The sequence below is a fragment of the Staurois parvus genome, unplaced genomic scaffold (assembly GCF_062004578.1).
Source record: "Staurois parvus isolate SC_StPar_1 unplaced genomic scaffold, SC_StPar_1.0 ptg000750l, whole genome shotgun sequence".
NCBI classification, from domain to species: Eukaryota; Metazoa; Chordata; class Amphibia; order Anura; family Ranidae; genus Staurois; species Staurois parvus.
In genome coordinates this window covers 2,135,935-2,280,113 of record NW_028318546.1, presented here as the reverse complement: position 1 = coordinate 2,280,113, position 144,179 = coordinate 2,135,935, and the positions used below count along the sequence as shown (strand labels likewise).

Below are 144,179 nucleotides of genomic sequence, written 5' to 3'. Positions count from 1 at the left end.
CAATATATAAAGTGCAAAAATATGTATGTGCAAAAAGTCACCTCCCAATAACTGTTTTAAATTAAATATCCAAGAAAAACATCATCTCATAGGTCATATGAGCCTGAGTCAGTAGAGGGTTTGTCAGGTTTAAAAAACTGGATGATATGGGCCACTGACAGAGAAGGAGGAAGGGTCCCCACATCCAACAAGGTAGTAAACACCCTCAGTAAATGTGGGAGAATGAACTACTTCTATAGGTAACCCATCTACCCCAGGAGCATAATAAGTAGGAAAGGAGCTGGTCACTTTCTGCAATTCCTCTAGCATAATAGGGGAATCTAAAAGGCCTTTCTGAGAAGGCTTGAGGGTAGGCAGATCTACGGAGCTCAGGTACTGCTGTAGACTCGTCTCAGAGGGGTATACCTTAGACTGATACAGATTAGTATAAAACTAGACCAGGGCTGCCATAATAAGTTCCAGGGAGTTAACCAGAGTCCCAGATTTCCATTGCCAGGGCCTCAATTGTCTGGGGTATAGTTTGTGTGCAGGCAACTTTTGCCAACAGATGGCCGGTCTGTTCCCCCTCCTTGTAGAATGCCTGCTTTTTAAAAAATCATCTGCGCTCTGCCATTGAGGTGATGACACAGTGGTACACATCATGAGATGATAGCCACTAACCCCTCTTAGACACTGATGGATCTGAGACGTAGGTCCCTTCTAGCCATTAGACCTGAAGACCCAACCGAGATTACTGCTCCCTGGTGGACGTCTTGACCGCTGTTATAAAAATAAAATAATAAAAGATTATAAATACCCAGTAAAAAGCATTTAAACATCTTCCATACAGTCAAAACATCCTGGCACTGAACATGTCTGGCAAAATAGTCCTCAATATGGGCTGAGATGGTCTCATGAGACATAAATAAATTAAGCCAGTAGGCATTCAATTTCCAGAGAGCCTTGGACAGCATAGTGCGAGATCTAGCAGTCAACCAGGCCACCAGGGGGGAATGGTCTGAAACCCTTCTGGGAGCATAGCAAAGTTTGGTAATTGCAAGATTGCCCTGTGAATTAGTCAAACACATTGACAGTGACATACATGATTTAGAAAAACATGAGAATTGACACTCCTGCAGGTGTCTATGCCTCCACACATCCAGCCACCCAACCTCCAAAAGAAATTTAGATAGAGCTGGCCCACAGTTGGAGGCAGATGTCTGTCCAGCTGGGGACACAGACAGCCATTGAAGTCTCCCATAAGAATGAGAGGGACCATCGGCTTGTCCAGCAAAACAGAAAGAAGACGTCTCAAAACAATTGTAGAGAAGAGCAGGGGTATAAAAATCATGGCCAGTACACAGGTAAACATAAAAATATGACAATAAAGAAAAACATATATGCCCTCTAAATCTACATCTGAGACATATTCATGAAACTCTATAGATCTGTGAATCAGGACACTCACCTCCCTGGATTAGGAGGTGTAAGTGGAGGGCTACACAGAGCTCAACCATGAATATCGTGAACAATTCAGTATATCTTTAGTAAAGTGGGTTTCCTGCTGTCCACAAATAACAGGTTGATATCTATGTAAGGTGGACATAATCATAATTCTCTTCAGGGGACTGTGTATACCCCTAACATTCCAAGAAATTATGAGGATGTCCGCCATGTTGTCAGTGGATTAAAAAAATGAAGAGGTCAACATAACACCAATAGAGCTGACAAATCCCCACTTGATTGTTCTCCAAAGCATGTGGTGCATCTGGAAGGCCATGGTTAGTGGCGAGCTGACGGATAACAGGTAGTTGTATTGTAAAAGAGAAAGGCACAATGATGCAACAGAAAAAGGTTCCCAAATGGAGAGTAAAAAAAAGGGCCCTGTGGCCAACCGACAACAGAGTCCCAGTCAAGGGACCAGTTGAATCCCTTATAGGTGGGCCTCTCACGAGAAGGCCACATTGAGATGGGAAAATGTGGCATAGTTGCTTAGAGGCTATTGGTATGGCATTGGAGCTGATACAGCAACAGGGAGATTATGCTAGGTATTCCAGCAGTATAACAGTCCTTTGGTGGTGCAGCCAGAGAAGATGAAGTCAGAACAGGGCACTAAGCAAGAAGCTTCAGTTCTCAGGTGCCTGGCGAGGTCTTACTCGGAGATTGGCTTCGTTAGCATCAAGCCAATCAGTGGCATTGTGAGGTGTTTCGGTGAAATGTGCCCGACCTCCAGCCATGATTTGTATATGAGCAGGGTAAAGCACAGCATAGGATAACTGAAGTCGTTGTAGCCACTTCATGACTTCCTAGAATTGCGCTCTTTTGAGCTGCACCTCTGCAGAATAATCAAGGGAAAATGATACTCTCACCCCATTGTACTGTGTGTTAGACTGGTTTCTAGCTGGGCAGAGTATGATCTCCCTGTCCTGATAATTTCAAAAGACATTGCAAGGAGAGGCCTGGGTGGATTGTCTGGGGGCAACGGTCCTATAGGGACCCAGTGAGCTCTTTCTACGGCACAGAGTGGCGTAAAGGAGTCCTTACCAAAGAGCTCCAGAGCCAGCGTTCCACAAAATCCATGGGGTCTTGGCCTTTGGATTGCTTGGGGACTCCCATAATTCTGATGTTATTGCGGTATAATCAATTTTCAACATCCTCATTATGAAAATGGTTGACTTTTGCCATCTGGATAGCAGAATGCGTGCCTTGGGTCAAAGGGAAAAGCCGGTCCTCCACATCGCTGATTTGGCTCTCCACAGCTGTCATCCTCTCCCGGATTTTTTGGAGATCTTGACTGATAAGAGAGATTTCCTCCTTCAATCCCCCAAATTGGTCATGCAGAGCATGTACCAAAGCTGTGCAGTTCTGCACAGTGCAGAGTATTGCACCCAGAGTGGGTCATTTAGAATCTCCTGACTGTATATGGTCCCCCTCATACATAGCATCAGCAGAGTCTAGGGCTTCGGCCTGGTCTAAGAGGGGGGGGATAGGGGGATAAAGCAACACTGAGGCATGTGCATTAGGGAGAGAGTCCGCAGCATCAGGTAATGTCTGTTCAGAGGAGCACAGCAGCTTCTAGGTATAGTAAAGCATGCCACATGGCATCTCTTTCCAGCCTGGCAGAAGGATTTAGTCACTTTGCTCATGGTGTCTTTGGCCTTGTCCACTGCCCTCAAGGCCCACTGTGAAAGGGGCTGTTGAGCGCCATTTTGGAGCTCGGTAGCCGCCGGCTCGTTCCTTTTTGTTCTGGTCATAGTGGCATCGGGTGACGGTAAAACGGTTATAGAGAGCATCCAGGAGGAAAAAGAACAGGAATGGGTGAGAACGGTAAGCGGTACCACTGGTCAAAGGATCAATTGCAGGGTGAGAGGGGAGCTCCATGAATTGTGTCTGTTCACATGCCTGTTCTGGCCACATCCCCAGTTTGGTGATATTTAATCATCGCTGGGTTTATTATTCTTTTGCTATATAAATAAAAAAAGTACTAAAAATTATGAACCCCCCCCCCCCCTACATTTTTCTTAGTGTCTGCTATAAAATTTTGCAAATAAAGAAGACATTATTATTATTATTATAATACAGGATCTATAGAGCACCAACAGTTTGCACAGCACTTTACAATATAAAGGAAGACAATACAGCAACAATACAATTTTATACAATAGGGTTAGGAGATCCCTGCTTCTGAGAGCTTACAATCTCATAGGGAGAGGCTGGTGGAATAAAAGGTAATAACTGTGAGGGATGAACTGATGGGAGAGATAGAAGTATTATTATTACTTCTTTCATCTCACAGCTGCTTCGGGTAACACTATGGTCTGATATGTGGAGTCTCTGAGAGCACTATGGTTCTGCTTTTCCATTTTTGGTATCCATAATGATTGATGTGTGAGAACGCCAGAGGGGAGATTTGATCTGTACAGTCTAGAGGAGAATTGGAGGAAGATTTTTCCTGGGTGTTAACAGGTGTTTACATTATGGTGTGATGAGCATACTTTGACCCGTTCATGAGGTCTAAGAGTGAAGTGAACATGTTTTTTACCTGGATGGTGGAGGCACGTTTGGCACAGGATGAAGATTAAAAATGATAATGTCATATATTGCACGGTGGTGTTTTAGAACACAGCTGTAAAAAACTTTATTGACACTTTTATCTAATATTAATATTGCATTTTTTAGGCAATGCTGTTGTGCTACACTATATTTATTTGTTTATTTTTATGAAGCGTTGTGAGATCACTGTATAAGCAATCATTTAACTATGTTTGGCATCCATTCATGATGCCATTGTTTATTATTGTGATAGCTGTCATTGAATACAGCTATGACATAGTACAGGGCCACTGTGATTGGACCGATACCATGTGACCAATCACAAGAATCACAGTAGTAAGCAATGAATGAAAGCCATTGTTTACTACTGGGCATGTGATCATTGTGATTGGTCACAGCGATCACATGGTATCAGGGCCAATCACAGTGGAACAGTACCCTAATCAGTGACCAATGGTCCATTGGACATGGCAGTCACAGACTGTGCACTGCGTACCCCCAGGGGCATTCTGGGAGAACATAGCAGTCTGTCCTTCCAGAACGACGCTACTCCCTGTAGTTCAATGGCCAGTCAGGAAGTGGCTGATGTTCTTTGCACACCTTCAACATTTTCTACAGATTAGAGTGATAAACTTCTAAATGTTGGAGAAAATACAGCCCTGTTTTGGGTGGCCTCCCCTGAATAGAATTTCATAGGGGTTCATCCCATGTAGTTGCTTAGGAGTAGTTTGTACAGAATATAGGGCTACTGGTAAAGCTTCTACCCATCCTTTCCCTGTTTCTGCTTTAATTTTTGCACATCTGTTCTTCAAAAGCCCATTAATTCTTTGAACTTTGCCACTACTTTGTTGATGACAAGGAGTATGAAAAGCTAATGTACAAACGGAAAAGAAAAAAAACGTCCTGGGAGAGGACCACACATGAAGAGTCTAGATAGGTTAGTGTGGGAATAATAGTTTATATTTTATAGTGACAAATGATGGATACAGTGGGAGAAATACAAATAGGGGAATAAGCGTACAATAGTAATGAGTTCAAGGTGGGCTAGTGATGAAGCGACAAATGGAGACGGGGAAGTCCATAGTCAAAGGGTCCTAGGTGGTGGATGGATGGTGAAGGCAGCTCCCCATAGAGCAAAGCAGAACTCTGTAGAAAATAAATCAGACACAAGGGTGCACCAATCTCAGTGTAGAGGGTTAAAGATTTATTGGTAACAAGAGGTTTAAAAACTACTCACAAATGTAAAAAGTATAATAGCATGGTAAAGGAATGCCTTTGGTAAGCCCTCAGTCTGCCAATGATGTGAAGATGGATCCTGGTTGTGCAGGATGAGCAGAGATGACCTGGTCATTCTACTGGCAAGAGTCTGCCACTGGAATCCAGATAATGCAGATAACCAGCCATGTAAAGGAGGACTTAATATACTGTAGAAGCAGTGTAATTGTGGAAAATAGGCCTAACCTGTACATGCCTAACTGTTACTTTATCTATGAGGATATGAGTGTGCGGGAAATGAGGATTGTGTAATATAAGGTGTGCATTGTTCTTGCACCGAATGGTTTTGTTTTAAATGATGCACACACAAAAAAGGAAATCTAAAAAAACTATCTATCAGTTGTGCACACAGGCAGGGCTCATAAGAAGATGGACCCTGGCAGCGCAGTTCCAAGAACTGAAAAATTGTCTACCTAAAGTAGATGTAAAGCTAACCACTAAAATGTCCTATAAGCATTATTTTTTATATTGCTGCACATGTCTAGGAATATTACACTGTTCACACCATTAAAACAAAAGGATGAAAAAGGTAAAATCCCTTCCCTAACTCCACCCCCAATTTTTCTACATGACACTTGGTAAGGGCTTACATTTACTGTAACAGACTTGCCAGTGATTACAAGAAGCTTACTTCATAGGTCAGATAGTGCAAAATCGTTACAATGAAATAATTCTGGTGATTTTTTGCATGAATTCATTGGGTGAACACATTGGGTTTGCTTCGAATGCATAATTCTAGTAGTTAAGATAGCATTGTCAGATTAATGGTGGTTATTATTCTTATGACCATAGGGTCAGAGCATTAATTTTAAAAATAAGGGTTTAAATTAGGGGACATTATAGGATGTAAAATATTATACACTTACCTATGTTGCCTAACACATTGTTAATGGTTCATTTTCATGGCTAAGTTTAGGGTTAAATGTATAGGTTAAGGGGTATGTTCAATACTAGGAGTATTATTAAGGGTTAGGCTAACTGCTAAAGTTATGGGGAGAAACAAAGTTAAATCAAACTTTATCTTTGAAGGACAACAAAACAAGTTATCTTTGATGGTTGAGCCACCCACAGTACACATCTTCATTTCTCCTTTTGATTTGGAGCTTACACAGGGCTTCTTCTCCTCTATCCCTGTAGCCAGATGGGGTGGAAAGGTTTAGTGCAGTGAGCAGAAGGTATGTGCATTTGTGGAGATTTAGTGCAAGGTTAAGTGTTATTAATATGTTATATAGCTTCGGGGTATGAATGCATATTTGGAATTTGTGTTTTTGAACCTAACCTAGTTGTTCTTGTAACTATAATATCATTTTTTCCCTCTATTTTTACATGCAGGATCATGCAGTGGATATGGTGACCCTCATTACCTTACATTTGATGACTATTTCCATACATTCATGGGGAATTGTACTTACACACTTACAAAGCTCTGTGAAGCCAACAGCAGCTTGCCATATTTCAATGTGGAAGTTGGTCATGAATACAGAGGAGGAAACATACGTGTGTCGTATGTGAAAGAAGTCACAATATATGTCCACAATTACAAAATAAGCCTGCAAAAACAAAAACTTGTGATGGTAGGCTTTTAACAACTTTCTTTATATAAATATTGTTAACCAAATATGAGACATAAAACATGTTTTTAAAAAACAGCTGAAATGTGAGTAGAAATGCAATGAACAATTCTGTTCTTTGGCTTTAAATTACAGAAATGGAACCAGTGTAAAGTAGTTTGTGACAAACCATGCAGAAATGTAAACTGTACAGTACATGTTTTAACAGTGCCCACAAATCTGAATGTATAATTATTGCAGGTGCTTTGAGTGCTTTTAATATAGTCCATTAGTGGCACTCTTTTATTGCCATCACCACAAGGCAATATATACAGTATCCAGGGGCGAACTGACCATTTGGAAACTCGGGCACTGCCCGAGGGCCCGGGGTCAGTAGGGGGCCCCATGAGATGCCCCTGGTACCTTTTTCATAGGCTTTTTTGAGTTTGGGCAAGGACACAGGGGCCCCATGATCCCCTGTTGCCTGGGGGCCCCATAAGTTGTCAGTCCGCCCCTGACAGTATCACTGGGAAGAGAAGTCAAATCTGCACCATTCTCAACATTATGCAAGGTCCAGTGCTGGCCAAGCATGTTACAGGGCATGTGTCCAGTGTGGGATCTGGCTACCATTCCTCTGAGCATAGAAAAAGCCATAGGACGTGGCACTGGATAAAGCCAATCTCCTAATTCCAGCTGAAAACTTTGAGAAGCCAGCTATTTTGTGCAGAGGGCTGCTCAGATATGACCATTACCATGACACATAAGGCAAAAAAAAAAAGCTGGAAACTGGCCTAATGCGAAAGGATAATATCTGGGAGGGGACTTCCTGGCTTTGTGTTTTTTTGCCAGTGTCCAGTCACCTGAAGGTGGCTACATAATCCTATTATGAATTTAAAATGCTCCATGTCCCAGGATGTACAGTGGGGCAAAAAAGTATTTAGTCACCAATTATGCAAGTTCTCCCACTTAAAAAGATGAGAGAGGCCTGTAATTGGCATCATAGGTAGACCTCAACTATGAGAGACAAAATGAGAAAAAAATCCAGACAATCACATTGGCTGATTTGGAAAGAATTTATTTGCAAATTATGGTGGAAAATAAGTATTTGGTCAATATCAAAAGTTCATCTCAATATTTTGTTATATATCCTTTGTTGGCAATGACAGAGGTCAAACGTTTCCTGTAAGTCTTCACAAGGTTGGCACACACTGTTGCTGGTATGTTGGCCCATTCCTCCATGCAGATATCCTCTAGAGCAGTGATGTTTTGGGGCTGTCGCTGGGCAACACGGACTTTCAACTACCTCCAAAGATTTTCTATGGGATTGAGATCTGGAGACTGGCTAGGCCACTCCAGGACCTTGAAATGCTTCTTACAAAGCCACTCCTTCATTGCCCGGGTGGTATGTTTGGGATCATTGCCATGTTGGAAGACCCAGCCACGTTTCATCCTCAATGCCCTTGCTGATGGAAGGAGGTTTGCACTCAAAATTTCACGATACATGGCCCCATTCATTCTGTCCTGTACATGGGTCAGTCGTCCTGGTCCCTTTGCGGAGAAACAGCCCCAAAGCATGATGTTGCCACCCCCATGCTTCACAGTAGGTATGGTGTTCTTTGGATGCAACTCAGCATTCTCTCTCCTCCAAACACAACGAGTTGTGTTTCTACCAAACAGTTCTATTTTGGTTTCATCTGACCATAAGACATTCTCCCAATCTTGTTCTGGATCATCCAAATGCTCTCTAGCAAACTTCAGATGGGCCCGGACATGTACTGGCTTAAGCAGGGGGACATGTCTGGCACTGCAGGATCTGAGTCCCTGGCAGTGTAGTGTGTTACTGATGGTAGCCTTTGTTAGGTTGGTCCCAGCTCTCTGCAGGTCATTCACTAGGTCCCCCCCCCCGTGTGGTCCTGGGATTTTTGCTCACCGTTCTTGTGATCATTTTGACCCCATGGGGTGAGATCTTGCGTGGAGCCCCAGATCGAGGAAAATTATCAGTGGTCTTGTATGTCTTCCATTTTCTAATTATTGCTCCCACAGTTGATTTGTTCACACCAAGCTGCTTGCCTATTGCAGATTCAGTCTTCCCAGCCTGGTGCAGGTCTACAATTTTGTTTCTGGTGTCCTTCGACAACTCTTTGGTCTTCACCATAGTGGAGTTTGGAGTGTGACTGTTTGAGGTTGTGGACAGGTGTCTTTTATACTGATAACAAGTGCAAACAGGTGCCATTGATACAGGTAATGAGTGCAGGACAGAGGAGCCTCTTAAAGAAGAAGGTACAGGTCTGAGAGAGCCAGAAATCTTGCTTGTTTGTAGGTGACCAAATACTTATTTTCCACCATAATTTGCAAATAAATTCTTTCCAAATCAGCCAATGTGATTGTCTGGGTTTTTTTTCTCATTTTGTCTCTCATAGTTGAGGTCTACCTATGATGCCAATTGCAGGCCTCTCTCATCTTTTTAAGTGGGAGAACTTGCACAATTAGTGGCTGACTAAATACTTTTTTGCCCCACTGTATGAGAAATAAATATTGTTACTACTTTCTTTGTTTCAATGTGATAACTATGATTGACTACTCAAGGTGGTCATAGGTTTAAAAAAACCACACATAATGGTTCCCAATCTTCTTTTTAGGTTCTGAGCACAATTATCTGGCTGGTACCCTAGGAAGACTAAAATCTGAAATAAAAACAAATAATGAGCATATAAGGCTTTCAACTGTTCAATGTCCATTTCATTCAGAAGAAATAAGATTCCCCACCCAAATAAAATAATATTGTTTGTGATATTTATGTATATGTGAACCCTCACCTTGTAAAATAACTTGTTTAGTTTAAAATAGAAATGAAAGGCAAAATGTTTGTATATTTCTAAAAACGCAATAAATACCCTTTTATATAAGTGCTCACATTCCCACTGTTCTTAACTGCACAAGGAGCTTGGAGAGGCTAAGGAAAAGAAACAGCAGTACACTGGTCTTATTAGTGAATGGCTGTGCAGGCATCAGGGGGTATGTGAGCACAAATCTGTTCATTGGAGGAGAGCACTCTGTTTTACCTGCTCAAAATTAAGTCTACAGCTCACTCACTATCATACTAGATAGTAATAACAAAACGAGTAAGCGAGCGCTAAAATAATTCCAAATATATATGCAGCTGTACACCAAAAAAGGTACCCATAAACCTTCCAAAACACATATACAAAGAGGGGGTGCAGTGCTATTAAACTCAACAATGACACAAATGCATATATGGAGTGACAAGGTGCAAACACAGAGACCACTAGATGGTGGTCAAAGGTGCTAAAGGGTGTTGACTCCGTTAAAAAGTCCAGAGAGAAGAAGTGCTGATGAGATTTCAGATGATCTTGGGGTGTCCAGAGATATGGACTGTAGATCTTGGTGATAAATAATGAGATTGCGCACTCACCAGATACGCAATTCAAATGCGCATAAATAGTAGTAGCCTCTGGTCATCTAGATGTCATCCAGATAGGTCTGGTCAGATCAGGTCCGATTGGTCCTTATTCCCTGACGGTGTTATCACTCATGGGGGATCCCCACTCAAATTAAAAAGAAAGTTGGGTTTCAGCGAACCTCTCAGGTGATTGGTGAAGATCCTCCAGCAGCAGACAGCGCCTCCCCCCAGTCCTCGGATTCGGAGCAGCACCTGCTCCGAATCCGAGGACCGGGGGGAGGCGCTGTCTGCTGCTGGAGGATCTCCACCAATAATAACCTGTTATACCGGTAACAGAAACCAAGCGTTCAATTATAATCTATACACTCATTCTATACAAGCTTGTCACACTCGTATCACACACTCTGGGTTCCCAGCACAGCTCTCCTGCCTAGTGTGGTCAGTTTTTAATAGGAAAGCAGAGCGACTGACAGGAACACCAGGGATTTCACACAAAGGAAGCAATACAAAGAGAACAGGATAGGTTTTCATACAAGTACATGGTACAGCAGGCATATATCAGGAATATGAAATGTTGGATTTACATATTCTTTACTGTTTTAAAAGAAAATTGTAGAGAGATAAAATAACACCATTTAGTTAAAGTGGTTCTAAAGGTCGGAGTTTTTCACCTTAATACCTTCTATGCATTAAGGTAAAAAACCTTCGGCAAACAGCCCCCAGTTCCCAGCCCCCCTATAGTTACCTTGGTTGATCTTTATCCATCAGTGGCTCTCTCGGATCCTCTTCATTAGACAGAGAGGCAGCAGCAGGGTCCATTGGCTCCTGCTGCAGTCAATCACAGCCAGTGAGGAGGGTGTGGGGCTGTGCTGGCTCAATGGACACACAGATTCGGCTCGAAAGTGACCATGCACGAATGCCCCCAGTGCCTTGCTATGGGAGCACACGGCAGGTGGGAGGAGTCAGTTACCTGTGAAGATGAGGATCAGGGCTGATTTTTGCAAAACCACTGCACAGAATAGTGACATGTGACATGTTTGTTATGTTTTTTTTTTTTACTTTACCTTTAGAATCACTTTAAAGAATAACTCCACTTTTGTTGAGAAAAAAAGCTTTCCATTCTAGTTTATCTATGTACATTGCAAGGATTTTAACAAACTTTGTTGCAGATTCTTACTTTTTGTTATTCTGAAGAAATAGGTGTTTGTTTGTCTGTGTCCATGTGTACAGTGAATCTGTATGGGAGTGACTTCATAATTATCTATCAGCTGCTGAACCTGCAGGTCTCTAATGAGGGCAACTGCAGGATCTGCATTCCTTTAGGCTAGGTTCACACCTATGCAGTTTGTGTTTGACCCGTTTCTGCATTTGCGTTTTGCATTGAGTTTTGCTTTTCTGCACCTGCGATTTTGAAAAGTTTTTGCAGTGTTTTTAATGAGTTTTGCGTTTTTTTCACTTGTTGCTAGGCAGATTTAAAATGCAGCAAAAACGCACTACATGCTTTTCTGCAGTGTTTCCATTGAAGTCTATAGAACCAAAATGATACTTTACAAAAAATTCCCTGACCCTTTTAAAAAAATGCACTGGGTGAAAACGCAGAGATATGAACATGTCCTATAGGAAATCATGTTAAATGGACTGTAGTTTGTTTTTGCAAAACGCAAAATGCTGCGGAAAATGCTTAGGTGTGAACCCAGGGTTAGACATGATTTCCCTTTGGAAGTATCCCATCCAAAAATACAATTTTTGTTGCAGGGGATGCTCAAAAAATATCTTAGTGCAGACTTCTGGGAAAATCAGTCATCTAATAACACAAGCAGGAAATGTCATATTTCTGGGGGGCATTCTGTACAGGACACCTCCAGGTAGCCATATTGCATTGCATTTTATAGAAAATTACAGCACTGCAGATTGTAAAGGAAAAGTAATTTTTAATAAAATTCAGTTACAATAGGACTTATTTTGCAATTGTATATGCTTTATTATAATTTTTTTATTTGCAATTTTCTTTCCCACAAAAGTGGAATTATCTTTTAAAATAACTCCCAAGTGTTTTTGAATCCAGCCTACTCTGTCATGTAACATGGTCTTTCCACATTATGCTGCAACAGGAAATTATAGCACCTAACATAATATTATACCGTATCATGCCATTAACGCAAAAAATCAAAAGTCATTTGAACATATCATACTGGAAAACCAAATCACTTGAACCAGCCAAACAGAAAATTATATCACAGGCTTCGACAACACAGTATGTAACACAACAACTCATTTGCAGACTCCTAATGTTCAGCCCCTCTCATAATTATTCACCACCAGTCTCCATTAAAGAGATACTAAACCTAAAAACTTTTTTTACCTTAATGCTTAACCCGTGGCCCTCCAGGTGTTGCAGAACTACAAATCCCATGAGACATTGCAAGGCTGACAGTTACAGATATAACTCCCAGGCATGATGGGACTTGTAGATCCAGAATGGGTGGAGGCAGGGGAGGACTGACAACTCTTGGGGCCCCCGGGCAATAGAGGATTATGGGGCCCCTGTGTCCTTGCCTAAACTCCAAAAAGCCTATGAAAAAGGTACCAGGGGCATCTCATGGGGCCCCCTACTGACCCCAGACCCTCGGGCAGTGCCCGAGTTTCCAAATGGTCAGTCCGCCCCAGGTTGAGCACCCATGCCTTAATGCATTGCTTACATAAAGGTAAAAAACATTTTCTACTTGTCTGTGCTCTGCCTTCCCTCTGTGAAGGGGAAGAGAGGGGAGAAGAGGTCCAGCACTGTACACAGCTGCATATCTTCTTCCCTTTCTTTTCACACAGGGACTTGAACAGCAGCAGCCATTGACTCTTGCTGCTGCCAATCAAATGTAATGAAGAGGAAGTGGGGGGGGCAGGTTAAGTCCCGCTGTGTATGTCTACGGAGTGCGACTCTGTAGACACACAGGTCGGAAGCATGCACACAGCATGTGTCCCCATAGTAAACAGCTTGCTATGGGGGGGCACACAATGAAGAGGAGTAGCCGAGATCGCCAGCGGAGGACCCTAGAAGAGGAGGATTGGGGCTGGTCTGTGCAATACCACATGTTTGTTGTTTTAATTTAAAAACAAATTCAAACTTCAGTAACACTTTAAGTCCAAAGGATATTAGTGGTCATATTAAATGACCTTATTGCATTGGTGGCCATTGAAATGATCTCATTGCATTGGTGGTCACTATAAATGCATCTACATAACCAATTATGACAACTCCCATAATTTTTTTTCTTGTAAGTTCTTTTTTTTAAATTGCATTTAAAATATATTTGGAATATTGTTATGCCTTAGGTGAATGAAATTGTCCAGAAGCTTCCACTGAGCTTATCTCCAGATGTGTCTATTGGACTGAGCGGTCAGTATGTTCAAGTGATAGCTGCCTTTGGCCTGCGAGTGAAATATGATGGACATAACAGAGTTGAAGTGATTCTTTCCAAAATATTTGAAGACGAAGTGTGTGGAATATGTGGCAACTACAATGGACAGTGGAATGATGATAACATCAATCCAGATGAAGAGAAAGAGACTGATTCATCAAGTTATGGCAACAGCTGGCAAGTCACCACTGGTACTAGGTATGGCCATGATACAGACAAATTGACCTTTCTTTAGAAGGGATTTTTTAATTACAAATATAAAATGCACATAGATAGATATAATAACATGACAGAGTCCCCCTAGAGAGCATGCAGTACATTACCTAATTATTGTATAACATTCCATACCCTATTTTAAACAGTGTGCATGATAATATGTTAAAATATTAAGTATTAATAATGTTACTATTATTAGTATCATTCACTAGCCTGCATTTATAAAGTTCAAACATATTAGGCAGCACCGTAAACAATAAAAGGATGTGGAAAAAACTCAAGGACAAGAACCAAGTAAGTACAAGAACTTGACATTGAATTCAAATCTGTACACATAGATCTAAAGTGTTACTAAACCCAGGACTATACATTCACTCTATCTGGTATCCCACAGTACACACAACATGGTAATGCAATTATTTTAGTAAATATAAACTGATAAATACCTTTTCACATCAGCAGTATATAGCAGTCTTGTGACTTCCATCAGTGTCCAGCTGAGCACTGGTTAAAGCTTGTAGGAGGAGTTTTCATTCTGCTCTGATTGTCCTATGAGGCTGCCTAACCCCTGTCCCTCTGTCTGGACAGTGCTAATTGGCCCTGTGCAGGTCACATGCACCTTCCCAAAGAAAAAAAAACTCTCTTGCCATACACACTAAACTGAGCATTTGCAGAGTGACTCCTAAAGCTCTCTACTACCAGCAGATGAACTGGGGAAAGTGGAAGATGGGGGAGTATCAGAGAAGACAGGATCAAGCAGACTTTTTACACAATGTGGAGGATTAACCCTTTAGTTTCTACAGTGAGTATAACAAGCATGCTTTACTGCATATACAGACTGATTTTACTGTTGTGGGTTTGGTAACACTTTTTTTTTTTAAAGAAATTTTATTTGGTTTTATTGTTTACATAACATCAACCAACGTTCACTGTTGAAGTGATAGCTTGGCAACATAGCATAAATGACAATTTATAGACAGTTTAATCAAGGCAGTAAAGGAAAGCAAACCAATATGAACTCTTAGGTGACCCCTGAGTTGAGGAGGATAGGCACTTATAGCTTTCAATATAAGAAAAAACCTATAGAGGAGCTAGAGGAATTAAGAAAGATGTTGTGTTTTGGGGGCCACTAGTGGGTGAAAGAGAAGATGTAAAAATGATGTGGAGACATAGATAAGAGTCATTGGGAGAGAGTTGGATAACGATATGTTGTCCAATAACCATTAATGAGACTGGTGATAAAAGTGAAGGTAAATATCATGTATGTAGACTAGAAAGGGAAAAGAAAGGAAGGAACAGAAAAATGGAACAGGAAAGCTGGAATTAGAAAAATGGGGAAAGATTGAGAAAAACAAAAAGGGGGGGAGGAGGGTGGGTATAGTAACACTTCCCCAGGAAGCCAGAGACGTCAGCACCAAAAAGTCAGAGAAGATAATAAGGTCATGTGTCGTGCAATGCTATGTAAAATAATGCATTGTAATGTGCTGTAAGTCTTCACAAGTTATTGGTGGAAAAGAGGATGAAGAAATAGAATAAAGGAGAAATAAGAGGATAAGGGAGGGAAATGTAAGAGAAGAGGAATTCAATGCCTAGTACTAGTTGGAGAGCAGCATCAGGTAGACTCATCAAACACCATAAATCTCAAAATTTTTTACATTGAGCGAAAACAATACAGTATACCAAAAAATTAACATTATGGAACCTGTTTCTATACTATAGAGCCTTGGAAAAAGAACTGTTGCTCCTGGGCAGGAAATGATCTTGCAATATAAAGTCTCCACTTCCGAGTAAAGTAATCCGCTCCATAATTGTAAGATGCTGTTATTACGTTGAGCCGGTCTAGGCGGAGGAGGTAGTTAAGATCTTGTTTAACATCCGCGATGGTTGGTGGATATTTGGAGACCCATTTTTTAATATAGGCAGGTGGAAAGCCACGGTTTATTGGCCCGAAATGCAGCAGACTGCTTATAGGAAATTGTCGAGGCAGAGAAGTTCAAATTGCCGAAGAAGAGAAGTAGAGGATCTTTGGGCAATTGAAGACTGGTTATAAAAGTTATAAAAGTTGAGTAATTGGTTCCAGAAGCCAGATACAGATGAACAGAGCCAAAATCTCTGTTGTAGTGAGGGTTTGTAAGCTCCACAAAGCGGACAGGTAGATCCAGAAGGATCGGCTCTTGAGTACAGGCAAGGCATATAAGCATAATGCATAATTTTGCACTGCTGCTCACGCCAAAACTCATTAGTGTTAAATGCACATGTAGTGTTGAATCCGGTGAGGATTTGGTCCACAGTAAAGGCATTGTCAAAGTTCCTCATCCAGGATTTAATAGCAGTGGAAGTTTCAAGTGGTTTTGTATAATACAGGTTTAGGGAGCCATAGATATTGGATATTTTGTATTTTCAACTTCTGGCTAGAACGTCTATCATTGATGTGCGAAATCGGATAGATTTGTTCGAGACCACCAAGTTCACAAAATTTCGGACTTGTAGAATGTGCAGAAAGTGATGGGGGGGTAAGTTGAAGGAGCTCAGAATTTGTTGAAGAGGTAGGGGGAACCAGAAGAGGTGTCAAACAGTTGGCTTATAAATTTGAGATCCTGGGAATACCACATTTCATATGCTGCATATTGTTGAGGGACAGAAAAAGAAGGGTTATGATGAATAGGAAGAAAGCGAGATAGCCAGGGAGAAACACCTAGTTTACGTCTAACCTCTTTCCATGTAATGAGTGTGTCACGTATAAGTGGGTTATGTCTTAGATAGGATGGGAGTGAATTAGAGTTCGAATGTAGAATGGCCGTGAGTTCAAATGGATGGGACATGGTTGACTCAAGTTGGTAGTTAGAGTATGTGGATGATTAGGTCAACCAATCAATGCAGACGCGTAAGATACAAGAGAGATTATAAGTTTGAATATTAGGGAGACCGAGACCCCCTAGAAAAAAAATTTTTTTCTATTTTTTTAGCGCATAGGCATTGTGATTGACAATAGCTTTACAAAGAGGGACATTTTTTGGGGATTATTTTTCTTAATAAAGAATTTTTCAAATATTTGGGTAACTATCTCTAGGTGGAATTTATTTGTTTTTAAATGGGGAAGGCAGCACCTGGGGGACCCATTATTATTAATGGAGGATTCACATTCCTATAAGCCAACTTCCTACCGGCCAGAATTGTGGGGAAGAGGTCCTTGTCCTCATCAATAGAGATGAGCGAATCGAACTAGGCGAACCGGAATTCGAGTCGAATTTCAGGAAATATTCGATTCGTGTCGAAACCGAAATTTTGCCTACTTCGGGTGCGCGAATCGAACATTTCCCGATCAGCCGGCAAAAGTGTCCCTGCAGTGAGCTCCGCTATTTCTGACAGTTCTCTGACAGAAGGAACACATGTTTAGCGGTTGAAACATTGTATCTATTAGTTTACATTTAGGATACAGATGTTTCAACCACTGTACATGTGAAGAAGTTGTGAGAGAACTGTCAGAAATAGAGGAACTCTGCACATACACTTTTTGCCGGCTTGGAATTATTCTTCTTTTCATCCTACTTCTTCTTCTTCTTCATCCTCAGAAGAAGAGGATGAGGATGAGGATGAGGATGAAGAAGAAGAAGAAGAAGAAGAAGAAGAAGTAGGATGAAAAGAAGAATAATTCCAAGCCGGCAAAAAGTGTATGTGCAGAGTTCCTCTATTTCTGACAGTTCTCTCACAGCTTCTTCACATGTACAGCGGTTGAAACATCTGTATCCTAAATGGAAACTAATAGATACAATTTGTATCTATTAGTTTCCATTTAGGATACAGATATTTCAACCGCTGTACATGTGAAGAAGCTGTGAGAGAACTGTCAGAAATAGAGGAACTCTGCACATACACTTTTTGCCGGCTTGGAATTATTCTTCTTTTCATTCTTCTTCTTCTTCCTCATCCTCATCCTCATCCTCATCCTCTTCTTCTGAGGATGAGGATGAAGAAGAAGAAGAAGAAGAAGTAGGATGAAAAGAAGAATAATTCCAAGCCGGCAAAAAGTGTATGTGCAGAGTTCCTCTATTCTGCAGATACACTTAGAGGAGCTCTGCAGATACACTTAGAGGAGCTCTGCACATACACTTTTTGCCGGCTTGGAATTAATCTTATTTTCATCCTACTTCTTCTTCTTCTTCTTCTTCTTCTTCATCCTCATCCTCAGAAGAAGAAGAGGATGAGGATGAGGATGAAGAAGAAGAAGAAGAAGTAGGATGAAAATAAGAATAATTCCAAACCGGAAAAAAGTGTATGTGCAGAGCTCCTCTAAGTGTATCTGCAGAGCTCCTCTAAGTGTATCTGCAGAATAGAGGAACTCTGCACATACACTTTTTGCCGGAAACCGCTGTATGGAGTGAATGTCCCAGAACTGTCAGAAATAGACTATTTATGACAGTTCTGGGACATTCACTGCATACAGCTGTTTTAACCGCTGTATGGAGGGAATGTCATGGAACTGTCAGAAATAGACTATTAATGACAGTTCTGGGACTGTCCTTCAATGCAGCGGTTGAAACATTGTATGTATTTGTTTCCATAAATGGATCCATTTATGGAAACAAATACATACAATGTTTCAACCGCTGTATGGAAGGACAGTCCCACAACTGTCATTAATAGTCTATTTCTGACAGTTCCATGACATTCCCTCCATACAGCGGTTAAAACAGCTGTATGGAGTGAATGTCCCAGATCTATCAGAAATAGACTATTTATGACAGTTCTGGGACATTCACTGCATACAGCTGTTTTAACCGCTGTATGGAGGGAATGTCATGGAACTGTCAGAAATAGACTATTAATGACAGTTCTGGGACTGTCCTTCAATGCAGCGGTTGAAACATTGTATGTATTTGTTTCCATAAATGGATCCATTTATGGAAACAAATACATACAATGTTTCAACCGCTGCATGGAAGGACAGTCCCAGAACTGTCATTAATAGTAGGATGAAAATAAGAATAATTCCAAACCGGAAAAAAGTGTATGTGCAGAGCTCCTCTAAGTGTATCTGCAGAGCTCCTCTAAGTGTATCTGCAGAATAGAGGAACTCTGCACATACACTTTTTGCCGGAAACCGCTGTATGGAGTGAATGTCCCAGAACTGTCAGAAATAGACTATTTATGACAGTTCTGGGACATTCACTGCATACAGCTGTTTTAACCGCTGTATGGAGGGAATGTCATGGAACTGTCAGAAATAGACTATTAATGACAGTTCTGGGACTGTCCTTCAATGCAGCGGTTGAAACATTGTATGTATTTGTTTCCATAAATGGATCCATTTATGGAAACAAATACATACAATGTTTCAACCGCTGTATGGAAGGACAGTCCCACAACTGTCATTAATAGTCTATTTCTGACAGTTCCATGACATTCCCTCCATACAGCGGTTAAAACAGCTGTATGGAGTGAATGTCCCAGATCTATCAGAAATAGACTATTTATGACAGTTCTGGGACATTCACTGCATACAGCTGTTTTAACCGCTGTATGGAGGGAATGTCATGGAACTGTCAGAAATAGACTATTAATGACAGTTCTGGGACTGTCCTTCAATGCAGCGGTTGAAACATTGTATGTATTTGTTTCCATAAATGGATCCATTTATGGAAACAAATACATACAATGTTTCAACCGCTGCATGGAAGGACAGTCCCAGAACTGTCATTAATAGTCTATTTCTGACAGTTCCATGACATTCCCTCCATACAGCGGTTAAAACAGCTGTATGGAGTGAATGTCCCAGATCTATCAGAAATAGACTATTTATGACAGTTCTGGGACATTCACTGCATACAGCTGTTTTAACCGCTGTATGGAGGGAATGTCATGGAACTGTCAGAAATAGACTATTAATGACAGTTCTGGGACTGTCCTTCCATGCAGCGGTTGAAACATTGTATGTATTTGTTTCCATAAATGGATTTATGGAAACAAATACATACAATGTTTCAACCGCTGTATGGAAGGACAGTCCCACAACTGTCATTAATAGTCTATTTCTGACAGTTCCATGACATTCCCTCCATACAGCGGTTAAAACAGCTGTATGGAGTGAATGTCCCAGATCTATCAGAAATAGACTATTTATCATTAATAGTCTATTTCTGACAGTTCTCATCATTCTCCTTCTTCTCATCCTTCTCCTTCTTCTCATCCTTCTCATCCTTCTTCTCATCCTTCTTCTTCTCATCCTTCTCCTTCTTCTCATCCTTCTCCTTCTCCTTCTTCTCATCCTTCTCCTTCTTCTCATCCTTCTCCTTCTTCTCATCCTTCTCCTTCTCATCCTTCTCCTTCTCCTTCTTCTCTTCCTTCTCCTTCTTCTCATCCTTCTCCTTCTTCTCATCCTTCTTCTTCTCATCCTTCTCCTCCTTCTTCTCATCCTTCTTCTCATCCTTCTTCTTCTCATCCTTCTCCTTCTTCTCATCCTTCTCCTTCTCCTTCTTCTCATCCTTCTCCTTCTTCTCATCCTTCTCCTTCTTCTCATCCTTCTCCTTCTTCTCATCCTTCTCCTTCTTCTCATCCTTCTCCTTCTCCTTCTTCTCTTCCTTCTCCTTCTTATCATCCTTCTCCTTCTTCTCATCATTCTCCTTCTTCTCATCCTTCTCCTTCTTCTCATCCTTCTTCTTCTCATCCTTTTCCTTCTTCTCATCCTTCTTCTTCTCATCCTTCTTCTTCTCATCCTTCTCCTTCTCATCCTTCTCTTTCTTCTCATCCTTCTCCTTCTCCTTCTTCTCATCCTTCTCCTTCTTCTCATCCTTCTCCTTCTCCTTCTTCTCATCCTTCTCCTTATTCTCAGCCTTCTTCTTCTCATCCTTCTCCTTCTCATCCTTCTCCTTCTCATCCTTCTCCTTCTTCTCATCCTTCTCCTTCTTCTCATCCTTCTCCTTCTCCTTCTTCTCATCCTTCTCCTTCTCCTTCTTCTCATCCTTCTCCTTCTCCTTCTTCTCATCCTTCTCCTTCTTCTCATCCTTCTCCTTCTTCTCATCCTTCTCCTTCTCCTTCTTCTCATCCTTCTCCTTCTCCTCATCCTTTTTCTTCTCATCCTTCTCCTTCTCCTTCTTCTCATCCTTCTCCTTCTTCTCATCCTTCTCCTTCTTCTCATCCTTCTCCTTCTTCTCATCCTTCTCCTTCTTCTCATCCTTCTCCTTCTCCTTCTTCTCTTCCTTCTCCTTCTTATCATCCTTCTCCTTCTTCTCATCATTCTCCTTCTTCTCATCCTTCTCCTTCTTCTCATCCTTCTTCTTCTCATCCTTTTCCTTCTTCTCATCCTTCTTCTTCTCATCCTTCTTCTTCTCATCCTTCTCCTTCTCATCCTTCTCTTTCTTCTCATCCTTCTCCTTCTCCTTCTTCTCATCCTTCTCCTTCTTCTCATCCTTCTCCTTCTTCTCATCCTTCTCCTTATTCTCAGCCTTCTTCTTCTCATCCTTCTCCTTCTCATCCTTCTCCTTCTCATCCTTCTCCTTCTTCTCATCCTTCTCCTTCTTCTCATCCTTCTCCTTCTCCTTCTTCTCATCCTTCTCCTTCTCCTTCTTCTCATCCTTCTCCTTCTCCTTCTTCTCATCCTTCTCCTTCTTCTCATCCTTCTCCTTCTTCTCATCCTTCTCCTTCTCCTTCTTCTCATCCTTCTCCTTCTCCTCATCCTTTTTCTTCTCATCCTTCTCCTTCTCCTTCTTCTCATCCTTCTCCTTCTTCTCATCCTTCTCCTTCTTCTCATCCTTCTCCTTCTTCTCATCCTTCTCCTTCTTCTCCTTCTTCTCATCATTCTCCTTCTTCTCATCCTTCTCCTTCTTCTCATCCTTCTCATCCTTCTTCTCATCCTTCTCCTTCTTCTCATCCTTCTCCTTCTCCTTCTTCTCATCCTTCTCCTTCTTCTCATCCTTCTCCTTCTCATCCTTCTCCTTCTCCTTCTTCTCTTCCTTCTCCTTCTTCTCATCCTTCTCCTTCTTCTCATCCTTCTTCTTCTCATCCTTCTCCTCCTTCTTCTCATCCTTCTTCTCATCCTTCTTCTTCTCATCCTTCTCCTTCTTCTCATCCTTCTCCTTCTCCTTCTTCTCATCCTTCTCCTTCTTCTCATCCTTCTCCTTCTTCTCATCCTTCTCCTTCTTCTCATCCTTCTCCTTCTCCTTCTTCTCTTCCTTGTCCTTCTTATCATCCTTCTCCTTCTTCTCATCATTCTCCTTCTTCTCATCCTTCTCCTTCTTCTCATCCTTCTTCTTCTCATCCTTTTCCTTCTTCTCATCCTTCTTCTTCTCATCCTTCTTCTTCTCATCCTTCTCCTTCTCATCCTTCTCTTTCTTCTCATCCTTCTCCTTCTTCTCATCCTTCTCCTTCTTCTCATCCTTCTCCTTCTCCTTCTTCTCATCCTTCTCCTTATTCTCAGCCTTCTTCTTCTCATCCTTCTCCTTCTCATCCTTCTCCTTCTCATCCTTCTCCTTCTTCTCATCCTTCTCCTTCTTCTCATCCTTCTCCTTCTCCTTCTTCTCATCCTTCTCCTTCTCCTTCTTCTCATCCTTCTCCTTCTCCTTCTTCTCATCCTTCTCCTTCTTCTCATCCTTCTCCTTCTTCTCACCCTTCTCCTTCTCCTTCTTCTCATCCTTCTCCTTCTCCTTCTTCTCATCCTTCTCCTTCTCCTTCTCCTTCCTCATCTCCAAGGGCATTTAAATTAAAGGTACAGTGTTCTGCACTAATTTAAAGGCTCTCTGAAGCCTAGAAACCCTTTAAATAAGTCATCTTCGTAGCGGAGAAATTCGCATCGAATCGAATTTCACACTGGAATTCGCCGAATCAGCCGAATCGAATTTTTCATTTCTTCGCTCATCTCTACTCATCAACATGGGTACAAAGCATTCCACCCATGTTAGGGCCTTGTATGGTCCTGGAGGTGGATTTGTATGGTTCAGGAGTTTATTCTCCTTGAAAGCCCAAAGGTGGTCCTTCAATTTTGGGCTCCTCTTTGTGTCTAGGTTGTGAAAAATTCTCACGTGGTATTCCCATATTTGAGAAGAGTAGAAGAATCTGTTTTGTGGTGTAATTGTAAGTATGCCTGTGCTGGCTGCGTATGAGAAAATATTTGTTAAATTAGCAACTTTGTAAAAAGAAATACATTTTATTAAAATTCCCAAGAACTGTGACAAAAAAATGACAACTTAAAAAAACTTATCATGTTTCTTACTAAATAGCTTAGACTGTCTACTTGCAAAACGAGAATCATTTCAAGAGTATTTGTACTGTCCTGGGCCTTACGAAATGAGATCAGCAGTAAATACATCAGGATATATTTTCAAGTATATATGTAATTTGCCATCATTTGCAGACTGTAACTTTCACACAGATTAAATAGTATGCACTGACGTGTTTTTCTTTAATAAAAAAGTAGCAGAATACATTCTGGCCCAAATTTATGGAGAAAGATCATTTATTTGCAAAATATTATAACAGAAACTTAAAAAAAAAAGTAAAAGGTTTTTTAAAAAAATCACCACCAAAAAAGAAGCGCTGTCTCAAAACAAATTTATATATATATGTATATGTATATATGTATATATATATATATATACTGTACATTTAGGTACAGTGTTGCATGACTATGTAATTGTCCTTCCAATTGCTTTGATAAAAGTCAGCATAATAAACAACAGATTAACAACAGGGACATGTACAGGTAAACTCAAACCCACAAGCAAAAAAAACAATAAATGCTTATATTTTATAAATGTAGCAGGTAGGGATGTTTTTTTTGGGCTACAGGATTAGAAATTTATAATACCACTGTATTTCTAAATGCTTCAAATATCAGGCTTTTTTCTCATTCCAGCTGTTTGCCAGCCATTAAAGTTGAACCTGTCTGCACAGAAGAAGAAACAAAAGTAATTCAAAGTGCAGACTCTTGTGGCAAGGTGCTTCCCTTTGATGGTGTGTTCCAACATTGTGTCTCCACCGTGAATCCTGTAGACTACTATTTTAACTGTTTCAATGACATGTGTGAGCTCCATCTAGACTCTGACATCCTGTGCAGTCATCTTCAGGCCTACACAGATGTCTGTCAAGCTGCAGGAGCTGAGGTGCTACCCTGGAGAAACTCGACCTTCTGTTGTAAGTATGCAATGACTAAAGTCTCAAAGGAAGCTAAAATTTATTAAAGATATAAGCTTGTATAGACCCTCTGGGGGAGATTTACTAAAACCGGTTCACATAGAATCTGGTGTAGCTGTGCATAGTAACCAATTAGCTTCTAACGTCAGCCTGTTCAATTTGGCTTGGCCAATAAAACCTAGCAAGCTGATTGGTTACTATGCACAGCTGCACCAGATTCTTTGTGCACCAGTTTTAGTATATATTCCCCTCTGTGTCACCAGTGAATAGCACAGGTATTTGTGGAACATTTGGTGTTCAACATAACTGCATGTAGGAATCTGATTTACTTTACAACCCTCCCAAGTGATGGCCCTCAGACCTGCCCACTCTTGACACCTGACAAGCAGACAGTAACCAATTGAAGTTAATTATCCAAATTGTAGCCTAAGCACAGATATAGTAAACACCAGGGGCAGACTAACAACTCATGGGGCCCCTGGGAAATAGGGGATCATGGGGCCCCTGTGTCCTTGCCCATACTCAAACCACTCCCAAAAAAGCCTATGAAAGGTACCAGGGGCATCTCATGGTGCCCCTTGCTGACCCTGGGCCCTCGGGTAGTGCCCTAGTTCCCAAATGGTCAGTCCGCCCCTGGTAAACACCCTTTGCATTTAGACAAAGTCATAGCATTAACACAGGTCACGTTTGGTGGCAAACAGGATTGTTAGCAAACAGACAAACTGCAATTGAAACCATAATAAAAGCATGAGATACAGAAAATGAAAATAATGAAAAGGAGTTGATTTACTAAAACTGGAGAGTGCAAAATCTGATGCAGCTCTGCATAGAAACCAATCAGCTTCCAGTTTTGTGAAAGCTTAATTGAACAACCTGAATTGGCTACAATGCACAGCTGCACCAGATTTTGCAATCTCCAGTTTTAGTAAATCAACTCCAAAGAATCTGAGAACCATTCTGATCAAACATGGTCTCAGTAAACTTAACAGAATTTATATTTGCTGCTCAGTGATTTCAAAATCATACATAAGCAGTCCTAAGTTGGATGGCAACAGGTGGCATAGGCATGTACCCAAGAACAATGTACCTAGCCTGAGGAGAAATATGTTTTCAATGTAGCTGGCCGAAGGGAAAAGGGTTTGAAAGCCATGGGCTCTTTCACTTATCCTCATTTGGTGCCATACATCCTCTGTTCCATATTATGGGAAAAACATTTCAGGATCAACCTTGAGACTTTCAGATTTCTTTCTTAAAAGTTAATGCTTTTCCTTAAACCCGTAGCCCTATCAAATACAGAATCTTCCTTGGTTGAATTTATAATCCTTTATTTGGTAAATTAGTAATCTAACTGACCATGGTAGGATCAGAGGGTTTATGTGAATGCTAGTTGAGTATATAAATGTCTTCACAGAGAACTACACTGTATATTTATTATGAATGCATAGTTGTTGTAAGACAAATCTGTCAAATAAAGTAGCTTTCCTGAATTATTTTGATGGGTTTAGTCATACCAAAACCTAACTGACTTCCTCAGATTACTCCCTAGATGGAGGTTGATAAGAAATGAAGTATAATTTACCATCCCACAACACAGTCACAGAGCTCTACTGAATCAAGAAATTAACTGTACCCTCTATATAAAATAATGCGACATGACAGACTGTGTAAGTGAAAGTTGTGGAGAAACTTTTCAGTGGAAAAGACTGTGCCATCTTATAAAAAGATCCATAGCCACTTTGATAACTGTATATTAATTGCATGTCAGGTGACCTGTACAACATTAAAGGGCAAATTGACACTAGAGATGTTCAGACTTGTGGGGGAATTACACTTCTGAGTAGAAGGGAAATGAGACCTCAAGGGTCTTCCACATTCTGAAGTTTACCTGCTTCTCTGAACAGTTGTAGTCAATGTGTCTCTTGTCCTTGGATTACTTACTGGCCTCAAGGATGATTGCATTCCATCTTCAGAAAACATGATGTAATTACATTGAACTAACTTTTCAAGAAGCTGTATTAGCATTTTTGCTAAATTCTAGGCCACGCAAGACTTGTTTATCTTCTTTTATACACAGAAACATCTTATTATTAACAACTGAGGAGAGACCTGTCATACCTAGCTCATTCTCTATTTTTTCTGTCTTCCCTGACCAGAGGACATCTACTATAACTATGTCAAATACATTTTTTGAGTGCCAGGCATCACAGGTAGGCACAGGAATAATAGTGCCATTAATTTCTCTAGCTTAAAGCAAATTTCTCTGGGTCTGGTCTGCACAAATCAAAAGAAAACCCCTAAAAACAAAATTACACATCCTACTTTTCAATCACCTAATCCAATTGGCAAAACTGTTGAATATCTGCCATCCAACAACTCCAGATGTCTTTTAGCTGCAGCCATATGGTTTCTGTGAAAGCATGGAATCTGTGAACCTCATCATTTAGCCGTGCTTATGTAACCCACTACTGTAGATGTGATTGAGTTCTTGTATCCTGGAGCTGCTATTAGGTACTAGTCAATTTGCCTTAAAACATTACATAATATAGCAGGTGAGTTGTAAAATACCATGGGGGCTTTTATCAATTCTTTCTAAATGCAAGGCAATGCTAAGCCGAAGCAGTGAGACAGATTGTTTGACAGATTTGCTACAAGGTTACGTGCCAGTTCACATATATGCGGATTGGATGCCATTTGAACCACATCCAATCTGCATGACATGTGAAATAACTTTGCTTCCTATGGTGCCTGTTCACATATGTCTGCTACACTGGTGGTACAGATTCAGTGCGGTTTGAAAAAAAATCATGTATGATTTCTGAGCAGTGCGGTCCGGTTCAGGTGTGGATTACAGGGTACTGACTTCTATGGCAACTGTTTCTAAACAGCATATGTGTTAGCAGGATAAAATCCTGAGCTATAATTCTGTCCTGAACCTGATATAAACCTGTCATGAACCTCTGAACAAATAGTGTGCTAATTAGCTGTGAAACCTGAGCTTCAATCCACACAGCACATGTATGAATCAGCTCTACAGGTTGATTAATACATTCTTCCACCTGCTGCTCTAAAGTTGCACTGTCACAGCGTGAAATCCAACCCTATCCACTTCTTACCTCAGCATCTTCAAATTCTCTAGCTTCTTCAGCGATAAATCTGTCTTATAACTTTGCAAGTGTGTTGCAGTGGGCTTCCCAGGATTACAGATAAAGTGATCACAGATACACAGAAAAACTGTTGCATAGATTTCGCTAACCAAGAGGTAGACTGAATTGCATTTAAATATGTAGCTGATCAATGTCCTCCATGTGGTTCGAGTAAGGGTTACATGCAATTAAAGGCATTCGCAGATGATTGGTGCAAATTCAATATGATATGGTTGGATTGCAATTGTTACTGAACCCAATAACAAAATGTTCCTGTATTGCTGTCATTATTTTAACAAACTTTCACATGAGGCTTGTAGCTTTGATATCTGTCTCTGTAGTGCTGATCACATACGTATTTTTACTTTGGTATAGATTTTACAAATCGTTTATGTTTTGCAGATCTTAATTGCCCTCCAAACAGTCATTATGAGCAATGTGGAGTAGCTTGTCCAGCTACTTGTGTCAATCCACTATCTCCATCAAACTGCAATCTTCCCTGCACAGAAGGGTGTGTATGTGACCCAGGATATTTTCTCTATGATAAAAACTGTGTACCAAGTAGTCAGTGTGGATGTTGGGAAGATGGTATTCATTACCCAGTAGGCTCGGAGTTCTGGACTGATGATACATGTTCCACTAAATGCAAATGTCCCTCTGCCGGTGGTAGTTTATTGTGCCAATCTGCTTCATGTGCACCTGGCAAATACTGTGGTGTAACAAATGGAGTTCTTGACTGCTATCTACCATTTGGTTATTGTGTAACTTGGGGGGATCCTCATTACCACACCTTTGATAAAGAAGTTCATCACTTCATGGGATTATGCACATATACTCTATCCAAGCTTTGTACCAATGCCAAATCTCTGCTATATTTTAACATTGAGGCAAAGAACGAGCGTTGTTATGTGAATCCAACTGTATCATATATTCAGAAAGTTATGGTGGATGTCTATGATCACAAAATAACCATTGTTAAAAATGAGCCTAGTCGAGTTTTGGTAAGTTTCTTTGAACATTTATGAAATATCTTTCATGGTGTTAACGTTTTTATTTTTATGGTTAAATCTAACATTCACATGAATCATTGGTTATCAGGTGGATGGTATCTGGACAAATCTTCCAGTTATTTTGGTCAATGAGTCTCTGACAGTGAAGCAAAGTGGTCGATATGTTATTCTTGAGACTGAATTCCATCTCACAGTCTCTTATGATACTGACCATACAGTGGATGTGAAGATCCCAAATACATATTTTAATCAAACCTGCGGAATGTGTGGAAACTTTAATGGCATCCAACATGATGACTATTTGATGCCCGATGGACAATTGGCTCAGAACTCTAACCAGCTGGGAGACAGCTGGAAGGTGGAATATGATGATGATCCATTATGTAACACACTTGTTCCTACACCTCCATCACCATGTCCACCAGAGACAGAGGAACTCTATTCAGAAAACCAGTTCTGTGGATTGTTAACCAGTGAAGAAGGTCCTTTCAAGACTTGTCACTCAGTAATCAGCCCACCCCACTTCTTTGACAGCTGTGTATTCGAGCTGTGCACTCTTGGTGACGGGAGTTTATGTAAAGCACTAGAAGTTTATGCTGATACCTGTCAAAGTGCAGGAGTCACCCTTGCTTGGAGAAACTCCACATTCTGTTGTAAGTAATGCTATTGCTGTAAGTTAGGGTGTCCAACATTTTGACTCATCTGGGCCACATTGGAAGAATAGGAATTGTCTTGGGCCGCACATAAAAAACACTAGCAATAAGGTCCCATTCACATGTTGCAATTTTGAATTGTGATTCTGCCTGTGATTCCAAATCACACTTGTGGCAAAATACACCATGAGTGTTTGGGTGTGATCCATTTCTAATGGCACATCAAATGCGGTGCAATTTTGCCGTGATTGTCATGCACCAATCATGGCAAAATGTATCGCATGAAGTTGTTGCTCAAAAGAATCTCCTGCTCTTTTTTGGCCTACAAACTTTGTGCAATGCATTTTGCCACATTTGCCACGTAATTCTGCCTGGGGTCAATCATGGCACAAGTGTACCGCTTTTGAGGTGCCATTAGGAGTGTTTGTCCATCAAATTTTTTTCTTAATTTTGGATAGAGTAGGGAAGGGTTAGAACATCTGTGAGATTTTTACTGCTATTATTAGAAAGTTTTAAAATCACGTGTCCTGCTGCCAATGGTTTACAAGACAGACAGTGGGGGAATGCTTCAAAATCAACACCGAAATTAAATTGCTTTTATTTAGTAGAATGGGGGGAAGGTTGGAATCATTGTCAGATTTTTATTTCTATCAGTGTTCCTGTTGCTGATTTTCACACTTCCTGTCTGGTGGATCTGCTGTCAACAGGACATAAAATGAGGGTAAATCTTTGTAACAGAGACATAGTTAACAATAAAAACCCAACAGATGTTCTAAGCCTTCCCCACTTTTATCTTTAAGAAGGAGAAAACTGTTTTTTGGTTAGATATACACTTTAAAGTGATTGTAAAGGCTGAAGGTTTTTTACCTTCATGCAATCTATGCATGAAAGTAAAAAACATATGTGTCAATTATAGCCAGTGAGTCAATGAATAGAGAGTGGGGGGGCGATCCAGTGCTCTAGGTGTCTTATGGACACAAAGAGCAGGGCTCAGACGTGAGCATGCCCCAGTGCCCCCATAGCAAGCGGCTTGCTATTGAGGGCACTGGTCAAGGGGCAGGAAGCAGGAGCACCAGCAGGAAAATCGAGAAGAAGAAGATGGGGGCTGCTCTGTGCAAAACCATTGCACAGAGCAGGTAAGTTTGTATGTTTGTATTAAAAAGAAAAAAAAACCTTTTAATATCACTTGTATATTTTTAATATTGACAACAGACTAATACTAATAGGAAAAGCAAAATAAAATAATGTTTGGAAGCAAAACTAATTTAAAGTTATATGTAATTTATAGGTATATGTTTTTTTTCAAATGCTTATAGTAAAACCTACAAAATATTTAAATGTTTTCAGGATAGACATGGAGTTTTATGAAGTACTGGAATCTAATATATATATATATATATATATATATATATATATATATATATATACACACACACACACTCTCGCTAGCCACTTTATTAGGTACACCTGATCAATTGCTTGGTAACATAAATTGCTAATCAGCCAATCACATGGCAGGAACTCAATGCATTTAGGCATGTAGACGTGGTGCTGAAGTTCAAACCAAGCATCCGAATGGGGAATAAAGGGGATTGAAATGACTTTGAATGTGGCATAGTTGTTGGTGCCAGACGGATTGGTCTGAGTATTTAAAAAAACTGCTGATTTACTGGGATTTTCACTCATAATCATCTCTAGGGTTTACAGAGAATGGTCCGAAAAAAAAAATATCTAGTGAGTGGCAGATGTGTGGACGAAAATGCCTTGTTGATGTCAGAGGTGAATGGGCATTCGATTTCAGCTGCGACATTCAGATGGTAGGGTCAGAATTTGGCATAGACAACAAAAAAGCATGGATCCATCCTGCCTTGTATCAACGGTTCAGGCTGGTGGTGGTGGAGTAATGGTGTGGTGGATATTTTCTTGGCACTAACAGGGTGTACCTAATAAAGTGGCCGGAGAGTGTGTGTATGTATATGTATGTATGTATGTATATATATATATATATATATATATATATATATATATATATATATATTATATATACAGTTGCAAGAAAAAGTATGTGAACCCCTTGGGATTACGTGGAGTTTTGCATGAATTGGGCATAAAATGTGCTCTGAACGTCATCTAAGTCACAACAATAGAAGAACACAGTCTGCTGAACATAATACTACACAAACATTAGATGTTGCCATGGTTTAATTGCACATAACATGTAAACATTCACAGTGCAGGGAGGAAAAAGTATGTGAGGCCCTAGCTTAATGACTTCTTCCAGAGCTAATTGGAGCCAGGAGTGAGCCAACCTTGACTCCAATCAGTGTGATGATATTGGATGTGTTGCTGACAGCTGTCCTGCCCTTGAAAAACACACACCTGTTTTGGGTTTACTGGTTTCAAGAAGCACTGTCTGATGTGAACCATGCCTCGCAGAAAAGAGCTCTCAGAAGACCTACGATCAAGAATTGTTGACTTACATGAAGCTGGAAAGGGTTACAAAAGTATCTCCAAAAGCCTTGATGTTCATGTGTCCACGGTAAGACAGACTGTCTACAAATGGAGAAAGTTTAGCACTGTTGCTACTCTCCCTAGGCATGGTCGTCCTGTAAAAATGACTGCAAGAGCACAGCGCAGAATGCTGCATGAGGTAAAGAAGAATCCCAGAGTGTCAGCTAAAGACCTACAGAAATCTCTGGCACATGCTAACATTTTTGTTGACACATCTACAATAAGGAAAACATTAAACAAGAATGGAGTACATGGGAGGACACCACGGAGGAAGCCATTGCTGTCCAAAAAGAATATTGCAGCACGTTTGAAGTTTGCAAAAGAGCACCTGGATGTTCCACAGCACTACTGGCAAAATATACTGTGGACAGATGAAACCAAGATTGAGTTGTTTGGGAAGAACACACAACACTATGTGTGGAGAAAAAAAGGCACAGCACACCAACGTCAAAACCTCATCCCCAATGTAAAACATGGCGGAGGGAGCATCATGGTTTGGGGCTACTTTGCTGCCTCAGGGCCTGGACGGATTGTTGTCATTGATGGGAAAATGAATTCCAGAGTTTATCAAGACATTTTGCAGGAAAACGTACGACCATCTGTCCGCCAACTGAAGCTCCGCAGAGGATGGGTGATGCAACAGGACAATGACCCAAAGCATACAAGTAATTCAACAAAACAATGGCTGCAACAGCACAGAATACGCCTTCTAGAGTTGCCCAGTCAGAGTCCTGACCTCAACCCGATTGAAATGCTGTGGCATGACCTTAAGAGAGCGATTCACACCAGACATCCCAAGAATATTGCTACACTGAAACAGTTTTGTGAAGAGGAGTGGTCCAAAATTACTCCAGATCATTGTGCAGGTCTGATCTGCAACTACAGGAAACGTTTGGTTGAGGTTATTGCTGCCAGGGGAGGGTCAACCAGTTATTAAGTCCAAAGGTTCACATACTTTTTCCTCCCTGCACTGTGAATGTTTACATGTTATGTGCAATTAAACCATGGCAACATCTAATGTTTGTGTAGTATTATGTTCAGCAGACTGTGTTCTTCTATTGTTGTGACTTAGATGACGTTCAGAGCACATTTTATGCCCAATTCATGCAAAACTTCACATAATCCCAAGGGGTTCACATACTTTTTCTTGCAACTGTATATATATATATTAATACACACGCACACAGGTATTGCATGTGGTGAAAAAAAATTGCTGTGTTTATTCTTTTTCAAGTACCTTTGAATCCGGCAGGTCCGGTCCATTACACTGAACCTCACTGTGTGTATATGTAGCCCTCTTTTCCTCTGTTGTGTGTGTGTGTGGGGGGGAAGAGGGTATGAGAAATGGCCCTCCCCAAACAGAATATTGCTCTAAACCTGTAGGTGAATAAGAAAACCAAAAATCTGGATGGCCATTGGGGATATTGATACAGCAAAGCGCAATTCATCTCTGTATATTGAGATTTCTCAGTCTGGTAAGGAGTGTGCGAGCACTGGTGTCATTCACTTGGAGATTACTAATCATTCCGATTGATGTTTTTTGGCTTTCACTACAACAGCTGGAGCAGGAGATGTCGGCTTTTAGCTGCTGAAGTGAGAACAACAAAATATTGGTTTCAGTTATTTTCTCCACCCGCTGCACTGGTCACCCACTCTATCTACACACACGATGCAGGGGCTGTGCCTAGGGGAAAAGATGCTCCATGGAAATTATGCATCGTTTGTGACTTTGTTTTTTTTTTTTTTAGTTTTAATTAAAATTTTAAGTGCAGCAATCCTTTATATATACCATATACAGTGATACCTTGGTTCACGAAAGCTTCTGTTCACGAACAACTCGTTTTGCAAGCAGAAGAGGTCACAAAAATTTGCTTCGGTTTGCGAACTTCACTTCGGTTGACGAACACGAGCCGCAGCTATCTTCCCTGCTTGACACGTAAATGGACACAGCAAACTAGTAGATTCCGCTATAGTGTTCATAAAGTGTATAAGTCTCCGTTCACACCAATGCATTTTTTTTGCTTTTTGCAGAAATGCACTACAATCCATTAAACACAGTTTCCTATGGAACTTGTTCACATCCATGATTTTTGGAGCTGCTGCATTTTCGGAAAGGGTCAGAGACTTCTTTAGCAGCATAAAACAACGTTTTTGCTACATTCGAGTTTAATGGAGAAGCAGCTGAAATGCACGGTAGTGTGTTTTTGCTGCATTTTGCATTTTTATTCTGCCCAGCAACAAAAAAAATTGCACTTAAAAAAAAAAAAAAGAGCTGAACAAAATATGGGAAAAAGGCTTCACAAATGCATCAAAAACATGTCAAAGATGTGTGTAGAAAAAGGAAAAACTGCGAAAAGCACTGCAAAATGGAGCCTAACCTTATGCTACAATTTCTCTATTATCAGATGAATCTATTGAGATCAAATTAGGTTTGTCAAGATGGTATTTCAGACAAATAGATAACCACTCTGAAGATGATACTTTATGAGCAAAATTAAATGTCTGGTATGCGCTGTGAAAATGTTTAAATTGAATTTCACACAAATGTTTTACTTAATATTGCTTTAGTAGTACAATTCCAACCTTGCTGAATATAAGACCAAGTTTCCTCTGATTATACACTCAAAAACACTGCTCATTTAGCTATAGATTCTGAATTGAGTGGGGGAACAGAACCCATATCTACCCTGAAAAAAAATGATAGAATCATGATAGTCCCTGTTTTCAGATGGCCTATCCAGTAGATGTAAGAGATTGAGGTGAAGCTCTAACAAACATGAATTCCCCATAATAGAAATAATGAAACTCCTGAGCTGTACAAATTGCACAAAATCTGACTCTGATACGCCATACTTTTGAAAGAGTATAGGAAATGGTAACAGAGATCCATCAGTATGTAAAATGTCCTGTAGATTCACTATACTTCCCTCTTTCCAAACATGGAAAACTTGAGTTTTCTTCTCCAAAGAAAAGAACGGTGAGGAGGTCAATGGCATACTGGAAGTGGTGTCAACAGGCCTGGAATCTTCAATAGTTTTCCCACCTCTCTCCATGCTATCAAAGTATCATGCAAAAGAAAATTGTTTTTGATATGAGTAGGAAGATTCAAAAAAGAAGTATTCAAAAGGAATAGACCATAGCTGTACCATCTGAGACTCAATAGTTATAATAACATAGTACAATGTATTATTGGCCCAGTTTCTGATTTAGTGTGAAACATGCCAACTTATAAAGACAAAGGTTTGGTAGATTAGTACCTAATGAGCGTTTAGGCATTTATAGTCTCTTCAAAGACATTCTTGGCTTTTTACCTTGTCGTTTAAAAAAAGGAAAATCTGAATTTAGCCTGTTAATATCTCTATATCTTAACAAGAGAGGAATCGTCTGAAGGGGATATAACAGCCTAGCAAAACTAACCATTTTAATCAAGTGACATATATCTAACATCTATCTAACATAGAAATAGGAAGATCTTTCCATTGCTGTAGTTCAGCAAGCATTTGTTCATTTATCTGAAGATAATTAACCACTTGCCCTTCAGAGGATTCTTTGTGTTACCACGCTGCATTATTTTAACTGACAATTGCACAGTCATGCAATGCTGCACCCAAATGAAATATATGTCCTTTTTCCCCACGAATTGAGCTTTCTTTTGGTGGTATTTGATCACCTATGTGTTTTTTATTTTTTGCGCTATAAAAAAAAAATTCCAACAATTTTGAGAAAAAAACTATATTTTTGACATTTTGCTATTAAACAGGTCCAGTAAAAAAATTTAAAAAATAAAATTTCGTAATAAATTTAGGCCAAAATGTATTCAGCTATGTGTCTTTGCTAAAAAAATCCCAACACGTGCATATTAATTGGTTTACATGAAAGTTATAGCGTTTACAAATGGTGTTATACAGTATATACTGGGATTTTTTTTTCATATTTTTACTAGTAATGGCAGCGATCAGCGACTTATAGTGGGACTGCGGGACTTCAGCAGACATTCTGACACTGGGGGAACTGACTTGGTGTCAGCTATATCCCCAGTGACACCATTACAGTGATCAGTGTTTAAAAAAAGCACTGACACAGTACTAATGGCACTGGGCAGAAAGGGGTTAACATGAGGGGTGATCAAAGGGTTAACTGTGTGCAGGGAGTGTTTTATTAGGGGGCTGTGTGTGTGCTTCACTATAAGCACACTGCTTTGGATGGCTGTGCTGTGCAAAGCAGTTTGCCCGAGCTGATAGGGAAGAGAACTGTTAGTAAACAAAACAGTTCTCCTCCCTGTCGGAGATCCTCGGTAATCACCGGGCGCCAGTGAGTAATCACTGGGTGGGACCCAGTGAATGACAGCCGCAGCGTAATGGCGGCGCGGATACGGCGCACACATGGCTTGCATGGGCCCCCTACCTGAAAATGCAAAATCATGTATATTTACATGATTTTGCACACCTGTAGCAGTATTTCTGCTATAGGGTGGTCAGGAAATGATTAAGAGCATATAGATCACATATATTTTTAGGTATCAAAACCCCCAAGTACTTTATGTAATAATTCTGTACTTTTATGCCACTCTTACTTGCCCAATGTAAACTTTTTTTGGGGAGGTGCTTTAGCTAAAAATAGCAATTCACTTTTATCCAAGTTTATTAAAAAACACAAAAAGGCTCCAAATTATTCTTTGTCTCATAATTTTAGGAACTTGAGACTTAGGGTCAGATAATACTATTATTACTTCACCAGCAGAAAAAAAAAATATGCTAGTCTCTAATTGTAAACACTGAAACATAGGAGACTCCAACAAATGGACTAGAGTCTCTAAAGCTAAAATTAAATACCAGGAGGGACAGAGGGAAACCCTAACATGTTCCTTCATAAACTTTAGATGAAGTCAACAAGGATTCTGATAAATAGATTTGGGCTGAAGGATTAGTGTACACAGTGCAAAAAAATCATAAGATTGTCTATGGAATCCTATACGATAAAACTTGCGTCATAAATTCCTGTTTACTTCTGACAATTCTGAGAGCTCAATTTTAACTTAAAAAGCATAGTCTTCTTTTAAATGCCGCATCCCCAGTACTCCCCATTAACCTGCATACATGTTAGCAGAAATAAAATCTCATTTTTTTCATGTTTTTCTATGTGTTGATGTCACTTCAAACTCCAATACCTCTGTTCAGTTCAGCTGATAGGAGGGAACTCTTTCCCCTGCTAACAACACCTAGAGTAGTGCACAATGGTGGATGATGCCACTTCTCTCGGCAATTCAGCTTTGTTGTTGGACCTGCATTTCACACAGAGGGAACGGAGCATGTGAAAGTGGTATTTACAATTTGATTCTAGATAGTAATTACAGAAGCATCCCCACCTTCTAATACTGAGAAATTGTACCAGTGAGGAATGAGATTCATCTGAATGGGTATGCACTTAATTACATGAGCATTTATTTCAATTCAGAAGTAGGCTTGAGATTTACCCATTGAGAATAACACAATAACACATTTTATTTTTCGGTTTAGGTTCTACTACAACTCCTTCCAGAGTTTCAACTTCCTTTGAAACATTTACCACAACCTCTACTATCACTGCAACAGTTACTCCAACCTTTGCTAGCACCTTAACAGATACTCCAATATCTAATATGACCACCACATCCACTCCAACCTCTTCTTTTGCTAGTCTTCTTTCTTCTTCCTCTACCACAACCTCTACCATAGCTATTGTCTACCACCTCTACCCAGTTCTCTTCATCTCCTGTGACCACAACCACACTTTATCCTACTTCAAGCACCACTGCAATTAATTGTTTTTATATATGCAGAATATTTATCATTTAATTATCCTTAGATATATTTTGACCTACTGAGTATAACACAACATTTTGATTTTATGTTTAGATTCTGCTACAACTCCTTCAAGAGTTTCGACCTTTGAAACATTCACCACAACCTTTACTACTACCACAACAACTAAACCAACCTTTACTAACTCAATGGATACTCCAACATCTGTTACCACTACAGCTGCTAATCCAACCTCTACTATGACCACAGAATACACTCCAACGTCTTTTATCACTAGTCTACCTTCTTCTTCCTTCACCACAGCCACTATACCATATCTATCAACAACCATTACCTCATTCTCTTCATCTCCAATCACCGCACTTTATACTACCTCAAGCACCACTGCATCCACAATAACACCATTTCTATCTGCTACAAACCCAACAGGATTTTCCACGGCATCAAGTCCTCCTACACCTTCACCAGGTAAATATCTTACAATATCTTTGATTTATATAATGTAAATTTCTCCAACTAGGGAAACTGTGTACCTATAGAACATACAGTATTTATTTGTACATTACAAAATTGGATGCTGTAAAATTACATGCATATTACTCTGCTTTAAGTTACTCTTTGTTTCATTAGGGAATCACCCATCTAGAGAAGGAATCAATCTTGAATAGTTTCTGTTAATATGACTTGTTCCAACCCCATCTGACCTTTGTTTACATAGCATTACTATTGTTTTGAAGATTTCTGCTGTTCATTAACTGTTTTTTTAATAGATCAAACTACTCCTGCAACTACTAAAAAGCCACTTCTTTCAACCATACCAGGTGAATTTAGTCTTTCAGCTTCAGTCAATTTAGATTTATATACATGAAATAATATTTTGATATGAAAACACAAGAGGTGAGGGTGGAACCAAACTTAATCTGCAATAATATAGTGGGACGGCACTGCCCTCTCTTTGTTGACATGTGGGACTATGTGAGCAGAGGACTGTCTGAGCAACGTCACATTTCTGTTCCCTTGGAGGGGGGGGGACAACGTGAGTCAGAAGACTCTAATAAATAATGATGATGATGTTAAAAATACTAAAAGTATTGTTGATGATACTTGTACCGGTGGTAGACAGAACACAGACCAAGGGGACCTCTTAGGGGGGTAAATATTCTATGCAAGACATGGTTGGGGAGGATGTAGAGGATACTTCCCCACTGCAGGTTTTGCTTGAGGAGGATGAAAGGGAAGGTTCTTCTTACCTAGAATTTTAAAGTTTCTGAGGTTGAAAGTAGGTTTCTACACTCTGGGGACAATAGTGATTTGCTATACCATGTCACTGAAGTCCATGGTGCAGTGGTTGACCAGTTATCAGCCCCCAGCATTTTGGACTCCTGATACTCAACTTGGCTCACAATGATGCATTAGGAGGTTACCTGGGGGCCAAGAAAAAAGAGGCACAGATAACAGATTGGTTCTACTGGACAGGAGTTTCCACTGAAGTAAGATGTTGTGCTTTCTGTCCCACTTCTCAGCAAACTGCTCCAGTGTGTCCTTTCGGGAAACCTTTGATGAGTCTGCTTTATGTTGAGGTACCATTTGAGCAGATTGAAATGGATCTGGTGGGGCCCTTGGTGAAATCAGTCCAGGATCACCAGTATAGACTTGTAGAGCTAGATTATGTAACAAGGTATCCAGAGGTGATCCCTCTGAGGAAGACCTCAAAAGCGAATTCTTGAGAGTTATACATTATGTTTTTAAGAACTGGATCATTACAGAAATCCTGCTAGACTAAGGCACTCCATTCATATTGAAGGTGACAGACAAGCTGTTCCAGATTAAGCAATTGCATGCTTCTGTCTATCACCCACAGATAAATGGACTAGTCAAGAGATTTAACAAAACCCTAACATTTTTAGGACTGCCAGGTCTGACAAGTGTGATCAAGCATGACATTGTCACAGGGCCTGAAGTAAAATTCTGCGTAGAACCCATTCCAGATGCAGCGAGGAAAGCTGTATCAGAGGAACTTCAGAAATTTTGAGAGCTTGATATCTTTGAAGAATTGTAGAGTGAATAGTCAAACCTGATTTTGTTGATAATGAAGCACAAAAGGACGCCGTGGTTTTGCAATGATTTCAGAAAATTGTATGAAATATCAAAGTTTGATACATATCTGATTCCCTAAGTAGACAATCTGATAGAGAGGTTGGGTCCAGTCTCATATTTTATGACCTTAGCTCTCACCAAAGGGTACTAGGAGATACCTTTAACTGAGAATTTGAGAGAAAACATGACATTTCCACATTTTCGAGAGGGTCTCTTCCAATATAAAAGAATGCCATTTGGGTAGCACTCTGTTCGGCTACTTTCAGAGAGTGATGGATAAAACACTATGTCCTCATTAGGAGTACACCTCAGTCTATCTCAGTGACATCATTATCTACAGTACATACTGGGAGTTTCATCTTCCCTGAGTGTTGGCTGTGTTGGACTCTTTAAAGAAAAGGATTTACTGTCAATCCTGAGAAATGTGCCATAGGGCTGGAAGAGACCAAAGACTTTTGTGGGTAGACCAAAGACCTTTGTGGGTAGGGTTTTAGTGAAGCATCAGCAAAGTAGAGGCTTTTCAGGCTTGGCCTTCCCCCTCATAAAGAAGCAGGTTTGAATGTTTCTGGGCATAATTAGGTACTGCCAATGGTTTGTCCCCCAACTTTGCCACTGTTGCTGCATCACTAACTGACTTGACGAAGAATAAGAAGTCATTCATGGTTAAGTGGAATGACAATGTTGGGGAGGCTTTTGTGGAGCTTAAAGCATCCGTATGCTAGTATCCAGTGCTGCTTTCTCCAGCATTTGTTTTTTAAGAATTCATTGCCCAAATGAATGTCTCCAGTGAAGGTGTAGGATCTGCTCTGTCACAATGGAAATGGAAAAGAACACCCCTGATGGCCGCCAAAAAAAAGTACACCATAGTGGACCAACAAAGCTTGGTCATAAAGTGGGCTTTGGATTCCCTGTGCTATTTTTTCTTAGTCTGGAAGTTATGTTTGGTGTTGGACCATGCTCCACTGACCTGGATGAGACAGAACAAAGACACGAATGCTAGTAAGGGAAAAACTTTCCTGTGCTGCCTCCCTTCACAAATCTAAATATAAAATAGTTAAATGAAGAAATAAATAGTGCTGCACTGCTTACTCTTAATAAATAAAATAAATAAGTAGAAACTTTACAGCCCTCCTAACACATATGAGTGCAACCACATATAGAATTGTGCGCAAACTACTATAAAAAGACTAAGATTAATCTTAAGTAAACACCATACAGAGGTGCTAGCACATGTGTTAATAAATTCAAATAACCACTATAAACAAATGTAAAAAAATAATATTGTGCAAAATAGTGACCTGAAATAAATAGTGCTACCCTGCTCACATGCAATAAAAAAAAAAATAGGCAGTAACCTTACAGCTGTCCTAGCACATAAATCAGATCCAAATGAGTGCAACCACATATGAGAACGTGCATAAACCACTAAATACAGACTAAGATGCATTAAATCTTGAATAAACACCATACAGAAGTGCTAACACGTGTGATAAAATCAAATAAATAATATAAGAAAATGTAGAAAAAAGTACATATGCAAACAAAAAAAAATCAATGTAATGACAGTTTTATGTAGAGTAAACACGCCACTGTCCCACTAGTACATCTTGCTGTAAATAAGTAAAAAAATATATACAAGCAAGTCAGCAAAATCAGCAAACCAACAGTTCGTCAAAAAAATAAATCCAAATGGAAGTAATAGTAAAATTCAATAAGGCTTCCAGTAGACACCCGTGATTCTTCAATAAATATATAACTATGCTCCACCACCAGCCAGTATGCACGCTCACCTTATAGACTGACCTATATAACATACAGGTTATAAAGTGCTCAGTTGTATCGGCATCCACAGTGGTCTTCCCAGCTCCAGCTCTCCCAGGTGTGAGAAGGGTGTCCACTTATACTCTCACTTCAAATGATAACATACAAGAAATAAGAGAGGGACTTTCCATAGTGCAGTACAATTTTTAGATAGCCTAAAATACAATTAAAATACCACTCGCAGTGTATACAAGAGTCACAGACTCCATTCACATAAAAAAGGTGTACCAATATGACCCGACTTCTGGTGTAGACCAGAAGTGACGTTACCCGGCTTCAGCTCCTATATGTTATGTCACATTTCATGTGATCCCTGATGAGAAATCTCCTGCAGTGCTGCAGAAACTGACATATATATTCAGAGAGCAACACCCTGCTGCTGTCAAAATAAACAGATCAGTGCTGCAGCTGATTGGCATTCCTGCAAAGCAAACAACAACAGTTAACAATAACACACAGTAACAAAATACAATTAAACAACAACGTTTTTGGTTTTTTATTGATATCTGTGCCAAAATAAAGGAAAAAATACATGCCGAAGCAAAGGAACAATCCCCCCACTGACGACCCCAGGCCCCTTATGCGTGCAAATTTTTAACTGTGGATAAGAAATCTCCTGCAGCACTGTAAGCACTGACATATATTTTCTGAGAATAACACCTTGTTACTGTCAGAATAAACCGATCACTGCCACAGCTGATTGGTGTTCCTGCAAAACAACCAATAGTTAACAACAAAACATAGTAACAATATAACATTTCTTTTTTTACTTTTTTTGTAACTTATCAGAACCATAATTGTAAATTTTCCAGCCTTTGATTTTAGGCTCTCTCAAAATGCGATAGACATTTTCCTGACTATCTAACATCTTTTAGGACCCTTGTGTGTGAATTGTTTGCCCTAGACTGTGCCATGTTATACCCTTTACTAATACTCCACTAGTGTGTGGTAACAATGGAAGCAGTCTTTGAGGCAAAGACCAGGTTGGCCAAGACAGGTGGGACAGAAAAAATGGTTGTCTCATCTTATTCCGTGTCTGTTACAGACATAACATCTTCTTGGGGTTACCTTTGGGTTGGGAAACTTAAGATGACATCAGGACGATGCCTTCCGTGCAGCCAGCTCACTGCTTCTGTATTTGGGCCTTGGGCCCTTCTGGATACAAGAGGGCTGTGATGATCGCTTCCTGATATTTTAGGCAGGATCCTCTTTGACCAGTTGTTTTGTAAATTACAAAAGCATTATATAATGCTCAAAAAAAATTAAAGGAACACTTTGTAAACAGAGCATAGCATCAAGTCAATTAAACTCCTGGGATATTGATCTGGTCAGTTAGGTAGCAGAGGGGGTTGTTAATCAGTTTCAGCTGCTTTGGTGTTAATGAAATTAACAACAGATACACTATATGGGCAACAATAAGATGACCCCAAAACAGGAATGGTTTTACAGGTGGGGGCATTTTTACTCATCTTTTCTGACTGTTTTTCACTAGTTTTGCATTTGTCTAGGGTCATTGTCACTACTGGTAGCATGAGGCGATATCTGGACTCTAAGAGGTTGCACAGGCAGTCCAACTCCTCCAGGAAGGCACATCAATATGTGCCATTGCCCGAATGTTTACTGTGTCTCCCAGCACAGTCTCAAGAGCATGGAGGAGATTCCAGGAGACAGACAGTTACTCTAGGAGAGCTGGACAGAGCCGTAGAAGGTCCTTAACCCATCAGCAGGACCGGTATCTGCTCCTTAATGCAAGGAGGAACAGGATGAGAACTGCCAGAGCCCTTCAAAATTACCTTCAGCAATCCGCTGGTGTAAATGTCTCTGACCAAACAATCAGAAACAGATTTTATGAGGGTGGCCTGAGGGCCCAACATCCTCTAGTGTGCCCTGTGTTCGGTGCCTGCCACTATAGAGCTCAATTGGCATTTGCCATTGAACACCAGAATTGTCAGGTCCACCACAGGCACCCTGTGCTTTTCACAGATGATGGTAGCTTCACCCTGAGAACATGTGACAGGCGTGAAAAGGTCTCAAGAAGCCGTGGAGAACATTATGCTGCCTGTAACATCATTCAACATGACCATTTTGGTGTGGATCAGTGATGGTCTGGGGAGACATATCCATGGAGGGACGCACAGAACTCTACAGGCTAGACAATGGCACCCTGACTGCCATTAGGTATTTGGATGAAATCCTTGGATCCATTGTCAGACCATACGCTGGTGCAGTTTTTCCAGGTGCATGACAATGCCTCACATGGCGAGAGTATGCAGGCAGTTCCTGGAGGATGAAGGAATTGATACCATCGAATGGCTCTCACACTCACCTGACTCAAATCCAGTAGAACACCTCTGGGATATCATGTTTTGGTCCATCTGACCCTGCCAGGTTGCACCTCAGACTGTCCAGGAGCTCAGTGATGCCATAGTCCAGATCTGGGAGGAAATACCCAAGGACAACTATCATCTCATTAGGAGCATGCCCCAGCAATGTTAGGCATGTATACAAGCATGTAGAGGCCATGCAAGCTACTGAGTACTGTTTTGAGTTGCTGCAATGAAATCCAGCAAAAATGGACTAGCCTGCTGGTATCATTTTTTTCACTTTGATCTTTGAGAGGGCTTTGAATTCAGTCTTCTCTAGGATGATAATTTTCATTTCCATCAAACAATGGGGCATCCTTATGTTCCTAACACATTACCCAGTCCATATCAGTATAGATATCCAGCATGATATTTTTCCCCATTGAGATCTGATGTGTTTTCAAAGTATTGCTTTGATTTTTTGAGCAGTGTATATAGCCAATTTAAATAAATAAATGCCATAAATATAACTAAATAAATACCTTTTTGTACCAGTATCTGACTGCGGGAAACTAAATACAGCTTTATCATTTGGTCGTTGAAATCCAATCGTCCCATGTTAAGGTTATAGTCATGGAAATGGAGAGGCTTCTCAATAATGCCAGATGCCATGCTAATTTGTACCATCTTCTCTGCGTGAATGGAAGACAAGATGAAAACATCCCATTTGTCCGTCCACTTCACTGTGAGCAATTCATTATTTTTTAAAGCAGGCTTTCTCCCCCTTTCTAAATCGGGTGTTTTCAAGCTACTGGGGAAAGCCCTATCGATTAGTACACACGGTGCCTCAGCAGCCAATTCCAAGATTGTATAAGTGTCTAAAAAGTGGCACATTTGTAAAGATGTTGTCCACGTACAAGTGGTACCGCTTGCGGAACAAAGCTGAAACCAAGTATCGTACTATTCTGCCACTGCTCCCTGTCTAGGCAGTCTGGGGGCTCTACTTCACTGTCTCTTCCCTCCATAAACTCTAAAATTGTATATGTTGCCCTTTCATAGAGTTTATACATTTTGACCCCAGATCTGGCGCGCTTGAAATGCATTATTGCCTCATATCTATACCAGGCCATTGCAGCAGAGAACACAGGCATATGATGAATCAGGTATGTGGACCAATATGACTGCAATTCACTTTTTTTTGTAATGCAAATGTTAAGGGTTAGGCAAAAAAAGTTTTGAATTTGGAAACCATGATAGGTTTCCATGAAAATTGTCTGGCAAGAGCTGAATTTGGGTATGCGTTGATGTGTTGGTGTGTATATAAATTCTTGGTGGTTGTGGGCCACTACTAGTGCTATCCACCTCACCAACTTGGACTGCACTTCTGGGACTTGCCACATCACCATGAGATACTGTAATGTTGGTGTGTAAAAAGCCAGGATGTACAAAGCTGCTGGTGCATGCCAGATCATCAAAAGGTAGTGCAGCACTAGCTGCATATGATACAAATCATGCATTCCTAGCACTTCAGCTACCTGTGGTCAGATATGTCTGATCTTAACATGGACCTTTGGACCCAGACTGGCTATCTCAGCCAAGAAGCTGCTTCCCAAGCTCTGGAACATGAATCAATTGACTATATCTGTAGTTACTCCAAATAACTAGACGACACTAGTTTTTGGAGTAAACCTGAAAAACTAATTTATTAAAGAAACACACTGAATTAATACAGAAAAGCATCAGGTAAGAACTAATCACATTATCACAGACAATGCCCATCTCAGAAAGTGTGGCACCCACATAGGAATACATTATATATAGGAAGCCATATGTTACAATGATTGTTCTCCTGCATACCAAGTCCATAACAGATTTCTTTTCCATCATCTGAGCTCCTTATATGGGTGCCATTGTTCTCTACAGGTTCGTATTCTGCGGAAGATTCTGTCAGAGAGGCTTCCTCTTCATTCTCATCTGACATGCTCAGAATTTTGTAGGCCACTTCACTAGTGTCCCTTTTTTGGGACATTTTGGACACTAAATTTACAGGTACTTAGTGTGACTCATGGGAAAAAGAGTTCCTGACTGTCAGGGACTGCTTGAACCGTTAGAAGTAAAATTCACCTGTGAGTGCTAGCAGAGATCAGGCCTGATCTTTTAACACTGCATTTTTGTGTACAATGTCAGGGACTGCTTGAACTGCTAGAAGTAATATTCACCTGCTAGTGCTAGCAGAGATCAGGCCTGATCTTACTAACACTGCAGTTGTGTGTACAATGTATCAGGTGACAGTGATCTACTGACACTGCACTTGTTGAGGGGTGCAGAGGAGGAGCTAAATGCAATTGCTGGCAGAGAACAGGGCTGATCCTGCTAACACTGTGTTTTTGGGGACACTATACTAAGGAGGCATTAGTACAGTTCTGTTTGTGATCAATATATTGATCAGTACAGAGACTATACTAGCAATGGTGGTGATCAGCGACCTATAGCGTGAGTGCGATAGTGTGTGGACAATGTAATGCTAGCTGACTCTGGCTGGGAGGTACGCTAACTGACCCTGATATTATCTGATGCTATCTGATGTCACTAAAGGCAGTAATACAGTGATCAGTGAAAAATAATGTACATTGACACTGTATTTATAAATACAGGCATAGGGCTGCTTCTTCATTTGCTGCAGGAGATCAGCAGGGTCCCAGGCAAAAATCAGTGTGTAGGGCCCGCAGACAAACTGCTCCTGCAGCAAATGGCAGGGGGACAAGTTTGGGACAGGTGCACGCACATGCACGCGAAAACCTGGAAGTAGGTCACGATGTACATGCTTAGAGCAGCTTTTCGTCCACAGTACATTGTGGGTGAGCAGGGCAGAGGTGGTTATTTTACATAACGCTGTTATTACGTTTTTTTTCTTGCACATGTACTTTTGTCCAAATTTGCTTATAATATTTATTTGAATTGATCACAACATGTGTTTGCACTTCTGTATGGTTTTTACTCAAGATTTAATGTTATGCACAACCTCATATGTGGTTGCACTGTTTTGGATCTGATTTATGTGCTCGGGGGGGTTGTAAAATTTCTACTTATTTATTTTTTATTGAATAGGAGCAGCATAACACTATTTATTTCATTCCACAATTTTGCCCAATAATATTTTTTTCATTTGTTTATATTTTTTATTTGAATTTATTACCACATGTGTTAGTGTTAAGAAATCAAACTTATGATTCGGCACTTATATTGATGGCAAGCTTGCAAAATATTTGGTTTTTATGATTAATCATAATTAATATTAATATGTGTGAATTGTCGCCTTAAACTGATGATATTATTTAATTCTTCAGTAAAATAACTGAGACCAAAAGATATACAAGTTAAGCTGAGACAGTAAAATATGGGTAAGTTAGCTGAGACAGCTAACTAGCTGAAGACTATATTTAGGCATAGCTGGTTAAAAGTATCTGGTAGTAATGTCAAGGGTATTAGGAGGACTCATTATAGATTTACTATTACATTATGTATTTTAATAGTATCTCTGTGTATTTAGTATACATTTCTAACATTGATACATATATAGTTTAGTGATTATACATTGATATGTTCTTAAGCTATATTATTCTTTAAATATATAGCTGAGGGTTACATCATTAGCTTATAATATTATGTACATCAGCATACATATGTTCCTGTCCATCAAAAACATTATGAGTGTCGTCCCCTCCCTTCTATGCCATACAAGGTATTAAGAATCTCTCGTTATGACACACTCATTCTGCATAAAAAGGTCCATTAGGAACATGGAACACACTCACACGCTAACACTGACACTCTTGCATACACATACATACATGTCTGAGAAACTGCAACAGGTGCATGCTACAATATCGTCACTTCCGTCTATTTCCGGTTTCTTCACAAAGTCTCGAAGGACAAGTAGAGCATGAAGGACAGAACAGCACATGGCCGGACTTCTATGACAAATAATGGTGACTTATCTTTAAACTTTTGCTTGTTATTTCTACAGTAGTTTTATCTACATGGAACTGTTTATAATACGCTTTACATTGTTATTTTACACCATTGTGTGATAGAATAAAATCACACTTCACATTTTATTTCAATGGCTCTTTCATTCATAATCGCCTCAGCACACTAAAAGAAGTATTGTATGTGTCTAAAATCCAACAGTTAGCACCTCTGTATGGGGTTTACTCGAGATTGAATTAATCTTAGTCTTTATATAGTAGTTTATGCACAATATTTATTTTCTATTGAGAGTAAGCAGTGCAGCACTATTTATGTCTTCATTTTACATGAATGTTGGGGTAAACAGGTGGCTCTTGTCCTAACAAATATTTAAATTCATGGTGGAACATAGACCTGGGGAACACCATCAAAATGCTAATGTCCTCTCTAGAGTACACTGCAGTGTGTCCCATGTTCCCTCTGACACCTCCTTATTGAGGCAGAGGTAGGGATATGTACAGAATGCTAGGTATGGGTCCTGGAGATATGCCTCTCCAGTGTTTCGGTTATGGTCCCTATAATGGGGATGACAGGTGATGAAATTAACCAGGATTAAATAATCAAACATTTTGCAATGCATATATTGTAGATTCACATAGTTTTCAAACTGATTCACTCAGTCCTACATGTATGCAATTTATGCATCAATTTAACAAAAATATTATTATAATATACACTATATTACTAGAAGTATTTGGACACCCCTCCAAATTATTGGATTTAGGTGTTACAATCACCTCCATGGCCACAGGTGTATAAATTCAAGCACCTAGGCATGCATACTGCTTCTACAAACATTTGTGAGAGAAAGGGTCGTTCTCAGGTGCTTAGTGATTTCAAGTGAGGTACCGTGATAAGTTGCCACCTGTGCAATGCATCCATCCGTGAAATTTCCTTGCTACTAAATATTCCATGGTCAACTGTTAGTGGTATTATAACAAAGTGGAAGCAACAGGGAACAATGGCAACTCAGCCACGAAGTGGTAGGCCACGTAAAATAACAGCAGGGTCAGCGCATGCTGAAGAGCACAGTGTGCAGAAGTCACCGTATGCAGTGTCAGTAACTGAAGACCTCCAAACTTTGTGTGGCCTTCAGATTAGCACAACAACAGTGCATAGAGAGCTTTATGGAATTGGTTTCCATGGCTGAGCAACTGCATTAAAACCTTACATCACCAAGTGAAATGCAAAGCGTTGGATGCAGAGGTTTAAAGCAAGCCACTACTGAACTCTAGAACAGTGGAGACGTATTCTCTGGAGTGACGAATTATGCTTCTCTGTCTGGCAATCCGATGGTCGTGTCTGGGTTTGGCGGTTACCAGGAGAACGATACTTGCCTGACTGCATTGTGCCAAGTGTAAAGTTTGGTGGAGGGGGGATTACAGTGTGGGGATTTTCTTAAAAGGGCTGTGCTTGGCCCCTTAGTTCCAGAGAAGGGAACTTTTAAGGCATCAGCATGCCAAGACAATTTCATGCTCCCAACTTTGGGATGGCCCCTTCCTATTCCAACATGACTGCGCACCAGTGCACAAAGCAAGGCCCATAAACACATGCATGAGTGAGTTTGGGGTGGAAGGACTTGAAGTCCTGACCTTAACCTGATAGAACACCTTTGGAATGAATTAGAGCAGAGACTTCGAGTCAGGCCTTCTCATCCAACATGAGTGCCTGATCTCACAAATGTGCTTCTGGAAGAATGGTCAAACATTCCCATAGACACACTCCTAAACCTTGTGGAAAGCCTTCCCAGAAAAGTTAAATCTGTTATAGCTGCAAAGGGTGGGCCAACTCAATATTGAACAATACAGACTAAAACTGGGATGCCATTAAAGTTCATGTGCGTGTAAAGGCAGGCATCCCAATACTTTTGGCAATATAGTGTATGTTATAACCATAGCCACCATAAATTTTATATTTACCTTTTATCACCTTTTATGGATGTATGCCTTTTTGATTGTTCCTCTTATGCAGATGCTCTTTACTCTTACCGATATACTTTGACCTACCAAGTATAACACAACATTTTAATTTTCTGTTTAGGTTCTACTACAACTCCTTCCAGAGTTTCGTCTTTTCTTTCAAGTGCTTCCTTTGAAACACTCACCACAACCGCTACTACCACCACAACATCTACTCCAACCTTTATTAGCACAACGTATACTCCAACATCTGTTACCACCACACCAGCTAATCCAACCTTTACTATGACCACTGCATCCACTCCAACCACTTCTGTTACTAGCCTACCCTCTTATTCCTTTACCACAACCACTCTACCATACCTATCATCAACCACCATTACCTCACCCTCTTCAACTCCAGCCACCACAACCACATCTTATCCTACCTCAAGTGCCACTGAATTCACAGTAACCACTACAATCCCAACAGCATTTTCCACAGCATCAATTCCTCTAATACCTTCACCAGGTAAATTTCTTAAAATACATTTCATTTATCTGATGTAGATGTAGCACTACCCCCTTAGGAGTCACTAGAAGATTTGGGTCACCCTAAAGTCCTGCACAGCCAGGCATCACACATCTTCACAAAAGCTTGCATTCAGAGTCAGAAATCAGTTCTTGAGCTTTGGTTTTGTTGTTTTATTTAGGGGATTTTATTTAGGGAATAGGGTTGGGGGTGTACAGGATGCCCAAGTGTACTGGTAAACTTCCTGGAACTATTTACAAGCCTTCTCTACAGCACAGTCTCTGTTGGAGAGCTAGCAAGCATCTCCTTAATGTATCACTCCAGACCCTAGATGAACTCCTCTTCTTCACCTAGAAATCTGGAGGTATCCCTGAACAGAAGATCTAGTTCCTGTCACTTTAAGAGGTAAACACTCACTGGTAGGTGGCTAATATGGTTTTCCACCAGAGTGCTCCTTCCCCTATCCACCCAGGGGGTGTAGGGGTACTCACTCACATCCTCTCATGTTCCGCTTGTGGGTTGGTGGCTGCTACCAGGCCTATCAGATGGGCTACTCCTTTCCTGCCATACAGGTTGTTCTCTCTCAGGGGGCCGGTGATCTCTGAGGTTTCCTGCTTTCCAGCTCCAAGCCTGCAGGTCTCCTCACAGCCTCCTACCTTCTGCCTTACATATTCCACTCTATCTTCGACCCAAGCTCTCCCTCCAACTCTCCTTCCACTTAGCAGGCTCCAACACTTTTAAGGGTGTCCAGCCCCTTGCCAAGTTGTTAGGGATTGGCTAGGATACCTCAAAAGTGCAACCAGACACTCCTCAGATCCACCCACTGTCTCCAGAGCCTTCCTCCAAAAGCCCTAGATCAGGGGGAAATTCCAGAGGGGCTGACCTGCAGCGCCTCTCAGCTCCCGACCACAGTTTGACCTTCTGACTATTAAACCCAGGTTGCTACTCAGCCTTCTTTACTAACAATCAGGACTCTAGCGCCTCCTAGCTAAACTAGAGTTCTTCAACTGAAGTATTTAGGTATTTACTACACCCCTCATAACATATATTTTTTATTGTGCTTTACAAAACCCATAGCTATAAAACACTATTAAGTGCATGTTACTCTTTGTTTTATGTTACATTTTGCTTTATTAGGGAGGCCCTCATATATTTCTAGATTAACAAAGTTTTCAAACTGATTCACTGCCTACATGTGAGAAATTTCTGCATCAATGAAAATATATTTGTATAATATACTGTATTTCATAACAGTAGTCATAAGTGTTTGTATCTTTTTATCTCCTCAGAGATTCCATCAAAGCTTGTCTTTCTTTTTTTTATTTTAGTGGCTAAAGATTTGAACTTCCCTCTAATATAGCACATGTGACGTTTACCATGATGCATTTTGTCTTTTAGGTACATCCACCACTACAACCACTACAGCATCAAAACCAACAGGTAAATAGGTGTCAAATTGGTGTAATTTTCATAGTCAGCATTTCACAGTGCCACTGTCTGAGATTGTTCAAAATAAAAAGTAATATAACAACATGTACATTATTTGATTTTATATAGTAAAGACACAAGCCACTCCACCCTCTAATTAGAGATGAGCGAATCGAAGTAGGCGAAGTGGAATTCGTTTCGAATATTAGGAAAATTTCGATTCGCTAAATAAGCAGACTTCGGATGCGCGAATCGAAATTTTTCCTAAAATGGCGGCGACATGTGCGGCGACGGAGCGGGGATGTCTGGGAAGGCGCGCAGACAAGGCGCGCTGACCCATAATGCATTCATTCATGACATGTGATCGCATTAGCCAATCAGCAGCCAGCCAGCACAGTGTAATGGTCGAGCTATAAATGGCGGCCATTTTAGAATTCTCCATTTGCCTCCAGTCATTCAACAGAGGCAGACCTGGCTGTATGCAGGGAGAGAGTTAGGGACAGAGAAACGTTACTTAGGGACACAGAAACGTTAGTTAGGGCCACAGAATCGTTACTTAGGGCCATAGAAACGTTACATAGGGCCACAGAAACGTTTATTTAGGGCCACAGAATCGTTAGTTAGGGACACAGAAACGTTACTTAGGGACACAGAATTGTTACTCAGGGACAGACAGAATTGTTACTGAGGGATACAGAATTGTTACTGAGGGCCACAGAATCGTTACTTAGGGCCACAGAAACGTTACTTAGGGCCACAGAATTGTTACTTAGGGACAGACACAGAATTGTTACTGAGGGACACAGATTTGTTACTGAGGGCCACAGAATCGTTACTTAGGGCCACAGAATTGTTACTTAGGGACAGACACAGAATTGTTACTGAGGGACACAGATTTGTTACTGAGGGCCATAGAATCGTTACTTAGGGCCACAGAAACGTTACTTAGGGCCACAGAATTGTTACTTAGGGACAGACACAGAATTGTTACTGAGGGCTACAGAATCGTTACTTAGGGCCACAGAATTGTTACTTAGGGACAGACACAGAATTGTTAGTGAGGGACACAGATTTGTTACTGAGGGCCACAGAATCGTTACTTAGGACCACAGAATTGTTACTTAGGGACAGACACAGAATTGTTATTGAGGGACACAGAATTGTTACTAAGGGCCACAGAAACGTTACTTAGGGCCACAGAAACGTTACTTAGGGCCACAGAAACGTTACTTAGGGACACAGAATTGTTACTCAGGGACAGACAGAAATGTTACTGAGGGATACAGAATTGTTACTGAGGGCCACAGAATCGTTACTTAGGGCCACAGAAACGTTACTTAGGGCCACAGAATTGTTACTTAGGGACAGACACAGAATTGTTACTGAGGGACACAGATTTGTTACTGAGGGCCACAGAATCGTTTCTTAGGGCCACAGAAACGTTACTTAGGGCCACAGAATTATTACTTAGGGACAGCCACAGAATTGTTACTTAGGGACAGACAGAATTGTTACTGAGGGACACAGATTTGTTACTGAGGGCCACAGAATCGTTACTTAGGGCCACAGAATTGTTACTTAGGGACAGACACAGAATTGTTACTTAGGGACACAGATTTGTTACTGAGGGCCACAGAATCGTTACTGAGGGCCACAGAATCGTTACTTAGGACCACAGAAACGTTACTTAGGGCCACAGAATTGTTACTTAGGGACAGACACAGAATTGTTATTGAGGGACACAGAATTGTTACTGAGGGCCACAGAACCGTTACTTAGGGCCACAGAAATGTTACTTAGGGCCACAGAATTGTTACTTAGGGACAAACACAGAATTGTTACTGAGGGACACAGATTTGTTACTGAGGGCCACAGAATCGTTACTTAGGGACACAGAATTGTTACTTAGGGACAGACACAGAATTGTTATTGAGGGACACAGAATTGTTACTGAGGGCCACAGAACCGTTACTTAGGGCCACAGAAACGTTACTTAGGGCCACAGAATTGTTACTTAGGGACAGACACAGAATTGTTACTGAGGGACACAGATTTGTTACTGAGGGCCACAGAAACGTTACTTAGGGCCACAGAAACGTTACTTAGGGCCACAGAATCGTTAGTTAGGGCCACAGAAACGTTACTTAGGGACACAGAATTGTTACTCAGGGACAGACACAGAATTGTTACTGAGGGATACAGAATTGTTACTGAGGGCCACAGAATCATTAGTTAGGGCCACAGAATTGTTACTTAGGGACAGACACAGAATTGTTATTGAGGGACACAGAATTGTTACTAAGGGCCACAGAAACGTTACTTAGGGCCACAGAAACGTTACTTAGGGCCACAGAATCGTTACTTAGGGCCACAGAAACGTTACTTAGGGCCACAGAAACGTTACTTAGGGACACAGAATTGTTACTCAGGGACAGACAGAATTGTTACTGAGGGATACAGAATTGTTACTGAGGGCCACAGAATCGTTACTTAGGGCCACAGAAACGTTACTTAGGGCCACAGAATTGTTACTTAGGGACAGACACAGAATTGTTACTGAGGGTCACAGATTTGTTACTGAGGGCCACAGAATCTTTACTTAGGGCCACAAAAACGTTACTTAGGGCCACAGAATTGTTACTTAGGGACAGCCACAGAATTGTTACTTAGGGACAGACACAGAATTGTTATTGAGGGACACAGAATTGTTACTGAGGACCACAGAAACGTTACTTAGGGCCACAGAAACGTTACTTAGGGCCACAGAATCGTTACTTAGGGACAGCCACAGAATTGTTACTTAGGGACAGACACAGAATTGTTATTGAGGGACACAGAATTGTTACTGAGGGCCACAGAAACGTTACTTAGGGCCACAGAAACATTACTTAGGGCCACAGAATCGTTACTTAGGGACAGCCACAGAATTGTTACTTAGGGACAGACACAGAATTGTTATTGAGGGACACAGAATTGTTACTGAGGGCCACAGAAACGTTACTTAGGGCCACAGAAACGTTACTTAGGGCCACAGAATCGTTACTTAGGGCCACAGAATCGTTACTTAGGGCCACAGAAACGTTACTTAGGGCCACAGAATTGTTACTCAGGGACAGACAGAATTGTTACTGAGGGATACAGAATTGTTACTGAGGGCCACAGAATCGTTACTTAGGGCCACAGAAACGTTACTTAGGGCCACAGAATTGTTACTTAGGGACAGACAGAATTGTTACTGAGGGACACAGATTTGTTACTGAGGGCCACAGAATCGTTACTTAGGGCCACAGAATTGTTACTTAGGGACAGACACAGAATTGTTACTGAGGGACACAGATTTGTTACTGAGGGCCACAGAATCGTTACTTAGGGCCACAGAAACGTTACTTAGGGCCACAGAATTGTTACTTAGGGACAGACACAGAATTGTTATTGAGGGACACAGAATTGTTACTGAGGGCCACAGAACCGTTACTTAGGGCCACAGAAACGTTACTTAGGGCCACAGAATTGTTACTTAGGGACAGACACAGAATTGTTACTGAGGGTCACAGATTTGTTACTGAGGGCAACAGAATCGTTACTTAGGGCCACAGAATTGTTACTTAGGGACAGCCACAGAATTGTTACTTAGGGACAGACACAGAATTGTTATTGAGGGACACAGAATTGTTACTGAGGGCCACAGAAACGTTACTTAGGGCCACAGAAACGTTACTTAGGGCCACAGAATCGTTACTTAGGGACAGCCACAGAATTGTTACTTAGGGACAGCCACAGAATTGTTACTTAGGGACAGACTCAGAATTGTTATTGAGGGACACAGAATTGTTACTGAGGGCCACAGAAACGTTACTTAGGGCCACAGAAACATTACTTAGGGACAGCCACAGAATTGTTACTTAGGGACAGACACAGAATTGTTATTGAGGGACACAGAATTGTTACTGAGGGCCACAGAAACGTTACTTAGGGCCACAGAAACATTACTTAGGGCCACAGAATCGTTACTTAGGGCCACAGAATCGTTACTTAGGGCCACAGAAACGTTACTTAGGGACACAGAATTGTTACTCAGGGACAGACAGAATTGTTACTGAGGGATACAGAATTGTTACTGAGGGCCACAGAATCGTTACTTAGAGCCACAGAAACGTTACTTAGGGCCACAGAATTGTTACTTAGGGACAGACACAGAATTGTTACTGTGGGTCACAGATTTGTTACTGAGGGCCACAGAATCGTTACTTAGGGCCACAGAAACGTTACTTAGGGCCACAGAATTGTTACTTAGGGACAGCCACAGAATTGTTACTTATTGACAGACACAGAATTGTTATTGAGGGACACAGAATTGTTACTGAGGGCCACAGAAACGTTACTTAGGGCCACAGAAACGTTACTTAGGGCCACAGAATCGTTACTTAGGGCCACAGAAACGTTACTTAGGGACACAGAATTGTTACTCAGGGACAGACAGAATTGTTACTGAGGGATACAGAATTGTTACTGAGGGCCACAGAATCGTTACTTAGGGCCACAGAAATGTTACTTAGGGCCACAGAATTGTTACTTAGGGACAGACAGAATTGTTACTGAGGGACACAGATTTGTTACTGAGGGCCACAGAATCGTTACTTAGGGCCACAGAATTGTTACTTAGGGACAGACACAGAATTGTTACTGAGGGACACAGATTTGTTACTGAGGGCCACAGAATCGTTACTTAGGGCCACAGAAACGTTACTTAGGGCCACAGAATTGTTACTTAGGGACAGACACAGAATTGTTATTGAGGGACACAGAATTGTTACTGAGGGCCACAGAACCGTTACTTAGGGCCACAGAAACGTTACTTAGGGCCACAGAATTGTTACTTAGGGACAGACACAGAATTGTTACTGAGGGACACAGATTTGTTACTGAGGGCCACAGAATCGTTACTTAGGGCCACAGAATTGTTACTTAGGGACAGACACAGAATTGTTATTGAGGGACACAAAATTGTTACTGAGGGCCACAGAACCGTTACTTAGGGCCACAGAAACGTTACTTAGGGCCACAGAATTGTTACTTAGGGACAGACACAGAATTGTTACTGAGGGACACAGATTTGTTACTGAGGGCCACAGAAACGTTACTTAGGGCCACAGAAACATTACTTAGGGCCACAGAATCGTTAGTTAGGGCCACAGAAACGTTACTTAGGGACACAGAATTGTTACTCAGGGACAGACACAGAATTGTTACTGAGGGATACAGAATTGTTACTGAGGGCAACAGAAACGATACTTAGGGCCACAGAATTGTTACTTAGGGACAGACACAGAATTGTTATTGAGGGACACAGAATTGTTAATGAGGGCCACAGAACCGTTACTTAGGGCCACAGAAACGTTACTTAGGGCCACAGAATTGTTACTTAGGGACAGACACAGAATTGTTACTGAGGGACACAGATTTGTTACTGAGGGCCACAGAAACGTTACTTAGGGCCACAGAAACGTTACTTAGGGCCACAGAATCGTTACTTAGGGCCACAGAAACGTTACTTAGGGCCACAGAAACGTTACTTAGGGCCACAGAATTGTTACTTAGGGACAGACACAGAATTGTTACTGAGGGACACAGATTTGTTACTGAGGGCCACAGAAACGTTACTTAGGGCCACAGAAACGTTACTTAGGGCCACAGAAACGTTACTTAGGGCCACAGAATTGGTACTCAGGGAAAGACACAGAATTGTTACTGAGGGATACAGAATTGTTATTGAGGGACACAGAACCATTACTTAGGGCCACAGAAACGTTACTTAGGGCCACAGAATTGTTACTTAGGGACAGACACAGAATTGTTACTGAGGGACACAGATTTGTTACTGAGGGCCACAGAAACGTTACTTAGGGCCACAGAAACGTTACTTAGGGCCACAGAATTGTTACTTAGGGACAGACACAGAATTGTTACTGAGGGACACAGATTTGTTACTGAGGGCCACAGAAACGTTACTTAGGGCCACAGAAACGTTACTTAGGGCCACAGAATCGTTACTTAGGGCCACAGAAACGTTACTTAGGGCCACAGAAACGTTACTTAGGGCCACAGAATTGTTACTTAGGGACAGACACAGAATTGTTACTGAGGGACACAGATTTGTTACTGAGGGCCACAGAAACGTTACTTAGGGCCACAGAAACGTTACTTAGGGCCACAGAAACGTTACTTAGGGCCACAGAATTGGTACTCAGGGAAAGACACAGAATTGTTACTGAGGGATACAGAATTGTTACTGAGGGACACAGAACCATTACTTAGGGCCACAGAAACGTTACTTAGGGCCACAGAATTGTTACTTAGGGACAGACACAGAATTGTTACTGAGGGACACAGATTTGTTACTGAGGGCCACAGAAACGTTACTTAGGGCCACAGAAAGTTACTTAGGGCCACAGAATCGTTACTTAGGGCCACAGAAACGTTACTTAGGGCCACAGAAACTTTACTTAGTGCCACAGAATTGTTACTTAGGGACACAGAATTGTTACTCAGGGACAGACACAGAATTGTTACTGAGGGATACAGAATTGTTACTGAGGGCCACAGAAACGTTACTTAGGGCCACAGAAACGTTACTTAGGGCCACAGAATTGTTACTTAGGGACAGACACAGAATTGTTACTGAGGGACACAGAATTGTTACTGAGGGCCACAGAACTGTTACTTAGGGCCACAGAAACGTTACTTAGGGCTACAGAAACGTTACTTAGGGCCACAGAATCGTTACTTAGGGCCACAGAAACGTTACTTAGGGACACAGAAATGTTACTTAGGGACACAGAATTGTTACTCAGGGACAGACACAGAATTGTTACTGAGGGACACAGATTTGTTACTGAGGGCCACAGAACCGTTACTTAGGGCCACAGAAACGTTACTTAGGGACACAGAATTGTTACTCAGGGACAGACACAGAATTGTTACTGAGGGACACAGAATTGTTACTGAGGGACACAGAATTGTTACTCAGGGACACAGAATTGTTACTCAGGGACAGACACAGAATTGTTACTCAGGGACAGACACAGAATTGTTACTGAGGGACACAGAATTGTTACTGAGGGACACAGATTTGTTACTGAGGGACACAGAACCGTTACTTAGGGCCACAGAAACGTTACTTAGGGACACAGAATTGTTACTCAGGGACAGACACAGAATTGTTACTCAGGGACACAGAATTGTTACTGAGGGACACAGAATTGTTACTGAGGGACACAGAATTGTTACTTAGGGACACAGAATTGTTACTTAGGGACACAGAATTGTTACTCAGGGACACAGAATTGTTATTGAGGGACACATAATTGTTACTCAGGGACACAGAATTGTTACTCAGGGACAGACACAGAATTGTTACTGAGGGACACAGAATTGTTACTGAGGGACACAGAATTGTTACTGAGGGCCACAGAACTGTTACTCAGGGACACAGGATTGTTACTCAGGGACAGACACAGAATTGTTACTCAGGGACACAGAATCGTTTAATTAAAGAGTATATCAGACAACATGCAGAGGAGTGGCAGAGGAGGCAATGTTTTAGGAGCGAGCAGACGTGGCAGCAGAGGAAGGGGTCGAGGCAGCACTATTCGCAGCCAGAGGCCAGTGCTCCCGGTGTCATCCAGCGGTCGTGTCTCCACCGACAACCCTGCCGTCATCGATTGGTTGGCTCGGTCGTCTTCCTCTTCCCAGGTCACCTCTGACACCTACAGCCAACGGTCGGTGGGTACGTCAGACACAACCGTTAGTTGGCATGGCCCGGGACCAAGCCCACTGAAATCACGTGTCCTCTACCTGCCCCTGTCCTTTGGTGTTCCCTCACCAAGCGAAGTATCGCATGCTGTGGGCTCAGCCCCACTGTACAGTGAGGAAGAGCAAACAGAGGGCGGTCAGGAACGGGGGGAGACATCCGCCTCTTCAGCAGCCAGGCAAAGAAGTAGTGGCGAGGAGAGTGGCTCGGTAGCCGGTCTAGAGACAGGTCTGTCTCCTGACCCACACGCAGCCGAGGGGGCTAGTAGTGAGGCGGAGACCCTAACTGATGATGAGGAGGCTGATCGCACTTGGCAGCCTCGTCGTCATCAGGCTATTGCTTCCGCATCATCAGGAGAAGAGGGTGGCAGCTTGGCAGCGAGCAAAACAGTCGGTGGGTTGCCCAGGAGGCAGCAGGGTCGCAGCAGTGTCAGTGGAGGCAAACGGCCACGGAGTAGAGCACCAGCTCCACTGCAGCCTACCACCACGGCCAGTAGTGGTGCCGGTGTGCACGGAGTTAGCAGCAGTCAGCCAGTGAGGAGTATCGGGGGCAAAGTTTCCTACTCGGCGGTGTGGCAATTTTTTGTCAAGCCGCCCGAGGAAGTAAACGTAGCCGTATGTCGACTATGTGGCCAGAAAGTCAAGCGTGGCCAGGGGGCCCATGTTGGGACTACAGCGTTGCGGCAGCATATGCAGCGTCGCCATTTGGTGGCCTGGGAAAACCGTGATAAAGATACGGCGGTTCTGCCCGCCCCAGCCCCCGCTCCATCACCCGCTCCGTTACTTGCTCCGTCACCCGACGTCAATCGCCCTCTATCAGCCAGTCAAGGCTCCAACACCTCTGCTGAGGGGAGTTGTCGCTCGTTGGCATCTTCCGCTCGTTCAGATGCTCCTTCTCCTGCTACTCCTGTTCACGGATTCCGTCAGCAGTCTTTCTTGGAATCCGTTTCCAAGAGACAACAGTTTGCGAGCACGCACCCGACGGTGCAAAAGCTGAACGTCCTCCTGTCCAAGTTGCTGGTGCTGCAGTCCCTCCCTTTCCAAGTGGTGGACTCAGCACCTTTCCGAGAAATGATGGCTTGTGCCGTGCCGCGGTGGAGAGTGCCAAGCCGTCATTTCTTCGCCAAAAAGGCAGTGCCAGCCCTGCATTCACATGTAGAAGAGATGGTGGGCCAGTCTTTAAGCATGTCGGTCTCTGCCAAAGTGTTCTGTAATGAACAGAGAAATCGACAGATGGCTGTCTCCGCGCAAACTCAAAATCGGAACCATGTTGACCGACAACGGAAAGAACATGGTGTCTGCTCTGCGTCAAGGAAGGTTGTGCCATGCGCCATGCATGGCTCACGTGTTCAATCTGGTTGTCAAGCGGTTCCTAAAATCCACCATCCCACTGCAAGACATCCTTAAAATGTCACGTAAACTTTGCATGCATTTCAGCCATTCCTACACCGCAAAGCACACCCTCCTTGAGCTGCAGCGGCAGAACGGAATTCCACAGCATCGCCTGATCTGCGATGTTGCAACAAGGTGGAATTCAACCCTACACATGTTAGACCGCCTTTACGAACAGCGAAAGGCCATCACCGATTTCCTGATGTTACAAGCGGATAAAGGTACTCCCCTGTGTAACTTCGATGTCAGCCATTGGCAGCTCATGCGTGACACCTGCCGCTTCCTCAGGCCCTTTGAGGAGGCCACGCTATTCGTGAGTCGGCAGGACTATGGGATGAACGACGTCATTCCTCTGTTGCACGTCCTGGAACAAATGCTGTTAACAATGGCTGGTCAGGGTGCGGTAGACGTGGCGCACAGATCTCAACGCCACATGACCCCTGTGGGGGCAGGACAGGAAGAAGAGGAGGAGGTAGAGGAGGACATTTGTGCTCAGGAATTATTGAGTGAAATGGGTGGTTTTTCCACTCAGCGGACAGGAGTGGAGGAGCAGGAGCATCTGGTAGAGGAGGAGGAGACAGAGGACCCAGACGCACCGTGGCAGTATGCTGTGGAGATGGAGGCAGGGAGTCCCTCGCATTCCTTGGCACAAATGGCCCATAGCATGCTCGGTTGCTTGCGTAGCGACAGCCGAATAATAACCATCAGACAGAGGGATGACTTTTGGCTGTCCACCTTGTTGGACCATCGCTACCGTTCAAAAATGGTGGCCTTTTTCACACCTGCTGAGAGGGAGGCCAAAATAACGTACTATAAAAACCACCTATGTAGTCAGTTGGTCTCTGCCTTTGTGCGCCAACGTCCATCCTCAGACACTGTGGGCCCTGTGCGCTCGCGTTCCGCTGCCATGGCAGCAGGGGAGGGGTGGGGTGGTAGGAGCAGTGGTAGCTCCACCAGCAGCGGCTGCCTCGGTCTGCAGTCGATGATGAGTAGCTTTCTTCACCAGCGCAGTGAGGAAACTACTAACCAGCCGCAGCAGCAGCAGCATCAGGTGGACCTGGAGCAGGACCTCAAACAACAGGCTTGGGCCTACTTGGACAGCACCCTGCCAACCGAGGTAGACAATCCCCTTGACTACTGGGCAACGAAACTTGACCTTTGGCCCCAACTAGCTGAATTTGCCCTTGAAAGGCTGTCATGCCCGGCCAGTAGCGTGGCATCGGAGCGCGTGTTTAGTGCGGCAGGAGGTATTGTAACTCCGCGGAGGACACGACTGTCCACCCAAAGTGTGGAGAGACTCCCGTTTGTGAAAATGAATCAGGCGTGGATTAGTCTGGATTTCAAACCACCAGTTCCTGACACAACTGATTAAATCCGCCATGAATCATGCCCCTGCCATGTGCCACTTTCAGGTCTACTCACACTGCTGGTGTGTTCCATTTTTTGTCATAGGGTGCTGGCAGATTACGGGCCTCCCATAGCTGCTGCCAGGCCCCTAATCTGCCATGGGCCCCTATACCGCCTCCTCATGCTGCTGCCAGGTCCAGAGTCTCTCATGGGTCCCTGTACGGCCTCCCATTGCTGCTGTCTCCATCGCCACACTCTGCCATGTGCCACTTTCAGGTCTCCTCACACACTGCTGGTGTGTTGAATTTTTTGACATAGGGTGCTGGCAGATTACGGGCCTCCCATAGCTGCTGCCAGGCCCCTAATCTGCCATGGGCCCCTATACCGCCTCCTCATGCTGCTGCCAGGTCCAGAGTCTCTCATGGGTCCCTGTACGGCCTCCCATTGCTGCTGTCTCCATCGCCACACTCTGCCATGTGCCACTTTCAGGTCTCCTCACACTGCTGGTGTGTTCCATTTTTTGTCATAGGGTGCTGGCAGATTACGGGCCTCCTATAGCTGCTGCCAGGCCCCTAATCTGCCATGGGCCCCTGTACCGCCTCCTCATGCTGCTGCCAGGTCCACAGTGTCTCATGCCATGTGCCACTTTCAGGTCTCCTCACACTGCTGGTGTGTTGAATTTTTTGACATAGGGTGCTGGCAGATTACGGGCCTCCCATAGCTGCTGCCAGGCCCCTAATCTGCCATGGGCCCCTATACCGCCTCCTCATGCTGCTGCTAGGTCCAGAGTCTCTCATGGGTCCCTGTACGGCCTCCCATTGCTGCTGTCTCCATCGCCACACTCTGCCATGTGCCACTTTCAGGTCTCCTCACACACTGCTGGTGTGTTCAATTTTTTGACATAGGGTGCTGGCAGATTACGGGCCTCCCATTGCTGCTGCCAGGCCCGGCCCCCGTACCGACTCCTCATGCTGTGACGTTGCAACAAGGTGGAATTCAACCCTACATATGTTAGACCGCCTTTACGAACAGCAAAAGGCCATCACAGATTTCCTGATGTTAAAAGCGGATAAAGGTACTCCCTGTGTAACTTAGATGTCAGCCATTGGCAGCTCATGCGTGACATCTGCGCTTGCTCAGGCCCTTTGAGGAGGCCACGCTATTCGTGAGTCGGCAGGACTATGGGATGAACGACGTCATTCCTCTGTTGCACGTCCTGGAACAAATGCTGTTAACAATGGCTGGTCAGGGTGCGGTAGACGTGGCGCACAGATCTCAACGCCACATGACCCCTGTGGGGGCAGGACAGGAAGAAGAGGAGGAGGTAGAAGAGGACATTGGTGCTCAGGAATTATTGAGTGAAATGGGTGGTTTTTCCACTCAGCGGACAGGAGTGGAGGAGCAGGAGCATCTGGTAGAGGAGGAGGAAGAGGAGACAGAGGACCCAGACGCACCGTGGCAGTATGCTGTGGAGATGGAGGCAGGGAGTCCCTCGCATTCCTTGGCACAAATGGCCCATAGCATGCTCGCTTGCTTGCGTACCGACAGCCGAATAATAACCATCAGACAGAGGGATGACTTTTGGCTGTCCACCTTGTTGGACCCTCGCTACCGTTCAAAAATGGTGGCCTTTTTCACACCTGCTGAGAGGGAGGCCAAAATAACGTACTATAAAAACCACCTATGTAGTCAGCTGGTCTCTGCCTGTCTGCGCCAACGTCCATCCTCAGACACTGTGGGCCCTGTGCGCTCGCGTTCCGCTGCCATGGCAGCAGGGGAGGGGTGGGGTGGTAGGAGCAGTGGTAGCTCCACCAGCAGCAGCTGCCTCAGTCTGCAGTCGATGATGAGTAGCTTTCTTCACCAGCGCAGTGAGGAAACTAATAACCAGCCGCAGCAGCAGCAGCATCAGGTGGACCTGGAGCAGGACCTCAAACAACAGGCTTAGGCCTACTTGGACAGCACCCTGCCAACCGAGGTAGACAATCCCCTTGACTACTGGGCAACGAAACTTGACCTTTGGCCCCAACTAGCTGAATTTGCCCTTGAAAGGCTGTCATGCCCGGCCAGTAGCGTGGCATCGGAGCGCGTGTTTAGTGCAGCAGGAGGTATTGCAACTCCGCGGAGGACACGACTGTCCACCCAAAGTGTGGAGAGACTCACGTTTGTGAAAATGAATCAGGCGTGGATTAGTCTGGATTTCAAACCACCAGTTCCTGACACAACTGACTAAATCCGCCATGAATCATGCCCCAAACATGTGCCACTTTCAGGTCTCCTCACACTGCTGGTGTGTTCCATTTTTTGTCATAGGGTGCTGGCAGATTACGGGCCTCCCATAGCTGCTGCCAGGCCCCTAATCTGCCATGGGCCCCTATACCGCCTCCTCATGCTGCTGCCAAGTCCAGTGTCTCTCATGGGTCCCTGTACGGCCTCCCATTGCTGCTGTCTCCATCGCCACACTCTGCCATGTGCCACTTTCAGGTCTCCTCACACTGCTGGTGGGTTCCATTTTTTGTCATAGGGTGCTGGCAGATTACGGGCCTCCCATAGCTGCTGCCAGGCCCCTAATCTGCCATGGGCCCCTATACCGCCTCCTCATGCTGCTGCCAGGTCCAGAGTCTCTCATGGGTCCCTGTACGGCCTCCCATTGCTGCTGTCTCCATCGCCACACTCTGCCATGTGCCACTTTCAGGTCTCCTCACACTGCTGGTGTTCCATTTTTTGTCATAGGGTGCTTGCAGATTACGGGCCTCCCATAGCTGCTGCCAGGCCCCTAATCTGCCATGGGCCCCCGTACCGACTCCTCATGCTGCTGCCAGGCCCGTAATCTGTCATGGGCCCCTGTTGTCGCTTGTTGGCATATTCCGCTCGTTCAGATGCTCCTTCTCCTGCTACTCCTCTTCACGGATTCCGTCAGCAGTCTTTCTTGGAATCCGTTTCCAAGAGACAACAGTTTGCGAGCACGCACCCGACGGTGCAGAAGCTGAACGTCCTCCTGTCCAAGTTGCTGCTGCCAGGCTCGTAATCTGTCATGCGCCCCTGTACCGCCTCCTCTTGCTGCTGCCAGGTCCAGAGTGTGTCATGTGCCCCCGTACCGACTCCTCATGCTGCTGCCAGGCCCGTAATCTGTCATGGGCCCCTGTACCACCTCCCCATGCTGCTGCCAGGTCCAGAGTGTGTCATGGGTCCCTGTACGGCCTCCCATTGCTGCTGCCAGGCCCGTAATCTGCCATGGGCCCCCGTACCAACTCCTCATGCTGCTGCCAGGCCCGTAATCTGTCATGGGCCCCTGTACCGCCTCCTCATGCTGCTTCCAGGTCCAGAATGTGTCATGGGTCCCTGTACGGCCTCCCATTGCTGCTGTCTCCATCGCCACACTCTGCCATGTGCCACTTTCAGGTCTCCTCACACTGCTGGTGGTTTCCATTTTTGTCATAGGGTGCTGTATGGCCTCCCATAGCTGCTGCCTCCACCGCCACACTGTGGCTCCACACTCTGGTTTTGGCCCCGTGACTGCCCAAATGAGTGAAGTGTGCGGTGATTCTAAGATCGACGGCACTCATCTGCATGTCATACTGACTGTCAGTATTATTTCTCTTCCCTAGCAGACTCCAAGGGCATTTCAATTAAAGTTACAGTATTCTGCACTAATATAAAGTCTCTCTGAAGCCTAGAAACACCCTTTTATAAGTTAAATTCGCAGCGAATATATTCGACTCGAATCGAAATTTTTCCACGAATTCGCCGAATCAGTCAAATCGAATTTTTGAATACTTCGCTCATCTCTACCTCTAATACTGAGAAATTGTATCAGCAATGAGTGAGATACAACAGAATGTGTGCATATTAAATCAGACAAGAAATTTTAATTTCAGTTCAGATGTAGGGATTTTTTGAGATCATATCATATCAGGATTTTTATAATTTGTGAACAATAAGATTTACAGAAAAAATAAGTCTTTTATCTCTTTGTATCCATACTCATACCAATTGGTTTCAACACTTTTTAGGTGTCTGACCCAGAAAAAATATAGAGATAAGAAAACCTGACACAATTTAGTGTTCATTTCTAGCATTAATATTTTGGAAATATGACTCAAAAGTAATATAGCCAAACACATCACTGAGTGTTTAAATAAAGGCTGACAATAGCTGTCCCTCTCTTGTCTCATGCCAAAGTTATTTTAACTACTTCAGAAATTTTGACATACTATGTACGTTCAAAGACTGAGGGGTCAAGCAGAAGCTGATGGCTTAAAGAACCATCCATTCCTTGATCTCCTTTGAACTGGATGAAACCAGAAGTGATGATGATTTTGTCAGTTCTGGTTTCACAGCTGTTATTGCCTGGCTGTATCAGCTACATGATCAGATCTGTGCTTGGTTTGTTGCTTTGGAGGGCAGGGGAAACAATGGGGTCTAATAGACCCCCAATGTTTCCATAAATAGTACCTGTCACCCACCCAGTGATATCAAATGGGGTTTGTTAACCCCTTGAAATAGCAAAAAGTTAAATACAATTTTTTTTAAAAGTTAGAATAAAATGTATTAAAACCAGAAAAAGCTAAACATCACCTCCCATTATGCACACATCCACAAATGCAGACATTGCACAGTGTACGCACATGCAAGTAAACCATGATTGTACCACACATGTGAAGTACCACTGTGAATGTTAGAGTGAGCAATAATTTTAGTGCCATAGCTTATAGTTAAAGTAATTCTAAAGACTTACATTTTGTTTTTAAATAACAAACATGTCTATACTTACCTGCTCTGTGTAATGGTTTTGCACAGAGCACCCTGGATCCTCCTCTTCTCAGGTCCCCCAACGGTGCTCCTGGCCTCTCCCTCCTGTTGGATGCCCTCAAAGCAAGCACCCTGCTATGGGGGCACCCGCTGCTCCGTGTGTCCATTCACACAGGGAACTGCAGCTCAGTCCCACTCCCTGTCCCGGGATAGCAGAGACTCCAGTGCACAATGCTGGATTCAGAGGGAGCTTAGGTGAGTATTAGGGGTGGCTGAGGAGGGGGCTGCTGCACAAAGGTTTTTTTATAATGAATGAAGGTAAAATAGATTGAACCTTTACAAACACTAACTCTAAACTAATGAGTAATAAAGGCTTTTAACCCTATGATCGCAACTATTGGTTTTTTTTTTCAGGAAAAATGGGCTTTCATTTGGTGGTAAATGGTAATGATATCTCCCAAATTTTTTTATTATCAAAAGAAAACTGGCCCAAAATAGTAAACAGTTAGCTGTATATTTTTTGCTATTACCATAACTTACCACCAAAGAACAACCCAAAATCAATTCTTCTGCTTTTGGGGATCACAGCAATACCATGTATGTGTATGGTATTTGCTGTTTGTGCTCGCAGTATGGCCCAGAAACAATGCTGCACAATTTTCTATTTTTATTTTTTTTAACTATTGATTTTTTTATTGATCATTTGAGTGTTTACAACAATAAACAGTGTTGTTGCAATAGTATAGTACAGATTTGTAAAATATACAGGTAATAGAGTATAAGTATAGTCAACATCTTACAAACAAGTGAAAATTGTTAATTTTGTTTCTTGTTTTTCAGTAGTCGTTACTATCGTCAATATAGTTGTTTAATGAGTATGCATTGTTTGTTTGAAGTGTGCAGTAGATCAGTAATTTAGAGAGGAAAGGAAGGTTGCAGTAAGTAAAGAGGTTTGAAGATTAGAAAAAGTAGAGTATAGAGTGAGATTTGAGTCACATATTTCCTTTACAATAATGAGATTATAATAGAGAAATGCAATAGCTGTGTCACTGGTGGTGCTTAACCTCCCTAGCGATCTGATTATGTCAATGATGTCAATTAGGTCAATGATCAATATTTCTGTGCTCAAAGCGGTACTTTTTTTGCATGGAAATATGTTGGTTTTTTATTGTAGGCCTGTAATTCTTAGGAATAACTTACTGAAATCTGTCTGAACAAGAGTCTGGTAAACATCTTGGGTATGATAAAATTTGAAACACGAAATCATAAATTATAATATAATAAAATCATAAAAAATAATATAATAATAACAAAATTAATTCAATAATATAATAAAACCAAAAACACTGAAATTTGAAATAGAGCGCCAAGTTCGCACATCACTGAGCTTAGTCGCAAAATTGTTTTCGGTGTCTGATTACGAATTTCCCCACGAATCATTATCACTCAATTCTCCAAGTGGTTCTAATTTACTATTGCTGTTCTTTAGTTGGTCTAAAACCGCTTTTGACCTAAAGGGACGCTTTTTGCACGCCATGGACGTTTCTCAGTTTCCAGGCAGAAAGAACAATTAAAAATGCAGGCAGGGCACAGGACAAAGCACTAGGGACAAACTGTATGTGAAATGGTTTTATACAATGATTAATGAATGTCACATTTTAACATTTTTTAATTTCCTGCCGGTTCGGTCTCCCGTACATCCTGTACATCTTGATGCTCGCATGAAACGAAACCCGGAAGACGGATGCCGGCATCGGCCGGAGGAGATGGGCCGGGGACGCTGCAGAAGGGACGGCGCGGGACCGCAGGACAAGGTAAGTGCATGAAGAAATCCCTGAGCAACGCTGCAGGGTAATCAAAAGTGTAGCTCAGGGTTACCGCTTTTGGTACTGAAAGTTAACCCCGAGCTACACACGGGAATACCGCCAGGGGGGTTAATTGGTACATCTTGAGGTGTTTTACACAACAGTACATCAATGATCCTTTGAGCCATAAGTTCCAATTTTACCGGAATTTAGCAAGTGAATTATGTAATTTAGCAAAGAGTTTTTCAAAGGACATGTTCGTCTTCAAGATTGCAGTCACTGTATGAATGGACGGTGTCATATACTGTTTCCAGAGCCTGGCAATACTTAATCGTGTGGCAATCAGAATATGTATTAGCACATTTTGGATTGCGGTGGCCAGGAGTCTATTCCAAGAGTGCCAAGGCTGGGTCAGGAGTTTGAGATGACTCTGTAATTGTTGATATAAATGTGAAGATATCCGTCCAGAATGGGGTGATTTGTGGACATTCCCACCATATATGGTGCAGAGATCCTAGTTGATTGCAATTCCTCCAACATAGTGACAAGTAGTGGTTGGATGATCTTGTTGCTAAATGTTATGGTATTATGTATCATCTGTGCAGTAGCCTTTGGGTTGATTCCCAGTGGTTAATGCTTTCCTGGTCCACTTCCCTGCTGTTAGCCATTGTTGAATCGGGAATTGTTTCCCTATGTCTTGTTCCCATTTTTGCAACACTGGTAGTTTTCCTAGGTGATACTGTTGAAGGATGGTAGTATATATGAATGAGATACTGTCAAGGTCCTACCTTTTCCCAGAGGTTATGCTGCTCCATGTGCTGGCATCCATCTTGGGTTTCTGCAGAGCATGGTGGGAGTCTTTTATGCCTTCAGGCCTCTGCGGTCCATCCCCCAGAGGGGTGTGGTTGATCACATATAAGCCTGTTGTCCGCACGTGCTCTTTGCATTCGTGTCTTGTATGTTCGTGTTGCAACAAGCTCTGTTTCTACTCTCGTGGCTCTCCTGGAAACTGACTCGGCTTTTGACTAAGACTATTCTCTGCGTTATCCATTTATCTGACCTCCTGTCGCTGAACCCGGCTTGTGACCTGTTATTCTTGTCTACCGTTCTGTACTGTCTGTCCCGTTGTTATCGACCCGGCCTGCCTGACTACGCTATTGTCTTATCTGGTTCCTACCAGCTACACACCATTGGCAGTGGCCATTACCGCAGCTACGGTGTCTCGGGGGCCGCGACCTGGTCCCTGGCTGTGTCAAGTCCATCCCCACCATCAGGGGCCCTGGTGAAGGGCAGCCTGGGACTTAGACTCCGCGCCCTGAGGGACTCCGGTCTGTGGGTGGTGGTTGTCGGTTAATACCCCATGCTTTTCCGACTGAGAGGTCAAAGGTGGGTTTCCTCATCTCGCTGCTCTCAGACAAGGCCTTGGCCTGGGCAAATTCCTTATGGGAGAGGAATGATCCGGTGATTCACGAGTTTTCCGGTTTTGTCGACGCCTTCCGTAGGGTATTCGACATGCCGGCTCGCTCCGCCTCGGCTGCCAAGCTGCTCACGTTCATGCATCAGGGTTCACGGACTGTTGCCGAGTACGCCATAGAGTTTTGTACCCTGGCAGCAGAGGTGGGCTGGAACAATGAGGCTCTGGTGGCTACTTTTTCTCATGGTCTTTCAGATGCGTTGAAGGGTGAGATTGCAGCCAAGGAACTGCCTGTGGAGCTGGAAGCACTCATTTCCTTCCTAATCCTGATTGACACCAGGCTCAGGGAGAGGCCTTCACTCAAGGAACGCCTGTGGAGGCCTCCCAACCGACTGGCGCCTGCATTTTCTGTCCCACCCGTTCCTCCCTCTCCTCCCACGCCTCCTGGGGATGGCTTGTCTGGTGGTGAGCCCATACAGCTGGGGTTTGCTCGCCTTTCCGAGGGAGAGCGGGCCACTCGGCATCAGGAGGGTCGCTGCCTGTACTGTGGCCTTGGTGGGCACTTTCGGCAGTCCTGTCCGGTCCGTCCGGGAAACGCTCACACCTGAGTTCCTGTCGGGGACAGATCTTGGGTGGAGTCTCCTCGTCCCCGGCGTTCCGCAAAGATAAACCACTGATCACCGTTGTCCTCTCTTGGGCGGAGGGCTCGGTGACGGCCCAAGCGTTGGTAGACTCTGGGGCCGGCGGGTTGTTTGTGGACAGCTCGTTTGCTGCCCAGCACTCCATTCCCCTGCAGGCTCGAGTTACCCCATTGGTTCTCAAGGCGATAGATGGCAGGTCCCTGCAACCGCCGCAGGTTACCCACGAGACTCTGCCGGTTGAAGTAGCCATTGGGGCTGTTCACAGGTAGTTGGCCTGTTTTCAGGTAATTTCTTCCCCGCACTATTCTTTGGTTTTGGGGTATCCCTGGCTCCAGAAGCACAATCCAACCTTTAATTGGCAAACGGCCGAGATTCTCTCATGGTCTCCACAGTGGTCTCCACAGTGTGGGTCCAGGTGCATCCGTGGGCCAGTTAAGGTGTTGTGTGCCTCCTTGGACTCTGCGTTGCCCACCGACTATGGGGAGTACCTGGACGTGTTTGACAAGGTGCGCGCTGGTGCCTTACCTCCCCATCGTTCTTACGACTGCGCCATACCCTTGCAACCCGGTGCCACTCTTCCACGTGGCAGGGTGTATCCTCTTTCGGTTGCGGAGAATCAGGCCATGGAGGAGTACGTTGCGGATGCACTTTCCCGGGGCACATTCGTAAGTCTACCTCCCCAGCAGGAGCGGGCTTTTTCTTCGTAAAGAAGAAGGGTGGTGAATTGAGGCCTTGCATCGATTATAGGGGTCCCAATCCTTGCATCAATTATAGGGGTCCGTATCACCATCAAGAATGCCAACCCTATCCCGTTGATTACCGAGTTGTTCGACCGCCTCAAGGGAGCCACGGTCTTTACCAAACTCGACCTTAGGGTGGCGTACAACCTTGTACGGATCAAGCAGGGGGACGAGTGGAAGACCACGTTTAACACCAGAACCGGTCACTATGAATCCCTGGTGATGCACTTTGGGTTGTGTAACACGCTTTCGGTCTTTCAGGAGTTCATAAATGATGTCTTTCGTGACTTGTTGCAGCAGTGCGTGGTGGTTTACTTGGATGACATCCTGGTTTACTCTGCCTCCATGGAGTCCCATATCCAGGATGTCAAGCGGGTGCTGCAATGGTTACGTGAGAACAAACTTTTTTGTAAGCTCGAGAGGTGTGAATTCCACCTGTCCCAGGTTGCCTTTTTGGGCTACATCATTTCTGTGGTGGGATTCTCCATGGACCCTCAGAAGGTTGCGGCGGTTCTGCAATGGCCTTGTCCCAATGGTCTTCGGCCCATTCAGCGCTTTTTGGGTTTCACCAACTATTATCGGAAGTTTATCAGGAATTTCTCCACGCTGGCAAAGCCTCTCTCAGACCTAACCAAGAAGGGCAGTAATCCTCACGAGTGGCCATCCAAGGCCATCGTAGCTTTCGAGGCTCTGAAATCCGCCTTCGCTTCGGCTCCGAAACTGTCTCATCCCAATCCTGGTTTGCCCTTTGCCCTTGAGGTTGATGCATCCGAGACAGGAGTAGGCGCTCTCCTGTCTCAGCGTCGGTCGCCCGATGGACCCCTACTTCTCTGTGGGTTCTACTCCAGGAAGCTTTCCTCTGCAGAATGCAACTACCAGATTGGAGATAGGGAGTTGTTGGCCATCATTCTGGCTCTCAAGGAATGGAGGCACCTGCTCGAGGGCTCCGCGGTTCCGGATCTCATTCTTACCAATCACAAGAACCTGACGTATCTTTCGGAGGCCAAGAGATTGATGCCCCGTCAGGCCAGATGGGCCTTGTTCTTGTCGCGTTTCAACTATGTGGTTTCCTATTTGCCTGGTTCCAAGAATGTCAGAGCTGATGCATTGTCGCGGCAATACTCTGAGTTGTCCAGGGAGGACTCTGAGCCGACCTCGGTCATACCTCCGGATCAGATCCTGGCTGCCATTCGCACCAGTCTGACTTCTCCCCTTGGGGATCAGATTTTGGCGGCTCAAACTGACGCTCCCCCCGAGAGACCGGATGGTAGATGTTTCATACCTGAGGGATTGCTCACCCACCTGCTGTGTACCTACCATAACTCCAAGACTGCCGGTCATCCGGGGAGGAACCAGTTGTCCTGGGTCATCTCTCATTTATTCTGGTGGCCAATTCTCCGTGCCGATATCGCCTCTTATGTAGCGGCATGTTCGGTCTGTGCCCAGAATAAATCTCCACGGCACCTTCCATTGGGCCTTCTGCAACCCATTCCCAATGGGGAGTGTCCTTGGTCACATCTGGGCATGGATTTTATTGTAGAGCTCCCTGCGTCTCAGGGTCATAGGGTCATTCTTATGGTCGTTGATCGTTTTTCCAAAATGTGCCATTGTGTTCTGCTCAAGAGATTACCAACGGCGCAAGAACTGGCCACGGTTTTTGCCAGGGAGATTTTTCGCCTGCATGGGTTGCCCAGGGTGATTGTCTCGGACCGCGGGAGTCAGTTCGTGTCCAAGTTCTGGCGCGCCTTCTGCTCCCAGTTGGGTATCAGGCTCTCCTTCTCTTCAGCCTACCACCCGCAGTCCAATGGGGTTGTGGAGCGTTCCAACCAGGCCCTGGAACAATTCCTTCACTGCTATATCTCGGACCATCAGGATGATTGGGCCGATCTCCTGCCATGGGCGGAGTTTGCCAGGAACTCGGCTGTCAACTCCTCCTCCGGGATGTCTCCCTTCATGGCCAAATATGGGTTCCAACATGCGGTATTACCTGAGAGGTTCTCACCACAGGACATTCCGGCTGTGGAGAACCATCTTGCTGCCCTGCGTTCTTCATGGGGGCAGATCCAGAAGTCCTTGAAGGACTCAGCACAGCGCCAGAAGTTCCAGGCTGATAGCAGACGGCTGCCCGCTCCTTCATACCAGGTCGGAGATTGGGTGTGGTTGTCTACTCGTAACCTCAATCTTTGGGTGCCAGCACCCAAACTGGCCCCCCCGTTTTGTTGGCCATTTTCGCATCCTCTGCAAGGTGAATCCGGTTGCCTATGCCCATGCCCTTACTCCTGGGATGCGGCTCTCCAATGTCTTCCATGTATCCCTGTAGAAGCCTCTGGTCTGCAATCGCTTCACTACCCCTTTGCCTCGAGGAGCGTTCCTGGGTTCCTTCCGTGGATGTTCATGCTCCTGCCCTCCTCCGCGCTTTTCATGCCCGCTTTCCTCAGAAGCCTTTTGTTGAGCCGCGGAGGGGGAGGGGTCCTTGAGGAGGAGGTACTGTCAAGGTCCTACCTTTTCCCAGAGGTTATGCTGCTCCATGTGCTGGCATCCATCTTGGGTTTCTGCAGAGCATGGTGGGAGTCTTTTATGCCTTCAGGCCTCTGCAGTCCATCCCCCAGAGGGGTGTGGTTGATCACATATAAGCCTGTTGTCCGCACGTGCTCTTTGCATTCGTGTCTTGTATGTTCGTGTTGCAACAAGCTCTGTTTCTACTCTCGTGGCTCTCCTGGAAACTGACTCGGTTTTTGACTAGACTATTCTCTGCGTTATCCATTTATCTGACCTCCCGTTGCTGAACCCGGCTTGTGACCTGTTATTCTTGTCTACCGTTCTGTACTGTCTGTCCCGTTGTTATCGACCCGGCCTGCCCGACTACGCTATTGTCTTATCTGGTTCCTACCAGCTACACTCCATTGGTGGCGGCCATTACCACAGCTAGGGTGTCTCGGGGCCCGCAACCTGGTCCCTGGCTGCATCAAGTCTATCCCCACCATCAGGGGCCTTGGTGAAGGGCAGCCTGGGACTTAGACTCCGCGCCCTGAGGGACTCCGGTCTGTGGGTGGTGGTTGTCGTCAGTCGGTGCGTCACCCTGCAATTAGGCCTGCCTGTCCATTCCACAGCTCCTGCCCTGACAGATACCTCGTTTATGAGAGTCTGTTCTTTCATAAAAATTAATCAGAGATTGAAGAAGTGGATCTTCCTGGTAGTTCAGGTTTTGTAATGTATGTCGTATTCTTAGGTATTTGAAAAAATCCTTAGGTGTAATATTTTATGTTTCTGAAAGCTGATGAAATGTTTGTAAGGTACCATTTGTATATACTTGAGCAAGGTTTTGGATCCATGTTTTTGTCCAGGATTTAAGCTCAAGATCAGGTGTAATCATTGATATGGAAAGTAAAGGTATGCAGCCATTAACTGTTGGGCAAGTTTTCAGTGAGGTTCGCAGGATAGATACCCAGGTGCAAAGAGTTGTATTAATTGTGTCTAAGCAGTATCTTGGAACTCTATGGGTGAGGGTAAGAGCTCCTAATGTGGCTTGAGTGTCACCAGGGAGAAGAGATTGTTCTATTTGTACCCATTTCTTATCTGTCTGAGGTGACCACCAGTGCTACGCCTGATCCAACACTATTGCTTTATAGTATAATTTTAGGTTTGGGGCTCCCCTACCTAGACCAGATCGAGAAGAGTATAATGCTAGTTTGTTGATACGTGCTTTTTTGTGTTCCCAAATGTAATTATTCAGCAATGATTGTAGTTTTTGTATGGATGAGGCTAGCAGTGGTATTGGGATAGCCTGGAAGAAGTATAAAATGTGTGGTAAGATAAACATCTTTACAATAGCAAAGGAGATAGTGGTGTAGGAATACTCTTTACATAGTTCTGTTATTTTAATGAGTAGATTTGAAAAGATGATCTTAAATGTGTTCGAATAAGGAGACGTTAATTTTATTCCTAGGTATGTAATTTGTGAGGATGTTGCCTATGGGAAGGGAGAAATTGATGATATTTGCTTATGCGGGTTAGGTGAGATTGCTATAGGTAACATAGAGGATTTGGCTTCATTTACTTTGTATAGAGATAGTGAGCTAAATTGTGAAATAACTTTTTGTAGTGCTTTTATCAAGATGAGGGGGTCAATCATAGCGATTATGATGTTGCCGGCGTATAATCCTATTTTGAGTGTTACGTTTCCTATTTTTATAACAATTTTCTATTTCTTATCCTACCTAAAACACATTGACATGGACACTAATTGACACTGATACTAATTTAAAACTTTTGACCCTAACTTTTGACCATGACCCTAACACTAACCTTGACACTGATCTAGATCAAACCTTAATATTACTATTTATTTATTTATATATTTATTTATTTTTAGCACAGTTTGTTCACATGCATATTTCTCTCCATTCAGAGGAGTAAAAAAAAAGGGGCGGGCTGCACAGTGAATGATCACTGTAATAGCCAATCAGAAGCTATCACAGTGACCGGGTGTTTGGGAGCTGGGTGTCTCAGTTCTCAATCATTAGTAAGAAATCTAGGATTCTAGGTGAGAGCCAGATCTCTGACCACATATATTAAGCACCCAGGTTTAAGACCCACCTCCTGGACACTGCATACATGTGTTACCATGTTGTAAGGAGTTAAAGCATTGCCTATGGTGATATGGGTACCATTGTTTTTCATGATACCACTGGCACATGCATTTTTAAGACTTGGCATTTTTGGTATTTATTTACTTGAAACGGCCCCATATGTTGTATTTCAGCAAAAAAAAGGTATATTGTCTTTGTTTCTTTACTACAACCAATCCACCATATCTATCATTTACCAAACTATCCCACCCTCTTCATCTATGGTCACCACAACAACACTTTATCCTACTTTAAGCATGACTGCATTCACAATAATACCATTCTCATCTACTACAGACCTAATAACATTTTCCATAGCATCTCTTCACCAGGTAAATGTCTTAAAATATATTTGATTTTTCTGATGTCGTTTTCCTCAGCTGAAGTCTTTAGATACCTATTATTCCCTGTCATAGAACATATATTTTACTGTGTTTTACAAAAAAGTAAGCTGTAATAAACATAAAGCACATGTTACTTTTTGATTTTTGTTATTCTTTCCTTTATTAACACTTGCCCTCCAGAGGATTTACCCCCCTTCCTGACCAGGCCTCTTTTTGCTACTCAGCACTGCACTAATTCAACTTATAATAGCGTGGCCATGCAATGCTGTGCCCAAATGAAATTTATGTCCTTTTTTCACACAAATAGAGCTTTATTTTGGTGGTATTTTGATCACCTGTGCACTTTTTATTTTTTTGCGCTATAAACAAAAAAAGACCAACAATTTTGAAGAAAAACATTATTTTTTTTCTTTCGACTATAAAAAATATATAGTGAACTCAAAGTTAGATATAATTTTAGACCAAAATGTATTCTGCTACATGTTTTTGGTAAAAAATCCAAATAAGTGTATATTGATTGCTTTGTCTGAAAGTTATAGCGTCTACAAACTATGGTATATTTTTAACATAAATAGAGCTTTATTTTGGTGGTATTTGATCATCTGTGTGCTTTTTATTTTTGGCGTTATAAACAAAAAAAGTTTTGAACATTTTTTTTTTAAACGATATTTTCTCATTTCTGTTATAAAAAATTTCCAAAAAACTCAAATTTTGTCATAAATTTAGGCCATAATTAGAGATGAGCGAATTATTCAAAAATTCGATTCGGCTGATTCGCCGAATTTGCGGAAGAAATTCGATTAGATGCGAATTTATTCGCTGCGAATTTAACTTATTAAAAGGGTTTCTAGGCTTCAGAGAGCCTTTATATTAGTGCAGAACACTGTACCTTTAATTTAAATGCCCTTGGAGTCTGCTGGGGAAGAGAAATAATACTGTCAGTCAGTATGACATGCAGATGAGTGCCGTCGATCTTAGAATCACCGCACACTTCACTCATTTGGGCAGTCACGGGGCACGACGAAGAAGATGAAGAAGAAGATGAAGAAGAAGAAGAAGAATGAAAAGAAGAAGAAGAAGAATGAAAAGAAGAGAAGAAGAATGAAAAGAAGAATGAAAAGAAGAATGAAAAGAAGAAGAATAAGAATGAAAAGAAGAATGAAAAGAAGAAGAATAAGAATGAAAAGAAGAAGAAGAATGAAAAGAAGAAGAAGAATGAAAAGAAGAATGAAAAGAAGAAGAATAAGAATGAAAAGAAGAAGAAGAAGAATGAAAAGAAGAATGAAAAGAAGAAGAATGAAAAGAAGAAGAAGAAGAATGAAAAGAAGAATGAAAAGAAGAAGAAGAATGAAAAGAAGAAGAAGAAGAATGAAAAGAAGAAGAAGAAGAATGAAAAGAAGAAGAATGAAAAGAAGAAGAAGAATGAAAAGAAGAATGAAAAGAAGAAGAAGAATGAAAAGAAGAATGAAAAGAAGAAGAAGAAGAAGAATGAAAAGAAGAAGAAGAAGAAGAATGAAAAGAAGAAGAAGAATGAAAAGAAGAATGAAAAGAAGAAGAAGAAGAATGAAAAGAAGAAGAAGAAGAATGAAAAGAAGAATGAAAAGAAGAAGAAGAAGAATGAAAAGAAGAAGAAGAAGAAGAATGAAAAGAAGAAGAAGAAGAATGAAAAGAAGAAGAAGAAGAAGAAGTAGGATGAGGATGAAGAAGAAGTAGAAGAAGAAGAAGTAGGATGAGGATGAAGATGAAGTAGGATGAGGATGAAGAAGAAGTAGGATGAGGATGAAGAAGAAGAAGAAGAAGAAGAAGTAGGATGAGGATGAAGAAGAAGAAGAAGAAGAAGAAGAATGAGGAAGAAGAAGAAGAAGAAGAATGAGGATGAAGAAGAAGAAGTAGGATGAGGATGAAGAAGAAGAAGAAGAAGAAGTAGGATGAGGATGAAGAAGAAGAAGAAGTAGGATGAGGATGAAGAAGAAGAAGGATGAGGATGAAGAAGAAGAAGAAGTAGGATGAGGATGAAGAAGAATTCCATTCCAGCAAAAAGTGTATCTGCAGAGAGCTCCGCTATTTCTGACAGTTCTCTGACAGTTCCTTCGCATTTACAGCGGTTGAAACATTGTATCTATTTGTTTCCGAATAAAAACATCTGTATCCTAAATGGAAACAAATAGATACAATGTTTAAACCGCTGTAAATGTGAAGGAACTGTCAGAGAACTGTCAGAAATAGCGGAGCTCTCTGCAGGGACACTTTTTGCCGGCTGTAGAAGGGATGAAAATCGGCCGATCGGGAAAAATTCGATTCGCGCATCCGAAGTTTGCTAATATTCGGATTCGGTGCGAATCGAATTTTTCCTAAAATTCGAAACGAATTCCACTTCGCCAAGTTCGATTCGCTCATCTCTAGCCATAATGTATTTTGCTACATGTTTTTGGTTAACGAAACACCAATAAGTGTATATTGATTGCTTTGTGTGAAAGTTATAGCATCTGCAAACCATGGTATAGATAATGGAATTTACACAGCTTTTACTTTCTGACTGCCCACCACATTTCTTGAGGTGCTAAAATACCAGGATAGTACAACCACCCCCAAATGACCTCTTTTCGGAAAGTAGACACCCTAAGCTATCTGCTTAGAGGCATACTGAGTCCATGGAAGATTTATTTTTTCCACAGGTTTCTGGAAAATGACAAAAACATTTATTTTTACACAAAGTTGTCATTTAAATGATATATTTCTCACACAAGCTATGGGTATATGTGGAATTACACCCCCAAAATACATTCTGGTACTTCTACCGAGTGTTGGGATACCACATGTGTGAGATTTTTTGGGAGCCTAGCCAAATACCGGAGCCTGAAATCCAATGACCACTTTAACAGTCTGAAGGTGCGTAACTTCCTCATTTCACTTCCTCACAACCAATCACAGTTTCGGAGGCCCTGAAATGTCAGGATAGCACCAACTCCCCCCCCCAAATGAGCCCCTCTTTTTGGAAAGTAGACATCCCAAGGAATTTTAAGGAGGCATGGTGAGTATTTTGTAGATCTCATTTTTTCTCACAAGGTTTTGAAATATAAAAAAAGAATAGAAAAAATATTTTTTGTTTTCTTTTTTCATTTTCCAAAAACTTGTGGCAACAAACGAGATCTGAAAAATACTTCCCATGCCTCTTATCAAATTCCTTGGGGTGTCTACTTTCCAAAAAGGGGTCATTTGGGGGGGGTTTGGTGCTATCCTGGCATTTTAGGGTCTCCGAAACTTTGATAGGTAGTCAGAAAGTGTAATGAGGAAATAAAGCCCTTTAAAAGACTGAAGGTGCTTGTTGGATTTTGGGGTCCTGTACTTGGCTAGACTGCCAAAAAGTCTCTCACATGTGGTACCCCCATACTCGTGAGAGGTAGCAGAATGTATTTTGGGGAGTAATTCTACATATATGCATGGCATGTGTGTGTTGTTTTTGGAAAATGAAAAAAGAAAACAAAAAATATTCTCTCTTTTCTTTTTTTATATTTCAAAACCTTGTGAGAAAAAAATTAGATCTGCAAAATACTCACCATGCCTCTTTTTAAAATCCTTGGGGTGTCTACTTTCCAAAAAGGGCTCATTTGAGGTGGGGGGGGGTTGGTACTATCCTGGCATTTCAGGGCCTCCGAAACTGTGATTGGTAGTGAGGAAGTGAAACGAGGAAGTTACGCACCTTCAGACTGTCAAAGTGGTCATTGGATTTCAGGCTCCGGTATGTGGCTAGGCTCCCAAAAAATCTCACACATGTGGTATCCCAACACTCGGTAGAAGTAGCAGAATGTATTTTGGGGTGTAATTCCACATATACCCATGGCTTGTGTGATAATCATTTAAATGACAACTTTGTGTAAAAAAAAAATGTTTTTGTAATTTTCCAGAAACTTGTGGAAAAAAATTAATCTTCCATGGACTCAATATGCCTCTCAGCAGATAGCGTAGGGTGTCTACTTTCCGAAAAGAGGTCATTTGGGGGTGTTTGTACTATCCTGGTATTTTAGCACCTCAAGAAATGTGGTGGGCAGTCAGAAAGTAAAAGCTGTGTAAATGCCATTATCTATACCATGGTTTGCAGATGCTATAACGTTCACACAAAGCAATCAATATACACTTATTGGGGTTTTGTTAACCAAAATCATGTAGCAGAATACATTTTGGCCTAAATTTATGACAAAATTTGAGTTTTTTGGATATTTTTTATAACAGAAATATATTGTTTTTTTTTTAAAAAAGAAAATTTTTCAAAATTGTTTTGTTTATAGCGCCAAAAATAAAAAGTGCACAGGTGATCAAGTACCACCAAAAGAAATCTCAATTTGTGTGAAAAAAAAGGACATAAATTTCATTGCATGACCGCGCAATTTTCAGTTAACCTAGTTCAGCGCTGTATAGCAAAAAAAATGGCGTAAATTGCAGTATCAATACCATAGTTTGTATACAATATAACGTTCACACAAAGCAATCAATATATACTTATTTAGATTTTTTTTACAAAAAAAACCTGTAGCAGAAAACATTTTGGCCTAAATTTATAACTAACTGAGTTTACTATATATTTTTTAGGCCAAAAGTAAAAAATATTGTTTTTCTTAAACATTTTTGGTCTTTATTTGTTTATAGCATAAAAAATAAAAAGCACACAGGTGATCAAATACCACCAAAATAAATCTATATTTGTGTGAAAAAATGGACGTAAATTTCGTTTGAGTACAGCATTGCATGACCGTGCAATTTTCAGTTGAATTATTGCAGTGCCGAGTAGCAAAAAAAGGCCTGGTCATTAAGTGGGGTAAATCCTCTGGAGGGCAAGTGGTTAATCGCCACCTTTTTGCTATATACATTGCTATATACATTGCTCTGCATAAATGAGTACACTCCAACATATTTGCCAGAAAACCTTTAATTTCCTTTCAGAATCAACATTTTCTATGGGACACTATACTACAAAATACTCCCACAAATGCAGGCCATTGATTGCAAAAAAGATTTGTTAATTTGCACACACAAAAAAGTATTTCTCCTAACAAATTAATTGAAGACCATGTTGCAAAAATTAATACACCCCAATGAATGTCTTAGGAGCAAAGCTAAATTTTAGACGACAAAATCCTAATTAACAAGAATTCAATTACAGGTGAGTCTAATTATTCACTAAACAGGTGTTCAGCTGATAGTTGATTTTAAGAAGGCATTACTAACACCCCAGTCACATCAAAGTGAAGTTGCACAATTTCAAAATCGGGTGACCTTCCAATTTCCTTGCAATTTGCAAGACATCAGAACCGCACCGATATGACCACTCTAATAGCTAACAAGATGGTGCAACTTGGCATACGATTTTCAACTCGCCTGGTTTGCAAATCGCATGCCAAATCTCACCCGATGTGACCGGGGGCTTAACAAAGACATGCTGTCAGCAATAGCACAACATGTAAGAGAAATGTCTTGAAAGAGAAAAGTCCCGAGAAAGAAAATTATTTTTTTACACAAAATGTGAAGGTTACAAGAAGATCAGCAAACTTCACTTATCAGTCAGAATACTGTAGCAAAAGTGATACAAAAATTTAACAAAGATGAAACTGCAATTGTCTCACAGAAATGTCCAGGATGTCCACACCTCGACCGGAACGTTTCTGATGAAAAGTGTTGAAGAAAATCTCCATGTAAGTTCACTGCAGTTAGCTTAAGAAGTAGAAAACCAAACTGGGGTGTTTGTTTCCAGTGACTCAATACACTGTAGAGGAATGGCATGCATGGGTATTGCCCATGAAAGAGGCCTCTCCTAAAGGCCATGAACAAAAAAGCCCACCTAGAGCTTGCCAAGACCCATGCTGAAAAAGAAGAAGACTATCGGGACTTTATACTCTGGAGTGATGAGACCAAGATAAATGTTTTTGGAACTGATGGCTTTAAAACTGTATGGCATTGCAAAAGGTGAGGAGTACAAAGAAAAATGAATGGCGCCTACAGTGAAACATGGTGCTGGCAGTGTCCTTCTGTGGGGCTGTATGAGTGCTGCTGTTGTCAGAGAGTTGCATTTTATTGATGGTATCATGAATTCACAGATGCACTGCTTTGTATTAAAAGAGAACATGCAACCATCACTCCGTGCCCTTGGTCATCGTGCACTTTTCCAACATGACAATGATCCAAAACACACATCTAAGGCCACTGTTACATTTCTGGAGCATGAAAGTGATTCAGTGGCAAAGTAAACAGAAAGCTGTTTGATTTAGTATTTTAAAAAATCATGATATATAATTTCTGTAATGCTAGGCAGATTTGACAACTCTTTATCCATATATTTAGATGAATCAAAATATTTGCAATGCACATATTTTTTTAGATTTATATCAGGCCACTCAGCCCTTTGTGTGTGTAATTTCTGCATCAATTGAAAAAAGAAATATTATTATAGTATACTGTATGTTATAACAGTAGTCATAAAATGTTATCTAATGTTATATAATGTTAAAAAATTATCTTTTATTACCTTATAAAGGTTTATGCCTTTTATGCAGAACGTTTGTCATGTGATGCACTTTACTTTTGCTGATATACTTTGACCAAAAAAGTATAACACAACATTTTAATTTTCTGTTTAGGTTCTACTACAACTTCTTCCAGAGTTTCGACTTCTCTTTCAAGTACTTCCTTTGAAACATTCACCACATCCACTACTACAACCTTTATTAGCTTAACAGATAATCCAACATCCCTTACCACCACAGCAGTGAATCCAACCTCTACTATGACCACTGCATCCACTCCAACCTCTTCTGTTACTATTCTACCCTCTTCTTTCTTTACCACAACCACTCTGCCATATCTATTGTCTACCACCATTACCTCATCCTCTTCACCTCTGGTCACCACCCTTTATACAACTTCAAGCACCACTGCATCCACAACAGCACCATTCCTATCTGCAACAAACCCAACAGAAGTTTCCACAGCATTAAGTTCTCCTATACCTTCACCAGGTATGTGTCTTACAATGTTTTATTTTTCTGATGTAGTTTTCTCCAGCTGAAGTCTTTAAATATCTGTTATGTTTCATCATGAAACATATTTTTTTTGCATTTTAAAAAATTGGTAGCTCTAAAATAGCATGAAGTTCATGTTACCCTTTGCTTTACAAAGCAAACAAAACAAAAATATTATTATAATATATATCGTAACAGGAGTCATAAATGTTTATATTTATCTTTTATTACCTTATAAAGGTTTATGCCTTTTAGATTGCTCCCTTTATGCAGAACTTATGTTGTGTGATGCACTTTACTTTTATTGATATACTTTGACCAAAAAAGTATAACACAACATTTTACATTTATGTTTAGGTTCTACTACAACTTCTTCCAGAGTTTCGACTTCACTATCAAGTACTTCGTTTGAAATATTCACCACAACCGCTACTACCACCACAACATCTACTCCAACCTTTATTACTCCAACAGATAATCCAACATCCCTTACCACCACAGCAGTGAATCCAACCTCTACTATGACCACTGCATCCACTCCAGCTACTATTCTGCCCTCTTTTTCTTCTACCCCATCCACACTGCCATATCTATCGTCTACCACCATTTCGTCACCCTCTTTATCACCTGTCACCACATCTTACACAACCTCAAGCACCACTGCATCCACAGTAACATCATTCCTAACTGCTACAAACCCAACAGCAGTTTCCACAGTATCAAGTTCTCCTATACCTTCACCAGGTATGTGTCTTACAATAGGTTTGATTTTTCTGATGTAGTTTTCTCCAGCTGAAGTCTTTAAATATATGTTATGCTCCATCATGAAACCTATTTTTATTGCATTTTAAAAAAACTGGTAGCTCTAAAATATCATGAAGTTCATGTTACCCTTTTCTTTACAAAGCAAACAAAACAAAAATATTATTATAATACATATCATAACAGGAGTCATAAATGTTTATATTTATCTTTCATTACCTTATAAAGGTTTATGCCTTTTAGATTGTTCCCCTTATGCAGAACATATGTCGTGTGATGCACTTTACTTTTATTGATATACTTTGACCAAAAAAGTATAACACAACATTTTACATTTATGTTTAGGTTCTACTACAACTTCTTCTAGAGTTTCGACTTCCCTATCAAGTACTTCGTTTGAAATATTCACCACAACCGCTTATACCACCACAACATCTACTCCAACCTTTATTACTCCAACAGATAATCCAACATCCCTTACCACCACAGCAGTGAATACAACCTCTACTATGACCACTGCATCCATTCCAACCGCTTCTGCTACTATTCTGCCTTCTTTTTCCTCTACCCCATCCACACTGCCATATCTATCGTCTACCACCATTTCGTCACCCTCTTTATCACCTGTCACCACACCTTACACAACCTCAAGCATCACTGCATCCACAGTAACATCATTCCTAACTGCTACAAACCCAACAGCAGTTTCCACAGTATCAAGTTCTCCTATACCTTCACCAGGTATGTGTCTTACAATATGTTTGATTTTTCTGATGTAGTTTTCTCCAGCTGAAGTCTTTAAATATATGTTATGCTCCATCATGAAACCTATTTTTATTGCATTTTAAATAAAATGGTAGCTCTAAAATACCATGAAGTTTATGTTACCCTTTGCTTTACAAAGCAAACAAAACAAAAATATTATTATAATATACTGTTTATCATAACAGGAGTCATAAGTAGAGATGAGCGAAGTATTCAAAAATTCGATTCGACTGATTCAGCGAATTCGTGGAAAAATTTTGATTCGAGTCGAATATATTCGCTGTGAATTTAACTTAAAAAAGGGTGTTTCTAGGCTTCAGAGAGACTTAATATTAGTGCTGAACACTCTACCTTTAATTTAAATGCCCTTGGAGTCTGCTGGGGAAGAGAAATAATACTGTCAGGCAGTATGACATGCAGATGAGTGCCGTCGATCTTAGAATCACCGCACACTTCACTCATTTGGCCAGTCACGGGGCCAAAACCAGAGTGTGGAGCCACAGTGTGGCGGTGGAGGCAGCAGCAATGGGAGGCCATACAGCACCCTATGACAAAAATGGAAACCACCAGCAGTGTGAGGAGACCTGAAAGTGGCAGCATGAGGAGTCGGTACGGGGGCCCATGGCAGATTACAGGCCTGGCAGCAGCAATGGGAGGCCGTACAGGGACCCATGACACAATCTGGACCTGGCAGCAGCATGGGGAGGCGGTACAGGGGCCCATGACAGATTACGGGCCTGGCAGCAGCATTTGGAGTCGGTACGGGGGCCCATGACACACTCTGGACCTGGCAGCAGCATGAGGAGGCGGTACAGGGGCGCATGACAGATTACGAGCCTGGCAGCGGCAACTTGGACAGGAGGACGTTCAGTTTCTGCACCGTCTGGTGCGTGCTCGCAAACTGTTGTCTCTTGGAAACGGATTCCAAGAAAGACTGCTGACGGAATCCGTGAAGAGGAGTAGCAGGAGAAGGAGCATCTGAACGAGCGGAATATGCCAACAAGCGACAACAGGGGCCCATGACAGATTACGGGCCTGGCAGCAGCATGAGGAGTCGGTACGGGGGCCCATGGCAGATTAGGGGCCTGGCAGCAGCTATGGGAGGCCCGTAATCTGCCAGCACCCTATGACAAAAAATGGAACCCACCAGCAGTGTGAGGAGACCTGAAAGTGGCACATGGCAGAGTGTGGCGATGGAGACAGCAGCAATGGGAGGCCGTACAGGGACCCATGACACACTCTGGACCTGGCAGCAGCATGAGGAGGCGGTATAGGGGCCCATGGCAGATTAGGGGCCTGGCAGCAGCTATGGGAGGCCCGTAATCTGCCAGCACCCTATGACAAAAAATGGAATACACCAGCAGTGTGAGGAGACCTGAAAGTGGCACATGGCAGAGTGTGGCGATGGAGACAGCAGCAATGGGAGGCCGTACAGGGACCCATGAGAGACTCTGGACTTGGCAGCAGCATGAGGAGGCGGTATAGGGGCCCATGGCAGATTAGGGGCCTGGCAGCAGCTATGGGAGGCCCGTAATCTGCCAGCACCCTATGACAAAAAATGGAACACACCAGCAGTGTGAGGAGACCTGAAAGTGGCACATGTTTGGGGAATGATTCATGGCGGATTTAGTCAGTTGTGTCAGGAACTGGTGGTTTGAAATCCAGACTAATCCACGCCTGATTCATTTTCACAAACGTCAGTCTCTCCACACTTTGGGTGGACAGTCGTGTCCTCCGCGGAGTTGCAATACCTCCTGCCGCACTAAACACGCGCTCCGATGCCACGCTACTGGCCGGGCATGACAGCCTTTCAAGGGCAAATTCAGCTAGTTGGGGCCAAAGGTCAAGTTTCGTTGCCCAGTAGTCAAGGGGATTGTCTACCTCGGTTGGCAGGGTGCTGTCCAAGTAGGCCTAAGCCTGTTGTTTGAGGTCCTGCTCCAGGTCCACCTGATGCTGCTGCTGCTGCTGCTGCTGCGGCTGGTTAGTAGTTTCCTCACTGCGCTGGTGAAGAAAGCTACTCATCATCGACTGCAGACTGAGGCAGCCGCTGCTGGTGGAGCTGCCACTGCTCCTACCACCCCACCCCTCCCCTGCTGCCATGGCAGCGGAACGCGAGCGCACAGGGCCCACAGTGTCTGAGGATGGACGTTGGCGCAGACAGGCAGAGACCAGCTGACTACATAGGTGGTTTTTATAGTACGTTATTTTGGCCTCCCTCTCAGCAGGTGTGAAAAAGGCCACCATTTTGGAACGGTAGCGAGGGTCCAACAAGGTGGACAGCCAAAAGTCATCCCTCTGTCTGATGGTTATTATTCGGCTGTCGCTACGCAAGCAACCGAGCATGCTATGGGCCATTTGTGCCAAGGAATGCGAGGGACTCCCTGCCTCCATCTCCACAGCATACTGCCACGGTGCGTCTGGGTCCTCTGTCTCCTCCTCCTCCTCCTCTACCAGATGCTCCTGCTCCTCCACTCCTGTCCGCTGAGTGGAAAAACCACCCATTTCACTCAATAATTCCTGAGCACCAATGTCCTCCTCTACCTCCTCCTCTTCTTCCTGTCCTGCCCCCACAGGGGTCATGTGGCGTTGAGATCTGTGCGCCACGTCTACCGCACCCTGACCAGCCATTGTTAACAGCATTTGTTCCAGGACGTGCAACAGAGGAATGACGTCGTTCATCCCATAGTCCTGCCGACTCACGAATAGCGTGGCCTCCTCAAAGGGCCTGAGCAAGCGCAGGTGTCACGCATGAGCTGCCAATGGCTGACATCTAAGTTACACAGGGAGTACCTTTATCCGCTTTTAACATCAGGAAATCTGTGATGGCCTTTCGCTGTTCGTAAAGGCGGTCTAACATATGTAGGGTTGAATTCCACCTTGTTGCAACGTCACAGCATGAGGAGTCGGTACGGGGGCCCATGGCAGATTACGTGCCTGGCAGCAGCAATGGGAGGCCCGTAATCTGCCAGCACCCTATGTCAAAAAATTCAACACACCAGCAGTGTGAGGAGACCTGAAAGTGGCACATGGCAGAGTGTGGCTATGGAGACAGCAGCAATGGGAGGCCGTACAGGGACCCATGACACACTCTGGACTTGGCAGCAGCATGAGGAGGCGGTATAGGGGCCCATGGCAGATTAGGGGCCTGGCAGCAGCAATGGGAGGCCCGTAATCTGCCAGCACCCTATGTCAAAAAATTCTACACACCAGCAGTGTGAGGAGACCTGAAAGTGGCACATGGCAGAGTGTGGCGATGGAGACAGCAGCAATGGGAGGCCATACAGGGACCCATGAGAAACTCTGGACCTGGCAGCAGCATGAGGAGGCGGTATATAGGGGCCTATGGCAGATTAGGGGCCTGGCAGCAGCTATAGGAGGCCCGTAATCTGCCAGCACCCTATGTCAAAAAATTCTACACACCAGCAGTGTGAGGAGACCTGAAAGTGGCACATGGCAGAGTATGGCGATGGAGACAGCAGCAATGGGAGGCCGTACAGGGACCCATGAGAGACTCTGGACCTGGCAGCAGCATGAGGAGGCGGTATATAGGGGCCTATGGCAGATTAGGGGCCTGGCAGCAGCTATAGGAGGCCCATAATCTGCCAGCACCCTATGTCAAAAAATTCAACACACCAGCAGTGTGAGGAGACCTGAAAGTGGCACATGGCATGAGACACTGTGGACCTGGCAGCAGCATGAGGAGGCGGTATATAGGGGCCCATGGCAGATTAGGGGCCTGGCAGCAGCTATGGGAGGCCCGTAATCTGCCAGCACCCTATGTCAAAAAATTCAACACACCAGCAGTGTGTGAGGAGACCTGAAAGTGGCACATGGCAGAGTGTGGCGATGGAGACAGCAGCAATGGGAGGCCGTACAGGGACCCATGACAGACTCTGGACTTGGCAGCAGCATGAGGAGGCGGTATATAGGGGCCTATGGCAGATTAGGGGCCTGGCAGCAGCTATAGGAGGCCCGTAATCTGCCAGCACCCTATGTCAAAAAATTCAACACACCAGCAGTGTGAGGAGACCTGAAAGTGGCACATGGCAGAGTGTGGCGATGGAGACAGCAGCAATGGGAGGCCGTACAGGGACCCATGACAGACTCTGGACCTGGCAGCAGCATGAGGAGGCGGTATATAGGGGCCTATGGCAGATTAGGGGCCTGGCAGCAGCTATAGGAGGCCCGTAATCTGCCAGCACCCTATGTCAAAAAATTCTACACACCAGCAGTGTGTGAGGAGACCTGAAAGTGGCACATGGCAGAGTGTGGCGATGGAGACAGCAGCAATGGGAGGCCGTACAGGGACCCATGAGAGACTCTGGACCTGGCAGCAGCATGAGGAGGCGGTATATAGGGGCCTATGGCAGATTAGGGGCCTGGCAGCAGCTATGGGAGGCCCGTAATCTGCCAGCACCCTATGTCAAAAAATTCTACACACCAGCAGTGTGTGAGGAGACCTGAAAGTGGCACATGGCAGAGTGTGGCGATGGAGACAGCAGCAATGGGAGGCCGTACAGGGACCCATGAGAGACTCTGGACCTGGCAGCAGCATGAGGAGGCGGTATATAGGGGCCTATGGCAGATTAGGGGCCTGGCAGCAGCTATAGGAGGCCCATAATCTGCCAGCACCCTATGTCAAAAAATTCAACACACCAGCAGTGTGTGAGGAGACCTGAAAGTGGCACATGGCAGAGTGTGGCGATGGAGACAGCAGCAATGGGAGGCCGTACAGGGACCCATGAGAGACTCTGGACCTGGCAGCAGCATGAGGAGGCGGTATATAGGGGCCCATGGCAGATTAGGGGCCTGGCAGCAGCAATGGGAGGCCCGTAATCTGCCAACACCCTATGTCAAAAAATTCTACACACCAGCAGTGTGTGAGGAGACCTGAAAGTGGCACATGGCAGAGTGTGGCGATGGAGACAGCAGCAATGGGAGGCCGTACAGGGACCCATGAGAGACTCTGGACCTGGCAGCAGCATGAGGAGGCGGTATATAGGGGCCTATGGCAGATTAGGGGCCTGGCAGCAGCTATGGGAGGCCCGTAATCTGCCAGCACCCTATGTCAAAAAATTCTACACACCAGCAGTGTGTGAGGAGACCTGAAAGTGGCACATGGCAGAGTGTGGCGATGGAGACAGCAGCAATGGGAGGCCGTACAGGGACCCATGACAGACTCTGGACCTGGCAGCAGCATGAGGAGGCGGTATATAGGGGCCTATGGCAGATTAGGGGCCTGGCAGCAGCAATGGGAGGCCCGTAATCTGCCAGCACCCTATGTCAAAAAATTCTACACACCAGCAGTGTGAGGAGACCTGAAAGTGGCACATGGCAGAGTGTGGCGATGGAGACAGCAGCAATGGGAGGCCGTACAGGGACCCATGACAGACTCTGGACCTGGCAGCAGCATGAGGAGGCGGTATATAGGGGCCTATGGCAGATTAGGGGCCTGGCAGCAGCTATAGGAGGCCCGTAATCTGCCAGCACCCTATGTCAAAAAATTCTACACACCAGCAGTGTGAGGAGACCTGAAAGTGGCACATGGCAGAGTGTGGCGATGGAGACAGCAGCAATGGGAGGCCGTACAGGGACCCATGAGAGACTCTGGACCTGGCAGCAGCATGAGGAGGCGGTATATAGGGGCCTATGGCAGATTAGGGGCCTGGCAGCAGCTATGGGAGGCCCGTAATCTGCCAGCACCCTATGTCAAAAAATTCTACACACCAGCAGTGTGTGAGGAGACCTGAAAGTGGCACATGGCAGAGTGTGGCGATGGAGACAGCAGCAATGGGAGGCCGTACAGGGACCCATGAGAGACTCTGGACCTGGCAGCAGCATGAGGAGGCGGTATATAGGGGCCCATGGCAGATTAGGGGCCTGGCAGCAGCAATGGGAGGCCCGTAATCTGCCAACACCCTATGTCAAAAAATTCTACACACCAGCAGTGTGTGAGGAGACCTGAAAGTGGCACATGGCAGAGTGTGGCGATGGAGACAGCAGCAATGGGAGGCCGTACAGGGACCCATGACAGACTCTGGACCTGGCAGCAGCATGAGGAGGCGGTATATAGGGGCCTATGGCAGATTAGGGGCCTGGCAGCAGCTATGGGAGGCCCGTAATCTGCCAGCACCCTATGTCAAAAAATTCTACACACCAGCAGTGTGTGAGGAGACCTGCAAGTGGCACATGGCAGAGTGTGGCGATGGAGGCAGCAGCAATGGGAGGCCGTACAGGGACCCATGAGAGACTCTGGACCTGGCAGCAGCATGAGGAGGCGGTATATAGGGGCCCATGGCAGATTAGGGGCCTGGCAGCAGCTATGGGAGGCCCGTAATCTGCCAGCACCCTATGTCAAAAAATTCTACACACCAGCAGTGTGTGAGGAGACCTGAAAGTGGCACATGGCAGAGTGTGGCGATGGAGACAGCAGCAATGGGAGGCGCACAAAGGCAGAGACCAACTGACTACATAGGTGGTTTTTATAGTACGTTATTTTGGCCTCCCTCTCAGCAGGTGTGAAAAAGGCCACCATTTTGGAACGGTAGCGAGGGTCCAACAAGGTGGACAGCCAAAAGTCATCCCTCTGTCTGATGGTTATTATTCGGCTGTCGCTACGCAAGCAAGCGAGCATGCTATGGGCCATTTGTGCCAAGGAATGCGAGGGACTCCCTGCCTCCATCTCCACAGCATACTGCCACGGTGCGTCTGGGTCCTCTGTCTCCTCCTCCTCCTCCTCTACCAGATGCTCCTGCTCCTCCACTCCTGTCCGCTGAGTGGAAAAACCACCCATTTCACTCAATAATTCCTGAGCACAAATGTCCTCCTCTACCTCCTCCTCTTCTTCCTGTCCTGCCCCCACAGGGGTCATGTGGCGTTGAGATCTGTGCGCCACGTCTACCGCACCCTGACCAGCCATTGTTAACAGCATTTGTTCAAGGACGTGCAACAGAGGAATGATGTCGTTCATCCCATAGTCCTGCCGACTCACGAATAGCGTGGCCTCCTCAAAGGGCCTGAGCAAGCGGCAGGTGTCACGCATGAGCTGCCAATGGCTGACATCGAAGTTACACAGGGGAGTACCTTTATCCGCTTGTAACATCAGGAAATCGGTGATGGCCTTTCGCTGTTCGTAAAGGCGGTCTAACATGTGTAGGGTTGAATTCCACCTTGTTGCAACGTCGCAGATCAGGCGATGCTGTGGAATTCCGTTCTGCCGCTGCAGCTCAAGGAGGGTGTGCTTTGCGGTGTAGGAATGGCTGAAATGCATGCAAAGTTTACGTGACATTTTAAGGATGTCTTGCAGTGGGATGGTGGATTTTAGGAACCGCTTGACAACCAGATTGAACACGTGAGCCATGCATGGCGCATGGCACAACCTTCCTTGACGCAGAGCAGACACCATGTTCTTTCCGTTGTCGGTCAACATGGTTCCGATTTTCAGTTTGCGCGGAGACAGCCATCTGTCGATTTCTCTGTTCATTACACTCAGAAGTTCCTCCCCTGTGTGACTACGTTCGCCAAGGCATACCAGGTGCAGAACAGCGTGACACCGTTGCGCCCTGCACATGTGATATGCCGGTCGGGTAATGGGACTTGGCACGGGGGTGGCGGCTGAGGACACGGCGGAAGAAGAGGTGGTAGAGGCGGACATCTTTGCCGGACCAAGGACGTGCAAACGTGGAGGCAAAAGCGGCGTGACCTGTCCAAGTTGCTGGTGCGGCTGTGACGGCACCACGTTCACCCAGTGGGCCGTAAATGACATGTACTGTCCCTGACCATAGTTACAGCTCCACACGTCGGCGCTGCCGTGCACTTTGGCAGAGACCGACATGCTTAAAGACTGGCCCACCATGTCTTCTACATGTGAATGCAGGGCTGGCACTGCCTTTTTGGCGAAGAAATGACGGCTTGGCACTCTCCACCGCGGCGCGGCACAAGCCATCATTTCTCTGAAAGGTGCTGAGTCCACCACTTGGAAAGGGAGGGACTGCAGCACCAGCAACTTGGACAGGAGGACGTTCAGCTTTTGCACCGTCAGGTGCGTGCTCGCAAACTGTTGTCTCTTGGAAACGGATTCCAAGAAAGACTGCTGACGGAATCCGTGAAGAGGAGTAGCAGGAGAAGGAGCATCTGAACGAGCGGAAGATGCCAACGAGCGACAACTCCCCTCAGCAGAGGTGTTGGAGCCTTGACTGGCTGATGGAGGGCGATTGACGTCGGGTGACGGAGCAAGTAACGGAGCGGGTGATGGAGCGGGGGCTGGGGCAGGCAGAACCGCCGTATCTTTATCACGGTTTTCCCAGGCCACCAAATGGCGACGCTGCATATGCTGCCGCAACGCTGTAGTCCCAACATGGGCCCCCTGGCCACGCTTGACTTTCTGGCCACATAGTCGACATACGGCTACGTTTACTTCCTCGGGCGGCTTGACGAAAAATTGCCACACCGCCGAGTAGGAAACTTTGCCCCCGATACTCCTCACTGGCTGACTGCTGCTTCCTCCGTGCACACCGGCACCACTACTGGCCATGGTGGTAGGCTGCAGTGGAGCTGGTGCTCTACTCCGTGGCCGTTTGGCTCCACTGACACTGCTTCCACTGACACTGCTGCGACCCTGCTGCTGTCTCCTGGGCAACCCACCGACTGTTTCGCTCACTGCCAAGCTGCCACCCTCTTCTCCTGATGATGCGGAAGAAATTGCCTGATGACGACGAGGCTGCCAAGTGCGATCAACCTCCTCATCATCAAGTAGGGTCTCCGCCTCACTACTAGCCCCCTCGGCTGCGTCTGGGTCAGGAGACAGACCTGTCTCTAGACCGGCTACCGGGCCACTCTCCTCGCCACTACTTCTTCGCCTAGCTGCTGAAAAGGCGGATGTCTCCCCCCGTTCCTGACCGCCCTCTGTTAGCTCTTCCTCACTGTACAGTGGGGCTGAGCCCACAGCATGCGATACTTCGCTTGGTGAGGGAACACCAAAGGACAGGGGCAGGTAGAGGACACGTGATTTCAGTGGGCTTGGTCCCGGGCCATGCCAACTAACGGTTGTGTCTGACGTACCCACCGACCGTTGGCTGTAGGTGTCAGAGGTGACCTGGGAAGAGGAAGACGACCGAGCCAACCAATCGATGACGGCAGGGTTGTCGGTGGAGACACGACCGCTGGATGACACCGGGAGCACTGGCCTCTGGCTGCGAATAGTGCTGCCTCAACCCCTTCCTCTGCTGCCACGTCTGCTCGCTCCTAAAACATTGCCTCCTCTGCCACTCCTCTGCATGTTGTCTGACATACTCTTTAATTAAACGATTATGTGTCCCTGAGTAACAATTCTGTGTCCCTGAGTAACAATTCTGTGTCTGTGCGAGTAACAATTCTGTGGCCCTAAGTAACAGTTCTGTGGCCCTCAGTAACAATTCTGTGTCCCTGATTAACGTTTCTGTGGCCCCAAGTAACAGTTCTGTGGCCCTCAGTAACAATTCTGTGTCTGTGCGAGTAACAATTCTGTGTCTGTGCGAGAAACAATTCTGTGGCCCTAAGTAAAAGTTCTGTGGCCCTCAGTAACAGTTCTGTTCCCCTGAGTAACAATTCTGTGTCTGAGCGAGTAAGAATTCTGTGTCTGTGCGAGTAACAATTCTGTGGCCCTAAGTAACAGTTCTGTGGCCCTCAGTAACAGTTCTGTGTCCCTGAGTAACAATTCTGTGTCTGTGCGAGTAACAATTCTGTGTCTGTGCGAGTAACAATTCTGTCTGTGCGAGTAACAATTCTGTGGCCCTAAGTAACGGTTCTGTGGCCCTCAGTAACAGTTCTGTGTCCCTGTGTAACAATTCTGTGTCTGTGCGAGTAACAATTCTGTGGCCCTAAGTAACAGTTCTGTGGTCCTCAGTAACAATTCTGTGTCTGTGCGAGTAACAATTCTGTGGCCCTAAGTAACAGTTCTGTGGCCCTCAGTAACAATTCTGTGTCTGTCCCTGAGTAACAATTCTGTGGCCCTAACTAAAGTTTCTGTGGCCCTAAGTAACAATTCTCTGGCACTCAGTAACAATTCTGTCTGTCCCTGAGTAACAATTCTGTGGCCCTAATAACGTTTCTGTGGCCCTAAGTAACAATTATCTGGCACTCAGTAACAATTCTGTCTGTCCCTGAGTAACAATTCTCTGGCACTCAGTAACAATTCTGTCTGCCCCTGAGTAAAAATTCTGTGGCCCTAAGTAAAGTTTCTGTGGCCGTGAGTAACAATTCTCTGGCACTCCGTAACAATTCTGTCTGTCCCTGAGTAACAATTCTCTGGCACGCAGTAACAATTCTGTCTGTCCCTGAGTAAAAATTCTGTGGCCCTAAGTAAAGTTTCTGTGGCCCTGAGTAACAATTCTCTGGCACTCCGTAACAATTCTGTCTGTCCCTGAGTATGAATTCTGTGGCCCTAACTAGCGTTTCTTTGTCCCTAAGTAACAGTTCTGTGGCCCTGAGTAACAATTCTGTGTCTGTGCGAGTAACAATTCTGTGGCCCTAAGTAACAGTTCTGTGGCCCTCAGTAACAGTTCTGTGTCTGTGCGAGTAACAATTCTGTGTCTGTGCGAGTAACAATTCTGTGGCCCTAAGTAAAGTTTCTGTGGCCCTCAGTAACAGTTCTGTGTCTGTGCGAGTAACAATTCTGTGTCTGTGCGAGTAACAATTCTGTGGCCCTAAGTAAAGTTTCTGTGGCCCTAAGTAACAATTCTCTGGCCCTCAGTAACAATTCTGTCTATCCCTGAGTAACAATTCTCTGGCACTCAGTAACAATTCTGTCTGTCCCTGAGTAAAAATTCTGTGTCTGTGCGAGTAACAATTCTGTGGCCCTAAGTAACAGTTCTGTGGCCCTCAGTAACAGTTCTGTGTCTGTGCGAGTAACAATTCTGTGTCTGTGCGAGTAACAATTCTGTGGCCCTAAGTAACAGTTCTGTGGCCTTCAGTAACAATTCTGTGTCTGTGCGAGTAACAATTCTGTGTCTGTGCGAGTAACAATTCTGTGGCCCTAAGTAAAGTTTCTGTGGCCCTAAGTAACAATTCTCTGGCACTCAGTAACAATTCTGTCTGTCCGAGTAACAATTCTCTGGCACTCAGTAACAATTCTGTCTGTCCCTGAGTAAAAATTCTGTGGCCCTAAGTAAAGTTTCTGGGGCCCTGAGTAACAATTATCTGGCACTCCGTAACAATTCTGTCTGTCCCTGAGTAACAATTCTCTGGCACTCAGTAACAATTCTGTCTGTCCCTGAGTAAAAATTCTGTGGCCCTAAGTAAAGTTTCTGTGGCCTTGAGTAACAATTCTCTGGCACTCCGTAACAATTCTGTCTGTCCCTGAGTAACAATTCTCTGGCACTCAGTAACAATTCTGTCTGTCCCTGAGTAAAAATTCTGTGGCCCTAATTAAAGTTTCTGTGGCCCTAAGTAACAATTCTCTGGCACTCAGTAACAATTCTGTCTGTCCCTGAGTAACAATTCTCTGGCACTCAGTAACAATTCTGTCTGTCCCTGAGTAAAAATTCTGTGGCCCTAAGTAAAGTTTCTGTGGCCCTGAGTAACAATTCTCTGGCACTCCGTAACAATTCTGTCTGTCCCTGAGTATGAATTCTGTGGCCCTAACTAGCGTTTCTTTGTCCCTAAGTAACAGTTCTGTGGCCCTGAGTAACAATTCTGTGTCTGTGCGAGTAACAATTCTGTGGCCCTAAGTAACAGTTCTGTGGCCCTCAGTAACAGTTCTGTGTCTGTGCGAGTAACAATTCTGTGTCTGTGCGAGTAACAATTCTGTGGCCCTAAGTAAAGTTTCTGTGGCCCTAAGTAACAATTCTCTGGCACTCAGTAACAATTCTGTCTGTCCCTGAGTAACAATTCTCTGGCACTCAGTAACAATTCTGTCTGTCCCTGAGTAACAATTCTCTGGCACTCAGTAACAATTCTGTCTGTCCCTGAGTAAAAATTCTGTGGCCCTAAGTAAAGTTTCTGTGGCCGTGAGTAACAATTCTCTGGCACTCCGTAACAATTCTGTCTGTCCCTGAGTAACAATTCTCTGGCACTCAGTAACAATTCTGTCTGTCCCTGAGTAAAAATTCTGTGGCCCTAAGTAAAGTTTCTGTGTCCCTGAGTAACAATTCTCTGGCACTCCGTAACAATTCTGTCTGTCCCTGAGTAACAATTCTCTGGCACTCAGTAATAATTCTGTCTGTCCCTGAGTAAAAATTCTGTGGCCCTAATTAAAGTTTCTGTGGCCCTAAGTAACAATTCTCTGGCACTCAGTAACAATTCTGTCTGTCCCTGAGTAACAATTCTCTGGCACTCCGTAACAATTCTGTCTGTCCCTGAGTAACAATTCTCTGGCACTCAGTAACAATTCTGTCTGTCCCTGAGTAAAAATTCTGTGGCCCTAATAACGTTTCTGTGGCCCTACGTAACAATTCTCTGGCACTGAGTAACAATTCTGTCTGTCCCTGAGTAAAAATTCTGTGGCCCTAATAACGTTTCTGTGGCCCTAAGTAACAATTCTCTGGCACTGAGTAACAATTCTGTCTGTCCCTGATTATGAATTCTGTGGCCCTAACTAGCGTTTCTTTGTCCCTAAATAACGATTCTGTGGCCCTCATTAACAAGTCTGTGTCCCTGAGTAATGGTTCTCTGTCCCTAAGTAACTTTTCTCTGTCCCCAATTATCGTTTCTGTGGCCCTAACTCTGTCCCTGTCCCTAGTACAGAGCGGTCTGCCTCTGTTCAATAACTGCAGGCAAATGAAGAATTCCAAAATGGCCGCTATTTATAGCTCGACCATTACACAGTGCTGGCTGGCTGGCTGCTGATTGGCTGATGCGATCACATGTAGTTGAGGAATGCATTATGGGTCAGCGCGCCTTGTCTGCGCGCCTTCCCAGACATCCCCGCTCCGTCGCCGCACATGTCAGCCGCCATTTTCTGAAAAATTTCGATTCGCGCGTCCGAATTAGGCTATTTTTCGGATTCGGCACGAATCGAAATTTTTCCGATATTCGACTCGAATTCCACTTCGGATACTTCGATTCGCTCATCTCTAGTCATAAGTGTTTATATTTACCTTTTATTACCTTATAAAAGGTTTATGCCTTTTAGATTGTTCCCCTTATGCAGAACTTATGTCGTGTGATGCACTTTACTTTTATTGATATACTTTGACCAAAAAAGTATAACACAACATTTTAAATTTATGTTTAGGTTCTACTACAACTTCAAGAGTTTCAACTTCCCTATTAAGTACTTTGTTTGAAATATTCACCACAACCGCTACTACCACTACAACATCTAGTCCAACCTTTATTACTCCAACAGATAATCCAACATCCTTAACCAACACAGCAGTGAATCCAACCTCTACTAAGACAACTGCATCTACTCCAACCACTTCTGCTACTAGTCTGCCCTCTTTTTCCTCTACCCCATCCACACTGCCATATCTATCGTCTACCACCATTACCTCACCCTCTTTATCACCTGTCACCATACCTTACACAACCTCAAGAACCACTGCATCCACAGCAACATCATTCTTAAGTGCTACAAACCCAACAGCAGTTTCCACAGCATCAAGTTCTCCTATACCTTCACCAGGTATGTGTCTTACAATATGTTTGATTTTTCTGATGTAGTTTTCTCCAGCTGAAATCTTTAAATATAAGTTATGCTCCATTTTGAAACATATTTTTATTGCATTTTACAAAACTGGTAGCTCTAAAATATTATGAAGTTCCTGTTACCCTTTGAGCACACGAAACAAAAATATTATTATAATGTATAACATAACAGGAGTCATAAATGTTTATTTTTATCTTTTATTACCTTATAAAGGTTTATGCCTTTTAGATTGTTCCCCTTATGTAGAACATATGTCGTGTGATGCACTTTACTTTTATTGATATACTTTGACCAAAAAAATATAACACAGCATTTTAAATTTATGTTTAGGTTCTACTACAACTTCTAGAGTTTTGACTTCCCTATCAAGTACTTCATTTGAAACATTCACCACAACCGCTACTACCACCACACAATCTACTTCAATCTTTATTACTCCAACAGATAATCCAACATCCCTTACCACCACAGCAGTGAATCCAACCTGTATTAAGACCACTGCATCCACTCCATCGGATTCTGCTACTAGTCTGCCCTCTTTTTCCTCTACCCCATCCACACTGCCATATCTATCGTCTACCACCATTACATCACCCTCTTTATCACCTGTCACCACACCTTACACAACCTCAAGCACTGCTGCATCCACAGTAACATCATTCTTAAGTGCTACAAACCCAACAGAAGTTCCCACAGCATCAAGTTCTCCTATACCTTCACCAGGTATGTGTCTTACAATATGTTTGATTTTTCTGATGTAGTTTTCTCCAGCTGAAGTCTTTAAATATATGTTATGCTCCATTGTGAAACCTATTTTTATTGCATTTTAAATAAAATGGTAGCTCTAAAATACCATGAAGTTTATGTTACCCTTTGCTTTATAAAGCAAACAAAACAAAAATATTATTATAATATATATCATAACAGGAGTCATAAGTGTTTATATTTATCTTTTATTACCTTATAAAAGGTTTATGCCTTTTAGATTGTTCCCCTTATGCAGAACTTATGTCGTGTGATGCACTTTACTTTTATTGATATACTTTGACCAAAAAAGTATAACACAACATTTTAAATTTATGTTTAGGTTCTACTACAACTTCAAGCGTTTCGACTTCCCTATTAAGTACTTTGTTTGAAATATTCACCACAACCGCTGCTACCACCACAACATCTAGTCCAACCTTTATTACCCCAACAGATAATCCAACATCCTTAATCAACACAGCAGTGAATCCAACCTCTACAAAGACTACTGCATCTACTCCAACCACTTCTGCTACTAGTCTGCCCTCTTTTTCCTCTACCCCATCCACACTGCCATATCTATCGTCTACCACCATTACCTCACCCTCTTTATCACCTGTCACCATACCTTACACAACCTCAAGCACCGCTGCATCCACAGCAACATCATTCTTAAGTGCTACAAACCCAACAGCAGTTTCCACAGCATCAAGTTCTCCTATACCTTCACCAGGTATGTGTCTTACAATAGGCTTGATTTTTCTGATGTAGTTTTCTCCAGCTGAAGTCTTTAAATATATGTTATGTTTCATCATGAAACACATTTTGTTTGCATTTTAAAAAAAACTGGTAGCTTACAAAGCAAACAAAACAAAAATATTATTATAATATATATCATAACGGGAGTCATAAATGTTTATATTTATCTTTTATTACCTTATAAAGGTTTATGCCTTTTAGATTGTTCCCCTTATGCAGAACATATGTTGTGTGATGCACTTTACTTTTATTAATATACTTTGACCAAAAAAGTATAAAACAACATTTTACATTTATGTTTAGGTTCTACTACAACTTTTTCCAGAGTTTCGACTTCACTATCAAGTACTTCCTTTGAAACATTCACCACAACCGCTACTACCACCACAACATCTACTCCAACCTTTATTACTCCAACAGATAATCCAACATCCCTAACCAACACAGCAGTGAATCCAACCTCTACTAAGACTACTGCATCTACTCCAACCACTTCTGCTACTAGTCTGCCCTCTTTTTCCTCTACCCCATCCACACTGCCATACCTATCCCCCACCACCATTACCTCACCCTCTTTATCACCTTTCACCATACCTTACACAACCTCAAGAACTGCTGCATCCACAGCAACATCATTCTTAACTGCTACAAACCCAACAGCAGTTTCCACAGCATCAAGTTCTCCTATACCTTCACCAGGTATGTGTCTTACAATATGTTTGATTTTTCTGGTGTAGTTTTCTCCAGCTGAACTCTTTAAGTATATGTTATGCTCCATTATGAAACATATTTTTATTGCATTTTACAAAACTGGTAGTTCTAAAATATTATGAAGTTCCTGTTACCCTTTGAGCACACAAAACAAAAATATTATTATAATATATAACAGGAGTCATAATTGTTTATTTTTATCTTTTATTACTTTATAAAGGTTTATGCCTTTTAGATTGTTCCCCTTATGCAGAACATATGTCGTGTGATGCACTTTACTTTTATTGATATACTTTGACCAAAAAAATATAACACAGCATTTTAAATTTATGTTTAGGTTCTACTACAACTTCTAGAGTTTTGACTTCACTATCAAGTACTTCGTTTGAAACATTCACCACAACCGCTACTACCACCACACCATCTACTCCAATCTTTATTACTCCAACAGATAATCCAACATCCCTTACCACCACAGCAGTGAATCCAACCTCTATTAAGATCAGTGCATCCACTCCATCCGCTTCTGCTACTAGTCTGCCCTCTTTTTCCTCTACCCCATCCACGCTGCCATATCTATCGTCTACCACCATTACATCACCCTCTTTATCACCTGTCACCACACCTTACACAACCTCAAGCACCACTGCATCCACAGTAACATCATTCTTAAGTGCTACAAACCCAACAGCAGTTTCCACAGCATCAAGTTCTCCTATACCTTCACCAGGTATGTGTCTTACAATATGTTTGATTTTTTTGATGTAGTTTTCTCCAGCTGAAGTCTTTAAATATATGTTATGCTCCATTGTGAAACCTATTTTTATTGCATTTTAAATAAAATGGTAGCTCTAAAATATTATGAAGTTCCTGTTACCCTTTGAGCACACAAAACAAAAATATTATTATAATATATAACAGGAGTCATAATTGTTTATTTTTATCTTTTATTACTTTATAAAGGTTTATGCCTTTTAGATTGTTCCCCTTATGCAGAACATATGTTGTGTGATGCACTTTACTTTTATTGATATACTTTGACCAAAAAAATATAACACAGCATTTTAAATTTATGTTTAGGTTCTACTACAACTTCTAGAGTTTTGACTTCCCTATCAAGTACTTCATTTGAAACATTCACCACAACCGCTACTACCACCACACCATCTACTTCAATCTTTATTACTCCATCAGATAATCCAACATCCCTTACCACCACAGCAGTGAATCCAACCTCTATTAAGACCACTGCATCCACTCCATCCACTTCTACTACTAGTCTGCCCTCTTTTTCCTCTACCCCATCCAGGCTGCCATATCTATCATCTCCCACAATTACATCACCCTCTTTATCACCTGTCACCATACTTTACACAACCTCAAGCACTGCTGCATCCACAGTAACATCATTCTTAAGTGCTACAAACCCAACAGCAGTTTCCACAGCATCAACTTCTCCTATACCTTCACCAGGTATGTGTCTTACAATAGGTTTGATTTTTCTGTTGTAGTTTTCTCCAGCTAAAGTCTTTAAATATATGTTATGCTCCATTGTGAAACATATTTTTATTGCATTTTACAAAACTGGTAGCTCTAAAATACTATGAAGTTCATGTTACCCTTTGAGCAAACAAAACAAAAATAATATTATAATATATATCATAACAGGAGTCATAAATGTTTATATTTATCTTTTATTACCTCATAAAGGTTTATGCCTTTTAGATTGTTCCCCTTATGCAGAACATATGTCGTGTGATGCACTTTACTTTTATTAATATACTTTGACCAAAAAAGTATAACACAACATTTTAAATTTCTGTTTAGGTTCTACTACAACTTCTTTCAGAGTTTCGACTTCCCTATTAAGTACTTTGTTTGAAATATTCACCACAACCACTGCTACCACCACAACATCTACTCCAACCTTTATTACTTCAAGAGATAATCCAACATCCCTTACCATCACAGCAGCAAATCCAACCTCTATTAAGACCACTGCATCCACTCCATCCGCTTCTACTACTAGTCTACCCTCTTTTTCCTCTACCCCATCCTCACTGCCATATCTATCGTCTACCACCATTACATCACCCTCTTTATCACCTGTCACCACAGCTTACACAACCTCAAGCACCACTGCATCCACAGTAACATCATTCCTATCTGCTACAAACCCAACAGCAGTTTCCACAGTATCAAGTCCTCCTACACATTCACCAGGTAAATATCTTACAATATGTTTGATTTATCTGATGTAGTTTTCTCCAGCTAAAGTATTTAAGTATATATTATATTCCATCATAAAACATAAAGTACTTTTATTGTGTTTTACAAAACTGGTAGCACTAAAATACCATGAAATGCATGTTACCCTATGCTTTATTAGGGAAATGACAATATTTATAAGTGCCACTTTAAATACTTGTACTTAATACTTTTGAGTAGGAGCAATTCAATCAGAAGAATTCTGGCTTTTTTACTCTTAGTCTGCATGTAGGTCTATTTGACAAGCAGAGAGCTGTTTGATTTAGTATTTCAAGGAATCAAAATGTATGATTTGTATAATGCTAGGCAAATTTGACAAATCTTTATCCATATATTTAGTTGAATCAAAGTATGTGCAAAGCATATATTTGTAGATTTACAAAGTTTTCAATCTGATTCACTCAGCCCTTTACGTGTGTAATTTCTCCATCAATTGAAAACATATTATTATGATACTGTATGTCATAATAGTAGTTAAATGTTTAGATTTATCTTTTATCGCCTTATAAAGGCTTATACCTTTTAGACTGTTCCCCTTATGCAGATTAATTGTCATGTGATGCACTTTACTTTTGCTGAGATACTTTGACCAAAAACGTATAACACAACACTTTAATTTTCTGTTCAGGTTCTACTACAACTTCTTCCAGAGTTTTGACTTCTCTTTCAAGTACTTCCTTTGAAACATTAACCACATCCACTACTACCACCACAACATCTAATTCAACCTGTCTTACCCCAACAGATAATCCAACATCTCTTACCACCACAGCAGTGAACCCAACCTCTACTATGACCATTGCATCCACTCCAACCTCTTCTGTTACTAGTCTACCCACTTCTTTCTTTACCAAAACCACTCTGCCATATCCATCTTCTACCACCATTACCTCACCCTCTTCATCTCCTGTCACAACACTTTATACAACCATAAGCACCACTGCATCCACATCTGCCACAAACCCAACAACATTGTCCACAGCATCAAGTCCTTCTACACCTTCAACAGGTAAATGTCTTACAATATGTTTGATTTATCTGATTTAGTTTTATACAGCTATAGTCTTTAAGTACATGTTATATTCCATCTTAAAACATGAAATACTTTTATTGTGCTTTACAAAATTGTTAGCCCTAAAATACCATGAAGTTAATGTTACCCTTTGCTTTATCAGGGAAGCCCCAATATATAAAGTACCACTTTAAATACTTGTGCTTAATACCTATGAGTAGGAACAATTCAATCAGAAGAATTTCTAGCTTATCACCATTTATCTGTGTAGAGATCTATTTGATCAGCAGAGAGCTGTTTGATTTAGTATTTCAAGAAATCAAGATGTACGATATGTATAATGCTAGGCAAATTTGACAATTCTTTATCCATATATTTAGATGAATCAAAATATTTGCAATGCATATATTTGTAGATTTACATAATTTTCAATCTGATTCACTTTTTTGTGTGTAATTTCTGCATCAATTGAAAAAAATAATATTATGATACTGTATGTCATAACAGTAGTTATAGATGTTTATTTATCTTTTATCACCTTATAAAGGTTTGTGCCTTTTATACTGTTCCCCTTATGCAGAATATTGTCATGTGATGCACTTTACTTTTGCTGATATACTTTGACCAAAAAAGTATAACACAACACTTTCATTTTCTGTTTAGGTTCTACTACAACTTCTTCCAGAGTTTTGACTTCCCTATCAAGTACTTTGTTTGAAACATTCACCACAACCGCTACTACCAAGACAACATCTACTCCAACCTTTATTACTCCAACAGATAATCCAACATCCCTTACCACCACAGCAGCAAATCCAACCTCTACTATGACCACAGCATCCACTCCAACCTCTTCTGTTACTAGTCTACCCTCTTTTTTCTCTACCCAAAAGACTCTGCCATATCAATCATCTACCACCATAACCTCACCCTCTTTATCACCTGTTACCACACTTTACACAACCTCAAGCATCACTGCATCCACAGTAACATCATTCCTAACTGCTACAAACCCAACAGCAGTTTCCACAGCATCAAGGTCTCCTACACCTTCACCAGGTATGTGTATTACAATGCTTGATTTATCTGATGTAGTTTTCTCCAGCTGAAGTCTTTAAATATTTGTTATGTTCCATCATGAAACATACAGCATTTTTATTGAATTTTACAAAACTGGAAGCTCTAAAATACCATGAAGCTCATGATACCCTTTGCTTAATCAGGGAACAATTCAATCAAAAGAATTTCTGGCTCATCACTCTTTATCTGCATGTAGATCTATTGGATCAGCAAAGAGATGCTTGACTTAGTATTTCAAGCAATCATGATTTATGATTTGTACAATGTTAATTTCTGCATAAATTTAACAAAAATATTATTATAATATATGTCATAACAATAGTCATAATTGTTTATACAGTATTTACTATAACTTTTATCACCTTGTAAAGGTTTATGCCCTTTAGACTTTTCCCCTTATGCAATGCGTACATTCCTAGATTCCAATAGTTTTCACCCTGATTCACTCAGCCCTACATGTGTGCAATTTTTGCATCAATTTAACAAAATTATTATAATAATATTCAGTATGTCATAACTAGGGATGCACCGAAGATTCGGCCGAAAACACCCCTATCGACCTTTGGCCAATATGAAAATAAGCAGCGATACAGGTGCTGAAAATAACCCAGCCCCTCGCCGCCACCCGCCGCTGCTTAGTGTTTCTCAGCCTTACCTGAGAAACCATCAAATGATCCCAGTGCTGGGCATAGAGGTCAGTGAAGAAAATATGGCATCCACTCATCTCTATGCCCTTGGAGGACCAGAGTGACATCACTTCTGGTTCCGGCGCCTTGTAAACAAAGGATTTTTTTTAAAGCACTAGATCAATGATCTAATGCTTTACATTGTAGAGGAGAGATGTAGGGTCTTATTGAACCCATATCTCTCCATAAAGAGGACCTGTCACTACCTATTGCTATCACAAGGGATGCATGTATTCCTTGTGATAGGAATAAAAATGATTAAAACATTTTTTTTAAAAGGGACAGTGTGAAAAACAAATAAATAAAAAAAAAAGTTTAAAGTGCCCCAGTCCCCCCGTGCTCACGCATAGCGGTGAACGCATACGTAAGCCACAACCACATATGTAAATATGTGAGATATTGTTATGAACGTCAGAGCAAGAGCAATAATTCTAGCACTAGACTTCCTCTGTAACTTTACACTGGTAACCTGTAGAAATTTTTAAAGTGTCACCCATGAAAAGTACAGTAGTTTGACACCATTCCACAAGTGTGTGCAATTTTAAAGCAAGACATGTTGGGTATCTATTTACTCAACGTAACATTATCTTTAATATTTTACAAAAAATTGGGGTATATATTGTAAGTGTGTGTTTTTTTCTTAATCATTAAAGTGTATTTTTTTCCAAAAAAAATTACTTTTGAAAAGTTTATTAATTTTTAAAAACTGTCCATTTCGGTTTTGGTTTTCAGCCAATTCCATCCTCAATTTTCGATTTCGGTTTCGGCACCAGAATTTTCATTTTGGTGCACCAGTAGTCATAACAGTAGTCATAAATATTTATATTTATCTTTTATCACTTTATAAGGGCTCATTCACACTAGAATGCAGTGCAGGAGAGCCCCATTCCCACCCGGCTTTCCACACTGCATTCTATTCTCAATATCCTTGCAATCTGCTGCAGGGGTCAGTTCAAAGTTAATGACCCATCAAACGTAGGTCACAAATGCAGTACATTTGCACACACCGGCCCAAGTGGTACAAAAGTACCATGCAATGCATTTGCGTTTTAAGAAGTAGTGCATGCACTATTTTTGGTGCAGTGCAGTAAAGTTTCAGCCCATTCAAAATAAATGGGGCTGAAATTGCACTGCACAGAAATACATGTGAAAGAAAGAGGGGAGAATGTGGAAAAATGGAACAGAAAAGTAAAGAAAGATGGGAGGGGTCGGTGGAAAGTAGGAAAGTAAAATTAACCGCTTAATGACTGCCCTATAGTAGATTTACTGCTACAGGGTGGCCCCTGTGCACAGGATAACGTGTATATATACGTGATTCTGGATTTCCAGGTAGGGGGTGCACGCGAGCCGCTCGCACGCCTTACCCGAGGCCCCAAGTGTCAATCACTGGGTCCCAGGAAGGTGATTACCCGCCAGTACCCAGTGATTACCAGTGATCACCGATAGGGAGGAGGGCTGCATTGTTTACCAACAGCCCTCCTTCATGTCAGTTTGGTCACACTGCTCTGGATAGCTGAGCAGAGCCATCCAGAGCAGTGTGCTTACAGTGAACCAAACCCCCCTGCCCCCTAGTAAAACACTCCTATCACACAGTTAACCCTTTGATTGCCCCTCATGTTAACCCATTCCTGCCCAGTGCCATTAGTACAGTGTCAGTGCTTTTTTTAGCAGTCCCACTATATGTCCCTGGTCACTGCAATAAGTCGCTGATCGCTGCTATTATTAGCATAAAAAAAATTCCAGTATCTATACCACATTTGTAAATACTATTACTTTCATGTAAACCAATGAATTTACACGTATTTGGCTTTTTTTTAGCAAAGATCTATGTCGCAGAATACATTTTGGCCTAAATTTATGACAAAATTTTATTTTAACATATTTTTACAGGACAAAGCAAAGGGTTTAATAGCAAAAAGTAAAAAATATTGTTTGTTTTTTTCTCAAAACTGTTTTTTTTTCGTACAGCGCAATAATAAAAAATGCACAGGCAATCAAATACCACCAAAAAAAAGCTCAATTTGTGGTAAAAAAGGACATAAATTTTATTTGGGTGCAGTGTTGCATGACCGCACATTTGTCAGTTAAAGTAACATAGCGCTGTAACACAGACCGCTTCTTTAACCTCTTCCTGACCGCCTTATAGCAGAAATACTGTTACATGGTGGCACATGTGCGCAAAATCACATATATATATACGTGATTCGTGCTCCCGTGGTTTTCACGTCCCTCCCAGATAGCGCCAGATTGCCCATCAGTACACCAGTAATCACATTTAACCCCTTGATTGCCAGCAACACGCTCTTACATGATAAATCTTCATTGCTAGTAGTGTCTGACCAGAACAATATCTTTGATTAGATCAGCACTATACCAGCATTCACAGTAGTATAGTGTCCCCAAAAACACAGTGTTAGTGGGATCAGCCCCGGCACCTGCCAGCACCTGCGTTTAGCCCCTACGCTTACCCCCCCACCCTTCTCCCCCAGCAAGTGCAGTGTCAGTAGGTCACTGTCACGTGATATATTGCACACAAAACCACAGTGTTTGCAAAATCAGGCCTGATCTCTGCTAGCACTTGCCGGTAAATTTTGATGACTCTCATATGCAGCAGAGTGCCAGTACTAGTGCCGCTCTACCTTTTGGTGAACTGGCGAGCACCAGCGGCCTAGTACATCCTGGTCTTTCACATACCAGCACTGCAGTATCACTTGGTGACGTGGTGAGTCCCATAAGTGCAGTACAATCTGGTGCGGTGGCCACACAAGTATTGTCCCACAACCATCAAGAATTTGAACACAGGCTGTAGAGCCCCTTGTATCCTTCTGGATGTGCTTGCAAATCCCGATTGGCAGCCCACAAATTCTACAGCACTCGTAGTTCCCCCATTCACTGATCAACCCAAAATTCAGGTGGAAACAGCAAATTAAACTACTCTCCTTGATTTTTTGGAGTTGTTTTGCACGGAAGATCTGTATGCATTGATTGTGGGCCAAAGCAATTTATATGCACAACAATTTATCGCTGCTAACCCAAATTCAAACCTTGCCAGACCATTCACATGGAAAACCAATATGGTTTCCGAATTTACATTTTTTTGGGCCTAACCCTCAACATGGGAATTACTAAAAAAAATGAATTGCGGTTGTATTGGTTCACAGACCCTATTCATCATATGCCCGTGTTCTCTGCTGCCATGGCCAGGCATAGATATGAGAGTATAATGTGGTTTATGCATTTCAAGGACAATACACTCTGTTGTCCTCGGAGTGATCCTGAATTTGACCGGCTCCACAAAATTCGACCCCTCATAAATCACCTTAACCAAAAATTTGCAGATGTCTATACTCCCTAGCAAAACATTTGCGTTGATGAGTCCCTCATTAATTTTTCTGGCCACCTTGAATTCAAACAATTTCTCCCCAGCAAGTGTGCCAAAAAAGATAGTCACGTGGAGTCCCCCGGATGCACAGACTACATGGGGAGCATTGGAAAGATAGTTTGGGACTTGGTGTCATCCTTTTTCCATATGGGGTACCACTTATACGTGGATAATTTTTATTTAAGCGTGCCACTATTTAGACATTTGTACAATCTTGGAATTGGCACATGTGGCACAATGCGACCTAATGTGTGCCTACCATTAGAAGTGGGTGGATGCAGGGCATTATATTCTAATGGTGGGCTTACCCCACACTTTGTCTGGCAGAGATTTATTCTCTTTTTTTCATTCAGCCCACAGGCTGCATACAAAAAAACCCAAAAACACATAGCATATATACCCAACATGGACAGCGACGTACACTGGTACATCCCTGGACTTTGAATGGTTATACCAGGATGATGCCTACAGCTGCAGGCATCATCCTGGTATCATTTTTTTCAGCCAGCGATTGGCTTTCATGTAAAACCAATCCTAGTGGCAAATTAGCTGCAGGATTGCTTTTACAAGCAGCGGGAGACAATGCTCCCCTCCCCCGCTGCCTTCCACGGCCTTCTTGAGCAGTCCCGTGCCATTGGGGGAACCAGAGAATGTAGCTGCTGTTTCTGCCAGCTGACCATAGAGCTGATTGGAGACCAGAATGGTGCCAATCATCTCTATAGTCTAAGAAATCGTAAGCTATGAGCATTTTATCACTTCGATTTCACAGGATATAAACAGAGCCATTTGGAAATTAGGAAAGCATCTGATCACACCGATCTTGGTGAGATTAGATAACGTAGATAACGTATCTAGAGCCTGATAGACCCCAGATTTCTCAAAACAGAATATAAACAATGCCCATTGAAGTTATAGGGGATATTTGCATTCCCTGTGATAGCATTAAAAGTGATAAAAAAAAATGAAAGGGACAGTGTAAAAATAATTTTAAAAAATCAAAATAACTTAAAAAAAAGCAAGCACCCTCGCCCCCCCTGCGTGCGCGAGCATTGATCCTGTTCTGGTATGTAAACAGCAGTTGCACCATGCATGTGAGGTATTGCCGCGAACGTCAGATCAAGGGCAGTAATTCTAGCACTAGACCTCCTCTGTAAATCTAAAATGGTAGCTTGTAAAGGCTTTTAAATCATTGCCTATGGATATTAAAAATGTATGCAGTTTGTCACCATTGCACGGGGCATGCACAGTTTTAAAGCATGTCATGTTTGGTATCTATTTACTCGGCATACCATCATATTTTATAGTTTACCAAATAATTGGCCAATATATTGTGTTTTTGTGCATTACAAGTAAAAAAAGTGTATTTTTTTTTTAAATTTGCGTTTGAAAAATCGGTGCGCAAGTACTATGTGACATAAAAATTTGAAGCACCCACTATTTTATTCACTAGGGTGTCTGTTTTAAAAAAATATATAATGTTTGGGGGTTTAGAGTAATTTCCTAGCAACAAATTCAGATTTTTTTTTCATGTGAACAAAAAAAGTGTTAGAAAAGGCTTGGTCTTCAGGTGGTTATAAGAGTGACTGATGTGTGGCATAAACTTCTAATGCTGGGCATAAAATGCCCCCACCCCCCAAAACGATCCCTTTTTGGAAAGTAGACACCCCAAGCTATTTGCTGAGAGGCACATTGAATCAATAAAAATAAAAAATCATTTAAGTGACAAAATTGTCACTTAAATGATTTATTTCTCACACATGCCATGCACATATGTAGAATTACTCCCCAAACTACATTCTGCTACTTCTCACGAGTATGGAGGTACCACATAAGAGAGACTTTTTGGCAGCCTAGCCAAGTACAGGACCCCAAAATCCAATAAGCACCTTCAGTCTTTTAAAGGGCTTTATTTCCTCATTACACTTCCTGACTACCTGTCACAGTTTCAGAGACCCTGAAATGCCAGGATAGCACCAAACCCCCCCAAATGACCCTTTTTTGGAATGTAGACACCTCAAGGAATTTGATAAGAAGCATGGGGAGTATTTTGCAGATCTCGTTTGTTGCCACAAGTTTTTGGAAAATGAAGAAAGAAAACAAAAACATTTTTTTTTTTTTTTATATTTCAAAACCTTGTGAGAAAAAGATCTGCAAAATACTCACCATGCCTATTTTTAAATTCCTTGGGGTGTCTACTTTCCAAAAAGGGGGGGGGTGCATTTCAGGGCCTCCGAAACTGTGTTAGGTAGTGAGGAAGTGAAATGAGGAAGTTACACATCTTCAGCTTTCAAAGTGGTCATTGGATTTCAAGCTCCTGTATGTGGCTAGGCTCCCAGAAAGTCTCACACATGTGGTATCCCCATACTCAGTAGAAGTAGCAGAATGTATTTTGGGGTGTAATTCCACATATACCCATGGCTTGTGTGAGAAATACATAATTTAAATGACAACTTTGTGTAAAAAAAAAAAAACGTTTTTGGCATTTTCCAAAAACTTGTGGAAAAAAAATAAATCTTCCATGGACTCAATATGCCTCTCAGCACATAGCTTAGGGTGTATATTTTTTGTACTGTCCTGCTATTTTAGCACCTCAAGAAATGTGATGGGCAATCAGAAAATAAAAGCTGTGTAAATTCCATTATCTATACCATAGTTCATAGATGCTATAACTTTCACACAAAGCGATCAATGTACACTTATTGGGATTTTTCCATGTAGCAGAATACATTTTGGCCTAAATTTATGATGACATTTGAGTTTTTTGAATATTTTTTATGACAGAAATAAGAAAATATCATTTTTTTTTCAAAAATTTTTTTCGCATTTTTTTTCAAAACTTCTTTTGTTTATAGCGCCAAAAATAAAAAGCACACGGGTGATCTAATACCACCAAAAGAAATCTCTATTTGTGTGAAAAAAGGACATACATTTAATTTATGTACTGTATTGCAGGACTGTGCAATTGTCAGTTAAACTAGTGCAGCGCTGTATAGCAAAAAAATGGCGTAAATTGCAGTATCTATACCATAGTTTGTAGACGCGATAACTTTCACACAAAGTTATCAATATATACTTATTGGGATTTGTTTTACCAAAAACATGTATCAGAATACATTTTGGCCTACATTTATGACTAACTTTGCGTTTACTATATATTTTTTATAGCCGAAAGTAAAAAATATAATTTTTCTTCAAAATATTTGGTCTTTTTTTTGTTTATAGCTCGAAAAATAAAAAGCGCACAGGTGATCAACTACCACCGAAAGAAAGCTCTATTTATGTGAAAAAAAGGACATAAATTTTGTTTGGGTACAGCATTGCATGGCTGCGCAATTATCAGTTGAAATAGTGCAGTGCTGAATAGCAAAAAAAGGCCTGGTCATTAAAGGGGGTAAATCCTCAGGATGGCAAGTAGTTAAGTAGAAACCAGAGGCAATAAGCCAACCCGGAGCATGGAAGCTCTTCACTTTCCCCACAGGCAAGGCCATGTCATGGAGCCAACTGGATACCCTCAAGGGAGACCAGTAGTTGGATACTTTTAACCTTCCTATTAAGATTAGCACAAGGCAAATCTTGAGGGGGGCTCTAGGAAAATTACCTTGCCCCTGTTCTGCTTACACATACTGAGATCTCCCTCCCTCTAGCACTCCAGCAAAAACTGCCCTCTTGGAACCAGTGGCACTGATTCACCAGGCACTTCGAAACAGCAATCAGATGCCCTTATGTTCCAGACATGACCTGTTTGTACGGAACCATGGTCTTAAAATGAAGCCAGTATGCCCAAACATTTGTGTAGGAAGACAGAAGGAGGTATTGTTAGGGTGTCAGTTACCTGTACCAAAATCTCAGGGACCCACAACTAGAAATGTGTTGTGTGATTAAGAACATCACATGTGAAGTAAAGAACCCTCCTCTGATTGGCAGCACTAACAGCGGTTGGAAAGCAGCACTAATATTTTGTGGAAAAGCTTCAGTACTTTGTACCATATGGTGTGGATTGTGTATGCATTCTCTTGGATGCTGACCTTAAGGAAACTCTTGTGGACCAGTGTATTGACACGCTTCCATGCATCATCATCAAGAGCATCCTAAATCTGATTCACATGTCTTATAGGCTGGGCCATCACTAGGAGAAATGTCAGAGTGCAAGATAGCATAAAGATCAGAGACCAAATGCCTCTGAAGTGACCACCTCAAGCAAATGTCTTCAAACAGCATGGGGGGAATGACTGCAATCCCGCTTGCACATGTAAGACTGAAGAAAGTGGCATAGATGATCCTCTTCCAATAGGGCCATTGAGGACATTATGTCCAGAAACTTTCCCCTGTGGATGAATTGGCCAGTGGAGGTGAAAATATATACAGCCAGGCTTCTTTCAAAAAGCCCTTCAACATGCCAGGCTCAAAGTTTGGGTTCAACCACACCGGATTCGGGGATGAAGATATCTTTCAGGCAAAGAAGGCCAATTTGAAAATGCGTAACATTGACTATATAAATGAATGATCCAGAAGAATGGATTTTCAATGACATGTCCTCAATCACAGAACATAGGCCAGGGGGACCTCCACAAACACCTGTTCAAGGTTAACCCAATCCTTACAAGAGCCATGGATGGACCAGGCCACAATCCTGACTAAATAAATTAACCAGTAGTATTTTTGCAAATCTGGTAATTCCAGTTCCCCCATACGTGTAGGGAGGAATAGGTAAATAAGACTGATCCTTGACACCTTCCTACCTCAGATATAAGTCCTAAAGGCTTGGCGCAAGTTAAAGATGTATGACCTAGGCAGAGCAATGGGGAATGTCTGCAGCACATGTAATAGGTGCATTACGATATTAATTTTGATGGCTGCGGTTCTGCCAATCCACGAAAATTGATTTGAAATTCCAATTTTTTGAGGTCCTTATAAACACGGTGAAGAAGAGGCACAAAATTATGAGAAAATCAGGCTGAGGGATCTACCGTAAGTTCAGTTCACAAATATGTAATGGAATCTTCCTTCCAAGTGAAGGGGAAATTTTGTACATAGGAAGATACTTACAAAGCTAGCAGCCCCACGTTCAATGAGTACGACTTGGTATAGTTAACCTTAAAGTTAGATAGCTCAGAAAATTCATCCAATGCCGAAATCATATTAGGGAGTGTTGAGATGGGGTTTGCGGAGGAATAAAAGGATATGGTCTGCGTAGGCCGCAAGTTTAAATTCCCTGCCTGTCACCTGGAATCCATGGATGTTAGAGTCCATCCGTATGCGACAGAGAAACAGCTCCATGGTAAGTATGAAGATGAGAAGTGAGAGCAGGCAACCTTGCCTTGTCCTGTTGTGGATGGAAAATGATTCTAACAGAGAACCATTAACTTTAACTCTGGCTGTAGGGTTCTCATGTAAAGCCAACATTCTACTCCTCATCCTAGGGTAAAGGCTGATTGACTCCATGACTGCTGCCATATAATCCCAGTCCATGCAGTCAAAGGCCTTCTCTGTGTCTATAGGGAGGAGAACACCTTGAGTTGGTTCCATTTAGCCCACAACTGAAAGTTGATAACTTTCAGTGTGTTGTCATGAGCCTCCCTTCCAGGCACAAAGCACACTTGGAAGGAAGCTATCAATTTCAGGATAAGTCTATAAGCTCTCATAAAGTGATAGACCATCCAGTTCAGGGCTTTTAACAGACTTCATCTGTTTCATTGCATTCCTGAATTTTTCCTCCATCAAGGGGGTTTCCAAGCATACTGCCTCTCTGGGCGAAAGAGCAGGTGGTGCAAAACAAGACAGAAACTCGGAAATCCTCTACTCTCTGAGGCTCAGATCCGGGTCTGCCCCTGTGTCTCTGTGTGAGTTGTAGATTTGGGTGTAATATTGCTGGAATATCTCTGCAATGTCTTTCATGCCTGCTCAGGAGGTGCTTGGATTTCCTCTACTAGACTGGTGCTCTTTCATGCAGCAAGCATTCTAGTTAGGAGTCTACCACTATTATTACTATGCTATTAGAAACATTGTAGGTTCAAAATTACCCTATGATGCACACAGACTTCCAAGAGCTCTTATAGTTCCTGGTGAAGCTAAGTAAGCTCTCCCAAAGCAGACTAAGCAAGATTTCCAACTTACAGATGCAGTCTGATAAGTCAGCAATGTGCTTTTACACTTCTTTTTTACTATGGGATGCCACGACCAGACGCTCGCCCCTGATTACACTCCTGTGTGCTTCCCACTGCGTGGCAGGGGTCATCTCTTCAGTATCATTGTGGGAAAAATAGTCCTTTAAGCTGTGTTGTAACTTTAAAAGGTCAATGGGGTCCCACAGTAGAGAGGTGTTTGAAGGCCATGTTTTGGAACGCCATTTCTGTTGAGGAAATGTAAATTTCAGAGTAATTTGGTGATGATCCAACAGGATCTTGGGTTCAATAGTGACCATCAGAGACAAGAAAAGATTATCTATTCTAGAATACTTATTATGCAGTGCCAACTCATCTTCATGTTGCTCTATTTGATCAGAGAGATGTTTGATTCTGTATTCCAAGCATTTATGATTTGTATAACTCTAGGCAGACTTGACAACTCTTTATCCATAAATGTAGAATAATCAAAAAAACTGCCAGCGACAAATTATATTGCCAGTAAAACTAAGATTTCTTGGATTATGCTACAAAAAAAATGGTTAGCATTCAGAGGGATAAACAAACTACATTTGAAAAGGTCTGGATTTCTTGGATCAGATATTTGCAATTGCCTATACAGGCAGGAAGCTTGAAGGTGCCCCGATGGAGACAGGCCAAAGGGAACATTATACAAAATCTTTTCTCCCCCCACCTTTTTTGGCTTCTTTTTTTTTTCCTTCCTCCTTTCTTGAGCTTTCTTCTTTTCCTCTCCTCTTCTTAAGCACAGTGTCTGACTGGGAGGTTAACTGGATTTCTATAGTTATGACCTATGCTGAGAGCTCTAGGCTCTCTGATTAGTTCAACTTTTATTATGAATGCTGGAGCCAGTCCTGGCCCTCCGCCTTAATCCAATGATGGTCAGCTGATAAGTTGAGCTTTTTCATTAATCATTATTTGCCTTGTTGTCATTTGGTGCAGTTATGTAATGATAAAAAAAAAATTGGCACTGCATATATTTCAAGATTCACATAGTCCTCCTCAAAATGATTGACTCAATGCTACGTGGGTGCAATTTCTACATTGATTTAACGGAAATATTTTTATAATATGCAATATGTCATAATAATAGTCATAAACATGTATATTGATTTTTTATCACCCTATAAAGGTTTATGCCTTTTAGACTGTTCTTTTGATGTGAGTTTCTGCAACTGGAAACAGTCAGTGACTGATAACATAGACTGGACACACTGGAAAGGCTCAACACCTTCTTTTTTTACTGGACCATCATATGACCACACAACAGGATGTAAGCACCCCGTTCACTCTTACTAAATTATTTTTTTATTTAATAGCATTACATTTTTCCTATAATATAATGAAAATGTTGAGTAAAAGAAAAGTATCCCAACAATGATTTACAGATCGATGAATTGATGTTAGATTTTTTTTTCAGATGGGTACTACCTCTATATTGATGGTAGGTTTTCACAAGATAGAGACTTTGCAAGATTGGAGAGCCCTACCTATTGTTTCAGTGGAACGTACTGCTTGCAATTCTGGTATCACATGCATGGAACTGCACAGTTCATGATGCTGAGGGTGGCAGTACTAAGAGAGGATGGCTTGGAATATGTTACCACTAAAGAAGGAGATCATGGAGACATGTGGCACACAGAGAACATTTTCCTGCCTGACAGTCAAATTATCCAGGTAAGAAATGCAGTATTTCATTTATTATAAACTATGAACTGTTGATAATAGAACCACCACCATATTAAACTAAAAGAAAATTGTATTGGCATCCTGTAATTCCTATAATGATACAGTTTAGCTATAAATCTGATTTATTTTGTTAAGATTATCATTGAAGGTGTTAGAGGTGAGGACCTCCGTAGTGATGTTGCCATTGATGATATCGCTTTCTTCCCAGGAATTTGTGCTGGTAAATCTTACAATCTATTTATAGTTCACTCACCTTTCCTTGAACTTCACCTTGAAATTAGAGCATATAAGAGGTTAACCACTACTATTTGCATAATTCCAAACTGCATGAAAAAGACTTTCTTGTATAGTTCAGTTGATTTAAAACAGATGTTTACCATGATGCATTTTGTCTTTTAGGTACACCCACTGCTACAACCACTACAACATCAAAACCAACAGGTAAATAACTGTAATTTTCATAGTCAGCATTTCACAGTACCACTGTCTGGGACTGTTCAAAATAAATAGTAATAAAACAACATGTACATTATTTGACTTTTGATAGTAATTACACAAGCCGCTCCACCCTCTAATACTGAGAAATTGTATCTGTGTATGTGTACATACTTAAGCTCACAAGCATGTTCATTTTAATTCAGAAGTAGGCTTGAGAGTTTTTTTCAGATATAATATCAGTACTTTTGCAATCCTTTTGTGAACAATGATAAGATTTACAGCAAAAATATGATTATTAATAATATTATTATTATCATGTTAGAGATCTGGAGGAGCAAATTGCAACACTGGGCAGAGCCGACAACCTTGAAAGGGGTCTTCTGCTCTCTGAGCAGGTACCTAATGGTATTGATGTGGAGGGTGGAGGGGCTAATCAGGATTACCAGGTAGAAAGATGGGTCATTGTAATGAGAGGGAGTGGTAAGGAAGAAAAGGAAGGCCGGCCCTGGGTTTGTGCACCCAAACAGATTTGCCAAGTTGGGTGAAGATGTGGGGGTGGCAAGCTCAGGGGTGGCAGCCCTGGATGTCACTGCTATCCCTAACAGCCATCTGGGTAGCAGTGACCATAACATGATTTAATTTAATGTTTACTGTAAACAGCGAGCACATAGGGGAAAAATAAAAATGCTCAATTTTAAGAGAGATAATTTTCCAGGGCTGAGAGCTGCTCTCCAAGACTTAGACTGGGAGGAAATATTGACATCAATGAACACAACACAAAAATGGGAGTTCTTCAAAAAGACTGTATGTGAACACACTGCAAAATATATTCCCATGGGCAACAAGTTTAAAAGGCTAAAAATCAAACCTATGTGGCTTACGGCCAAAGTTAAAAAAGCTATAGATAAGAAAAGAGCTTTTATTAAATATAAGAATGAAGAAACGCTTTGATTGTTTAAACAATACAAAGAATATAACAGAACATGCAAAAAGGAAATAAAGGCAGCAAAAATGAATGAATGACAGATTGCAAAGAAATAGCAGGACCAACCCCCAAAAATTCTTCAATTGTATACAAAGGAGCATGGGGGAGCTCTTGTTCATAAAGGTCATGGTATTGACACAGCTCCAGATGATCCACATTGGCTCACAATTGATATGATCCAAAAATATTTAGACAGTATAAAGGTGAATAAAGCACCCCGACTGGATGGCATACACCAACGGGTCCTTAACAACCTCCCGACCAGCTGTTGTATAGAAAGGGTCCGACGGTGGCAGTGCAGAATCGGGTGGCCGTTTATAAATGGCCTCCCCGCCCCTTGCTTGTGCACGCTCCCTGGGAGTGCGCAGCACCGCGATCCGGTGCCCGCTCTGTCCTCCGCACACAGTGGAACACCTATTGTCGTACGGGACCTCTATTCACAACAGCCTTGTACCATGTGATAAGCTGTGACCAATCACAGCTCACACAGTAGTTCTCAATGGCTGCAAGAATGCAGCCAGAGAGAAGGATAAATTATTGCTTTTACAGCCTTTATGGGTGTAAAAGCAATCAGTGTAAAAAAAAAAAACAATCTTCATCACCCCCCACAAGTAGTACAGTGTCACCATGGTGACACTGTACTGCTAGGGTTACAGTATGTAAAAAAAAAAAAAACCTAAATAATAATATAAAAAAATTAAATAAAAATGTAAAAACAAAAAAGTTTAAAAATTAAAATTTTTGGTTATAAACTAATTTGGGTTATTTTTTTTTTACTAATAAGATAACGAAATACAATTTTGGCCAAAATGTATGATGAAATATTATTTATTTGCTAAATTTTATAAGAAAAACACTTTTTTTCAAAATTTTTTGGACTTTTTTATTTACATAGCAAAAAAAATAAAAATCCCAGTGGTGAATAAATACCACCAAAATGCTAAAAAATGCATATGGGTACAGTGTTGCATGACTGCGCAATTGTCATTCAAAGTGTGATAGCACTGAAAGTTGAAAATTGGCCTGAAAAGGAAGGGGGTAAAAGTGTCCTGACTTTAAGTGGTTAAAGAATTGAGCTCTGTCATTCAAAGCCATTGTTTCTAATTTTTAGGGACTCTTTAATGACTGGCATAGTACCACTGGATTGGCATAAGGCCAATGTAGTGCCTATATTTAAAAAGGGGTCAAAATCTTTCCCACGTAATTATAGACCTGTTAGTTTAACTTTTATAGTTGGGAAGATACTGGAGAATTTAATAAAAGAACACATAGATCAGTTCTTGCTGGAAAAAAAAATACTTTAAGCAACAGACAGCATGGATTCATGAAAGACAGAAGTTGTCAAACAAATCTGATTTCTTTTTATGAGGGGGTGAGCAAAACCTTGGACAGAGGGGTGGTGGTGGACGTTGTATACTTGGATTTTGCAAAAGCATTTGATAGAGTTCCCCACACATGGTTAATGTGTAAAGTAAAGGCTTGGAAAAATCCGTATGTAAATGGATAGAAAACTGGCTAAAAGACCATATTCAGAGTAGTGGTAAATGATTCATACTCTGAATGGTCTAGAGTTGTCAGTGGTGTACCCCAAGGTTCAGTGTTGGGACCCTTACTTTTTAATATATTTATAAACGATATAGGGTCTGGGATTAAAAATCCCATTTCAGTCTTTGCAGATGACACCAAGCTTTGCAGTGGAATAACGACCTTACAGGATGTCTCCAACTTACAAGCCGACCTCAATGCACTGTTTAATTGGGCAACTATGTGGCAAATGAGGTTCAATGTTGATAAATGTAAGGTTATGCACTTGGGGGCTAAGAATATGCAAGCATCATACATATTAGGGGAGATTATAACTGGGGGAATCAATGGTGGAGAAGGATCTATGAGTTCTGGTAGATCACAAGCTTAATAATGGCATTCAATGCCAAGCTGCGGTTTCTAAAGCAAGCAAAATCCTCTCTTGTATTAAAAGAGGTATAGACTCCAGAGAGAGAGAGATCATATTACCCCTGTAAAAATCATTAGTAAGACGTCATCTGGAATATGCAGTTCAGTTTTGGGCACCAATTCACAAAAAGAACATTGGGGAACTGGAGAAAGTACAGAGAAGGGCAACCAAACTGATAAGAGGCATGGAGGAGCTCAGTTATGAGGAAAGATTAGAGGAACTGAATTTATTCTCTTGAGAAGAGGAGATTAAGGGGGGATATGATCAACATGTATAAATACATCAGTGGTTCATATAGTGAACTCGGTGTAGAGCTATTCACCCTGAGGTCATCACAAAGGACAAGGGGGCACTTTTTATGTCTGGAGGAAAAGAAGTGTAATCTCCAAACATGGAAAGGTTTCTTCACAGTGAGTAAATAAAACAAAAGGAATGCGCTAAATATAAAAAAAAAAAAAAATAACACAGAAAAAATATATTCTATAAAAAAGAAAAAGTGTTCATAAATAAAATAGATGTCCACAAATTATATCTTCCAAAATCAAGTAATGTCCACACCGTGCTAAATCCACCACCAAGAAAATTTGGATCACTCACCAGAGCTCAATGCTGATCAGCAAATGGACCAGCAAAAAACACTCTTGCTCTGGGAACAATAGATATCAATCCAGTTTTTAGATGCAATGCTCTCCAGGTAAAAGATATCCCATAGGATGAATGGCCACCATTCAAAGATAAGTGTAGATTCCAGGGGTATATATCACCTTTTTATCATATATCTCCTTACCATTGGGACCATATTCAAAGGCAAAAGAAAGAGATCATAGTGCAGCAAGTTTCAAAATCATTAACCGCTTTAATGTATGAATCACACTCACAATTTAAGGTGTCTACACCGACACCTGTATCACAGGCATAGACTCAGGTAAGGGTACATAGGCACACAGCTGTTCACCGCGGATCTCCGGCTCACAGACCCAGAGCTGTTCCCAGACATCAGCATCGACGTCCTCACGTCGTTAGTGATGAAACGCGTAGGGCGTGGCCTGCTGAATGCTGATGTCTGGGAACAGCTCTGGGTCTGTGAGCCGGAGATCCGCGGTGAACGGCGGTGTGCCTATGTACCCTTACCTGGCTTTGCTGGTGTTTTTTTGCCTTCCTCTGGATCAGCTGTGGGTATAGGATTATAACTTTATTTTTTTTTAATCGTTAAACTGGAAGGACTTTTGTCTTTTTTCAGCCAGACTAACTATGTAACTGTAATTATGCCGGATTTCTCTAGTGCCAACAGTTTGTGCAGTGCTTTACAATATAAAGGGAGACAATACAGCAAAAATAGAATTCAAAACAAGAGGGTTAAAAGGACCCTGTTCCTGAGAGTTTATAATCTAATTGGGAGGGGAAAGTGGAACAAAAAGTAATAACTGTGAGGGATGAACTGATAGCAGAAATAAATTCAGGTTTTAGCTGAAGGCAGGATAGGCTTCCCTGAAGAGATGAGCTTTCAGGGATCACTTAAAAGTGGACAGAGTAGAAGATAGCGAATTGGGGTAGGGAGTTCCAGAGTATGGGAGAGGCTTGGGAGAAGTCCTGGAGATGAGCATGGGAGGAGGACACAAAGGAGCTAGAGAGCAGGCAGTCTTGGGTGGAGTGAAGGGGGTGCTTTGGGTGATATGTGGAGACTGGATTGGTGATCTAGCTTGGGGTAAAGTTGTAAATAGATTTGTATGTAGTTATTAATATTTTGAAATGTATTTGTTGGGCAATGGGAAGCCAGTGGAGGGATTGGCAGAGAGGGGTGGCAAACACTGAGCTGTTTGTAAGGTGGATGAGTGGCAGCAGCATTCATGGTAGACTGAAGAGGGGATAGCTTGTGAAGAGGTAGGCCTATATGGAAGGAGTTATAGTCAAGGTGAGAGATATTAATGGAGTGAATAAAAAGAGGCATATATTTTAGATGTTTTGGATTTGGACAGTGATTAGATCTGGGGCTTAAAAAACAGGTCAGAGTCAAGGATTACACATAGCACCCTGGCAAGAGGGAAGGGACTGATAGCTGTGTTATTGATCTTGATGGAAATGTCAGGGGAGCAGGCATGGGCAGGAGGGAATATTATGAGCTCAATTTTATTACGATTGAGCTTGAGGAAGTGGTGAGACATACATGATGATATATTAATTAAGAAGTTAGTGATGCAAGAAGAGACTAAGGGGGTGAGGTAAGAGTAGAGATATAGATTTGACTGTCATCAGCATGCAGGTGGTACTGGAAGCCATGGGAGTTTACCAAGTGACTAAGGTTTAGATGGAGAAGAAGACGGGTCCAAGGACAGAACCTTGGGAAAACCCTACAGAAAGAGGAAGTGGAGAGGAGGAGACAGGGTTGTAGGCAACACTGAAGGAATGCTGTGAGAGGTAGAAGGAGAACCAGAAAAGAGCAGAGTCCTAAAATACCAAGAGAGTGGAGTTTTCTGAGGAGGGCATGGTCAACAGTATCAAAGGCCGCATAAAAGTCTAGTAGTAGGAGTATGGAGTAGTGGCCATTGGTTTTATCAGTTAGTAAATCATTAGTGAGTTTTAGTAGGGCAGTTTCAGTGGAGTGTAGTGAGCGAAAGCCAGACTGTAAGGGGTCAAGAAGGTTGTTGTCAGTAAGTTAGGAGTTCAGACAGTTTTAGATTAAGTTTAGAGGTAAACAGGAGCAAGGAAATGGGTCTTAAGTTTTTCAGGCTGGTGGGGTGAGGACCTTTAAGGTATGAGAAGGGGGAGAGGGGAAGGTGCCGGCAGAGAGGAAGAACTTGAATATGTGAGTGAGGAAGCAAAGGATAGAGGAAGTGGGTGACCGTAGTAGTTGTGAGGCAATGGGTCCAGTAAACAGGTGGTAAGGCCTTCTGAGAAACCTTTGGTGACCTCTTCTGTAGTAGCAAGGTCAAAAGAGAAAAGTACTAAATGTGGTTTTGTACAGGGTATGTTAAGTGTAATAGATATCTGGAAATGTCCCTGAGAATTGCATCAATCTTGTTTTTGAAGTGATTGTCAATCTCATAAGCTTTTAGTGAGTTACCGTGTGGAAGTGGAGGTAGTAGGAAGCTAAAAGTAGAGGGGAGACACGGGGGCGCATGCGCGGCCAGGGATGATGGCAGACGTGTTCTGCTGAGCTCCGCTCATCCCCGGCCAGGAGTGACTCACTCGCTCTGCACTACAGCTGATCTTCTGCCTCGGGTGAGTCACGTTTCACCAAGCACCCGGCCCAGCACCAGGGAGAGGCTTCTATGGGGAAGATAGGGTGCTGGAAGCCCCCCTCCCCGCAGCCTCAGGACCCGCGGCCCTCGCCTCTGCGGCGCTTCCTATATAGGCCGCAATCCCCGGCCTCTAGTGAGGATAGAGGTCCGAGGATCGATCCCGGACGTCTAGCGGCCGCGGAGGGTACTGCACCCTGTATAATTCCAGCACAGCTGCAAACCTCTGCTCCGATCCTTCCACACATGGGGGATCATGACCCCCAATTGACAGCAGGAGAGGCTATGGACAACCCTACTCCAGGGGGTCTCCCAGCCCCTGGTCTGAATCTTCAGCAGACAAAGTCGTCTCCTCTGCTCACAATCTCCGCGTTAGACGACAAGCTGCAAATTTTTTTACGAAACATTACCGCCTCTATAGCCGCTGAAGTGGGAAAATTGGCTAATGAGCTCAGAGGGGAAATAGCCCAGATTGGGGACCGCACGGATAAGCTGGAAAGTAAGTTTGATGATTTGGTGCAATACGTTCACGTTTTGGAGGAAGATAATGCCTATCTGAAACATTCCATGTCCCAAATGCAGCTCCAGCAAGAGGACCTGGAAAACAGGGAACGGCGCCAAAATATCCGTATACGTGGTTTGTCCGAATCTGTTGCTGATGCTCAATTGCACCGCCATCTACTGTCCTTCATCGCTACTGCCCCGATGGTCCCAGAGGCAGATTGGCGGATGGATAGGGCCCATCGCTCTCTGGGCCCTAAACCGATTGAGGGAACCAGTCCACATGACGTTATAGTCCGCTTCCACTACTTTCAAAGTAAAGAAGCCTTACTATCAGCAGCCCGCCACAAATCTTCTTTGGAGTTTAAAGGTGATAAACTCCAACTCTTCTGTGATCTTTCTCCGATTACTCTTGCTAAGCGACGGGCTTTTAAGCCGATCACCACACATCTTCAACATCATCGTGTCCTGTATCGTTGGGGGTTCCCCTTTAAGCTGGTGGTTGTTAGGGACAACACCCATGTTGCCCTCCGTGATCTTCAAGAGGCGGATTCTTTCCTTAAGCAGTTGGGACTTCCACCTCTACCTGATGATATGTCCTCGCCTCCGCCTACTCCATCCCGTCCTTCTGCCACCCCTTCCAAGATATGGACACCAGTCCGCGGAGGTCGGAGGAGACGCACACCGCAACGTCCACGCCCTCCCCGATCAAGCGACCCTCCTGCCTGATGATTTTCAGGGGTGACCTTTTGTGCCGAATCGGGTGTTTTGTTCGGCCATAGCCTTGCTGGGTGCATTTTATTTTGTTCTTGTTTTCTCTGGCCGGGTTTGACGTCCTCCCGGAAGTGTTGGATGTCGTGCTGCCCTCGATACTGTCTAGCCAATGGCCTAGACGACTTGGGCTTAGTTGACGTTCCCAAGTTTATATCCTTGCGGATACCTGCTCTTCATTGTGTATTTTTTTCTGTTGTGTTATGTTTTCTGTTTTCTGTTTTTTTTCTTTTTACTACATCGATGGTAATTTTTCCATTTGTCATGCTAATACATGTAGCCCAGCCACTGTTATTCTATAATGGCTTTGAGGTTTCTGTCATACAATGTTAAGGGCCTCAACTCTATTCAAAAAAGGTGGATGGCTTTGAAGGAATTTCGATCCTCAGGAGCAGATATCATTTTTGTCCAAGAGACCCATTTCAAATCCACAGGCTCCTTTCGTTTTGCCTCGAGATTTTTTCCCCGTGCCTACTCGGCTTTTGATCCTTCTGGGAAGGCCGGAGCGGCAATTTTGATTGGGTCACATTGCTCCCTTCGGGTTGTTTCCTCCAAAGTTGACCGACAGGGTCGTTTCATTCTTCTGGAGTGTATGTTTGGTGAGACTCCCATAGTTCTGCTGAATTTATACGCCCCTAACACAGGCCAATTGCAATTTCTATCCCAAACACTCGCCGAACTGGATTCCTTTTCCACTTCGCAGGTGATAGTTGGGGGAGATTTTAGTCTGATTCTTTCCCCCCATAAAGACAGGAAGGTTCTTTTTGAGTCCTCTCCCTCAAAGCGGCAATGCTCCTCTTCAAAATCCTTTCGTAGATTAATTAGGGAGCATCATCTCTTTGACGCATGGTGGATTAAACATCCTCTCCATAAACAGTTCACTTTTTACTCTACCCCTCACCGTAGTTATTCTCGCCTAGACCATTTTTTCGTTTCTGCTCCATTGCTTCCACTTCTGGTATCTTCTGATATTAATCCCATTACTTGGTCCGACCATGCCTCTTTGACTTTAAACCTTTTTTTCCCCCCTCTTATATCCAAACCTTGTCATTGGCGCCTTAATGAGACCTTTCTTTCCACAGACCATCTTAGAGATGAATTATCGCAGGGACTTGATACTTATTTCACCCATAATGTTGGTTCCGTAAACTCCTCCTCAACTCTATGGGAGGCTCACAAGGCGGTTTTTCGAGGGCTCTGTATTTCTATGGGTTCTCGTTTAAAAAAGTCCTCGGCGAGTGCTAGGGCTTCCCTCATACAACAGCTATCTTGGGCGGAAGGTCGGTTATTGGCTAAGCCATCTATTCCTGGGCTCCAGAGGGTAATTTCTCTACGGGATCAGGTTAAAGCTCTTGACTCCAGTAGGACTGCTCAATCCCTCCTTTGGGTCAAGCAGAAATTCTATGAATTTTCCAATAAGCCCCATCGTATGTTAGTCAATCGTCTCAAAGCACAGTCCCCTTCCACGATGCCTGACTTACTAATACAGCCAGATGGAAGCCCCACTTACGATCCTTGGGCTATGGCAACTCTTTTTGGCTCATTTTACGGGAAATTGTATAACTGTTTAACCCCGGACCTGCACCCACCCCTCACACAGTCATTATTTGATAATTTTTTTGATACATTGTCACTCCCGAGTATTTCACCTTCGGACACTGCCACCGTTAATGCTGACATTACCCTAGAGGAATTACTGGACACAATCAAACTTCTCCCTTCTCGTAAAGCTCCGGGACCGGACGGATTGCCCTACTCCTACTATAAAACATTTATTGGTATTCTGGCACCGCATCTCCTCTCTCTATATCACGATCTTTTTAAGGGAATTATACCTCAGACTGAATTCTCCCGTGCATATATCTCGGTCATCCCTAAACCCGATAAGGACCATTCTATCGTGGACAACTACCGCCCCATTGCCCTACTCAATTCCGATTATAAGATTTTTACCAAAATTTTAGCCAACCGATTGTCCGGAATAATCTCCAAGATCATACATAGGGATCAAGTGGGCTTTGTACCTGCCAGACATGCCGCAGATAACACTAGGAGAACTATTGATCTGGTTGATCTGGTTAACAGGTCCTCTACCCCTACAGTGTTATTAAGCTTGGACGCTCAAAAAGCTTTCGACCGTTTAAGCTGGCCTTATATGTTCATGGTCTTGGAGAGATTTGGTTTCAAAGGTCCATTTGTAGCAGCTTTGAAGGCCCTCTATTCATTCCCCCTTTCACAGGTAAGATTAGCTTCTTTTCTCTCGCCTCCCTTTCAGATGTCAAACGGAACGCGTCAGGGCTGCCCACTCTCTCCTTTACTGTTTATTCTTTGTCTGGAACCTCTAGCCATCGCTATTAGGTCAAACCCAGATATTCGCGGGATACAGTCACATTCCCATGAGTACAAATTATCGTTATTTGCAGATGACATTCTTCTCACGCTTACGAGTCCCCATACTTCTTTACCGATTTTGCATAAGTCCTTGAAACAATTTGGGGCTATTTCAGGTTACAAAGTCAATACGTCCAAAACTGAGGCACTCCCAATACATATCCCACCTATCGTTTTGTCCTCGCTTCAGGAAGCCTTTCCCTACCGGTGGTGCACACACTCTTTAAAATATTTAGGTACTAATATTTCTCTCTCTTACCAATCCATATACGAGGCCAATTTCCCCCCTTTGTTTATAGCAATCTCTCGCTCTCTGAAACGTTGGGATGCCTTGCCCATCTCTTTTCTCCGTCGCATTAACGTTCTAAAAATGACCGTGTTACCCAAACTTTTGTACTTGTTTGCAACTCTCCCCGTTCCCGTTCCTATGTCCAAGCTTCACTCGCTTCAGAAATCTTTCCTACACTTTATCTGGCACAATATGCGGCACAGGATTGCACATTCTGTTCTGCTTTCTCCGCGTTCTAGGGGAGGTCTGGGAGCGCCGGATATAATCAAGTATTATTATGCAACTCACCTTAGTTTTCTTCTGTCATGGTCCACGCAACACCCTCCCAACACATGGACTGAGATTGAATCTTTACAACTGTCCCCAGTTCATCCATGTTCCCTTCTTTGGTCCACCGCGGCAGTGGATATCTCTTCCTTCCGCCATCTATTCCTTGGTCCCATGCAATTTTCATTGACGGTATGGCAGAAATGTAAGACTCAATTTACTCTAGCCTCTGAATGCTCCCCTTTGACAAATATCCTCTACAACCCTAACCTGCCAGACAATATGGCCATATCTCGGATGTCTCTTTGGGTGGTATCTAACCTTTTTCAATTGCGTCACTTGGTACATCCGGTGACTCGTAAATTACATTCATTCCCGGATCTCCAGAAAAAAGCTTCTTTACCTCCTCATCACCTATATATATATTTCCAAATACGCCATTTTTTCTCTACTCTATCACCCTCATTGATCCTGGGGAAGCCTACACCCTTCGAACGTTTATGTATGCAGAGCCCCCACCAAAGGGGTATTATCTCCAATACTTATAAAATTCTTATGGCTGCATCCCCTTTATCTAATGAAACTCACCTTTACATGCGTAGGTGGTCTCAGTTTGTACAACGTGATATTGATTTACTGACGTGGAAGAATATTTGAGTAAATGCATCTAAATCTTCTGTTTGTGTGGTTTTTAAGGAAAACATTTATAAGATTATGATGTTATGGTACAAAACACCTGAGGTTCTTCATGCTTTCAACCCGAGTGCTTCTCCTGTCTGCTGGCGCTGTGGTAAGGATTCAGGTTCTCTCTATCATATTTTTTGGACTTGTAAATCTATTGTTCCTTTTTGGGAGGATGTCCGTTCCTTGTTGCAATCAATGTTGCATGCCTCGCTCCCTTTTGACCCTCTGCATTTTTTGCTGGGCTTGCCATTCCCGGGTCTATCTAATCCAGCCAGAAAACTTGCTGCTCACGTGTTGACCGCGGCCAGGAGAAGTATTCCTATGGGTTGGTTATCTTCTACTCCCCCCACACTGCTGACTTTGTACAAACTTATTGCTGAAGTAAGACGGATGAAGTATTTGACTGCTTTACATAATTGTTTGTCTGCTGTATTTGAGTTGATTTGGCTCCCGTGGGATTCCTTCATTTCCTCTTTGCCGGCTCGAATCTAAGATCCTGATTGTTTCTGCACTGATTTTGTATGACTTTGTATGATTCTATTGGACATGATTATATGTAGTTATGCCATCGATGTTTCTCTCTGTTCTGTTTATAATTTACTTATTTGAAAACCAATAAAAATTGTTAATATAAAAGTAGAGGAGAGATTATGAGGACTGGATGACAGAGTAAAAATGAGAGTGACAAAGTAGGCTTGGTTGATAGCATGGTGGGAGGAATTGTATTTTAGGAAGCCAGATTTGGTTTTACGCCACAATCTCTCTAGTGCACGGCTATGTCTCTTAAAATTTCTGGTGTTGCCAGTCTACCAAGGTTGTAATGGTTGGGGCCTTAAACTGTGTGTAGTGAGATGAGCAAGTGAATCCACTATGGATGAGCGAGAACTGTTGTAGGTAGAAGTGGCAAGGTTAGGGCTAGACAAGTAGTCATGTAGGTGGTCTTTTGCAGAGTGTATAATAAAGTGATTAAAACGGCAAAGGTTTATGCGGATAATTGGTTGCTGCTTTTAGAGATAGGTGGCTGAAGACAGGGACACTGAAGGTAATAAAGTTGTGATCAGAGAGAGGAAAGGGGGTGTTGGTGAGGTTGCCAGGAATACAAAGATGGGAGACAATAAGATCAGGGGTGTTACCATCAGAGTGAGTGGGGGGACTGTGTCCATTGTACTAGGTCAAAAAATGAGGTTAACTTGAAAATGTGAGATGTAGCCAGGCTGCTAACATTAATGGGGATGTTAAAATCACCAAGAATGATAGTGAGTATTTCAGAGGAGAGAAATTCGGGTAGCCAGACAAAAGTCATCAAGGAAGCATCCAGGAGGTGGATAAATCTCTGCAATCTTTAGAGAAAATGGAGAAAACAGACAAATACAGTGAGTTTCAAAAGAGAAGGATAGAGAGGGAGAGGTAGGAAGGACTTGAAAGGTACTCAGTGGGGATAGAAACAAACCAACTCCACCTCGTTTCTGGCCAGTGAGTTAGACGCTTGAAGCCAGGTTTCAGTAACTGCAAGTAGGTTAAGGGAATGGGAGACAAAAAGGTCATGGACAGAGGTGAGCTTGTTACAGATAGAGGTGACAATCCAGAGGGCACATGAGAAGAGGGGTCCATTTTGGAAGCAGGGGAATTGAGAATAAATTGTGTGGATTGTGATTATTTCCAGAGGTAAGAGGGTGCCTCGTGTGGCAGTAAGATACTTGAGGACCAGGAATAGTAGGGCCAGATCTAGCCTGTCCGATCTGGGGGTGCAGTGAAAAAAAGGAAAGGGGCTTGCTTTCCAAACTAAAAAATGGCATGCAACAAACTGCTAATATAATTTGACAATGACAATGAACTAGGTAACGCTAGACAAATAAAGTACAATGCACTGCACAGACTTTGCTGTGCTACACACCACACCATAAACAAAAGATACATCTATGGAAGTTACCCTTCCTTTTTTTACCACCTGTCCCCTTGCCATCTTACTGCCTCTGCTCTGATGGTTGTCAGTGTTGCTAGAAGAATCCACTCTGTGTGCAATGCGGATCTAAACATTCCTCCTCCTAACCATCCTGCTTCAGGATTCCCACACTGCACACTTAGCTTCCCCAAACAGGGGCATTCCTAGCATTGGGGCACCCCTGGGCACTCGAAGACAAGAATAATGAGATTACCATAGTATGCTGTGGCCTCACTGCCATGACAATGGGAGAGGCTTAAAGTGATATACTTGAAGAAAACCTGAGCCTACTCAATGAATGCACAACACAAAAATGTCTTAGTTCTACACCTATACACCTTAGTTCTACACCTTAAAAATACACTTTAATTTATATTCCCTTTTGAGTCTCACAGACACATACTGTATAAACCTCAGCACAATCATTTTAAAAAGTGGATAGAATATAGGCAGAAAACTAAGTCTGAGCCTACCTTAAAATAGAACTTTATTAAAATAGCCGGGGACTACTCACCAACCAGTCTCCATTGAGACAATGAACAATTTTGTCAGCAGTGTAATTACAATATAGTATATAGAGTATAAGGGTCAGGGGAACATAATGTATAGAATGCAGGGGTCAAAAGTATGTCACATACAGCCCAGCATACAGAGAGCAGTAGTCAGGGGCATATAATGTACAGTCAAGAGTACAGAATGCAATGACTGCAAATATACAAGATACAACAATAAAAAGGTATGTACTACACAGCAAAGCACACATACATGGTCAGGAGCATTTAATGTGTGCTGTACATTACATTATCCTGTTGAAATCTGTGTGCTGTACTGTGCTATGTTGCATTCTCCTAACCACCAGGGGCAGACTGACCATTTGGAAGCTCGGGCACTGCCCGAGGGCCTGGGGTCAGTAGGGGTCCCCATGAGATGCCCCTGGTACCTTTTTCATAGGCTTTTTTGAGTTTGGGCAAGGACACAGGGGCCCGATGATCCCCTATTGCCCGGGGGCCCCAGGAGTTGTCAGTCCACCCCTGCTAACCACTATCATGTATGCTGTCCCCATGCACAAATCACCTCTGCATTCTTGTCCACAGTTACTTTCATGTCCCCTCTCACCTCTACATCCATGACCACAGCTCACCTCTGCTTCCCCGACCAAAACTTACCTCAGCATCCCTGGCCACAGCTCACCTCTGCGTCCCTAGCCAAAGGTCAGTTTTGCTTCCCCGGCCACAGCTCACCTCTGCGTACCTGCCCACAGCTCACCGCTGCCTCCCCATCTACCCCAATCTCCAGACCTAAATCAAATAGAACATCTTTGGAGGGAGCTGAAACTCTGTGTTGCTCAGCGACAGCCCCGAAACCTGACAGATCTAGAGGAGATCTGTGTGGAGGAGTGGGCCAAAATCCCTGTTGCTGTGTGTGCAAACCTGGTCAAGAACTACAGGAAAGGTTTGACCTCTGTAATTGCAAACAAAGGCTTATGTACCAAATATTAACACTGATTTTCTCAGGTGTTCAAATACTTATGTTTAGCAGTGCAAGACAAATAAATTCTTTAAAAATCATACAATGTGATTTCCTGAATTTTTTTTTAATTCTGTCTCTCAGAGTGGGAAGGCACCTACAATGTGAATTTCAGACCCCTCCATGATTTCTAAGTGGGAGAACTTGCAAAATCGCAGGGTGTTCAAATACTTCTGTTCCTCACTGTGTAAACTGCCATGCTAAATAAAGTGACAAAAATTAAATTCTTTGTAAATATTAAAGCATAAGATGGTAAAAACAGTGCATGAAAAAATACATGAAAGAATTTCAGTGATATCCAAATCCTAAACATAGGAAACTCAATGTAAAGGTCCCAGTGATGCTGTGAAATGTAATAAAAAAAAAAGTCACTGTGCATCCACACCTCTCCAAACACCAGAATGCACCACCACCATAGATATAAGGGACTCTTACTGGATCATGTAGGCTTTGGTAAAAAAAAAAGTGTCAGAAAGGCATATGATTAAATCCTCTATAATGAATCTCTTATCTCCTCCACATCTCCATATATGGCCATCACCTCCACAACTCTCCCCATACTCAATATGATACCACATCCAATAATTAGAGGTTGTCATTAATGATATGAAAGGGAAGCAAGGAAGCACACATAGCATAAAACCATAAATAACAACATAAAAGAGCTTGTAAATATAAATTACCGGTCCTGGGAGCCGATCTGAGTTGTTTCCTTGTAGTAACAAGAGTACCTTTGTACCCCACTCCTTCCACAGCTCTCACCTTGGTAACCTGCCCCACCCATCTACAGTTGTCAAGTCTGCACCTAGTACCCCCCCTTCACCTGTCATTCACAGCTTTCACTTCTCTACCCAGCCCCCACCCATCTATAGTTCTTCTCATCAGCATTTAGCAGTTCCCCTTCCCTCCTATACTTTTCTCCGCTGTGCCCAGCACCATGGCCACCCATCCACAAAGCTCACCTTTGCTGACTGAACACTCTAGCTCACCGCCTCTCTTTCTTTTTATAGCAGCCAACATGGATCTAGTAGGCAGCGGCAAGTGCAGAATTTTTTTCAATTTGAAACAACAGCACACTGGCACTCTGCCTCTCTAGTTCAGTGGCAGTGTGAAAGGAAGCATTGTCGGTGGGCAACGTTAGCACCCAGGACACCCAGGTCTTGGAATGTGGGGCAAGTCTAAGGGGAGGTCTGCAGTGAGGTGATCTGCAATATGTTGAAGAGTAGGAGCACTTCGCTCCACACGGCATCTGAAGTAGCTTGGGGTGACGCCACTGAAGTCTAGCATACTCCAGCACCCCCTAGATCTGGCCATGAGGATTAGCGGAGATATCCTCAGAGATTTGTAAAACAAGGAGGATGAGGAAAGTAAGATGGGAGCAGGATCTATATGAGTGCACATACCTTCCTGTTGTCATTTTTTCCATATGTAGAACATTTGTCATATGATGCTTTTTATTCTTACTGATATACTTTGATCTACCAAGTATAACACAACATTTTAATTTTCTGTTTAGGTTCGACTACAACACCTTCCAAAGTTTCAACTTCTCATTTAAGTACTTCCTTTGAAACATTCACCACAACCACATCTACCACCACGACATCTACTCCAATCTTTACTACCAATACAATGGATACTCCAATGTCTACTATGGCCACCCCTACTACTTCAACCTCTTTTGTGACTAGCCTTCTTTCTTCTTTCTCTACCACAACCACACTATCATATCCATCATCTACCACCACTACCTCACCCTCTTCATCCCCTGTCACCACAAACACACATTATCCTTCTTCAAGCACCACTGCATCTATAATAACATCATTCCTTTCCACTACAAACCCAGCAGCATTTTCCACAGCATCAAGTCCTCATACACCTACACCAGGTAAATGTCTTACAATATATTTGATTTATCTGATATGTTTTTTATCTATCAGTGCAAACAGCCCAACTCTAGGGTGAGCCTGCAGGTGCACTACCATAGGAAGTGGCTTCCTATGGGGGCACAGAGAGAAGAGGAGGAGCCAAGAGCACTTGCAGGGCACCCCAAAAGAGGAGCTTTGGGGCCGCTCTGTGCAGTACCATTGCACAGAGCAGGGAAATATAACAGATTAATTATTTATCTTAAAAATGCTCCCTCCATCTTCTAACACCCACTATGATTAACCTGTGTAAGGAAGATCTGTATACTTATCATACCTATTATCAGGAAGCTCCAGTCCGGTCAAATGATCCCCCCTGTGTCAACCTATCATAGGACATATTTGTTATTGTGCTCTACAAAATGGGTTGCTATAAAATACCATGAATCTGTCTGGACAATTTAGGATTGGAACTGGTCATATTGTAACTTTATCTTAATAAATATACAAGCTGATAGGGGTCAAATTTCAGGAATATTTTTAAGTAAATACTGTACATTTCTATTAGCATTTGACTTTGATGGAAAAAAAACTGAATGTTGTATAAGCGAGCAATCCTTGCTTTGCTCTGCTTTTCTTTCTTTTTTTTTTAAACATAGTATTATAAGAATGATGAGGTATGGCAACCAATTTTTTACTAATATATATAAAAAAACAATGATTTACAGTAATCTAAAGCAACCAGTCAGAGGTTACCATTTAAGAATTTAGCTATAACATATTTCTGTCCAGTATTGCATTCAGTGAATTTGCAGTTGAGAATTGAATTAGTGTACAGGTTTCAGAAGATATCAGCAAATAAGAGTTTTCAATTTCTTTTATTTTGTAGAGTCACTTTGTGCATTTTGTTACTTGACAAATATTTTTGTTATTGTTAAACTTAACCTATGCTAATAAATATCTGATTTCTGTTTTACAGCTAACAACACAGCTATTTACATTGTGATTGGCGTTGTGCTTGGAATCTCTGCCATCAGCTCTGTGTTTATTGGTGTTTTGTATCTCTTAATAAAGCCTAGGTAAGTATATAAGCACACAGGAGATGTTTTTATATATACTGTATATACACTATATTGCCAAAAGTATTGGGACACCTGCCTTTCCACGCACATGAACTTTAACCACTTGCCTACTGGTCACTTATACCCCCTTCCTGCCCTGGCCTGTTTTCAGCTTTCAGCACTGTTACACTTTGAATTCGCAGTCATGCAACACTGTTCCCATATTAAATTTGTATAATTTTTTTTCACACAAATAGAGCTTTCTTTTGGTGGCATTGAATTGCTGCTGGGTGTTTTATTTTTTGTGCTATAAACAAAAAAGGAGTAAAACATTTGAAAAAAAAGGTTTTCTTTGTTTTTATTATACATTTTTGTAAACAGGTAATTTTTTTCCTTCACTGATGTGCATTGATGAGGCTGCACTGATAGGCAGCACTGACGGGCACTGATAGGCAGCACTGACGGGCACTGATAGGCGGCATTGATAGGTGGCACTGATAGGTGGCACTGATAGGCAGCACTGATAGGCATTGGTGGGTGGCACTGACTGACGGCACTGCTGGGCACTGACTAGCGGCACTGCTGGGCACTAATAGATGACAATGCTAAGCACTGCTGGGCACAGGTGAGTGGCACTGCTGGGCACAGGTGGGTGGCACTGATGAGTGGCACTGATGGGCAGAGGGTCTGCACTGATGCGAACAGGTGGGCAGCTTTGCTCTCTGACAATTGTCGGTTACCTGCAGTACTTTCCTCATGCTGTGACAGCATGAGGAAAGTGCAGCTGATAACCGGCAACTGTATCTACCCGGTAATCTGCTGTGTCATTGGACACAGCTGAACATGTGGTAAAAGGCCGCTGTGATTGGCCTTTTACCACATCACATGATCAGCTGTGTCCGTAGAACACAGCAATCACCGACGGCGCCGGGAGCACACCGCTGGGGGTGCACAGTGGGTGTGTTCTAGGAGGACGTCCATGGACGCCCTCAGAACTAGACAACCATGCTCTAGCCATCTTTTAGCTGTAGCACTGTTGGGAAGAGGTTAATGGCATCCCAGTCTTAGTCTTTAGGGTTCAATATTGAGTTGGCCCACCCTTTGCAGCTATAACATCTTCAACTCTTTTGGGAAGGCTGTGCACAAGATTTAAGAGTGTATCTAATTCATCCCAAAGATGTTCTATCAGGTTGCGGTGCAACGTTTTAGTAGTCAATTGCTATGCCTGAGCAGTGCCACATGACATAGCAAGTGACATCACTGCTCCCCCTTTTCACTGGTGATTTTAGTACTGGCTGGAGGAAGGAGTGGAAAGAAAGGGAGAACTGGTAATATGAGTATTAGTTTTTTACAGTTGAACTACATGGTCCTTTTTCAGCCAACCAGACTAACTATGTAACTTTGTACCTTTGTAAACCCTCTTGTCTTCTGAATCCCTATCAACATGCACATGCAGCAGAGCCTGATTAGCTTCTTGTATCACCCATACCCACCCAAAGGAAATACACAACTATTGGTATTTTTAAATATGCCTGGATTTCATCTCTGTCTTTAATGTACTTTTGTCTCTGCTTTGGATTTTAGTTTCAAATAGCATTTCAAATTCCCATCACATAACTACAGTGGTTTAAGCAATAATTTCACACAGTAATGTATGCTTGGCTAAAAGCTTGTGCTTTGGATTAATTTTTTCCATATAGTTTTGATATATAGAAGAAAGAAGAATGGAATATTTTACTCTTCTGATCCCTTTGAAACTGGACGTGACACCTCATCAATTAGATCTATACATATCCCCTATGTATTGCCAAGCCTCCACTAAATATGGCATTTGATGGGAATTTAAAGATGAAGATTCATAAAAAAACAATAATGGGGAAATGTAAATTAGCAGGTGGAGAGTGACAAGATAGCAGGTCGCATCAATTTGACATTTCATGTGAACCAAGGGACAAAGATTAAGATAAACTGAGCAGAAAGAAGATGTCAACATGTAGGTACAGCAAAGAGGCAGGAGCCCAGGATGACTTTGCTTTTGAGGAAGATGCTGTAAAAGCAAACTAAATAAATTGATCAAAACGGCTATATTTTAATCCATCCTTGATTAAAATGCTAAGTTATTTTGTTTGAATCAGTATATTTTCTTCCTTAAACCTTTTACACTTTTCTTTCATATTTGTTGCATGTAATATGTTGATTATAACTTGCCCAAATAAAACAATTCTTGCACATTGGAATGTTTATCTGATAATTGCATTGCTTCACAGAAGCAGGAAACAAGATAAAGAGAATATTTTCAGAAATAACTTCCACACTAAAAATACAGTTGCAAGAAAAAGTATGTGAACCCCTTGGGATTACGTGGAGGTTTGCATGAATTGGGCATAAAATGTGCTCTGAACGTCATCTAAGTCACAATAGAAGAACACAGTCTGCTGAACATAATACTACACAAACATTAGATGTTGCCATGGTTTAATTGCACATAACATGTAAACATTCACAGTGCAGGGAGGAAAAAGTATGTGAGGCCCTAGCTTAATGACTTCTCCCTGAGCTAATTGGAGCCAGGAGTGAGCCAACCTTGACTCCAATCAGTGTGATGATATTGGATGTGTTGCTGACAGCTGTCCTGCCCTTAAAAAACACACACCTGTTTTGGGTTTACTGGTTTCAAGAAGCACTGTCTGATGTGAACCATGCCTCGCAGAAAAGAGCTCTCAGAAGACCTTCGATCAAGAATTGTTGACTTGCATGAAGCTGGAAAGGGTTACAAAAGTATCTCCAAAAGCATTGATGTTCATGTGTCCACGGTAAGACAGACTGTCTACAAATGGAGAAAGTTTAGCACTGTTGCTGTCAGGAATGGACTGGCCAGCAATAGTGGGACTCACCTGCCTTATGAGCTGCAGTACCAGGGCTGGCCAGCGGGTGCTCCCAGCAATCAGAGACTCAACCTTGCAGCCAGTCAAACACCTGGAACTAATTATACTGGTGTATTTAAGGGACATTCAGACCTGCAGACTCTGCCTTGGTGTGTGTTTCTCCTGGGCCCTGTATCCTGTTCCTGCTCCCTGTTCCTGTCTGATTCTCTGCTGACCCTGCTCTGATCCCTGGTGGCTTGTCTGACCATTCTCCTGCTCCTGATCCCTGGCTTGTCTGACCATTCTCCTCTGCCTGACCCTCTGTACCACGCTGCCCGCTACCTGCTGAACCTGGCTTGTGACCCCGACCATTCTACGCTTGCTCCACCTGTACCTACCTGCCCGATTGATATTGACCCGGCCTGCCTGACGACGCTTGCATTGTATGTACTGTTATCTGCGGGTGGTTGGTTTGGTTTGTTTGCACTGTGTTATGTTTTAGTATTGCACTGCGTTTATGTTTGTATGGTTAGTGTTAATAAATTACATTGTTTATAACATATCTGAAATCTGCGTTTCCCTGCGTCAGTCACATACCTCTGGTCATACCCGGGAGCCCTGACAGTTGCTACTCTCCCTAGGCGTGGTCGTCCTGTAAAAATGACTGCAAGAGCACAGCGCAGAATGCTGCATGAGTTAAAGAAGAATCCCAGAGTGTCAGCTAAAGACCTACAGAAATCTCTGGCACATGCTACCATTTTTGTTGACACATCTACAATAAGGAAAACATTAAACAAGAATGGAGTAGATGGGAGGACACCACGGAGGAAGCCATTGCTGTCCAAAAAGAATATTGCAGCACGTTTGAAGTTTGCAAAAGAGCACCTGGATGTTCCAAAGCACTACTGGCAAAATATACTGTGGACAGATGAAATTAAGATTGAGTTGTTTGGGAAGAACACACAACACTGTGTGGAGAAAAAAAGGCACAGCACACCAACATAAAAACCTCATCCCCACTGTAAAACATGGCGGAGGGAGCATCATGGTTTGGGGCTGCTCTGCTGCCTCAGGGCCTGGACGGATTGTTGTCATTGATGGGAAAACGAATTCCAGAGTTTATCAAGACATTTTGCAGGAAAACGTATGACCATCTGTCCACCAACTGAAGCTCCACAGAGGATGGGTGATGCAACAGGACAATGACCCAAAGCATACAAGTAATTCAACAAAACAATGGCTGCAACAGCACAGAATACGCCTTCTGGAGTGGCCCAGTCAGAGTCCTGACCTCAACCCGATTGAAATGCTGTGGCATGACCTTAAGAGAGTGATTCACACCAGGACATCCCAAGAATATTGCTACGCTGAAACAGTTTTGTGAAGAGGAGTGGTCCAAAATTGCTCCAGATCGTTGTGCAGGTCTGATCTGCCAACTACAGGAAACGTTTGGTTGAGGTTATTGCTGCCAAAAGGAGGGTCAACAAGTTATTAAGTCCAAAGATTCACATACTTTTTCCTCCCTACACTGTGAATATTTACATGTTATGTGCAATTAAACCATGGCAACATCTAATGTTTGTGTAGTATTATGTTCAGCAGACTGTGTTCTTCTATTGTTGTGACTTAGATGACGTTCAGAGCACATTTTATGCCCAATTCATGCAAAACTCCACGTAATCCCAAGGGGTTCACATACTTTTTCTTGCAACTGTATCATATGCTGTCATCATTGAGATATACCCAGCTACTGCACAACAGACTGCCTCCCACTATTAATAACTCCTTCTTTTATATGCTTGCTTATAGCTTTTGTGTTTTACAACAATGTTTTTAAATACTTTTTTCTATTTGAAAAACCTATAAAAATACAAAACATATCATGAAACAGCAATATATTTATAACACCAAAAAGAAAGAAAAAATATATATAAGCATCGTATCCAAAATAACTAAAATATACAAAAATTAAGAAAACAAAAAAGGAAAAAAAATAGAAAAAAATATATTCACATACTGATACATATAATTACTAATAAATAACATACAAAATTAGTCCTTTTAACTATACATTTTCCACACATTGCCAATTGGACTCCTTTTATCGTTCAGATGAAGGAAAAGGAAAAATAAATTAAAAAAAATACAGAAACCAACTACATTTTTCATCTTATATACACACCAACTAAACAGATACTTAACAATCTTCTGTTCTATCAGCTATAACTGGGTAAAAGAATCCCATTTAATCTGACCTCATATATAGATATAAAAGATAGCTTAAAAAAGTAGTCAGAAAAATTTTAATGGGCCCAAAGAGCCCTACCATTTTCTCTGTTATACCATCTACAATATCTAAACAACAAAATAACGTCTCCAAGCTGAATGAATACCACAGTATTGAGCAAGTATGGGGACACAACAGCAATTTTAATGTGGCACCCCAAATGTTTTACCAGCTTTCACAGTTGCAAGTGTTATGAATTTTGTTTTAGAAAAAGTCTATCCTGTGCGCTGAAGGAATTTATTTGTGGGGTTTATGGAGTTTGGGCACTACAACATCCAGAACCCACATTTTTCCACAGCTGTGTATCTGTATATGTGGATGCTTGTTAAAGCAGGGTCCATCCTGTGCCTTTCAGGAATTTGTCTGAGCTTTTGGTGTTCAGACACCACAACACCTAAAATATTATTTTTTCACAGCTGTATAACAGTTACAGATACTGTATATTGAATATTTGAGGAAGCAGTGTCCATCCTAAGCTCTGAAAAAAATTTTTTTGTGGGGATATGGTAGTCACTACTAGAGATGAGCGAATTATTCAAAAATTTGATTCGGCTGATTCGCCGAATTTGCGGGAGAAATTCGATTCGATGCGAATTTATTCGCTGCGAATTTAACTTATTAAAAGGGTTTCTAGGCTTCAGAGAGCCTTTATATTAGTGCAGAACACTGTACCTTTAATTTAAATGCCCTTGGAGTCTGCTGGGGAAGAGAAATAATACTGTCAGTCAGTATGACATGCAGATGAGTGCCGTCGATCTTAGAATCACCGCACACTTCACTCATTTGGGCAGTCACGGGGCACGACAAAGAAGAAGAAGAAGAAGAAGAATGAAAAGAAGAATGAAAAGAAGAAGAATGAAAAGAAGAATGAAAAGAAGAAGAAGAAGAATGAAAAGAAGAAGAAGAAGAATGAAAAGAAGAATGAGAAGAAGAATGAAAAGAAGAATGAGAAGAAGAATGAAAAGAAGAATGAAAAGAAGAATGAGAAGAATGAAAAGAAGAATGAAAAGAAGAAGAATGAAAAGAAGAAGAAGATGAATGAAAAGAAGAATGAAAAGAAGAAGAATGAAAAGAAGAAGAATGAAAAGAAGAATGAGAAGAAGAATGAAAAGAAGAATGAAAAGAAGATTGAGAAGAATGAAAAGAAGAATGAAAAGAAGAAGAAGAATGAAAAGAAGAAGAAGAAGAATGAAAAGAAGAATGAAAAGAAGAAGAAGAAGAATGAAAAGAAGAAGAAGAAGAATGAAAAGAAGAAGAAGAATGAAAAGAAGAAGAAGAAGAATGAAAAGAAGAATGAAAAGAAGAAGAAGAAGAATGAAAAGAAGAAGAAGAAGAAGAATGAAAAGAAGAAGAATGAAAAGAAGAATGAGAAGAAGAATGAAAAGAAGAATGAAAAGAAGAATGAGAAGAATGAAAAGAAGAATGAAAAGAAGAAGAAGAAGAATGAAAAGAAGAATGAAAAGAAGAAGAAGAAGAATGAAAAGAAGAAGAAGAAGAATGAAAAGAAGAATGAGAAGAATGAAAAGATGAAAAGAAGAAGAAGAAGAATGAAAAGAAGAAGAAGAAGAAGAATGAAAAGAAGAATGAAAAGAAGAAGAAGAAGAATGAAAAGAAGAAGAAGAAGAATGAAAAGAAGAATGAAAAGAAGAAGAAGAAGAATGAAAAGAAGAATGAAAAGAAGAAGAAGAAGAATGAAAAGAAGAAGAAGAAGAATGAAAAGAAGAAGAAGAAGAAGAAGAATGAAAAGAAGAAGAATTCCAGTACAGCAAAAAGTGTATCTGCAGAGAGCTCCGCTATTTCTGACAGTTCTCTGACAGTTCCTTCACATTTACAGCGGTTGAAACATTGTATCTATTTGTTTCTGAATAAAAACATCTGTATCCTAAATGGAAACAAATAGATACAATGTTTCAACCGCTGTAAATGTGAAGGAACTGTCAGAGAACTGTCAGAAATAGCGGAGCTCTCTGCAGTGACACTTTTTGCCAGCTGATCGGGGAAAATTCGATTCGTGCATCCGAAGTTTGCTAAAATTCGGATTCGGTGCGAATCGAATTTTTCCTAATATTCGAAACGAATTCCACTTCGCCAAGTTCGATTCGCTCATCTCTAGTCACTACCAAAACACGACTTTTCACAGCTGTGTGATGGTTGTAAGAAACAAACTATACAGTGTTTGGCTAGGGTCAACCATTACCTCTGCAAGGATTTTCATGTTTGGTTGTGATGCTATTTCTCTATTAATGCCAAAAACATAATTTTTAAAAACCTTCCTTTATGAGTGTAGAAAATGTTCCATTTTTGAGGCTAGGTAAATACTGCATTGGCTATTGTATATATATATATACACTTTTTAATTCAATTACAAAGCATCTTTATTAACCACTTGCTATCAGGGGCATTTTGTTTTTCTTTTTATCCACACACATAATAAAATCAGCATTGTGTGTGAAAAAAATTACATAGAATCCACACACATTATATATTTCCTGGAAGCAGAGCCACAGAAGAATAAAATGTTGGCTGTTACAATTTTTTGTCCCGCGGTATTTGCACAGCCATTTATTAAATGCAAAATTGTTAGGAAAACCTACACTAAAATTAATTTTAGGGCGCACAAACAAAATATAACACCATTTTTTCTGTAACATATAAAAGATGGTGTTGTATTGAATAACTATTGTAGACACAAAACATGTCAAGACTCAAAATTGCATGTGCCTTTGAAATACTGTAATAACAAACTACGGTACCTACATTTTTTGAAAGATGATGCTTTTAAAGCCTTTAAGGTTATCAGTGTAGAGTTAATCATAAATGATGGCCCTAGAATTACTGCTCTCACTCACATTTGTGGAGTATGCTGTGCAATCGCTGTTTACATACATACATGTGCTGGATCTATACAACATTTGTATATTGCATTTGCGTATAAACATGGGAGGGGGCTTTAACATTTTTTTTATTTATTTTATTAAAATGTACTTTTTTATCCATTTACATTTTTTTTTTCATCTAACCTTATTTCTATAAGGGGGCTAACAAGCTCCTTATGTTGTAGCTTTGGCAGGGTTGCCAACCTCCCAAGGTGAAATTTACCAACACAAGACCAAAAACTTATTGACAGAGCCACATTTTTGCTGACATTTCAGAAAGTTAGCCAAATATCATTGCAAATATCAATATTTAAGCTATAAATGTAGCTAATGAGATTAGCAATGTGCTTATGGTATAAAAAAGGCAAATGTTATATTTATTCTTTTACATGAAGGTCAGGTTAATACAACCCAGCATGTGGATCAACTCAACTGCAGGCAGAGCGCTTGGTCATGTGGGAATCAGCATTAATGAATGCAGCACCAGCTTGGAAGCAAACACACTCATGGTACAGTTAACAGTTTTAACTCACTAACTGTACGCTGTCACCCATACATGGTGCATCCCTTAAGACAGGATATCTTGGAGCCTGTATCCCGCTCTCCAGCCAAGACTTGATGTCACCTCGCTCCAAGTGACATGCTATTGAAGATCTCCTTGTTCTCTATCTCACTGTAACATACATCTAGAACCTTAGGGGCTCTGTAATGAGGGTCCAATCCCAGGCACACTGGATACCGGCCTGTTGGGGGGGGTCACATCAGGCACCCCCTTGCTACCAGAGCACGCCGTCATCCATGCTTGTCACATTGCACATGCCAACTGGCAGCTTGACTACTTGGCTACTGGGCATTTCTACTCCTTTCCAGCCCAGGCCAATTTTCAGCTTTCAGCACTGTTGCACTTTGAATGACATGTAACACTGTACCCAAATATTTTTTATCATTTTTTTAACACACATAGGACTTTCTTTTGGTGATATTTAATCACCACTGGGGGTTTTATTTTGTGCACTATAAATGAAAAAAGAGCAAACAATGGGAAAAAAGGTTTTCTTTGTTTCTATTATAAAGTTTTGCAAACAGGTAATTTTTCTCCTTCACTGATGTGCACTGATGAGGCTGCACTGATAGGCAGCACTTATGGGCACTGATAAGCAGCACTGATGAGGTGGAACTGATAGGTAGCACTGATGAGGCGGCACTGATGAGGTGGCACTGGTGGGCATGAGGAGGCACTGATATGCAGCAATGATGGGCACTGATAGGCAGCACTGATGGGCACTGATATGCAGCAATGGTGGGCAATGATAGGCGACACTGACTGGCGGCACTGACCGGCGGCAATGCTGGGCACTGACGGGCAGCACTGCTGGGCAGCACTGATGGGCGACACTGCTCGGCAGCACTGATGGGCGACACTGCTCGGCAGCACTGATGGGCACTGATGGGTGACACTAATGGGCACTGATG

The 144,179-nt window shown here is 42.4% G+C and overlaps 1 protein-coding gene across 1 annotated transcript; it reads left to right on the top strand.

The window, feature by feature from the left end:
* Window positions 1-84,264: 84,264 nt before the first annotated feature.
* On the top strand, window positions 84,265-136,916 carry LOC149445023 (uncharacterized). The gene is made up of 17 exons (XM_089654293.1): window positions 84,265-84,640; window positions 97,875-98,267; window positions 98,622-99,014; window positions 99,379-99,771; window positions 100,101-100,496; window positions 100,846-101,238; window positions 101,589-101,981; window positions 102,336-102,731; window positions 103,405-103,785; window positions 104,452-104,847; window positions 116,209-116,349; window positions 116,497-116,753; window positions 116,901-116,985; window positions 117,165-117,206; window positions 133,267-133,641; window positions 134,598-134,697; window positions 136,380-136,916. Exons 1-17 carry the CDS (start codon window positions 84,409-84,411, stop codon window positions 136,390-136,392), a joined length of 4,779 nt encoding a protein of 1,592 aa, XP_089510419.1. The 5' UTR covers window positions 84,265-84,408; the 3' UTR covers window positions 136,393-136,916.
* The last annotated feature ends 7,263 nt before the right edge of the window (window positions 136,917-144,179 follow it).

What these genes read in the sequence shown, in the direction of transcription:
- LOC149445023 (XM_089654293.1), top strand. Translation starts at nt 84,409, where the DNA reads ATGACCACTGCATCCATTCCAACCGCTTCTGCTACTATTCTGCCTTCT. An exon ending in TTCTCCTATACCTTCACCAG is followed by an intron (nt 84,641 to 97,874) that starts GTATGTGTCTTA and finishes ATTTATGTTTAG; the next exon opens with GTTCTACTACAACTTCAAGA. An exon ending in CTTCCCAGGAATTTGTGCTG is followed by an intron (nt 116,986 to 117,164) that starts GTAAATCTTACA and finishes TTTGTCTTTTAG; the next exon opens with GTACACCCACTGCTACAACC.